Here is a 121,896-nt window from a genome sequence, read left to right as displayed (position 1 = left end):
CCAAAATGGAATATTAATAAAAAAGTTTTCCGTTTTCCGTGATGAGACCAATAAAAACTCCAGGTTGCTCCACAAAACAACAAGCTCACACATCTGCATTGATGGAAAATAAAAGAAAAAAGTTATGGATGTCAGAATGTGGCAACAAAAAACAAATTTTTTGTAAAGATTTTTTATTTTTTTTTAAGTGGTTAAATTCCATGGCCTGTAGAGCACAAGAAAGGAATTACAAAATAATAACAAGATGGTAGAGCTGTCCAGCTATGTTGCATCACATTGCCCCCGCCATCCCTCTGGATTGTTGGAGACATAGGAACCATGCTGCATACTTGGTGGAATTGTCCTAGCATTGTGCCCTTTTGGGGTATGGTGTTCTCCACGTACAAGGAAATTATGAAAAGTTTGATTACTCCCTCGCTGCAGATATCGCCCCTGTCTATGCTACCTGGTCCAGTGTCTGCTATCAAAAAAAGACCTGCTACATTCCTTTTTAACAGACACACACTCAGTTATACTTAGATATCTGGAATCCCTGGATGCACTTCTAGAAATCTCCGGAATGTAGTAGACTCATTGGATATTCGCAGACAGCAGTCTAAGATTGATCTTTCTTTCTCTTTGCGTATGTCGAATGAATAATAATAACTTTGAATGGATATAGACACATACTTTGTGATTCCTTATAGCCTTATACTATGTGTTACTACTTTTCCCACTGATGTGGGTAAGTTGTATGGATGAACTTTCCTTCCCCCCTCCCTCCTTTTTTTTGTTTTTGTTTCTGTCTTTTATAATCTTTATTTCTTCCTTCCCCTTTTAGAATAATCTAATTCTAGTACCTGTGCCCATTAGTAGTTTATTAGCTTCATTTGCATGAAAATGAGCCTCCCTTTGCTGTATGCAGTTAACAGCAGGTGGTCTGTTATCTGCATACAGCCCCTTTATTCTGCTGTGGGACAGCAGTGGAAAATGATGTTATCAGTGCTCCTGTGGAGAATCACAACATGCGGTCCCTGCTATCAGCTGCTCAGCCAAATGATGGCTTTTAATCTCAACATAAAATCATTGTTCGGACAAAAATCAAACAATGGCAACATTTACACACAACGATTGTCGCTCAAAAGACATCATTGCGTGTAAATGTTTGCTGAGCAAAGTGGTCCAGGAGAAATTATGCTAATTGTAGCAATAATTACCCTTCAAGGGGGTCCAAAGAGTTCCTAATCCTGAGTTTACCATGGGAGATGCTCTAATCAGTCTATTAGGATAAATGTTGCTGGCTGGTTCCCAAGAGTTTTCCTCTGGACAATATAATGGAGCTGCCTGCCATCTTGGATAAGAACAGGTAGGTAAAGGTGCAAGCACCGAGACCGACTCCTAGGGTGATATCACATTGTGACATTTTCCTTGGCAGACAGTTTTTTTGCAGAGTGGCTTGCTATTGCTTTTCCCAGTCAGGGGCTACCTGAACCATGAGGGGATTGAACTCGCAACCTTCAGGTCATGAGCGAGAGCTTAGGAGTGCATTTCTACAGAACAATGAAAGGGGACTCATAGGCACTGTGGGACTGTGCTGACACTGCTGTTCCCAAGCACCATTCCATTTATAGATTAAGGTTGCATGTCCACGGGTGATGATCTGCCGGTGATAAATTGCCTGGGAACAAGCTGTGTGATCCTAAAAGAAGTTGTCGTTTTGCAGCAAAACTCGTCCTGCAGTTCCATCTCAGGCAGATATGCAAATGATTAGAGTTGTGGTGATTAGATGAACCGTCTTGCCACTTAGGGACCAAAAGTGGTTTCCCCCTTGGCCTATAAAAACCTTGCGGAGGCTCCTTGTGTGTAGTGACCTCTTCTTCCACTTGTGTGGAGCTTGTTGACCACTAGACCCCTCTACGATACAGAGAAGAGATTTCACCCCGTTACCAGAGTCTGAGAGGGGCGCATTATTGGGGTGTGAGAAGCTGGATGGTCGAATCTATGACTTGCCCGCTACCTCGGCCATTCTGACCAGACTGTTAGGAGGTGTTGGACCAGTGGCTATGTGAGGGCACAGAAGGTGACTGGGCTTAGGATGCCTTCGACAGACCACCAGTAAAGCAGATCATTTGATTGTCTTACAAGCACAAGCAGCTCTGACATGTTTAACCCCTTAAAGACCCAGGACGTACAATTATGACAGTGGCATTTAAATTCCCTGATCGGACTTCAGGGGTCAGAAGCAGCCACCTGCCCGTGATGAGATTTGAAAGCCCCCGGGGCTGTCATTGCAGATTGCCTACAGTATGGCTTGATAAACTGGCTGTCACATCATGGTATGATGTAATACTATGGTATTACATCACACTGCAGGAGCAATCAAGCCATCACAAGTTCATTTTCCATATGGGGACTAAAGAACAACATCAGAATTGCTCTTTTTTTGGTCACACCGTCTCCAAGAAAAAATATAATAAAAAGCGATCAAAAAGTCACTTGGCACCATTAGATACTATAGTACGTCCACAAAAAACGAGCCCTTGCACAACTATGTCTATAAAAAAATGTAACATTTATGGATGTCAGAAGATGGCGGCAGAAAATAATTAAATTTTTTTCCAAAGATATTTTATTTTATAATAGTAGTGCAGCAAAAAAATACCAAAAAACTCTATAAATTTTGTATCATAGTAATCGTTCTGAGCCATAGAATAAAATTAGCATGTCATTTATTCTGCAGTATGTACATAGTAGAAAATAGACCCCTCCCCAAAGATGGCGGAATAGTGATTTTTTTTTTCCATTTCACTCCATGTAGAATTTTTTAAAAAGTTTTTCAGTACATTATATGATACATTAAATAGTACAATTGAAAAATACAACTCGTCCCACAAAAAACAAGCCCTCATACAGCTACATGGATGGACAAATAAATAAAAGTGTTATGAATTTTTAAACGTGGGGAAGAAAACCAAAAATGAAAGTGAAAAAAAAGGGGGGCGATCCCCAAAGGGTTAAATTAATTTACTCTTGCTTATCCGATGTTTGTTCCATCTATCTACTACTCTCCCAGTAAAATTATATTTTCTGACATCCAGTAACTCGCTGTCTGTCCATCTGTGCATTCATTAAGGATTTCGGTTTCTCACTGGAACATTTTTTCGTCTTCTGTCCCAAAGATTGAAGCCATTTCTGAAATACAAAAAATGTTCTTTCCGAATTAGTTATTGAAACATCTTTCAATGTTCAGTGCATTTTCTAAATATGCTGCATTATATATAAAAAAAAAAAAAGTCGTTGGCTCTCATGGGTTTATGATCACAAGAAGTTCGAACTTCGTTCCGCCATATAAATGCTCGTTTTGACCTATATATACCAAATCTCAAAATACTGTTCACCAATCACAATATAAATCCTTCGATCAACCCGTAGAAACATCTGTAGAACCCAATCTTCATAAGGGATGCAGGAGCCTACTGATCACCATAGGTGTATTCACTATAGAAGGGGTATTCTAGTCTCCTTTGATGTGGTCTCTCTTTATACATCAGTTTGCATGATAAAGGCCTTGGGGCTATTCATTGGATGCTGGCTGGTTCAGATATCTTCAGGGTACATACATCTCATCTTGGCACTGCTGGAGTTCATTCTCCGCAACAATTATTTGGTTTTTAGGAATGATTACTGGCAGTGGCAGGGGACAGTCATGGGGTCCAACGTGACCCCCATTTATACTAACATCTAGATGGCTGTCTTCCAAGATGAGTATATGTATACTTCTATTTTTTGGAGATGGGTCCGAAACTGGTGGGGATTTATGGATGACATTCTTATGATCTGAGGTGTACTCTAGATGACTTGTTATTGTCCCATGCGAAGATTAAGGATATCTACTCTGAGTTGAAATTCACTTTACAGTATTTTCAAGTAGAGCTGCAATTCCTGTATGTAAGAGTGTTTAGTAGTAGTGATAAATTGCAGTCGAATATCTATGTGAAACCAATAGACAGAAATAATTTAGTGTTATATCAAAGTAATCATCTGCATATGCGTATGCTTAACTCATTACCTTGGAGTCTGGTCCTAAGAGTTAGGAGGATTGTAAGTGAAGATGTGATTGACGTCCGCCTCTATGAGATGTGTTCTAAACTTTTACACAAGGGTTATCTTTGTGTGGTGCAGAGTCTTACGGTAGCAGTCCTCGCTCATGACTTGAAGGTTGTGGGTTCAATCCCCTGTTGACTCAGCTATCCATCCTTCCGAGGTCAGTAAAATGAGTACCCAGCTTGCTGAGGGGTAAAAGATGACTGAGGAAGGCAATGGCAAACCACCCCCAAAAAACGTCTCAATGTGACCCAGATTTTACCTATCCATTTGATTAATCAACTGGAAAGCTAGGTCTACTATGAATACGCATGTCACGCTTGTTTCTGCATTTACTCCCCACAGTAAGATTTCTATTATATTGAGGAAATATTGGCACATATTGCAGAAGGAGTGCCCACAGAGGAATTTGCTTATACACCGATTATGTTCTATTCCAGCACCGTTTGCTCTAAGGGACAAGTTAGTGATCTTGGATATGGGATCTGGTTCAAGAGTGACTCAGATGTTATTATCAACACCTAGCTTGGGCAATTTTCCATCTTGAATATTTCTTGTGGCAATAATTTATTAAAAGGAGACACATTTAGCCATCCCTACTTAGGTAGGACCTTTAAAATACGGCATAGATTTACTTGTATGTCATTTATATAATGGTTTGTCCATGTGGCACTGCCTGTAATTGGATGAGTGCTCAGTCAATCAGCACAGCCCTTTCAGGAGGCAAGGATTTTTAAATCCCCGCCTGCTGAAAGTGCTGGACAGCAGAGCTGGGGAGCAAGCCGGAGGACGCGTCTGAGCGGCGGAGAGGTGAGTAATTTTTTTTTCTTCTTTTTTTAACCACTACATGATAATTTTCAGGGAAGGGCTTATATTTCAAGCCCTTCCTCGAAAATCATACTGCAGGGATTGCCACAAACCACTGCTTTCAATAGGGCCAGCAGCAGCGCCGAACCCATTGAAAGCAATGGGATAGGATTCTGGACTTCTGCCACGGCTGTGGCAGAGGTCCGCGGTATACTGCTATATGTTTTCAATGGGGCTAGCGCTGCTGCCGCTGGCCCCATTGAAATCACTGGCGACATTGCAGCATTTTCTTGCGCTGCGAGGCGAGTGTTTTCACTCGCTCTCGCAGCGCAAGACATAAAAACGCCAGTGGGTGCCCACCCTTTCACTGATGGTTTATGCAGAAATGTTTCTTACCTTTATTTTTGGTCTGTAGGTCCGTGGCGATGATTTGCAGACATTCTAATCTGTGCTGCAGATTTTGGTAAGTATTCCTGACAAAGCCGGCGACTGATTCACCTGAAACTAAGGAAATAAGCTCAAATGTCAAATATTTAAAGCAATCAATAATACAGTCCACAATGTCACAAAGCTGAGAACGTATAGCCCATAGATTCATCTTGATTTGAAAAAACTAAAACAAAATTCCAAATTTTGCAGTTTTTCATCAACAACTCAGACATTCCTATTCATGTCCTTATTTTATCCCGCAATTCATGTTATATGGCAAATGAGGTGTAACACTGCTAAATGTGAGATTCTGCACATAGGGTGCCTGCACACGAACGGAATTTCCAGCGCGTTATTTTAGGCACATTATCTGCCCCAGACCGCAGCCAATATACTCCTATGAGGATCCGCAGTTGTCCCCAGACGGACGGATTTGTATCGCGTTTTTTCACGCGTGTGAAAAAATCTGCGACCTATTCTAATTTGGGTCGGATTCTGCGCGTGAAGCCTCCAATACAAGTGAATGGGTGCGTTTTTTCACGCAGTACATCCGCAGTGCAGCTGCAGATGGAGTCACTGGTTGCTATGACTACAGGAAGTAGGTGTGGTAGGAGGCGTCCCAACACACAGCACAGAGCTTCACAGGCAAATTTGTAGAGGGAGATAGGTAGTATTTCTTGCCAATGCAGGATGTAAGAATGCAAAATCTGTAGTAATGAATTCCTCTTGTGAATTTTTTTGCAGTGACTGAAATAAAGTCACGCTGGAGAAGCGCCTGAAAAAAGTTACATGGATCAACCATGCCCACAAAGGCCGCCTGCAGACGAGCGGGTCGGATCCGGCAGCAAGAATTCTCGCCGCGGGACCCGACCGGAGAGCCTGCAGAGACGAGCGCGTACTCACCCGCGCCTGGCGGCCCCAGCTCTTTCATGTGCCGGCTGCCGCGCAGCCCGGAGCCGGCGGCCGGGTGAGTGCGAGCCCCGCACAAAAATAGGACATGCCGCGGTTTGTTTGCCGCGCGAGATTTCGCGCGGCCAAACCGCGGCCGTCTGCATAGGAGTGCGTATTGTAAGGCACTCCTATGCAAACTTTCAGTGGCGGAAATCCCGCGGGAAAAACCGCCGCGGGATTTCCGCCCGTGTGCAGGCGGCCAAAGACATCTGCTCACCGGGTAAAAGCATGTTGCCAGAATAATGTAACGGTGCTCGCACAAGCAAGAGGGACAAAACGGAGTCTGGGTGTTGGTTTTTAAGCTGTTTTCCAAGGAATGGGCAGTTCTCTAGGGGTTGGGTTTACAATAAGGGGTGTCTGCTGGTTTTTCTGCGCGTTTTTTTCCGCAACAAATCCACGTATATCCGCGTGATTTTTCACGCATCCGCACCTATCCGCAAGCACATTTAGGTACCATACGCGCGTGAAAATCCGCTAGCGGAATCCGGAACGCTCGTGTGCAGGCGGCCTAAGGCCTCGGGCAGATGAGCGTTTTTTACGCACTAATAGCCGCACAAAAAGATCGCCGCTCGTGTGTGGAAAAATCGCATAAACAAAGCCAAAGGTGCATACCTCATTTGCGCATAATTCGCTCGCTCACACAATCCGTGGTACGTGCCGCATGTTAATCCAGCTCCCATGGGAGTCAATGGGAACTCCTGTGCAAAACGCGTGTCCTGTCTGTTGCAAGTGCAAGTATTTTGCGTGTCTAAAAATCGTTCCTGTGAACGTTCTAGCCATTCGTTTTAATAGACGAGTTCTTTTTTGCGCAGCTATTTGTACGCAAAAAAAAAAATTGCTTGTCTGAACGAGGCCGAAGACCGATTTCACGCGGCCGAGAAAATCACGTGAGATTTGTGTGTTGCGAGACGTACACATCTTGCATGAATATGAACCCCCTTCTTTTGAATGGGTTCATATACATGAGCAACTTTTTCCCGCATCCCGGCATGCCCGATCTTTGGGTGTTCCCTTGTTTTTAATGGGCCTGAAAAGAAAAAAAAATTGCCCGGTGCGCGAGGTGCACGCGATGCGATGATTCCCACTGCAAGCAATGGGAAACACTTGCCTATCTTCCGAAAGCCGTACGGAGGATCGCTACTTCCTGAAGTGATGCGAGGCGTTTTTTGAAGCACAACACCTCACATCCGCGGGACATTCTATGAGCGCGATATTGGGATGAGTTTCACGGCCTGATAGCGTGCTCTGCCGTGTGAAATTAACCTAAATGGGAAACCACTGGGTGATACTGATATGGAAAAGAATTTAGTTAACTGTAAATTTAACTGGAGCAACCAGTGTCAGGCAGCTGCTGCCAAGGCAAATAGGATCATTGGGTGCAACAAAATGGCAATAGGGCCACATAAGGAAAGTATTGTTCCTTCTCTTTAGAAATCGCCAAGGATTGTAACAAAGGGCATCCTCTGCGTCTAGAGAAAAATAGGTTCCTAAACCAACATAGAAGGGAGATCTTTAGGCCGCTTGCAGGCGGCCGCGTCAGATCCCGCTGTGAGAATTCTCGCAGTGGGATCCAACCCCTGCCGCTGCAGTGACCAGTGCGGCTCTCCTTCTCCTGCGTCTTCTCCGCTCTTCTATGTGCTGGCTGCCACTTAGCCGGCGCATGCGCGGAGCGGAGCTGGCGTGTCACTACTGATGTTTCTGTGCAGGCCTCTGATTTGAGAACATGCCGTGATTTGTTTTCCGCGTGTGTTTTCACACGGACATATCACGGCTGTGTGCATAGGATTGCATTATGTAATGGCAGTGGGCACGGGCGGAAATTCTACGATAAAAGTGGATGAATGAGCAATATCGGTGAGAAAGAACATACCAAGAACTAATTCACGGTCCTTGTTGGGGCTGTAAAACTTTCCATCAATATCAATTTCGGTCGTTGGTGTGGTCAGCAGGCAGTGGACTGGAGATCGAGGGTTAACGTCTTCTTTATGGACGTGTTTCTCCAGAGACCAAACATGGCACGGTGTCACTGTAACGGGAAACAACAATAACATTTTTATCAACTTGACAACTCAAGGACACTTATATTCAGAGGTCATTCCTAAGATTGAGGCCTTAGTCACACGGGCGGTTTTTCCCGCGATTTGCAGAACGCATGACGGATGCGCATCCGCAAATCGCGTGACCGGGGCCGAAAAATCGCCCGAAAATACTGCTCCTAGCCGCATTTCAATAGAAACGGGCCGGAGCTGTCCAGCGCATTGAATTCAATGGAGCCGGCAATACAGCCGGCTCCATTGAAAGCAATGCGCTGCGGGCGATCGCGGGATGAATTTTGGGGAAGGGCTTAAATATATAAGCCCTTCCCTGAAATTCATCCAGAAATGGGTAAAAACCAAAAAAATATATATACTCACCTTGTCCCGGCAGACGGAGTTCAGCCGCGGTTGGTGGCAGTTCTCCTGAACTGCTCGGAGAATGAGCTGCCTCTGATTGGTCACAGCCTGACCAATCAGAGGCAGCTCTCACTCACACCCATTCATGAATTCATGAATGGGTGTGAGTGAGAGCTGCCCCTGATTGGTCCCTGCGCTGAGCCAATCAGAGGCCGCACTCACTCACCCATTCATGAATTCATGAATGGGTGTGAGTGAGAGCTGCCTCTCATTGGTCAGGCTGTGACCAATCAGAGGCAGCTAATTCAGCAGGCGGGGATTTAAAATCCCCGGCTACTGAATACTACTCTGAGCAGTTCAGGAGAACTGCCGCCGGCCGCGGCTGAACTCCGTCTGCCGGGACAAGGTGAGTATATTTTTTTTTTTTGTTTTTACACATTTCTGGATGAATTTCAGGGAAGGGCTTATATATTTAAGCCCATCCTGAAAATTCATCCCGCGATCGCCGGCAGCCCATTGCTTTCAATTGAGCCAGCTGTATTGCGGGCTCCATTGAATTCAATGGGCAAACATCGTTCTTCTCTGTCACAGCTGTTACAGCTGTGGCAGAGAAGAATGATTTGTCTAGTATATGCTCTCAATGAGGTCGGCGCTGCTGCCGCCAGCCCCATTGAGCGCATATAGAGAAGAGAACAGGAATCGCAGATCGCAGATAGGTGCGATCTGCGATTTCTGTTCTATAATTTATCGGACGAGCGCATAAAAAGCGCTCATGTGTCCGATACCATTGCAAAGCAATGGTTTTATAAAATCGCCGGACGCATGCGCATGCGCAAATCGCGCGAAAAAACGCCTGTCTGACTGAGCCCTTAGGCAGAAACCCTCTTAAACTGCACACTCAGTGGTGATAGAACCTAATTCGTAGGCTTCCTACACACAGCCGAGTGTGATATCGAGGCGTGAAACCTAGTCCGATATCGTGCTCGAGTCATGTACCGGCAAATGTCAGGTATTTCTATTAAAAAAATGCTTCCTATCAATTCTGTAAGGTTGCGATCCTCCGGCGTGGCTTTCAGCCTCTTTGGAAGTTCAGCAAGTGTTGCCCATTGTTTTCAATGGGAAACCACTATTTTGAAAGCATATATAGATGTATGTCTGCCACTGTTGGAGAACTTGCATCAACATATCTAATGTTTTACCTGTAACCTCATTTCAAATATATATTGACAAGACGACACATGACTTATGTAACAGATATAACATATCAGCAGTCATTTATTTCCTGTGTGATGCTACATTCTGCTTCAATTGATGTCTCCTGTCTACTCTGTCAATTGCTTTTGCTCTTAGTGACCATAGAGCCAAGAGTACAAACAACCAGAGGAAAAATGGTATCTCCGATGGATGCCGAAAAGACCTTATGGATTAATTGGATGTATCTGTTGGGATCCAATGCATACTTTAAACAGATTACAAAACATAGTATGAATGTAAGGCTTGGTCACATCTCTTAGGCGTTCCTAAGCCAAAAGTAGGACAGATCATCAAGAAATTAACCTCTGTGTTCCCTGCAGGATTTATACAAGACTGTTTCAACAACAATCAGAAAATCCTAAAGACTGATAAACAAGCAAGTTTATCCTGTTCGTCGGTCCTTTTAGACAAGTTGATTATCGTTTGAACGTCATTGTTAGACTGTTTGCTCTCAGGCCTGTTTAGACAGTCAGATACATTGTTGGCTCATTCAAACGACAATCGTTCAGTCTTTCAAATTCGCTGTATAAGTGACAGAGAACGACCGAACGGTTGCTGCTTGAACAGAACGATAAGCGAAGGAGCCAACGATGATTTTTATGTCTGCATAAAACGGATGATGAACAAAAAGGGAACGATTATCCTTCGTCGTTTGGTAGTTAGCGTTAAGGCCCTTTTACACACAACGATAATAGGTTTTAATCATCTCCATCTCCTCGTTAGCTAAAGTAAACTCAGTAGGAGGTGTTTCCTCAGGTTGGCGTGTGTTTATGTGAAGGAATATCTTGGAGGCAGGATTCCATTGTCTTCTCCTACCATGAGTAAACAATGTACTCATTATGTATGCAAGGCAAACACAATGAGTACATTCAAGTCAGCAAAATGCTCAAAGGATTGAACGACTTTTATTCAAATGGAATGTCTTTTGAGAGGTCAAACAATGGTTTTTATGCAGGCTAAAAACTAGCGGTGAATGACAATGAGCGAATAGTACATGACTGCCCACTTTTACATGTAACGATTATCGCTCACTTTCTGTCGTTTGAACAATTTTTGAGTAATCATTTTATTTATAAGCACCTTTACTTTTATTAGTAATTCCTGGGCTTAGTGTTCTTTTAACCTGCTGTCTGCTTGTATTCATATGCATGGAGTGGCTTACATTGTACATGTAACATGATTGCAGTCATTTTACTGTGTGATGGCTCCTTCTGCTAGAAATGATGTCCTCCTGTGTGCATCGGTCAATCAACTACCATCACTTCCAATTTCAGTGACTACAGAATTCAGACTCCTTACAAACCTAATTGTCTGTGTCACAGATTAAAAATTAAACAGGGACCTGAGATGGAGCTAGGCAGGGAGACTCCACAAAACCAGAAGCAGTAATGGAAAACTGTTCAAAGTCCAGAGCTAACACTTGTTTGAACTAGGAGGCGGAATACAGATAAGTAAATAAAACTGATAATGTAATGTTCATTAAATGAGGGATTTTGTTACATGGGTAAACAGAGGTCCTTTAAAGTGATTTTTGTTTTGCATCTTTTCCAGCTTCATCATGTTTTCAAGTATCTCCTTAAGGAAAAACTAAGTGAGCCAAGGTCTAAGTATCTCAGGGGCTATGTCATGTGACCACAGCACCCAATCTGGGCATTAGGAGGCCCACAATTCCTTGGACTCTTGTTATAAGAATAAAGCAATTTCCAAAAGATTTCACTGATCTGTCCCAGATTGGTTATAATGAGAAGCTTCATGCATGAATATATGTATTTGAACTCACGGATACTCCCCTTGAGCCCCCATACCCTTCTGGTTTATTGAAAGGAAGTACAATACAGTTATACTGAATATGACGCACCAATTACATGCATACCCCTCCCAACATCATAACAACTCATGATTGGCCTAGTATGTAACGACACTGATGATTAACATATGTTTATGCCACAAGTGTATGTCGCTATGTGAACACGTAATTCCCATATACCCAAGTAGCATAGACTTTATTAATATTGCAATTTGGACCAAAAGTTTGCAGTCAGAGATAAGAAGTTCCTTCCCTTGAAAGCTCTGGGAAGACGCGGAGGAGTTAGGTTCAACTTCTACTTGTACATACCAGACTATAATATCGAACTCGTTAACCATTTAACTGCTAGCTATTTCCTATTTGCATAGGCTAATTTAAGAAACACATTCATATTATTATTACTACAACACTCTTAAAGGGGTTGTCTCACGCCGAAACGGGTTGTTTTTTTTTTTCAATAGGCCCCACGGTCGGCGCGAGACAAACACAAGGGATGGGTTAAAAAAAAAACGTTTAGTACTTACCCGAATCCCCGCTCTGCGGCGACTTCTTACTTACCTTACCAAGATGGCCGCCGGGATCTTCACCCACGATGCACCGTGGGTCTTCTCCCATGGTGCACCATGGGCTCTGTGCGGTCCATTGCCGATTCCAGCCTCCTGATTGGCTGGAATCGGCACACGTGACCGGGCGGAGCTACGAGGACCAGCTCTCCGGCACAAGCAGCCCCATTCACCACGGAGAAGACCGGACTGCGCAAGCGCGTCTAAAATCGCCAGAAGACAGCGAATTTAGACGGATCCATGGCAACGGGGACGCTAGCAACGGAGCAGGTAAGTGAATAACTTCTGTATGGCTCATAATTAATGCACGATGTACATTACAAAGTGCATTAATATGGCCATACAGAAGTGTATAACCCCACTTGATTTCATGAGACAACCCCTTTAAATCACCTAATAAGATACTGTGAATAGAGTATATCCCTGGTAACACTAGTTTATAATGACCCATTACTTAATAGATTTAGGCGACTTTCCTAACCGCATTATGAATTGTGTAGATCTTTTTTTAGATTTACCTGGTCCGTGCTTTGTGAAACCTGAGATTAAACGGTCATATGTTTAAACCATATACACTTTGCTTATTGTACTGACCCATACTTGTGTTTTTAATGGGCGTTTTGTATTTTTTTCAACTGCATTTGGATCTGGATATGTTGGGGGCAAAAAAGTGGCAAATGAGCATTAAGGGTGGGTTTACACCAGCGTGTTTTTGTGCGTACATACGCACGCACAAAAACACGCTTCTATTTGCAACATTGCATTCCCTATGGTATGTTCACATGTCCGTACTTTGCAGGTGCGTGCCTGCAAAGATAGGACATGCGTGCACCATTGGGAATGTACGCATTGTTTCCAATGGAGCCGCGGCTGCTGCCGGTGGCTCCATTGAAAACACTGATCTGCCGGCTCCCTGCATTCTTTTTCAGGGAAGGGCTTTACATATAAGCTCTTCCTTGAAAAAGATAAATTTTGGTGTAAAAAATAAAAAAAAAATAAAAAAATGCAGGCATTCTCTTCAGTGGAGCAGCTGCTGCTGCCGGCGGCTCCATTGAAGACAACGGTCTGCCGGCACCACTGAACTGTTTTTCAGGGAAGGGCTTTACATATAAGACAACAACATATAATAACATTTTAGTGTAAAAAATAAAAAATATACTTACCTGTCTGCCGCTGCCGTGACCCCCGCGGGGATGAAGAACACATCTGCTGCATGCGGCAGATGTTTCTTTCATCCCCGCTAGTTAAAAAAATTCCCTGCTGCTACATCTGCCACATCTGTGACAGATGCAGCAGAGGAATTCTTCTATTCTCTACCGCAGCTGTCACACATGTCAGCTGCGGTAGAGGATTCTGCTGCCGGCAATTGACTTCAAGGAAGCGCTTTAAATATAAATGAATGATGGGCATGCGGCAGATGTGTTCTTCATCCCCGCGAGGGACACAGCAGAGGCGGACAGGTAATTATATATATATATATTTTTTTTACACTAAATTTTTTTTCAGGGAAGAGCTTATATGTAAAGCCCTTCCCTGAAAAACAGTTCTGTGGTGCCGGCAGACCATTGTCTTCAATGGAGCCTCAGGCAGCAGCAGTGGCTCCATTGAAGAGAATGCTCTAATTTTTTTTTTTACATTAAAATGTTTCTTTTTCAGGGAAGAGCTTATATGTAAAGCCCTTCCCTGAAAAAGAATGCAGAGGGCCAGCAGAGCATTGTTTTCAATGGAGCCGCCGGCAGCAGCCACGGCTCCATTGACAACAAGCACGCAGCTGTGTTCACACGTGTTATTGCTCGTACCTAGGTGTGCACATATGTGTGCACAAAACACGCTTGTGTGAACCCACCATAACACTGAAAAATGTAAGGTTCTGCAGGAATTATTCTGATTGCCAGATATGGAGTCCAGAAATAATTTTTCTCCTTAAAATGAGGAAAATTGGTTTCTACGTCCTTGTTTTTTTTTTTGCCTTCCTCTGGATCAACATTGGGGGTAATGAGCTGAACTGGATGGACATATGTCGTTTCTCAGCCTTATACACTACGTTACTAGATTTGTTTCAGTAAAATTGGTGCTTGGCGTTGGTACTCTGAAATACTTTGTGGATTTGTTTATTCATTTATAGCATTCAAGGCATATCATGCTATTATAGCCAACATGGAGTCATAGCCTAGCACTGGTATTGGTGGTAAATTCACTTGAAAGGGGAGAATCTTTGTGAAATAATTGTGTATGTGCTTTCACAACCTATATTCCTTAACTCACCAGTGTGACCTATTGACAAAGTGCTGACGTCATCTTCCAGGTCTGCTGTGGGCAAAGTTATTGGTTCCCTGAAAGCAGATGTAATAACATCAACCATTAGTTTAAACATATTATAGAAAAGTATATTAAATATATATTGGGATATAGAGAGAAAGAAATCAATTGATCTAGAAGAAACGTATTGAACCATGTCAATTGGCAATAGAGTTGTGCGAACGTACTCTGCCGAGCTTGATGCTTGTTCCAGTATTAGCATACTCGCTGGCGCTCGTTACTCGAGCGAGCATCACGTCGTGTTCAACCCCGCCCCAGTTTTGGCCCCTCCCCACTGTGCTGTGTCAGTTTTGCCCCCTCCCCGCTGCAACGCTGCACACGTTAATGGTAGTTTGTAGCTGGCTTGAGGGAGGAGAGAGAGAGAGAGAGGGAGGGAGAGGGAGGGAGAGGGAGGGAGAGAGAGGGAGGGAGAAAGAGAGGGAGGGAGAAAGAGAGGGAGGGAGAGAGAGAGGGAGGGAGAGAGAGAGAGGGAGGGAGAGAGAGAGAGGGAGGGAGAGAGAGAGAGGGAGGGAGAGAGAGGGAGGGAGAGAGAGAGGGAGGGAGAGAGAGAGGGAGGGAGAGAGAGAGAGGGAGGGAGAGAGAGAGAGGGAGGGAGAGAGAGAGAGGGAGAGAGAGGGAGGGAGAGAGAGAGGGAGGGAGAGAGAGAGAGAGAGGGAGGGAGAGAGAGAGAAGGAGGGAGAGAGAGAGAGAGAGGGAGGGAGAGAGAGAGAAGGAGGGAGAGAGAGGGAGGGAGAGAGAGAGGGAGGGAGAGAGAGAGAGGGAGGGAGAGAGAGAGAGAGAGAGAGAGGGAGGGAGAGAGAAGGGGAGGGAGAGAGAAGAGAGGGAGGGAGAGAGAAGAGAGGGAAGAGAGAGAGGAGAGAGAGGAGAGAGAGAGAGAGAGAGGGAGGGAGAGAGAGAGGGAGGGAGAGAGAGGGAGGGAGAGAGAAGAGAGGGAGGGAGAGAGAAGAGAGGGAAGAGAGAGAGGAGAGAGGAGAGAGGAGAGAGAGAGAGAGAGAGAGAGAGAGAGAGAGAGAAAGAGAGAGAAAAAACAAACAAACAAACAAAAAAAACCTCAGCAACCGGTGTGTCCCATTCAAAAATGCTCGAGTCTCCCATTGTAGTCAATGGGGTTCGTTACTCGAGTAGAGCTCTCGAATTTTACGAAAAGCTCGACTCGAATAACGAGGACCCGAGCATTTGGGTACTCACTCATCTCTAATTGACAAGTATCTATTTGATGAAATACTATAGTGGTTAAAGGGAACCTGTCACCGGGTTCATGCAGCCGGAATCATGGCCTGCCTTTTTGACTCGACAGCTCTCTTCCTGAGTCAAAGGTACCAGCTCCATCGGGCACTGTATATATCCAGATATTCTCTCCTAGAACTGATGCTTCTAGAAAGAGTATCAGCGTACATATGGAGACGGACAAAGGGTGCCACAATGTGTTTTTGTTAAATGGCAACACATGGAGATACAGTATTGGCTTGATGCACCTCTATAACAGCCCTACTATGGCTGTATACAAAATAGAGTCGTAATATAGCCATATGTGTGTCCTAAGGATGAGGCCACATCCATGCCGGAATTTTCCAAAAATAAATAAAATAAGGGACATTTATAACGAATCAATAAAATACTTTGTTAGCCAAAGAAGAAGAAAATGTAATAGACAGAAAACAGTACTTGCACATCATAAAACAACAGCTAATACATTTGTATGTGGTTCTGAGAATAACTTCTCAGATTCTATCATCTTTCCTTAGCCTGGGTTCACACGGGGTGGATTCCCGTTGGAAATCTCGCTGTTTGGCTGCAGCAAAAAACGCAAGATTTCCGCTGGGAGGACCGCTGCGGAAAAACCCGCGGCGGCTTTGAAGCGGCCTGGCCGCTCGCTCTTTTGCTGCGGCCGGCGCTCCCATAGAGGAGAGCGCGGCCGCAGCAGAATGAAAAAAAGAATGGACATGCTGCATATTCTGAAACCGCGGCTGCGGCGACCGCGGTTTCAGCCGGACTTACCGCAGCGGATTGGCCGTCCCGTGTGGACGAGATTTCTGAGAAATCTCGTCCACATGGCTGGCTAATCCTGAGACTAGCGGCCGCGGGCGGATTTGCCACGGCAAAATTCCGCGCGGCAAATCCGCCCTGTGTGAACCCAGCCGCACCTAGAAGGTGAGTGAAGAGACTTACAAGGCCATGCATGCTCCTCTGGGAATTATGCAAATATATATAGATGGAACAATACCTCTACAGCATCACATGCTGGAAGGCGGCATTCCTGCATGTCAATGTCAGACTTTTGAAAAAAGCCTTATAACAATGACTGTAAATTGTAAGTCATATACAATTAGTCTTCTCATACACCTTCTAGGTGCTCTACTTTAGGAGAAATGATACCCTTCCTGACCCACATCTATAGACCTCTCACTAGCCAAGCTAGAAACCTGCTGCTCAATGATAAGGGGAATCACCTCAAAACTGCTGTCTGTGTATGGTTTGTAACGTTTTAGCTAACAATTTAGTCATTGTTATAAGGCTCGTTTAAAAAGTCTGACATTGACTTGCAGGAATGCTGCCTTCCAATAGGTGGCGCTGCAGAGATATTGTTCCATCTTGCCGTTTAGATTTTTAAAGGATTCAATGTCATGCTTTAAGTCATTGATACTTACTTGGAAACTTGGTCCGATGTACAATTAGCAGTCTTTCTCGCTTCCTCAGCTTTAGAGAGTGATAAACGGTCAGGAAGATGTATGACCGCTTCTAAAGGCTTTGCCACATTATCCTTAACAGATGACAGAAACATTAAAGCATTAGCTGAGTTGGTAATGTGACAACCCAGAAAGATCAGTGGAAGAAGAAAATGCAGTCTAAATACAAAATAATGTTATGTAACCATTGAAAACAACTGGATGAGGAGGGAAATATTTCGCACTAGCTGATATGCCCGGGTTCGCCGGAATTAATTTGATACAGGTGTTTATGTGTTGTTTGCATGGAAAATGTTATGAAGTCAAGGTTACTTTGACTTCAGCAGTAGAATATATAACAACCAATCACATCACAGCTTTTAAATTAGTATGACATTGGGAAGTTAGAGAATTAGATTTGGTACATTACACAGGGTGCCATCACTTTTGCACTTAGCATTGAACTCTCGAGTTGTGACTCCTTTGCTTTTTCTATTTAGGACCTAAAGAATGCTCGTGCCAAATTTCATGTTTGTACGACATTGAGAAGTTAGAGAATTAGTGGAGAGTCAATCAGTGAGTCAGTGAGGGTGTTCACCTATATATATATATATAATTTCTTTTCCCACAAATTTAAAGGGCAATTTCCATACAAAATGTAATGTTTTGAGTTTGACATATCGTGAAGTCATGCCAACGACAGATAGCTACTGTATGCCTTTGTTAAGAGCCCACTCTGTCAAGCTTGTTAGATGCTGCGATCCCCATTAAAAAGTATAATTTAAGGCTTGCTGATGAATAGAAAAAGTCTAAAACCAATTCTTATTAAAGGGTTATACAAGATTAGTATTAGATTTTGCATGATCTAAGAAAGTCATTTAATATTTGATTGTGGGACAAACTCTTTAATGCAAAAAGCATGTATTTAAAAAAAAAAAAAAAACTCGGAAAAGTTATGATTAGAGATAAGCGAACGTACTCGTCCGAGCTTGATACTCGTTCGAGTATTAGGGTGTTCGAGATGCTCGTTACTCGAGACGAGCACCACGCGATGTTCGAGTTACTTTCACTTTCATCTCTGAGACGTTAGCGCGCTTTTCTGGCCAATAGAAAGACAGGGAAGGCATTATAACTTCCCCCTGCGATTTTCCAGCCCTATACCACCCCCCTGCAGTGAGTGGCTGGCGAGATCAGGTGTCACCCGAGTATATAAATCGGCCCCTCCCGCGGCTTGCCACAGATGCATTCTGACAGAGATCAGGGAAAGTGCTGCTGGTGCCGGAGCTGCTATAGGGAGAGCGTTAGGAGTTATTTTAGGCTTCAAGAACCCCAACGGTCCTTCTTAGGGCCACATCTGACCGTGTGCAGTACTGTTGAGGCTGCTTTTAGCAGTGCTGCACAATTTTTTTTTTTGTATATCGGCCGTGCAGAGCATTGCGTCCGCAGTCTACAGTCATTGTACAGAGTATAGGGCCAGTACTGGTGAGGCAGGGAAAGAGATATTCAGGCTATATAGGCAGTGGGCTTTTTCCAAAAAATTGGGGAACAATACTATATTTCGGCTGCCTGTGACCGTCTTCAGTTTACTGCGTGTCTGCTGGGGGTAGTAGTCCTAATTAATACGCAGCTAAGCGTTACAGCAGACTTGCGCAAAATTGTTTCCTGGATCTGCGGTCTCTGTTACATCAGCGCTGTCATCCCGCCAGAGGGAAAGAGTATACATAATATTATACGCTGCCCACAGTATCTATCTGCTGGGGGTAGTAGTCATAATTAATACGCAGCTAAGCGTTACAGCAGACTTGCGCAAAATTGTTTCCTGGATCTGCGGTCTCTGTTACATGAACGCCGTCATCCCGCCAGAGGTAAAGAGTATACATAATATTATACGCTGCCTACAGTATCTATCTGCTAGGGGTAGTAGTCGTAATTAATACGCAGCTAAGCGTTACAGCAGGCTTGCGCAAAATAGTTTCATGGATCTGCTGTCTCTGTTACATGATCGCCGTCATCCCACCAGAGGGAAAGAGTATACATAATATTATACGCTGCCCACAGTATCTATCTGCTGGGGGTAGTAGTCCTAATTAATACGCAGCTAAGCGTTACAGCAGGCTTGCGCAAAATTGTTTCCTGGATCTGCTGTCTCTGTTACATCAGCGCTGTCATCCCGCCAGAGGGAAAGAGTATACATAATATTATACGCTGCCTACAGTATCTATCTGCTGGGGGTAGTAGTCCTAATTAATACGCAGCTAAGCGTTACAGCAGGCTTGCGCAAAATTGTTTCCTGGATCTGCTGTCTCTGTTACATGATCGCCGTTATCCCGCCAGAGGGAAACAGTATACATAATATTATACGCTGCCTACAGTATCTATCTGCTGGGGGTAGTAGTCCTAATTAATACGCAGCTAAGCGTTACAGCAGGCTTGCGCAAAATTGTTTCCTGGATCTGCTGTCTCTGTTACATGATCGCCGTCATCCCGCCAGAGGGAAACAGTATACATAATATTATACGCTGCCTACAGTATCTATCTGCTGGGGGTAGTAGTCCTAATTAATACGCAGCTAAGCGTTACAGCAGGCTTGCGCAAAATTGTTTCCTGGATCTGCTGTCTCTGTTACATCAGCGCTGTCATCCCGCCAGAGGGAAAGAGTATACATAATATTATACGCTGCCTACAGTATCTATCTGCTGGGGGTAGTAGTCCTAATTAATACGCAGCTAAGCGTTACAGCAGGCTTGCGCAAAATTGTTTCCTGGATCTGCTGTCTCTGTTACATGATCGCCGTTATCCCGCCAGAGGGAAACAGTATACATAATATTATACGCTGCCTACAGTATCTGTCTGCTGTATCAGCTCAGCATTTTAAAAAAATAGAAGCAAAATACTTAAGGCCTACTACTGGCCTTTGGCCACTTGACTGCTTCTGCGCTGTGAATTCCACTAGCTCAGTCATACGCACCTACGTCTCACTACAGGCGTGCGCAAAATTCTTTCCTTGCTCTGCTGTGCGTTCCGTAAGGGAAGTCAGCCTCCAACCACAGGCCAATAAGCGGTACATTTAATTACAGCGTTCTGTTTCTGCACTACTGGTATTACAGCATGCTGAGGGGTAGGCCTAGAGGATGTGGAGGCCCAAGTCAGGGTGTGGGCACAGGCCGAGCTCCTGATCCAGGTGTATTGCAGCCGACTGCTGCGGGATTAGGAGAGAGGCACGTTTCTGGCGTCCTCACATTCATCTCACAATTAATGGGTCTACGCGGTAGACCTTTATTAGAAAATGAGCAGTGTGAGCAGGTCCTGTCGTGGATGGCAGAAAGTGCATCCAGCAATCTATCGACCACCCAGAGTTCTACGCCGTCCACTGCTGCAACTCTGAATCCTCTGGCTGCTGCTCCTCCTTCCTCCCAGCCTCCTCACTCCATTACAATGACACATTCTGAGGAGCAGGCAGACTCCCAGGAACTATTCTCGGGCCCCTGCCCAGAATGGCCAGCAATGGTTCCTCTCCCACCGGAGGAGTTTGTCGTGATCGATGCCCAACCTTTGGAAAGTTCCCGGGGTCCGGGGGATGAGGCTGGGGACTTCCGGCAACTGTCTCAAGAGCTTTCAGTGGGTGAGGAGGACGATGACGATGAGACACAGTTGTCTATCACTCAGGTAGTAGTAATTGGAGTAAGTACGAGGGAGGAGCGCACAGAGGATTCGGAGGAAGAGCAGCAGGACGATGAGGTGACTGATCCCACCTGGTTTGCTACACCTACTGAGGACAGGTCTTCAGAGGGGGAGGCAAGTGCAGCAGCAGGGCAGGTTGGAAGAGGCAGTGCGGTGGCCAGGGGTAGAGGCAGGGCCAGACTGAATAATCCACCAACTGTTTCCCAAAGCGCCCCCTCGCGCCATGCCACCCTGCAGAGGCCGAGGTGCTCAAAGGTCTGGTAGTTTTTCACTGAGAGTGCAGACGACCGACGAACAGTGGTGTGCAATCTCTGTCGCGCCAAGATCAGCCGGGGAGCCACCACCACCAGCCTCACCACCACCAGCATGCGCAGACATATGATGGCCAAGCACCCCACAAGGGGGGACGAAGGCTGTTCACCGCCTCCGGTTTGCACCGCTGCCTCTCCCCCTGTGCCCCAACCTGCCACTGAGATCCAACCCCCCTCTCAGGACACAGGCACTACCGTCTCCTGGCCTGCACCCACACCCTCACCTCCGCTGTGCTCTGCCCCATCCACCAATGTCTCTCAGCGCATCGTCCAGCCGTCGCTAGCGCAAGTGTTGGAGCGCAAGCGCAAGTACGCCGCCAAGTACCCGCACGCTCAAGCGTTAAACGTGCATATAGCCAAATTTATCAGCCTGGAGATGCTGCCGTATAGGGTTGTGGAAACGGAGGCTTTCAAAGGTATGATGGCGGCGGCGGCCCCGCGCTACTCAGTTCCCAGTCGCCACTACTTTTCCCGATGTGCTGTCCCAGCCCTGTACGGCCACGTCTCCCGCAACATTGTACGCGCCCTCACCAACGCGGTTACTGCCAAGGTCCACTTAACAACGGACACGTGGACAAGCACAGGCGGGCACGGCCACTATATCTCCCTGACGGCACATTGGGTGAATTTAGTGGAGGCTGGGACAGAGTCAGAGCCTGGGACCGCTCACGTCCTACCCACCCCCAGAATTGCGGGCCCCAGCTCGGTGGTGGTATCTGCGGCGGTGTATGCTTCCTCCACTAAACCACCCTCCTCCTACGCAACCTCTGTCTCGCAATCAAGATGTGTCAGCAGCAGCACGTCGCCAGCAGTTGGTGTCGGCGGCACGGCAGCACAGCGGTGGGCAAGCGTCAGTAGGCCGTGCTGAAACTACTCAGCTTAGGAGAGAAGAGGCACATGGCCCACGAACTGCTGCAGGGTCTGACAGAGCAGACCGACCGCTGGCTTGCGCCGCTGAGCCTCCAACCGGGCATGGTCGTGTGTGACAACGGCCGTAACCTGGTGGCGGCTCTGCAGCTCGGCAGCCTCACGCACGTGCCATGCCTGGCCCACGTCTTTAATTTGGTGGTTCAGCACTTTCTGAAAAGCTACCCACGCTTGTCAGACCTGCTCGTAAAGGTGCGCCGGCTCTGCGCACATTTCCGCAAGTCCCACACGGACGTTGCCACCCTGCGCACCCTGCAACATCGGTTTCATCTGCCAATGCATCGACTGCTGTGCGATCTGCCCACACGGTGGAACTCTACGCTTCACATGTTGGCCAGGCTCTATGAGCAGCGTAGAGCTATAGTGGAATACCAACTCCAAGATGGGCGGCGCAGTGGGAGTCAGCCTCCTCAATTCTTTACAGAAGAGTGGGCCTGGTTGGCAGACATCTGCCAGGTCCTCAGAAACTTTGAGGAGTCTACCCAGATGGTGAGCGGCGATGCTGCAATCATTAGCGTCACCATTCCTCTGCTATGCCTCTTGAGAAATTCCCTGCAAAGCATAAAGGCAGATGCTTTGCGCTCGGAAACAGAGGCGGGGGAAGACAGTATGTCGCTGGATAGTCAGAGCACCCTCCTGTCTATATCTCAGCGCGGTGAGGAGGAGGAGGAGCATGAGGAGGATGAGCAGGAGGGGAAGAGACAGCTTGGCCCACTGCTGAGGGTACCCATGCTGCTTGCCTGTCATCCTTTCAGCGTGTATGGCCTGAGGAGGAGGAGGATCCTGAAAGTGATCTTCCTAGTGAGGACAGCCATGTGTTGCGTACAGGTACCCTGGCACACATGGCTGACTTCATGTTAGGATGCCTTTCTCGTGACCCTCGCGTTACATGCATTCTGGCCACTACGGATTACTGGGTGTACACACTGCTCGACCCACGGTATAAGGAGAACCTTTCCACTCTCATACCCGAAGAGGAAAGGGGTTCGAGAGTGATGCTATACCACAGGACCCTGGCGGACAAACTGATGGTAAAATTCCCATCCGACAGCGCTAGTGGCCGAAGGCGCAGTTCCGAGGGCCAGGTAGCCGGGGAGGCGCAGAGATCAGGCAGCATGTACAGCGCAGGCAGGGGAACACTCTCTAAGGCCTTTGACAGCTTTCTGGCTCCTCAGCAAGACTGTGTCACCTCTCCCCAGTCAAGGCTGAGTCGGCGGGAGCACTGTAAAAGGATGGTGAGGGAGTACGTAGCCGATCGCACGACCGTCCTCCGTGATGCCTCTGCCCCCTACAACTACTGGGTGTCGAAGCTGGACACGTGGTCTGAACTCGCGCTGTATGCCCTGGAGGTGCTTGCTTGTCCTGCGGCTAGCGTCTTGTTAGAGAGGGTGTTTAGTGCGGCTGGGGGAATCATCACAGATAAGCATACCCGCCTGTCAACCGACAGTACCGACAGGCTAACACTCATCAAGATGAACAAAGCCTGGATTTCCCCAGACTTCTCTTCTCCACCAGCGGACAGCAGCGATACCTAAACAATACGTAGGCTGCACCCGCGGATGGAAGCATCATTCTCTATCACCATCAAAAACATGGACCTTTTAGCTTCATCAATCTGTGTATAATATTCATCCTCCTCCTCCTGCTCCTCCTCCTGAAACCTCACGTAATCACGCCGAACGGGCAATTTTTCTTAGGCCCACAAGGCTCAGTCATATAATTTTTGTAAACAATTTTTATACGTTTCAATGCTCATTAAAGCGTTGAAACTTTCACCTGAACCAATTTTTATTTTAATTGGGCTGCCTCCAGGCCTAGTTACCAATTAAGCCACATTAACCAAAGCGATTAATGGGTTTCACCTGCCCTCTTGGTTGGGCATGGGCAATTATTCTGACGTACATTAGTACTGTTGGTACACCAATTTTTTGGGGCCCTCGCCTACAGTGTAATCCAATTAATTTTTTGCCCACCTGCATTAAAGCTGACGTTACATCAGCTGTGCTGGGCACTGCAATGGGATATATTTATGTACCGCCGGTGGGTTCCAGGGAGCCACCCATGCTGTGGGTCCACAGGGAGTTGTAACTGCATGTGTCCACTTCTAAAGAACCCCAGTCTGACTGGGGCATGCAGTGTGGGCCGAAGCCCACCTGCATTTAATCAGACGTTACCTCAGCTGTGATGGGCACTGCAATGGGTTACATTTATGTACAGCTGGTGGGTTCCAGGGAGCCACCCATGCTGTGGGTCCACAGGGAGTTGTAACTGCATGTGTCCACTTGTAAAGAACCCCAGTCTGACTGGGGCATGCAGTGTGGGCCGAAGCCCACCTGCATTAACCCCTTAATGACGCGGCCATTTTTCTTTTTCCATTTTCGTTTTTTCCTCCCCCCTTTAAAAAAATCATAACTCCTTTATTTATCCATCCACGTCACTGTATGAGGGCTTGTTTTTTGCGGGATGAGTTGTATTTTTCAATGGTCCTATTTAAAGTACCACATAGTGTACTGAAAAACTTTTAAAAAATTCTAAGTGGAGTAAAATGAAAAAAAACCCACATTTTGCCATCTTTTAGTGCGTCTTGCTTCTACGGCGCACAAATGGCAACAAAAACGACATGATAACTTTATTCTATGGGTCGATTACTACGATGCCAAACTTGTTTAGCTTTTTTTTTACTATACTCCTCTTTTTTTTTTTAAAAGACATAAAATTTTTTTCAATTATTTTCTGTCGTCATTTTGTGCGCGCAATAACTTTTTTATTTTTCCGTCGACGTAGTTGAGCAAGGTCTCATTTTTTGCAGGATGTCCTGTAGTTTCTGATAGTACCATTTTGGAATACATATGACTTTTTGATCGCTTTTTATTGCGTTTTTTCTGGGAGACAGGGTAACTAAAAAAGTGCATTTCTGGCGTTCTTCATTTTTTTTTTCGGACAACGTTCACCGTGTGGGAAAAACTATGTGCTACTTTGATAGATCGGACTTTTACGGACGCGGCGATATCAAATACATATTTTTAATTTATTATTTAGATTTTTTAATAATAGATATGGCAAAAGGGGGGTGATTTAAACTTTTACAACTTTTTTTTTTTTTTCAATTAAAAAAAAACTTTATTGATTCTTCTTTTTACTTTACTTTGAAGTCCCCCTGGGGGACTTTAAGATGCGATGCTTTGATCGCTCCTGCAGGATGACGTAATGCTATAGCATTACGTCATACTGCTTTTTGACAGGCAGCCTATGAAGCCTCCCCACGGGGACGGCTTGATAGGCAGTCTGCTAAGGCAGCCCTGGGGCCTTTCATTAGGCCCCCGGCTGCCATGATACGTGCATGGCTCCCCCGATCTCACCGCGGGGGGGCCGCGCGGGACCCCCGAACATTGTTCCGGGCATTTAAATGGTTAATAGCCGCGATCGGCTGCGCGGCCGCTCGCGGCTATTGCCCGCGGGTGTCAGCTGTTATAAACAGCTGATGCCCACACTGTATGAAGAGAGGTTGTCACGCAACCTCTCTTCATACATACCCCGACGCTCCATGACGTACCGGTACGTCATTTGTCGTTAAGGGGTTAAACATGACATTACCTCAGCTGTGATGGGCAATGCAATGGGATATATTTATGTACCGCCGGTGGCTTCCTGGCACCCACCCATGCTGTGGTTCCACACGGACTTCACAATAGGGAGTTGTACCTGCCTGTGTCTATGAATTAAAAACCCCGGTCAGGTTGGGGCATGCAGTGTGGGCCGAAGCCCACCTGCATTTAATCGGACGTTACCTCAGCTGTGCTGGGCACTGCAATCAGATACATTAATGTACAGCTGGTGGGTTCCAGGGAGCCACCCATGCTGTGGGTGCACACGGAATTCCCATTGCGGAGTTGTACCTGCCTGTGACTATTTATAAAAAAACGCGGTCTGACTGGGGCATGCAGACACCTTGACAGAATGAATAGTGTGTGGCACATAGGTTCCCCATTGCTATGCCCACGTGTGCAGCTCCTGATGGCGGTGGCACAGGATTATATTTTTCATTGCTTCTGTACAGCATTGTGGGCTATCGCCCCGCCCCTTTTAAAGAGGGTCGCTGCCTAGCCGTGCCAACCCTCTGCAGTGTGTGCCTGCGGTTCCTCCTCATGGCAGACGCACTTATAAATAGACATGAGGGTGGTGTGGCATGAGTGCAGTTGAAGGCTGCGCAGGGACACGTTGGTGTGCGCTGTGGACACTGGGTCGTGCGGGGGGGTTGGGCAGCATGTAACCCAGGAGAAGTGGCAGCGGAGTGTCATGCAGGCAGTGATTGTGCTTTGTTGGAGGTAGTGTGGTGCTTAGCTAAGGTGTGCATTGCTAATGAGGGCTTTTCAGAAGTAAAAATTGTTGGGAGGGGTGCAGGCACTCTTGCCGCTATTGTGGCTTAATAGTGGGACCTGTGAACTTGAGATGCAGCCCAACATGTAGCCCCTCGCCTGCCCTATCCGTTGCTGTGTGGTTCCCATCACTTTCTTGAATTGCCCAGATTTTCACAAATGGAAACCTTAGCGAGCATCGGCGATATACAAAAATGCTCGAGTCGCCCATTGACTTCAATGGGGTTCGTTACTCGAAACGAACCCTCGAGCATCGCGAAAATTTCGTCTCGAGTACCCGAGCATTTTGGTGCTCGCTCATCTCTAGTTATGATATTATATACAATTTACTGCAGTATGTAAGGCAAAATATCTTCTACGGTCAATAAAGAACTTGTCTATAGCACTGGCATCAATGAAAATCCTCCGTTTTCTTCATGTTACGGGTGGGATAACCTGTTCTGTTTAGTGGATTAGACATTGAAATATGCAGAAAGGAAGTCAGGAGAAATGAGATTCTAAACCAACATTAAGTAGCGGCTCTCCTAACATCACTATATTACACATGGTCGACGTGACGTAAGTCTCGCGGTCACACTCCATGTCACATGTGCGGAGAGCCCGTCTTCCATAATCCTTTTTAACATTCACATAAACCTGTTACCATAATGCAGTTAAAGGTCAAGCGTCTCCAGAAAACTGACAAAGCATTTAGAAAATAGAAATTACGGTAAAGAAGCAAGAAACATTTTAAAAACTGAAAAGTTGGGGTCACTTTACATAGTGATTTATACCAGCTTTTCGGTTTAACCCCTTAAGGACCAGGCTGTTTTGTATCTTAAGGACCAGACAGTTTTTAGGGATTTTACCCATGTGGCTGTTTTACTGCCCTATTTTGTTTCCTTTAGCTACCAAAATTATTTTTGCTGCATTATTTTTCCCGTGACACATAGGGCGATTTTTAAAATATCTTTTTCACTGACTTCTTTTCCCGTTTTTTAGTTTTATTGGGGGTAAAAAGCTAAAAAATGTTTTTTTTTACATTTATATTTATTTTTTCTTTAATTAGTATATTTATGCTAAAGTATAGTATGGGAATGGGTTGCTCTATTTGTTTCGGGCGTTTTGATATATAATATGTATAGTTTTGGTTTACAGGGTGCATACGGTGACGGTTTTGGTTGGCGTCAGTTTTGGGTTATTTTCTTTCTTAAGTATGTATTGTTACAATTTTATTCTGTAGTTTTTATTTACTTATTTATGTAATTATGTTTTTTACTATCTATGTCCTCCATGACGTCATATAAGACATCTGGGGGACAGTCACATGTTTTTGTTATTTTTTTATTTGACACTTTCCCACTGTAGCTAGGGCATCCATAGGTGCCACATTCACAGGAGCCCCAATTACAGGGGAAAACAACCCCTGTAGTGACATTAGTCACTGGCAGAGCTGGCCAGGGTCTATTATGACCCTCCAGCTCTGCTGTAGCAGGGAACCCTGGCGGTCACATGACCCCCTCGCTCCCACAGTGGAAGAAACCCTTCCAGTTTCACTTTCCAGTACACAGTGCTCATTGAGCGATGTGTACTCGGCAAAGGAAAAGGCAGAAAAGGGTTAAAACCCCCTCCTGCTAACTAACAGCTGATAAACCATCCTGCCTCTACTTGATTGTAGAGGCAAGAAGCTTAAAGCGCTGCCGTAATTTTACAATCGGCGGGCTTTTAAGGCCAGGACCAGGCACCGTAAATTTACAGTGCCTGGTCCTTAATGGATTAAAAAAGTCACGCGTCTTTGCATAATTGCACAAAAAATATGCGACTTTTTGACTTTTTGTTGCACACTGTTCGGTACCTTTATTAATGTCATACCGGCACAAAAGTTTAGGACTTTCTGACTCTCTTGTGACCTTTTCGGCACTTTCCCAAAAGTTGTTGGAGATTATAAAAAGGTGGTGTGACCTCCAACACCAGAGCCTGGCATCAATTATTGTAAGGGCGACTTCACATGAGGGTAGGTGCAAAAATGCTCCCTGCAGCGCAGCATTTTTTGTGCATGCATGAGATTTGAAGAGGTACATAATCAGCATGTTGAGCACATATCTACACATAGTACTGTACGTTTTGTGCACACAAGGCCAGTTCACACAGGCAGGACACACCCTTTCCATGGATTTCAAGACTAGATACACGCTTTTTGAAGATTTCAAGGTTATTTAGAGCCTAACGAACTTCGTATGTCTTCTTTTCCCTGCGTTTTGCGCTGTGTCACCCCCTTCGCCTTGCGTATTTTTGCATCTCCCAAAGTCTTCTATAGAACTTTTGCTGCACTAAACACAAGAAAATAGGGTAGGTCCTACTTTTTTTTTTTTTCAAGCGAGCAATGGCTTCTAGTCTCTGTGGTTTTTTAAACTCGTTTTACTGAGAATAACAGAATATATCAAATTATATTACCCAGTGACAAACCTGAGTGTAACATGGTTCAGGCATACAAATCGGTTGCAATTTCTTAAAACAAACCCTGTATAACATAGCATATTTGGAAAGGTATTTTGTAGAGTTCAGGATATGATCACCATACCAGTGGTACCTGGACGGGTCGAAAACCGCATTTGGTCCACCAATTGCTGAAATGCGTTTTGCGTGTGGGTTGTGGTTGATGAGCCGCACCAAATTCCCCGGATTTTATAGAATTTATCTGGGCACTTTCTATTTTTATATACTATTTTTTTATATGGGAGAATAGAATTGACTAGATTACACCATTGGGGGAGCGTCGGGGGTCTCCTATCCACTGCTACAGCCTAATGGGCCAGAAACACCTCCCCAAGAAAATCTTAGCAAGGGATAGAAAGGGACTGATGTGGCTCTGGGAATTAGGCATTGAGCGCATGTCTTAGGTGGAGAGATCTGTAGAAGCTGCTTCTAGTGATCTGGTAAAGCTGCTACAGCCGCTCAAAGGAGGCCAAAGCCCCATTGACATATACATGTTTCTGGGGGGTGATTCCAATGTCTATCCAGAATTGTGTGTCTGGGAGGTTCAGCAAGTGTGGGAGTGCTCTATTACCCCATAGGAGGGTTTCCAGGGGAGTGCCTTCATACCTAGTGATCTGTTTACCCATCTGCCAGACTCTAGGGGCCAATCTGTGTATTGGGAGTAGCAGTCTGGATTGTACTGGAAAAAACAGACCTACATACTAGAGGAAGGTCTCGATAGATAGTGCATCAAATGATGTTCCGAGTTTGGGAGATCTGAATCAGAGAGCCAGTGGCGAATTTGGCCAGCCGGGTATTATAGCTTAAAGTCAGGTAGTGCCGTGCCTGTCATATCTTTTGAGCGCTGTGAGGTTTCCAAACAGAGTTTCGCTCTGGCCCTTTCCCAGATGAAAAAGGTTAATAAAGAGTTAGTTTTATTAAAAAACTTTTGTGGTACTATTGTATCTGCGTGTTCCAAGCAGTGCAGGAATTTTGGGAGGATTATCATCTTGATTGTCTCGTGGCTCCCTACTCTTACAAGACAACTTCCACATGAATCCTGCCTGCATGCGGAGTGAACGTCCCAATAGGGACGGCCCCACGCTGGAACCTACGGACTTAACTCGCTCATGATGGTAAACGATCCAAGCAGACAGGACACAGTTCCCACCAACACAACCAGGGATAGCATGCAACACAGAACAGGACTTTAAGACGATAGGAAGTCAAACCAACAACTTGGGAGTGCTTTGCATGCAAAAAGAGTGATAATAAGTATATAAAAGTCTACCTCTATTACCACAGTGCCATCTAGGGTGTATTTTGCAAAATTCTTTACTGTAATATACTACATACCATCTCATAATTTTACAACACAGCGCTCACCTCACTTATATTTGTGGCTTCACAGAAATGCATCTGCATCTTGCTCTGTGGGTGAGAAAATTCTGCAGAATGAAGCATGGACATTGCAGTTCTTTGATGTGGCAACTTGCCAAGTGAATCTGCCACTGGTCCTCTGAGCTCCTAAAAAGTACAAAACAGTCATTTCTAAGCGATCAAGTGGATGTGATTACGAGAGCGTCACCTTATCTATTATGCCAGTGATTCATATTATTAGGTATTCATCATTAAAGATGAGCGAACACCAAAATGTTCGGGTTCGCGTTATTCGAAACGAACTTCCCGCGATGTTCGGGTGTTCGTTTCGAATAACGAACCCCATTGAAGTCAATGGGCGACCGGAACATTTTTGTATTTCGCCGATGCTCGCTAAGGTTTTCATGTGTGAAAATCTTGGCAATTCAGGAAAATGATGGGAACGACACAGAAACAGATAGGGCAGGCGAGGGGCTACATGTTGGGCTGCATCTCAAGTTCACAGGTCCCACTATTAAGCCACAATAGTGGCAAGAGTGAGACCCCCCCCCTCTCTCCTGCCCCTGAGCCAATCAGAGGCAGCCCTCACTCACCCATTCATGAATTCATGAATGGGTGTGAGTGAGGGCTGGCCTCTGATTGGTCAGGCTGTGACCATTCAGAGGCATCTTATTCAGCAGGCGGGGATTTTAAATCCCCGGCTGCTGAATACTACTCACAGCTGTTCAGAGCAGTTCAGGAGAACTGCAGCCTGCCGCGCTGAACTCCGTCTGCCGGCACCAGGTGAGTATATATATATTTTTTATTTTTACACATTTCTGGATGAATTGCAGGGAAGGGCTTATATATTTAACCCCTTTCCGACAATTCATCCCGCGATCGCCGGCAGCCCATTGCATTCAGTGGAGTCGGCTGTATTGCCGGTTCCATTGAATTCAATGGGCAAACATCGTTCTTCTCTGTCACAGCTGTTACAGCTGTTACAGCTGTGGCAGAGAAGAAGGATTTGTCTTCTATATGTTCTCAATGGGGTCGGCGCTGCTGCTGCCGGCCCCATTGAGCGCGTATAGAAAAGATTTCTCAGGGAAGAAAGTTAAAGTAACCCGAACATCCGAACATCGTGTGGTGTTCGTTACGAATAACGAACATCCCGAACACCCTAATATTCGCCCGAGCATCAAGCTCGGACGAGTACGTTCGCTCATCTCTATTCATCATCCTACTAAAGCCCTGACAGCTTATAAGGCTCTGTTCACACCTGTGGTAGGGGATTCAGTTTCCATTATGGGAGCAGGTAAGGGGAACCCCCTGGCTGAAATGATGCTTTATGATAGAAATGACCAGCCCCCATCATAGCATTAGTGTGTTTTTATGTTGTTGGTGCTAGTACAGAATATTGGAAGGCACCTGCCATAGACAGCAATGTCACATAAAGGTTGATGAAGGACCCAAGGACCCCATAATCACCTCCCGGATCCGCTGTGCGCTGACGCGCCGATGCACATGCGCAGTACAGCGCATGACGCGGCAGGCGGTGGGCAGGGTCGCGTATTCATGCGATTCTTCTGCTGTACTGATAGCGGAAGTATAGTGTGACGGCCGGCTTCCATTGACTATAATGGAGGCCGGCTGCACGTATTCCTGTGGCAAATAGGACATGCGGCGGTTTATTTCACGCTGCAGAATTCTCAAGTCTCCTTAGGGTTCTTCTCGTTGGTTCACCTGAATTTAAGCATCTTTAGCTTGTGCAGTTTTTTTTGTGTGAAAGTGTCATGAAAATAGTGACCCAATGCATTTGATATACAGGGGGTGGACAAAAATATGGAAACACCGTACAAAATACGTGGTATTTTAATCATTAGCACTGAACTGCGCCTTTTCCCCCTGCTTGGCTGAGAGCTTTCCTGCCAAATTTGTGTTTACTTCACCTCTTGCCCTGCTCCGGGTGGTTTTGGAAGCCAGCTGGTAACAGCAGCTGAGTGGCTCAAACCCCTGACCAATGACACCCTCTTGCAGATATTCTCATCTGCCTGGCACATCTGTGTCATATTACCTCCACTTAAATGACATGGGATTATAAATCATATTTCAATAAGACATGCAGAGACTGATTTTAAGGCTTGCATTTCATGCGGTGTTTCCATATTTTTGCCCACCCCTTGTATGTACAATTTTCATGCTACAGAAGTACTGTGTAGGCCTAAGCTAGAGCAGCACAGACATGCTGCCCCATAAGACTCATATACAGTGTTTAGATCAGAGACTAAGTGTAAATTACAGCAATGGATGCCAAATTCGATAACTCATTAGCAAGGGTTTCCATTGCATTATAGGATTTATTTTTAAAAAACCAAGAATTTGGCATTATGCCAATGAATTCTTCCTTGCCTGTAAATTCAGCGTGTGCTGTAACTTCAGACGCATTGTATCTTGCTCCAGGAGTTGGATGACTGCTTGGCGTTCTGCCAGCTGTAACAGAGTCTGAGAAGCACAAATGCAGTGATGTCAGTCAGTCCAAATGATTTTTCAATCGATGCATTTATTTATAGACCGTATTAAAGTCAACTACATCTTTTAGTATCACTAGGTTGCATTATATTCCCGCTGTGTGTAGCAAAAGCATAATAAGACATGCTTTTTCAAGAGGACCCGTCAGTTGGCCCCGCCCACTCTACTGCAGCTTTTCTTTGAGTTTATTCCCCCCCACCCCCCATTCTCCTCACTCCACACCAACCTCCAATAGATTCGTCTCTTGCTGCTTTGAATCTGTCAGGTGGGTGGTCTCCAGTAATAGCTCTTAAGAATATCTGACATCATCCATTGACAGTGAGCAGTGGAGAAGCCTTGATACACGCCCATGAGAAGCATTGATACACGCCCATGAGAAGCATTGATACACTCCCATGAGAAGTATTGATACACGCCCATGAGAGTCATTGATTTTTAATGTATCCATTCACATGGGCGAATATATGGCGTGTAAATACGCTAACAGGGTGAAAATTTGAACACATATGCGGCCGATGCATATACGCTCAGCCAAAAAATAGTTCTAGAACTATGTTTTGGCCAATATACGCCGGCGGTGCCCATAGACTCCTATGGGAGCAGGGAAAGAGAAGGGAGGGGGAGGCATTTATGCAGCATCCAAAACTGCGAAAAGCTTACAGGTGCCTCTATTTAGGCACTGGAAGGCATCCCAAGGATTTTGACAGAGCGAGGGATTTCCTGGGATGTGTCATAATTTTTCGTTAAAACCGACGCTCCTGGTCATGTGAATGGACGAGAAAACACTGGCCGTGATAGCGGAAAAAACACCTATTCAGGCACTTACACAGAGCGGGCGTAAAAACGCATCGCCGTTTATGCGCTCGTGTGAAAGAGCCCTAAGGTTGAAAACAGGGAATTAATTACCTCCCATGATCTAGACTCTATGCTTCTCTTGATACATCACACAATTGCGTTTGCCTTTTTTGCTGCTGCATCACACTGTTGACTCATGTTCAGTCTGTGCAATCAGATTTAAGATTACACCAAGGTGGGGCAAACAAAGCAGCCAAATTTTCAGAACCTTCTAGAAGATAGCATCAGCTGAGGTTTTTGAAATGTTTTGCCTAGCCTCATATTAAGTTTCTTTTTTTTAAAAGGTCCCTCCATGACACAAAGGTTGGGAATTGCCAGCATATGAAGCAAATATAAATACCTTTTCCAGAGCGGCTTCTGTTCTTGTTGCATTCCCTTTAAGGGTATTATTCTCGGTCTTGAGGATCCCAACCATTTCAGAAAGTCTGTGCCTCTCAGATGCCTCATGAATAGAGATGAGCGAACACCAAAATGTTCGGGTGTTCGTTATTCGTAACGAACTTCCCGTGATGCTCGAGGGTTCGTTTCGAACAACGAACCCCATTGAAGTCAATGGGCGACCGGAACATTTTTGTATTTCGCCGATGCTCGCTAAGGTTTTCATGTGTGAAAATCTGGGCAATTCAGGAAAGTGATGGGAATGACACAGTGACGGATAGGGCAGGCGAGGGGCTACATGGTGGGCTGCATCTCAAGTTCACAGGTCCCACTATTAAGCCACAATAGCGGCAAGAGTGCCCCCCCCCCCCCCCACTGTCAGCATAAAGATCGTCCTCCTCTGGCACAGCTGTAACAGCTGTAGCAGAGAAGAACGATGTTTGCCCATTGAATTCAATGGAACCGGCAATACAGCCGACTCCACTGAATGCAATGGGCTGCCGGCGATCGCAGGATGAATGGTCGGAAAGGGGTTAAATATATAACCCCTTTCCTGCAATTCATCCAGAAATGTGTTACACTAAAAATATATACCGGCGTATAAGGCGACGGGGCGTATAAGACGACCCCCCAACTGTCACCTTATACGCCGGTAATACAGTGGAGCAAAGAATAAAAAGCATTACTTACGTTTTTAGATGATCTGCGGCGCTCCTGCAGGCTGTCACTCCCTCCTGGTCCACGGCAGACAAGCTTTCTCCACGAAAGACTTTAAATCCCTGCCTCCAGAAGCACATGTGCCTTCAGCCAATCACAGCCAATGACAATGATGTCATTGAATGGCTGTGATTGGCTGTGTTTCTGGAGGCGGGGATTTCAAGCCTTGAAATCCCCGCCTCCAGAAACACAGCCAATCACAGCCATTCAATGACATCATTGTCATTGGCTGTGATTGGCTGAAGGCACGTGTCTTTCTGGAGGCAGGGATTTAAAGTCTTTCGTGGAGAAAGGAATACTCTGCCGTGGATTAGGAGGGAGCGACAGCCTGCAGGAGCACCGCAGATCATCTAAAAACGTAAGTAATGCTTTTTATTCTTTTCTCCACTGTATTACCGGCGTATAAGGTGACAGTTGGGGGGTCGTCTTATACGCCCGGTCGCCTTATACGCCGGTATATATTTTTAGTGTAACACATTTCTGGATGAATTGCAGGAAAGGGGTTATATATTTAACCCCTTTCCGACCATTCATCCTGCGATCGCCGGCAGCCCATTGCATTCAGTGGAGTCGGCTGTATTGCCGGTTCCATTGAATTCAATGGGCAAACATCGTTCTTCTCTGCTACAGCTGTTACAGCTGTGCCAGAGAAGAAGGATTTGTCTTCTATATGTTCTCAATGGGGTCAGCGCTGCTGCCGCTGGCCCCATTGAGCGCATATAGAATGCATCCATAGCGAGCAGCGGGAGGGGCAGACTTTCATATCAGGCGGACACCTTATCTCCCCAGCCACTCACAGCAGGGGGGTGGTATAGGGCTTAAACGTTGCAGGGGGAAGTTGTAATGCCTTCCCTGTCTTTATATTGGCCAAAAAAAAGCGCTAACGTCTCAGGGAAGAAAGTTTAATTTACCAGAACACCGCATGGTGTTCGTTACGAATAACGAACATCCCGAACACCCTAATATTCGCACGAATAGCAAGCTCGGACGAACGCGTTCGCTCATCTCTACTCATGAACACACTCCTGCATTAACTTTTTTTTCTCCACTTTTAGAATATGTTTATCCTTCAAACGTATATCAAAATACATTAGGAGTCAGTGTTACAAACATTTCTGTCCTGCTCAGACATATTTCATAATATGACATATGAACATCATAGGGGAAAGGTCCCCCACTTGAGATCCCACCATTGCCAGAATACAGAGTTGCTGTGTAAGAGCAGTAACCGCTGTGGCAGACCCCCCATGCCTATGCATTATTTGGATGGCTATTCGTTCGGCTCCCATGTAATGCTATATTACATGGAAAATGATGTTACAGCAAGCTTTCAAACCTGAAGAAGAAACCCAAGTCATCTGGAAAGCTTGCTGGAATATCATTTCTTTTTGTTAGTCATTAAAAGGAAACATACTGTATCTACAAGATTACTTTGTTTCTCTTACTAAGAACAATCACATTTAAATCATGGGATTAACTGATTTTCTTTAAATCTGGTATAAAAGACATTACAGTATATTATAGGTCATACAGGGATAGGATTTTATGGCTGATATTCATGTAGTTCTGCAATAATACAAAGTTACCTTTGTAGCAATAGACAGGGCTTCTTCCAAGAAATGTACCCTGCTTTGTAACATATCAATCTGCTCCCTCTTGGCAGTGATTTTCTTCTGCATTCTTGTTGCAATTTTAACAGCTAAAAATATACATAAAAGAAAAATAAATCTAATCAAATATATATATAAAAAAAAGAGTATGGTCTTAAATAGAGATGAGCGAGCATACTCGCTAAGGACAATTGCTCGATCGAGCATTGTCCTTAGCAAGCATCTCCCCACTCGGCAGAAAAGGTTCGGCTGCCGGCGCGGGTGACAGGTGAGTTGCGGCGGTGAGCAGGGGGAGCGGGGGGGGGAGAGAGGGAGAGAGAGATCTCCCCTCCGTTCCGCTCTGCCCCGCAGCTCCCCGCCCGTCGCCGGCAGCCGAATCTTTGCTCCCGAGTGGGCAGGTACTCGCTAAGGGCAATGCTCGCTCGAGTAATTCCCCAGAGCGAGTATACTCGCTCATCTCTAGTCTTAAAGTATAGCTTAAAAAAAGGTTTAAGGGATTTGGAAAATAATGGCAGCTTTTTTTCAGAAACTGTGCCACACCTGTCTATGGGTTGTATCTGGTATTGCAGTTCAGCTCAGAGGCGTAACTAGAAGCTCTTGGACCTTGATGCAAAATCTATAACAGGGCCCCCCTACTTGCCATGTGTCTTTTTATATGATGGAGGGGCTTTTGGGCCACCTAAGGCTCCAGGGCTCGGTAGCAACTGTTACCTCTACACCCCCTATGGCTACACCTCTGGTTCAGCTCAAGTAGTGTGAATGGCATGAAGCTTCAATTCCACAGTATGGCACTGTTTTTGGAAGAAAACAGCCTCCTGTACAACCTCTTTACTCAAGCAGCTCTCATATGCAAAAATTAGGGCAAAATGTAAAACCTGCAAATATCCCACTCTACTAGAGTCTGCGGATTCTTTGCAGACCAGCAGTCATGTATTATACCCCTGCTTATCGTTAACCTACTCCTGAAGACTCTAGAATATGTGGGGTCAGAGCATGATAATATTATTCACATATCTTATTAGATTTACATGAGGTGACTAAGTTCCGTTTCTCACAGAATCGTAGCCTGTACATCCATGCCAAGCTAGAGCATTTAGAGAAGAGGAGAGGGATGGGCAATGACCACTGAGCTCTGAACTTGCAGGTCCACAAACAGGCATGTTAGAGAAAGTAAGTCTTGATAATAAAGGCAGCAAAAAGGAATCAGCCAACAGAGTGACCTTTAAAATATTGTCACGAGGCTTTGCTCACATCTGGTCGTCTTATGACTAAAACCAGTGTCCAATGTGTCACATGACAGACATCTGCGGCGACCACACTGACTTATTACGGTGTCCACCAGGGTTCCATAGCAGAGTTGAATAGCTGCATACAGTGATATGCTCTCCATCAAAAGCAATGGAATCAATGACAGAGGCTCCAGATGGGAATATAGCCTTGCAGGGAGCAAATGTAATACATGTTTCAAGCAAATAATGCAAAATTGCAATTTTCCTGTAAGACTAATTCTACAAATAGTAAAGGGTTCTTACCGTGACCATCACAATCTTCCACAGTGTTCAGAGTGTTTTTTGTTTGTTCCAGTTCAGCTATTGCCGCTTTTAGTTGCATTTTCAGCCTGGTAGTTGTATTCTCTTTGTCTCCTCTTTGATTCTCATATTCTGTTTTCAGGGATTCATAATCTTCTGCAAAATACCAAAAAAGTTCACAAGTTTTAATTTGTAGTTTTTCATTCTGTCTGGAGATTTTTTTCCCCACCAAAATCCAATAATGTCACACAAATTCGATTCATACAAGCAAAGTGAAAATTAATGGCTACACACATCAGCAAACAGGCATAAACCCTTTAGTCCCAATGCACATAGGCAAACTTCTGCTGCGGAATCCGAAGCGGGTGACCGCCTCTAGATTCCGCAGCAATAACCCTCCATAGCATGCAATGCAAAAAAGATTCTTCATGCTCGCGGATGAAAAATGCTCCATATTCCTGCACTTGTGACCAGGCCCCCTTAGAAAGGGGATGGGCCAAAGGCCCCGTTGCTATACATACTGCCCAGTTCTATTGCTCATTTGCTGGGGCTGTGAGCATGGTGCCCGATGCAGGCAGGCAAGTAAGAGTAAGCAGATCAGTGCAGGAAGACAATACTAACCAATGAGTGCTTTCTTTATCAGACTGAAGGAAGCACTCATTGGTTGTTTCGCTAACCAATCCATCACTGAGTGGTCAGTGAAACCAAGCCGAAAGGCTGTTTGGCTTCTTCTGAAAGTTCCCCGCCTGGCATAATTGTTCTGTTCTGCATAGGATGCCTCACTGCCTTCCCTACCCTCCTGCGCTGGCACAGGCAGCAGCCCAGGTGTTGGAATGAAGAGGAAGAGGGAGGCTGCAGAAAGGAGAAAGCCAGATTCTGTCCTGTGCTCACCCCTTCAGGAGGCTCCTCTACCGCTGCCCTGCACTGCCTAGAAGACACAGAGCTCCAGGATACAGCCATCTGCAGGAATGGCAGGTATATGTGTATGTATATTGTATGTGTCTAAGGGTCCGTTCACATCAGCGTTGGAGGTTCTGTTCAGACCCTCCATCTCTGAAAAAGGAGGATGATATATTGCAACATGCAGCGCTATTTTGTAGTGTAAAACGCCAGATAGAAGACAAAGGGACAGCGTTATAATCAATGGGGTCCGTTCAGTTCAGTCATAGGACAGATCCGAACGGAGCAGGAAAACAGAACTCTTAAAGGGGTTGTCCCGCGCCGAAACGGTTTTTTTTAAAAATTCAATAGGCCCCCCGTTCGGCGCGAGACAAACACAAGGGATGGGTTAAAAAAAAACAACAGTTTAGTACTTACCCGAATCCCCGCTCTGCGGCGACTTCTTTCTTACCTTAGCAAGATGGCCGCCGGGATCTTCACCCACGATGCACCACGGGTCTTCTCCCATGGTGCACCGTGGGCTCTGTGCGGTCCATTGCCGATTCCAGCCTCCTGACTGGCTGGAATCGGCACACGTGACGGGGCGGAGCTACGATGACCAGCTCTCCGGCACGAGCGGCCCCATTCACCAGGGAGAAGACCGGACTGCGCAAGCGCGTCTAATTGGGAGATTAGACGCTGAAATTAGACGGCACCATGGCGACGGGGACGCCAGCAACGGAGCAGGTAAGTGAATAACTTCTGTATGGCTCATAATTAATGCGCGATGTATATTACAAAGTGCATTAATATGGCCATACAGAAGTGCTGAACCCCACTTGCTATCGTGGGACAACCCCTTTAAGCACAAATGAGAACAAGCCCTAATATTTATATGTGTAATGTGTATGTAGTGCAAAGGTGTCAAAACACTTAGGCCTCATGTCCACGGGGAAAATAATAATTAAAATCCGCAGCGGATCACCCGCGCGCGGATCCGCGCCCCATAGGAATGCATTGACCACCCGCGGGTAGCTAAATACCCGCGGATGGTCAATAAATGTGAATTAGAAAAATCATGGAGCATGAAAAAAAATGGACATGCTCCATTTAGGTGCGGATCACGCTCCGGATGGCCCCATTGATCTCTATGGGGTGCGGGAAATCCGCTGCGGGTGTTAAATGCCATTTATTTGGGTGCGTGAAATCTGCATGCGGATTACAAGTTTGGCTTCTTTTTCAGTGGCCTTGCATTTTTTTTCACGCGCAGATGCAAAAATGCCATCCGCGTGCATACACGCGTGAAAAAAAACGCATCCGCGTGTCATCCGCATGCAATAAAATACTATTTTAAGCTCATCCGCACTGCATCCGCGGCCCAAATCCGCGTTACAAATCCGGAGCAGATTTGATTTTCCCCGTGGACATGAGGCCTTAAGGGGTTGTACCAGAATTTCAACTTATCCCCTATCCACAGGGCTCAATGCTGAGACCACCACCAATCTCAAGAACAGGGGACCTGTATCTCCGTCCTTTTGACACAGTTTTTGATGCAGATCTGCAGCAAATTTCACCCTTTCATTTCGGCTGTAGATTATAGATTGTCCATTGCGGACAATCTGCACAGTTTTCCGCGGCGTGGGAATATACTCTACAATCAGTCTCTGTCTTGTTTCAGGTGTAAGGACGGCACTGTCAGTCCAGTATTACTGTTAAATTCAAGGGGTTTTCTTACATTTTAAAATACATAAGCAGCAATACCGCCCACCATGGTGATCTTTAAGCCGCCCAATTAAAGGCATTTTTTCAAGTTTAGAAACTGTTACGGTATACTACCCTTAATACGCTAGCCAGGGTGCCCTAGATCTCACCCACAACCTTTGTCCCTGCCTACTTGCCTTTACTCCTGGCTAACCCCAGGCAGGCAACTGGGCGGTGATCCTTACTCTCACTAGGGACCGAAAAAGGGATGCTGGCATACCTGGATAGAAAGGGTAGAATACTGACAGAAAAGGCAGATGTAATTACCAACACAAACAATACAGAGGCAGATGGAAAAACCTGGTGCATAATAGCAAAGTATAGCAGACAAGATGACAAAAGCAGGAGACTAACACAGACAGACTAGCTAGCACACTGAGGGAAAGCAATAACTGTCAGTGATTGCCAATCTCTGCCCGACCTTTAAAACAAAGCCTCCGCCCAGGAGCGGAGAGAAGGAGGCAGCAAACTCCAAACAGAACATACAAAAAGGGAGCTCGTGCACGGCAGCTGCCCTCACAGGTGCACAGGCACACCGCCGCCCCGGGAGGACCAGGAACCATTTTAGAGAGGGCAGCAAATGGTTTAAAATTGCAAACTAAAGTATACTCAATGCTCTGATCTTCCACCAGTCCAGCACCACCATTCCTGTCCTCACCTCCCGCCAGTCCAGCACCATCATTCCTGTCCTCACCTCCCGCCAGTCCAGCACTACCATTCCTGTCCTGACCTTCTGCCAGTCCAGCACCATCATTCCTGTCCTTACCTCCGGCCAGTCCAGCACCACTATTCCTGTCCTCATCTCCCGCAAGTCCAGCACTACCATTCCTGTCTTCACCTCCCGCCAGTCCAGCACCACCATTCCTGTCCTCACCTCCTGCCATTCCAGCACCACCATTGCTGTTCTGACCTACTACTATTCCAGCACCACTATTCCTGTCTTCACTTACTACCAGTCCAGCACCACCATTTTTGTCCTTATCTCCCAACAGTCCAGCACCACCATTTCTGCCCTCAACTCCTGCCAGTCCAGCACCACCATTCCTGTCCTCCCCTCCCGCCAGTCCAGCACTTCCATTTCTGTCCTCACCTCCCGCCAGTCCAGCACCACCATTCCTGGCCTCCTGTTCTAGGCTCTATTTACTTTGCTTGCAGTGGTGATGTATATGGAACGACTTATTTTATGGACAGAAACAACAGTGCTGGACCAGTGGAGGTTCGAGCAGGAAGTACAGCTTAGTTTGTTATTGTTAACCATTTGCTGCCCTTGCAACGATTTTTCTAGAACTTGGAAAAACCCCTTTAAATGACGGGCTCCATGGTGGGAGGTGTTGTTTCTTATGTGTTTCGTTAAACTCCTGTACTAAGTCGCCAGTGTGTGAAAAATATAAAATAAGCCTAAAAAGTATTTAAAAATAAAAAAAACACATTATAAACAATATAAAAATACACAGAATTGCTGTTGCTGTGTCTCTAAAAATCTGAACTATTTGCATTATTTTCCCTCTACACTAAGCACTGATAAAATAAATAAAAAAAACAATAAATAAATAATGCTAGAAATGTGGGTTTTTGGGCACCCTTTTTCGCCAAAACACCACAATAAAAAGTAATCAAAAAGTCATATGTACCCTGTTATGGTACCAATAAAGACGACGGAGCAAAAAGAAGCCCCCAAAACGCTAAATTGGTGGAAAAATAAAAAAGTTATGGGTCTCAGACAGTATATGGCAACAGAAAGTATTTTTTAAACTAAGGTTTTTATTTTTATGAAGTAGTAAAACATAAAAAAACTGCATAAATGTAATAACTCCGTAAATGCACTAAGCTGCAGACTTAAGTGAACATGTCCTTTTTACTGCACTCAGAACGCCATAAAAACAAACCCCAAAAAACAATTTCACCCATTGCAGATAGATTGGGCGTAGCATATTGAACTTGACACACTTCTCTTTTCTAGCCGCACCTATACTGGTCACACATGTGGCTCTAGGGAAGAGTTGGCTGAAGTTCAGTGAGCTCTGACTTAGCACTCCTGGAGTTGGAACCAGATAAGCATTTCCTGGTTTATTCGCTTTCAAATTAATTAATAAACCAGTGATTGAATAGAATTAATAGAACCCATTCATTCCATTGGGTTCATTCACAAGCACTTATTTTGTATGAGTATTTCCGCTGCGCCAAAAAATACGCAGCATGTTCTATTTTCCTGCGCATTTGTACGGGAAAATAGAACATATGGAACTAATTGTACTAATTGGCCATTTCAATGGCGGAGGGCTCCTTCACATGGGTGCTGTGATTTTCGACCGCCTGCATCGTGGCCGAAAATCACATGAACGAGACATAACCGCGACCAAGTCATGGCTGCATCTCCCATTGTTTCGCAGATGGCCGGCCTGCAGCGTATAATACCGTCGGGCGGGTGGAGAAAGTTGAGCTCTGCTAAACTCCCTCCCCCTCTCCACCCCTTGGCAAAGGAAGGGGGCTGGACGTGGTGGGAGCTAGTGTGCTAAACTCCCGCCTCCTCTCCTCCCCTTGCCGGCTGCCACCAAAGTAAGGGGGCAGGACATTAGCAGAGTTAGTGTGCTAATCTCCAGCCTGTTCCGCCCCCTCCTTCTGCCGGCAGCTGGCAATGGGTGGAGCAGGGAAGGAGTTAAGCAGAGGCGCTGCTAAACTCCCTCCCATGCGCAGACGCCCGTGTGAATCTGGCCTTAGTCATGCAAGCACACTGATAGAAGTACATGAGATGGCTCCAGTAAGGCGACAGGTGTCAGCGGGGCGCTAGCACCATTTAAAAACACATGGAAAAAACCCCATAAAATCAAGAAATGCCCATACAAATAATTGGCGCATTATTCAATTACATACTTGAGATGCCTTTTACACGTAGCAGAGTGCTGCTTTTCCAAGGAACTTTGGATCACTGTTAGGGCTCAATCACACGGCTGTATCCGTAAAATACTGTGGGCATCCCGCAGCAGTTTGCCAGTCAGTGTGAGCCGGCAGCGACCACCTATGGCAGCGAGTGAACTACGCACGACTGCGCATCTCATGCACACTTTTTTCTTGTTATTCCCCGCTCTGTATTGCATACGGACAGCGCTTGCATACACACCCCTGCAAAAGTATAGCGCTCATGCTGCGTGGTACGCTGAGAAATAGCGCGTGCTCTGATCTCTTTCTGGCACGTACCTACACGCATTGCTTACATACTAATGTGAACGGATCAATGAAAGTGTCACGCGGCCGTAAAATGTGCCGAAATCACGGTTGTGTGAACGAGCCCTAAGGGTATGTTCACAGGGTAGATTTTTGCCATGGAATTTGATGCAGAATCCACACCGATTGCGCATCAAACCCGCATCTCATTACATTTATTGGAAACCTGCGCCATTGTCTAGACGGCATGGATTTTTTCCGCATAAACGATTTCAAATCGGATTGAGAGGGGCTACATCCGCAGGTGGGCAATAGGTCATGTAATCGTTGCGTTGAGAACATCTTCAAGTAGAGAAGCGGCGGATGAGCCACCATTACTATATTGTGGTAGCCGTAATGAGGGCGGCTTATACAGGAGTCTGGGTGCCAAAAGTATTCGACTATCCCCCTTGTGAGATCTTACATTCCTTGGGAGCCATAAACCATTGATACAACCCCCCCCCCCCCCATATAAAATGAAGGACGGTTGGGGGTGATTTAGGGGGAAATCTTTTTATATAGTATATTCTAGGAATAGGTCTCATTATGATAGTAGGATTACTTTGGCCATCTGTTTCTTTAGCCTTTTTGATCCTACACGGATCACTAAGCTGTTTCTATGGCTTTGTGCAAAACCTCTGGACGAAGAATCTGCAAATTAAAAATCCAATATGTCTTGTTTAACCTCTGTTGTCCATTGGTGAACTCTGGCGGATCTGTTCCATGGGGGTCATCCTATTCCCTCAGATTTACCATTGCGTATTTATACCTGATGTCTCGATAGACGACGTTTAATAAAGCCTGTTCATATATTGAAATACTGGCTATTAATCAGCCTCCATCCTTAACGAGTGAATGTTCCTACCCACATACTGCAAACTGCAGGTAAGTTCCCGAATTTTGGAGAAATAGTGCTCAGGAGTAGACATTCACTTTGTAGGTTATATTTTTTTTTTAGGTATCTGTTTGAAAATTATGAAACTACGCCATGCAATGTGAAAGTATTGAATTATATTGTGAAAGTACTGAATTATAATTTATGCAGTAGTGTCAAGTACATAATATTTGTGCGCTGGGCATAGCAAGAAGTAGGTGTGGAAAAGACATGTCTTGTAGGTGAAGTTTTGTTAACAGGGTCTCAGACGCTGAGTATGCAGCTTTGTCATAATTAACCTTTGTAATGTTTTACTAAGAGAGAAGTATCACACATGCTGTAGACATTGGAGATGAGTTATGAAAGGGTATCTCACACATAGGAAGGCTGCTGTAGCCCATAGTGAAACTGCTTCTGTGGCAAAACTGCTTCAAAGGTAAATTTGGGCTTGCGGATTTTGCTGCGGATTTTCGTGCGGAAAAATCTGCACTCGTTTTTTTCCGCAGCGCTTTTTTACTTTTTGTCGCGTATTTGGTGCGGTTTTGGCTGCGTCCATAGAGGTCTATGGACAAAAAAGCGCTGCGGAAAAGACCAAAGAATGAACATGCTGCATCTTTTAAAACCGCGACGCAGTTGCATTTCCGCACTGCGGCTGTGCGGAAAAAATCCGTCCTGTGAGAACAGCTTTTTGGCAAATCTCATTTGTGCTGCATTGCACTGCAAATGCAGCGGTTTTGCCGCAGTGTGGATATGCAACGGCAATCCGCGGCAAAACCGCGGCAAATCTGCCCTGTGTGAACCCAGCCTTACACTGGAATATGAAACGCTGGTGTTAATAAATCCCCCCTTTGGTCCCTTCAAGCTTAAAGGGGTTGTCCCGCGCCGAAACGTTTTTTTTTTTTTTTCAATAGCCCCCCCGTTCGGCGCGAGACAAACCCGATGCAGGGGTTTAAAAAAAAAAAACGGATAGTACTTACCCGAATCCCAGCGCTCCGGTGACTTCTTACTTACCTTGCGAAGATGGCCGCCGGGATCTTCACCCACGGTGGACCGCAGGTCTTCTCCCATGGTGCACCGTGGGCTCTGTGCGTTCCATTGCCGATTCCAGCCTCCTGATTGGCTGGAATCGGCACACGTGACGGGGCGGAGCTGCGAGGAGCAGCTCTCCGGCACGAGCGGCCCCATTCAGAAGGGAGAAGACCGGACTGCGCAAGCGCGTCTAATCGGGCGATTAGACGCTGAAATTAGACGGCACCATGGCGACGGGGATGCTAGCAATGGAGCAGGTAAGTGAATAACTTCTGTATGGCTCATAATTAATGCACGATGTACATTACAAAGTGCATTAATATGGCCATACAGAAGTGTATACCCCCACTTGCTTTCACGGGACAACCCCTTTAAGCATACCCACAACTGGTGCAAGCCCTCATCTTACACTTACATACCTGCTAAATTTGCAAGATCCCTCTGTGTTTCCCGAAGCTCAGCCACAATCTGTTCTCTGTCCTTCTTCATGTGTTTGGCAGCCAGAATCTTCTTAGTGTTGGCATTGTCCAGTTTCCGCTTCTCCAGCTCCAAGTTCGTACAGAATTCTTCCAACTCCGCTATTCTTTTTTCTTTCTTTTCAGCCTTTAGCTTTGGATGAAACATTAACAGATGGAATATTGTTTAGTCCCAATGTTAACAATTTAGAACAAACTTCTGTCAATGTTAAAGAAAAATGTGCCTCATGGGTCTGTTTGTGAAAGCATTTTAGTTGAAAACTTCTATTTTCGTGGTGTCTTTGTTTATATTCAGCCTCAGTGGAACTCCAATTATTTATTTGCATTTTTGCACGTGTGCATGCATGTACAGATAGACAAGCGGTTCGCATGAACCCGCCGCACCTTGAACTTATATTCTTAGGAGGCCTTGTGCATGCGATTTTCTGTGGGTTTCAGACTTTTAGCCATAACCATAAATTTTTTAAAATTCGCTTTATTTAAAGGGGTTGTCCCGCGAAAGCAAGTGGGGCTATACACTTCTGTATGGCCATATTAATGCACTTTGTAATGTACATCGTGCATTAATTATGAGCCATACAGAAGTTATTCACTTACCTGTTCCGTTGCTAGCGTCCCCGTCTCCATGGTGCCGTCTAATTTCAGCATCTAATCGCCCGATTAGACGCGCTTGCGCAGTCCGGTCTTCTCCCTGGTGAATGGGGCCGCTCGTGCCGGAGAGCTGGTCCTCGTAGCTCCGCCCCGTCACGTGTGCCGATTCCAGCCAATCAGGAGACTGGAATCAACAATGGACCGCACAAAGCCCACGGTGCACCATGGGAGAAGACCCGCGGTGCATCGTGGGTGAAGATCCCGGCGGCCATCTTAGTAAGGTAAGGAAGAAGTCGCCGCAGCGCGGGAATTCGGGTTAATACTAAACGGTTTTTTTTTTAACACATGCATTGGGTTTGTCTCGCGCCGAACGGGGGGCCTATTGAATTTAAAAAAAAACCGTTTCGGCGCGGGACAACCCCTTTAAGGCTGTATATCTTCGATGTTGGAAGACGTCCGTCGGGGTTCTCTTACTGTGTATTGCCAGCCTCTCTGCTGTCGGAGCCTATCCAACGTGTCACCTCATGCAGTACTGGCTTTAGCCAGCATATAGCGCTGTTGTATAATGGCAGAAAAAGAGTAAGCCCCCTAGGAAAACCAGGATACAAATTGGATTGGAAAGGGTTAACCCCTTAAGGACAAGGCCTATTTTGGTCTGTGGGGGCTTAGTTTTTGTAGGACGAGCTGTAGTTTTTATTGGTACCATTTTGGGGTACATCCAGCTTTTTTGATCACTTTTATTGCGTTTTTTGGGAGGCAAAATGCTAAAAATTAGCATTTGGCCTCATTTTTCTAGCGTTTTATGTTACGCTTTTTGCCGTGAAGGATAAAAAGCATGTTCAACTTATTGTACGTGTCTTTACAGACACGACGATACCAAATATGTGGGGTTTTTTAATTTATTTTTTTATGCTAATATAAGAAAAAGCATAAAAAGGAGTTTTTACATTTTTTTTTTTTACATTATTTGGTCTTTCTTTTACACCATTTGTGTCCCTCTGGGGGACTTACATCATAGCACCGATGATCGCTATCATAAAGCATTGCAGGACCTCTCTCCTGCAATGCCTTATCACCCATTACAGCGATCATAGGCAATAGTAATACAGGACGACTGTAGGTGGCGTTCTGTTACCACGGCAACCAGTCGGGCTCCCTGCGATTACATTGCGAAAATCCCTCTGTGAACCCTTTCCCTGCCGCAATCAACATAGATCGTAGCAGGGAAGGGGTTAACAGCGGGGGTCACATTTCTGATGCATCCCCGCTGTTGCAGCGGGAGGCCGGCTATCAGTGACAGCCGGCTCCCGCTGCCAGATCGCACGAGATCTGTCATGATTTCGCGCTATCCCCATGATGTAAGGGTACGTCATGTTGCGGGAAGTACCACCCTGCCATGACGTCGTTTGGAGGGAAGGGGTTAATAGATCAGTAGACTAAAAAAAACATTCAAACCTGAACTCAAATTCAAATTTAAAGTTACTGGCAAGTAAAAGACAAGAATAAAAGTCTCCTAAGGGGGAAAGTTAACCGTTAGTTGGTGTGCAGTGTGGAATGTGCATCCAACCAAGAGCCCCATATTTTTTGGAACTTGCTAGGACAGCCCCCTATGTTGGTATATGACTTTCTCATAGAGGATAATTGTATTGACCAGCCTTCTCCAACTTGCCAAGGAGGGCGATTCCACCGCCATCCACTTCAGTACAAAACACAGAGATGCGCGCAAAAACACAATGGCCGATGCGCAAATACGTGGCATAAATGCGTATATGCCGGTGTGACACGGGCCTAAGTACTTGCTATTAGTTACAGACACAGAGGAGCTATAGACACAAGATGGCAGGATATTTGTTACGAAGACTACTTGCAAAGTTTCTTCGTTTTAGATACATTGGAGAAATAGAAGGAAATGAGTTGTGAAGGCGGGTGCAGGCCTCACAGAGATACAGGAAGTCATAGCGGAATGAAATTGGGAGAAACTTTTGTACAAGGACTGGCATCAGTGACGTCAACCGCTGTACAGCAGAATATGTTGGTGCTCATATATTTGTATGCAACGATGTATAAAGAGTGCCGGTAAAGGTAGCGAGAGGCACACTGGCTTTAGTGGTCCATCACTTATGTGTGAAGATTAGAGATGAGCGAACGCGTTCGTCCGAGCTTGATATTCGTGCGAATATTAGGGTGTTCGGGATGTTCGTTATTCGTAACGAACACCATGCGGTGTTCTGGTTACTTTCACTTCCTTCCCTGAGACGTTAGCGCGCTTTTTGGGCCAATTGAAAGACAGGGAAGGCATTACAACTTCCCCCTGCAACGTTTAAGCCCTATACCACCCCCCTGCTGTGAGTGGCTGGCGAGATCAGGTGTTCGCCTAATATAAAAGTCGGCCCCTCCCGCGGCTCGCCTCAGATGCGGTGTGAGTTAGATGAGGGACAGTGCTGTTTATACCGGAGCTGCTGTAGGGAAAGAATTGGTAGTTAGTGTAGGCTTCAAGACCCCCCAAAGGTCCTTATTAGGGCCACTGATAGCTGTGTGTTGGCTGCTGTTAGCAGTGGGATTTTTTTTTTCTCAAAATCGCCTCTGCAGACCGTTGCACCTGGCATTAGGGACAGAAGTGCTGCATAGGCAGGGAGAGTGTTAGGAGTGAGTGTAGCCTTCAAGAACCTCAACGGTCCTTTCTAGGGCCATATTTATCCGTGTGCAGTACTGTCCAGGCTGCTGTTGGCTGTGCTGCATTTTTTTTGGGCTTCTCAAAATCGCCTCTGCAGAGCATTCCACCCTCCATTGATACTGCAGGGAAAGAATTGTATAGGCAGGGCCACAACACAGTTATTATTCATAGAATATACGCAGTGCTGCCTGTTGGTGGGAAAAAACTGAAAAGAAATCTATTTGTCCAGCCTGTGTCCGTCCTTACGCCTGTGGAGACGTGTGAGCTGCGTGAAAAACATTGCTAAATCATACGCAGCCAGCTACGCTTTACTGCTGGGTTCGCCATTTGCTTTCCTTAATTGGGAAAAAAAAATACCTGCTCTGCCACAGTTAATAACTCTGCTACCCTCACGTTCTGTGACACATAAGCAGGGACACAGCACAGTTATTAAACTTCTCAGGTTCATTGAATATACGCAGTGCTGCCTGTTGGTGGGAAAAAACTGAAAAGAAATCTATTTGTCCAGCCTGTGTCCGTCCTTACGCCTGTGGAGACGTGTGAGCTGCGTGAAAAACATTGCTAAATCATACGCACCCAGCTACGCTTTACTGCTGGCTTCGCCATTTGCTTTCCTTAATTGGGAAAAAAAAATACCTGCTCTGCCACAGTTAATAACTCTGCTACCCTCACGTTCTGTGACACATAAGCAGGGACACAGCACAGTTATTAAACTTAGATAATTCATTCACTAGAGGCAGTGGGGCCTTTCGTTTTCCAAAAAGGGCAAAAATTATATTTGGCCTGCAGTCTTGCGCCAATTTATTTCCTGCCTGGGAAATCTAATCACTGGTAATACAGCATGCTGAGGGGTAGGGGTAAGCCTAGAGGACGTGGACGTGGACGTGGCCGAGGACGCGGAGGGCCAAGTGAGGGTGTGGGCACAGGCCAAGCTCCTGATCCAGGTGTGTCGCAGCTGTCTGCTGCGCGATTAGGAGAGAGGCACGTTTCTGGCGTCCCCACATTCATCGCCCAATTAATGGGTCCACGCGGGAGACGGTTATTAGAAAATGAGCAGTGTGAGCAGGTCCTGTCCTGGATGGCAGAGAGGTGCTTCGAGCAACCTATCGTCTACCCGCAGTTCTGCGCCGTCCACTGCTGCCAATCCGAATCCTCTGTCTGCTGCTCCTCCTTCCTCCCAGCCTCCTCACTCCACTACAATGACACCTGCTCAGGAGCGGGAACACTCCCAGGAACTGTTCTCGGGCCCCTGCTTAGATTGGGCAGCAGCGGTTCCTCTCCCACCAGAGGAGTTTATCGTCACTGATGCCCAACCATTCGAAAGTTCCCGGGGTCCGGGGGAAGAGGCTGGGGACTTCCGCCAACTGTCTCAACAACTTTCTGTGGGTGAGGAGGACGATGACGATCAGACACAGTTGTCTTGCAGTGAGGTAGTAGTAAGGGCAGTAAGTCCGAGGGAGCAGCGCACAGAGGATTCGGAGGAAGAGCAGCAGGACGATGAGGTGACTGACCCCACCTGGTGTGCAACGCTTACTCAGGAGGACAGGTCTTCAGAGGGGGAGTCAAGGGCATCAGCAGGGCAGGTTGCAAGAGGCAGTGCAGTGGCCAGGGGTAGAGGCAGGGCCAGACCGAATAATCCACCAAGTGTTTCCCAAAGCGCCCCCTCGCGCCATGCCACCCTGCGGAGGCCGAGGTGCTCTAAGGTCTGGCAGTTTTTCACAGAGACGCCTGACGACCGACGAACAGTGGTGTGCAACCTTTGTCGCGCAAAGCTCAGCCGGGGAGCCAACACCAACAGCCTCACCACCACCACCATGCGCAGACATATGATGGCCAAGCACCCCGCAAGGTGGGACAAAGGCCGTTCACCACCTCCGGTTTGCACCCCTGCCTCTCCCCCTGTGCCCCAACCTGCCACTGAGATGCAACCCCCCTCTCAGGACACAGGCACTACCGCCTCATGGCCTGCACCCACACCCTCATCTCCGCTGTCCTCGGCCCCATCCAGCAGTGTAGTTCAGCGCACCGTTCAGCCGTCGCTTGCGCAAGTGTTCGAGCGCAAGCGCAAGTACGCCGCCACGCACCCGCACGCTCAAACGTTAACCGTCCGCATCGCAAAATTCATCAGCCTTGAGATGCTGCCGTATAGGGTTGTGGAAACGGAGTCCTTCAAAAGTATCATGGAGGCGGCGGCCCCGCGCTACTCAGTTCCCAGTCGCCACTACTTTTCCCGATGTGCCGTCCCAGCCCTGCACGACCACGTCTCCCGCAACATTGTGCGCGCCCTCACCAACGCGGTTACTGCCACGGTCCACTTAACTACGGACACGTGGACAAGCACAGGCGGGCAGGGCCACTACATCTCCCTGACGGCACATTGGGTGAATTTAGTGGAGGCTGGGACAGAGTCAGAGCCTGGGACCGCTCACGTCCTACCCACCCCCAGAATTGCGGGCCCCAGCTCGGTGCTGGTATCTGCGGAGGTGTATGCTTCCTCCACTAAAGCACCCTCCTCCTCCTCCTCCTCCTCTGTCTCACAATCAAGATGTGTTAGCAGCAGCATGTCGCCAGCAGTCGGTGTCGCGCGGTGTGGCAGCACAGCGGTGGGCAAGCGTCAGCAGGCCGTGCTGAAACTACTCAGCTTAGGCGATAAGAGGCACACGGCCCACGAACTGCTGCAGGGTCTGACACAGCAGACCGACCGCTGGCTTGCGCCGCTGAGCCTCCAACCGGGCATGGTCGTGTGTGACAACGGCCGTAACCTGGTGGCGGCTCTGCAGCTCGGCAGCCTCACGCACGTGCCATGCCTGGCCCACGTCTTTAATTTGGTGGTTCAGCGGTTTCTGAAAAGCTACCCACGCTTGTCAGACCTGCTCGTAAAGGCGCGCCGGCTCTGCGCACATTTCCGCAAGTCCCACACGGACGCTGCCACCCTGCGCACCCTGCAACATCACTTTAAGCTGCCAGTGCACCGACTGCTGTGCGACGTGCCCACACGGTGGAACTCTACGCTCCACATGTTGGCCAGGCTCTATGAACAGCGTAGAGCTATAGTCGAATACCAACTCCAACATGGGCGGCGCAGTGGGAGTCAGCCTCCTCAATTCCTTTCAGAAGAGTGGGCCTGGTTGGCAGACATCTGCCATGTCCTTGGTAATTTTGAGGAGTCTACCCAGGTGGTGAGCGGCGATGCTACAATCATTAGCGTCACCATTCCTCTGCTATGCATCTTGAGAAATTCCCTGCAAACCATAAAGGCAGCTGCTTTGCGCTCGGAAACGGGGGCGGGGGAAGACAGTATGCCGCTGGATAGTCAGGGCACCCTCCTGTCTATTTCTCAGCGCGTACAGGAGGAGGAGGAGGAGCATGAGGAGGATGAGGAGGAGGGGGAAGAGACAGCTTGGCCCGCTGCTGACGGTACACCGGCTGATTGCCTGTCATCCTTTCAGCGTGTATGGCCTGAGGAGGAGGAGGAGGAGGAGGATCCTGAAAGTGATCTTCCTAGTGAAGACAGCCATGTGTTGCGTACAGGTACCCTGGCACACATGGCTGACTTCATGTTAGGATGCCTTTCTCGTGACCCTCGCGTTGCACGCATTCTGGCCACTACGGATTACTGGGTGTACACACTGCTCGATCCACGGTATAAGGAGAACCTGCCCACTCTGATTCCCGAAGAGGAAAGGGGTTCGAGAGTGTTGCTATACCACAGGACCCTTGCGGACAAGCTGATGGTAAAATTCCCAGCCGACAGCGCTAGTGGCAGAAGGCGCAGTTCCGAGGGCCATGTTGCAGGGGATGTGCGTAGATCGAGCAGCATGTACATCCCAGGCAGTGCAACAGTCTTTAAGGGCCTGGCCAGCTTTATGGCTCCCCACCAAGACTGTGTCACCGCTCCCCAGTCACGGCTGAGTCGGCGGGAGCACTGCAAAAGGATGGTGAGGGAGTACGTAGCGGATCGCACGACCATCCTTGGTGACGCCTCTGCCCCCTACAACTACTGGGTGTCGAAGCTGGACACGTGGCCTGAACTAGCCCTGTATGCCCTTGAGGTGCTTGCTTGTCCTGCGGCTAGCGTGTTGTCGGAGAGGGTGTTTAGTGCGGCTGGGGGAATCATCACCGATAAGCGTAGCCGCTTGTCAACCGACAGTGCCGACAGGCTAACACTCATCAAGATGAACAAAGGCTGGATTTCGCCAGACTTCTGTTCTCCACCAGCGGACAGCAGCGATACGTAAGCAATACGTAGGCTGCACCCGCGGATGGAAGCTACGTTCTCTCTCACCATCCAAAACGGGGACATTTGTGCTTCATCAATCTGTGTCTAATATTCCTCCTCCTCCTCCTCCTGCTCCTCCTCCTGAAACCTCACGTAATCACGCTGAACGGGCAATTTTTCTTAGGGCCACAAGGCTCACTCAAATAATTTTTCAGAACAATTTTTATAAGTTTCAATTAGCTTAAAAGCATTGGAACTTTAACTTGAACCAATTTTTCGTTACACTGGGCTGCCTCCAGGCCTAGTTACCACTTAAGCCACATTAACCAAAGCGATTCACCTGCCATCTTGGTTGGGCATGGCCAATTTTTACTGAGGTACATTAGTACTGTTGGTACACCAATTTTTTGGGGCCCTCACCTACAGTGTAATCATAGTAATTTCTATGTTCTTCGCCTGCACTCATGGTACAGAAAGGTGTGTGGGGTTGGCCTACAGTTTAGCTACATAAATGTCACTTGTGCCTTGGCTATACTAAGGCTACTGAAATGGAACGAAGACTGCGCTCCCACTATACTGCTGCTTCAGAATTGTTACTGGGGCCTGTCTTGAGTGCTACTATTGCTTACATGGAACGAAGACTGCGCTCCCGCTATACTGCTGCTTCAGAATTGTTACTGGGGCCTGTCTTGAGTGCTACTATTGCTTACATGGAACGAAGACTGCGCTCCCGCTATACTGCTGCTTCAGAATTGTTACTGGGGCCTGTCTTGAGTGCTACTATTGCTTACATGGAACGAAGACTGCGCTCCCGCTATACTGCTGCTTCAGAATTGTTACTGGGGCCTGTCTTGAGTGCTACTATTGCTTACATGGAACGGACACGTGGAGAGGACACATAGTGCCTCAAAAACATCCCCCTCCTCCTCCAACAGGGAAAACATTGTTGGCAAATGCCTTTGCATTGGTTCGTCTGGCGGCAGTCCAAGAATTTCACCTTTACCGACACTACAAGAGAGCCCCCCCACCATCCCCCCGCCACGGCCCACTTAATCCTGGCCACATTCCGAAAACCAACAAAATACAACCGTGGTACTAGGTCCGCAGTCACCACCACATTACCACCAACGCGGTTACTGTTAAGGTGCATATAACCACGGACACGTGGAGAGGACACGTAGTGCCTCAAAAACATCCCCCTCCTCCTCCAACAGGGAAAACATTGTTGGCAAATGCCTTTGCATTGGTTCGTCTGGCGGCAGTCCAAGAATTTCACCTTTACCGACACTACAAGAGAGCCCCCCCACCATCCCCCCGCCACAGCCCACTTAATCCTGGCCACATTCCGAAAACCAACAAAATACAACCGTGGTACTAGGTCCGCAGTCACCACCACATTACCACCAACGCGGTTACTGTTAAGGTGCATATAACCACGGACACGTGGAGAGGACACGTAGTGCCTCAAAAACATCCCCCTCCTCCTCCAACAGGGAAAACATTGTTGGCAAATGCCTTTGCATTGGTTCGTCTGGCGGCAGTCCAAGAATTTCACCTTTACCGACACTACAAGAGAGCCCCCCCACCATCCCCCCGCCACGGCCCACTTAATCCTGGCCACATTCCGAAAACCAACAAAATACAACCGTGGTACTAGGTCCGCAGTCACCACCACATTACCACCAACGCGGTTACTGTTAAGGTGCATATAACCAGTCTGACTGGGGCATGCAGACACCTTGACAGAATGAATAGTGTGTGGCACATAGGTTCCCCATTGCTATGCCCACGTGTGCAGCTCCTGATGGCGGTGGCACAGGATTGTATTTCTCATTGCTTCTGTACAGCATTGTGGGCTATCGCCCCGCCCCTATTAAAGAGGGTCGCTACCTAGCCGTGCCAACCCTGTGCAGTGTGTGCCTGCGGTCCCTCGTCGTGGCAGACGCACTTCTAAATAGACATGAGGGTGGTGTGGCATGAGGGCAGCTGAAGGCTGCCCAGGGACACTTTGGTGTTCGCTGTGGGGGGGAGGGGGTGCGGTTGGGCAGCATGTAACTCAGGAGAAGTGGCAGTGGAGTGTCATGCAGGCAGTGATTGTGCTTTGTTGGAGGTAGTGTGGTGCTTAGCAAAGGTATGCCATGCTAATGAGCGCTTTTCAGAAGTAAAAGTTGTTGGGAGGGGGGGGGGGGCCCACTCTTGCCGGTATTGTGGCTTAATAGTGGGACCTGTGAACTTAGGATGCAGCCCAACATGTAGCCCCTCGCCTGCCCTATCCGTCACTGTGTCATTCCCATCACTTTCCTGAATTGCCCAGATTTTCACACATGAAAACCTTAGCGAGCATCGGCGAAATACAAAAAATGTTCTGGTCGCCCATTGACTTCAATGGGGTTCGTTGTTCGAAACGAACCCTCGAGCATCACGGGAAGTTCGTTACGAATAACGAACACCCGAACATTTTGGTGTTCGCTCATCTCTAGTGAAGATGTTTTAGGCTACTTTCACAACTCCATTCAGAGTTGCCGAATGTAGAAGTCTTGCATACCAGACTTTACCATCCGGTAAAATGCCGGTCAGCTGAATGGAGACCAAAACCGACACCATTAAAGTCAATGGGGTCCATTTGGCACCATTGGGTTCTATCATAAGATGGATCCATTCAGCCAGGGAATTGCCTGGATGGCAGAGCTGTGAGGCAGACGTCCGATGTATTCATGAGATGAAAGCTCCTCCCGCCTACTCACTGCTGATTGACAGCCTCATTCCCATACACAGTGATAGGGAGAAAGCTGTAAATCAGCAGCAGGTGAGTGGGTGGAGGCTGTATTTCACGATTACATTGAACTTCAGCCTCAACGCCCTGCTATCACGCTGCAATGAATAACCAGCAAGTTCTACAAAACGAACTAATCTTCACATGTAAGTGATGCATAAACAGGCTCTTAATATTCCCTTAACGAAACAAGTCAACTCTCTATAACGAGCGATCTAACAGCAAATGTTTAAAGGAATAGAAGAGTTCTATATGAATCCTCAGAAGGCCCCATAAAACCAAGTAAGCAAGTTTGCCAACAAGGACTTACTGCTAAATCCCGTATTTCAGCTTTTTTATCAGCGGCTCTATCCAAGAGCTGAGACTTCTCGGCCTCCAGCGCTTCCACTTTCTGGTTCTGCTGCCCAATCATCTGAGTCATGGCTTCAGTTTGTCCTCGGAGAGTTACTATCATGTTATCCTTCTCCACCAGCAGCAGCTTGAGTGTCTCCGCATCTCTCTGCATCTCCGCAGTTCTCTCGTTGTCGGCTCTCATTTGCTGGACCTCGCGTTTCTTGGACTCGGCGTACAACCGCAGTTTCTTCAGTTCATCGGCAACACTTTGTAACGACTTATCTTTTTCAGCCAGAAGGTTTCTTGTTTCTATTAAGCTTTTTTCTGCATGGTCCAAATGTTGGCTTTTGGCTGCCAGCTCCTTCGAGGTTTTCTGCAGAGCATCTTCTATGGCCTCCAGTCGGGAAGATGTTGAGTTCAGACTCGCGGTTTTCTCCCGAATAGTTCTCAGCTTTCAAGACATTAAAAAATATTGTGCGTTCAACATCAATTTCTCACGTTTTATACGGCAGAAGGTAATACTATAAAACACACGTCAAACAGAAGGCTTGTGGGCCAAATCCGGCCCGTCAGCTCACTTCATGTGGCCGTTCTACTCACCCAGCCTGCAGCTCCGATCTGGCAACGGCAGTGCAGTCTGTGACCGCTGACCTTTCCCCCCAGCGTATACGTGCGCCATCCTGTACACAGCACAGACAACAAGGAGAGGAGATCAGCGGTTACAGATTCAGCAGAGGCTGCCGCCACCAAGTGGGATGTCACCCAGCCAGAGGTCAACTAGGGAGGTCACTATTACCACTGGGCATACTATGGGGGTTACTATTAATACTGGACCACTATAGGGGTTACTACTGGGGCTACTATGGGGGTTCATTATCAGGACTCATTCACACAGGCGTAAGCGCATTTTGGTTGGGCAAATATGCTGCATATTTGCGCAACCAAAAATCACGTACGCCCGCATTTCTTGACAGCTCTAGTATGTTTTCATGTGCGCAAATGCACTGTGTATTTGCACTCAGGCATCCCATTGAAATGGCGCACAAATACACAGTGACTATGCAAGTTTCCTGTACACTTAGGCCTCATGTCCACGGGGAAAATCAGGCCCGCCGCAGATTCTTCATGTAGAATCCATAGCGGGTCCCTCCTGCCCCATCGACATGAGGCCTAAAAATCAGAATAAACTCACCTGCCCCGGACGATGCGGATCTTGCTTCCTTCGCGGCCGGATCTTCTTTTTTCGGCCTGGCGGATGTGCTCGGCACGCAGGCGGCGTGCCAGGCACATCCGCCGGCCAGAAGAAAGAAGATCCGGCCGCGAAGGAAAGAAGAACCGCATCGCCCGGAGCAGGTGAGTTTAATTCTGGTACGGGTCTCCCGCGGATCCCGACGGCTTCCATGGGCTTCAATAGAAGCCTGCGGGAGCCGTCCCTCAGGAGACCCGCACGAAAATGGAGCATGTTCTTTTTTTTTTTCCCGCACGCAGATCCGCGCCTGAAGGGAAAAATGACATCCGCAGGTATTTAACTACCTGCGGGTGTCCAATGCATCACTATGGGGCGCGGATCCGCGTGCGGGAGAAATGCTGCGGATTTTAAGCCCGTGGACAGGAGGCGTTACTGCATAATAATTGGCAAAATAATCTTAAATTAGGTGCTCACAGATACATTGTGTTACAATTTTGCAAAGAATGGCTACATGCAGGGGATAGTGGGGAGCTGTAATAATGGTTAACAAGGGTTTTCAGGGCTGCATCTGCCTACATTAGAGGGATTAAAGGGGTTGTACCAAAATCAACTTTCATCAGTGGGGTCTCACCACTGGAACTCTCACAAATAGGGGTCCAGTGACCCTCTTTTCTTGTCACTTTCCCCCCATGCAGGGACATCAGATTGATTGGAATGAATGCATGCTGGGTGGCTGATCCATTCTTTTCAATTGGGCTGACAGAAATAGCCTAGTGCTTGTATTTCCGGCAGTCCCCCTGAGAATGAATGGAGGCAGCACCGCGCATGTGTGACCGCCACTCGATTCATTCTCTTCACTGCAGGAGGTGCAAAAAGCCCACAGTGAGGAGGAGGGGAAACAGGACCCCTGTTCTCGGGGTCAGTGGGGGTCTCAGCAGTGAGACTCCAATCGATCAGACTTTTATCACCTATTCTATATCCTGCATGGCAATTGCGGTAAAAAATATTCTAAAAAATACTCTAGAAAAAAACACAATGAGGGCGCCCACCCACTGGCGTTTGCGTTTGCCGCGGGAAAAAAACGCAGCGTTTTTCGCGGCGTTTTCGCGGCTTTTCCGTTAATTTCCATTGACATTCATGGGTGCATTAGGAGAAAAATAAGGACACATATGCAACTGACAGTTCCTATGTTAAAAACGCAAACGCAACGCAAAAAAAACGCCAGTGGACAGGAACACATGTTATCTCTATGCCTGTGCAGGAAAAACGCAAAACGCAGGTAAAAAAACGCCAGTGGGTGCTCGCCCTAAAAGAGATTAAAAAAGAAATATGCATCCCAAAATAGTACCACTACAAATTACAGCTCGTTTCACAAAAAAACAAGCCCAACAGAGCTCTGTTGATGCAAAAAAAGGTAGGAAACTTTGAACACAGTCATGCAAAAAAAAAAAAAAAAATGCATTTCCCCAAAATAGTTTTTATTGTGCAAAAGTGGAAAAGCCTAAAAAAATATATAATTTTGGTGTTGTCATAATCGTACCGGCTCGCAGAAAAAAATAATCATCTCATTTATTCTGTATGATTTACCTCTGTTAAAAAAAAATGTCAAAATTAGCGTTTTTACTCCCTGCCCAGCAAAAAAATGAGTAAGTTATACAATACATTATATGTATCCAAAAAATAGTATCAATAAAAACAGCTCGCCATGCAAAAAACAAGCCCTCGTATGGGCCCATGTCAACAGAAAAAAAAGTTGTCACTTTTGAAAAGTAGAGATGAAAATCCCCTAAAAATCGTTGCGTCCTGGGGTCCAAAATAGGCCATGTCCTTAAGGGGTTAAGATCTATGTAAGTCATGGAGTCCTTACAACTGTTAGCATGTCTGAGCCTGCAGCCACTGTAACAGCTCCATACTAATGTTTACATGTAGCCTCTCTACATAAAAGAAATGATATATCAATGCTGTTATGCTAGTTATCTGCTTAAGTGTATTGAGAAAATAGCATTCAACATTATATATGAAACTCTGAAAATCCCCTGCGTGAAGGGGAATCCTGATCAGTAATAAATCCATAATAGTGGAGGATGCAGTAATAAATAGAGATGAGCGAGCATACTCGCTAAGGACAATTGCTCAAGCGAGCATTGTCCTTAGCAAGTATCTCCCCACTCAGAAGAAAAGGTTCGTTTGCCGGCGCGGGTGAGAGGTGAGTTGCGGCGGTGAGAGGGATAGAGGGATCTCCCCTCCGTTCCTCCCCGCTCTCCCCCGCAGCTCCCCGCCCGACGCCGGCAGCCGAATCTTTTCTTCCGAGTGGGCATGTACTCGCTAAGGGCAATGCTTGATCGAGTAATTGCCCTTAGCGAGTATGCTTGCTCATCTCTAGTAATAAATCCTTGTGGTGGAGGATGCGGGTAATTATGTCATTTAACTATTTCTGTATGAAGAGAAGCAAGGGATTTATTTAGCTCCAACTCATTATGAAATGAATCAGGCTCCCATGAGCACTACTTTCAGTTATATTCCACATTATCAAGATGCAGCTACCGTTGAATATCATCTAGCAGGGAAGGAGCCACAACCTTAAAGGGGTTGTCCCGCGAAAGCAAGTGGGGGTATACACTTCTGTATGGCCATATAAATGCACTTTGTAATATACATCGTGCATTAATTATGAGCCATACAGAAGTTATTCACTTACCTGTTCCGTTGCTGGCGTCCTCGTCTCCATGGTGCTGTCTAATTTCAGCGTCTAATCGCCCGATTAGACGCGCTTGCGCAGTCCGGTCTTCTCCCTGGTGAATGGGGCCGCTCGTGCCGGAGAGCTGGTCCTCGTAGCTCCGCCCTGTCACGTGTGCCGATTCCAGCCAATCAGGAGGCTGGAATCGGCAATGGACCGCACAGAGCCCACGGTACACCATGGGAGAAGACCCGCGGTGCATCGTGGGTGAAGATCCCGGCGGCCATCTTGGTAAAGGAAGAAAGAAGTCGCCGCAGCGCGGGGATTCGGGTAAGTACTAAACGTTTTTTTTTTTAACACATGCATTGGGTTTGTCTCGCGCCGAACGGGGGGCCTATTGAATAAAAAAAAAAAAACGTTTCGGCGTGAGACAACCCCTTTAAGGGTTGAAAGTAATAGATGTCTCAGTTGTTGGATGTAGTAATATCATGCTGCAAAAATCTATAAAATCCCCAACCTGTTGTTCTGACTTCTTCCGACTTTCTTCCTTCACTATATTCACCACTGCCTGAAGCCTTTCCACCTCCATCCTTCGCTCAATCACTTCACTTCGTAGATTTTCATTAGTCAGGCAGTTGACCATTTCCCGATCTTGTAATTGCCTGTTGTGCTCTTTTTCTAAATTCAGCTGTTTTTCACATGTCTTCAAAGCCTCCTACAAGTGGAAGAGCAATTTCCATCTGTATCAGTAAAATTACTATTTTTATTGATAATGCTAGCGGATTACCCGGCGTTACCCGTGTATTTTATTTTTAGACACAAAAACAATTTAAATATCTGTGTGTTTATATATATGTGTGTACTGATTTAATATTTTAGTACTAGTAATTATTAGGACACTATAGTCACAGTGTTTCTGGTGGCACACACACTCACAATAGCTTGATTACCACAAACACAGCTTGTGGTGACATCATCACAGGTCCTTCAGCCCACCGAATCTCGGTCAGGACTGCTGAGTTGTGTAGATAATTATAGTACCAGTGTTTCTGGTGGCGCAATGCGCCACACAGCTTTGCTACATGGTACATGCACACACACACACACACAGCTCTACTACACACATCATACACACAGCTGGGCTTCTCCCACAGCAGTGACATCACCACAGTTCCTTTAGCCCACTGGATCTATGTGGTGGTGGTAGGTCAGTGTCTTCTGTCAGGACTGCCGAGTTGTGACTGAGATAATAACGGTTTAGTTGTATTCTCAGTGTGTTGTTTTTATACTCCCCTTCCAAGAGCCCTGACTGTGTCGCTCTTCTGTCGGTCAGACTCTGTGTTTTATATATGTTGAAGGACCTTCAATGGTGTTACCAGGGGGTGGAGCGATGACGTTACCTGGGGCGGAGCATTAGAAGCACTCACTCACATACTACAGACAAGTGGTCGTTAGTAGTTTGATATGAGGAGGAAGTGGTCATCTGTGTAATATATTGGTATATGAGGAGGAGGTTGTCTGTGTAATATCTTACTGCATGAGGAGGTTGTCTGTGTAATATATTGGTATACGAGGAGGAGGTCGTCTGTGTAATATATTAGTATATGAGGAGGAAGTCATCTGTGTAATATCTTACTGCATGAGGAAGAGTTTGTCTGTGTAATATGTTGGTATATGAGGAGGAGGTTGTCTGTGTAATATATTAGTATTTGAGGAGGAGGAGGAGGTCGTCTCTGTAATATCTTAGTATATGAGGAGGAAGAGGTCATCTGTGTATTATATTAGTATATGAGGAGGAGGTTGCCTGTGTAATATCTTAGTGCATGAGGAGGATGTCGTCTGTGTAATATTAGTATTTGAGGCGGAGAAAGTTATTATCTGAGGAGCAGGAGGTCTGTGTAATATATTAGTTTTTGAGGAGGAGGAGGTCATCTGTGTAATAGATTAGTTATGATGAGGAGGACGTTGTCTGTGTTAGATATTACTATCTGAGGAGCAGGAGGCCTGTGTAATACTATCCTAATTAAAACTCAAAAACTCCCTGACTCCCCTGTAATTTTTTGTTGCCAACAGCAGCCAATCACAGCTAAGCTTTCACTTGTTATACTGCTGAGGTAAAATAAAAGCTGCGCTGTGATTGGTTGCTATGGGCAACACAGATTTCCTTGTGGACAGCTTTCATAAGAGCGGGTGCTGGGCTCCTTTCTGTGTGGTACATAGTGGCTTAGTGCTGGTGGGAAGCTGTGTGGTAGTTGGAGCAGAGGAGGAGGTTGTCTGTGTAAGATATTATTATCTGAGGAGCAGGACTTCTGTCTAATATATCAGTATTTGAGGAGGAGGAGGTCGTCTGTGTAATAGATTAGTGTATGATGATGAGGAGGTTGTCTGTGATAGATTAGACGGTGAAATAAAAACCATCTGCTCAAGTGCAATATCGGCATTCACTCCACCCAGGAGTAGTGGGGCTGTCTTATCCCCTTCCCCCTGGGGTAGTGGGGCTGTGTTATCTTCACAAAATTTGTCCCCATGGGATGAGTTATATATGTACCAAGTTTGGTTGAAATGTCTGCAGGCGTTCATGAGTTATGGTGGCACATACACACATACATACATCCTATTTTATATATATATATGTATAGATTCATAATCCCCAAATACTTTTTATTGAGAAACGCACTTTATAATAGTCTGCAGACAAAATCATTTAGTCCAAAAAGTACAGTGAGATCACTTGTGCATTCTTACATTTAACTGCAGATGTTGGCCAGCAGACTCTTGCTTGTGCCGAGCATGTTCATTCTGCAGCTCCTCTAGTGCCTCATTGACAGATGAGAGTTGCGTTTTGAGCTCTTGCACCTATATCACAACATAAACTATATAATCAAATATAATAACATGCGCCACGCAGACACTCAGCAGTAATTTAAGGGCGGTTCCACATCTGTTTTTGAATCTCCATTCAGAGGTTCCTTTGCAGAAGAAAAAGCGCTGAGCGAAAGTGAATGGAACCCATTATAATCAATGGGGTCCATTTGGTGCTGTTAGGACGAAGCCGTTCAGCCATGTGGATTCCCCTTTCCTGCTCCCCGAACAGAGCAGGAAAATAGTACCCTCGACGAACAAGTGTAAGCAGCCTAACTTGGTTTCATGGGCCAAGTTATAGGTGGTAGATCTCAACCGATAGAACAGATTACAATTGGTATCCATTTAATTGCTTTTTTTTCAGTTATTTTTGGAAGGAAAGTGAATTTTATTATATATTATTTTTTTCCAGATGGATCCGAATCTATGAGCATGTATTTGAATCCATCTGCCATTGACTTGCTATATACCACAAATATCGCCATCAATAGCTATGGCAATGTCACCGTATTCATTTGACCTCTTTGTGGTGTAGATAGTTATACATTAAATGCCCTAAGCACGTTAATACAATATGGATAGAGCCGAGGAGTGGACACAAAAAGTAAAGCAAAAAACCCAAGTAATGCTGCTATATCTTTCCAACTCTCTCATCAACCTTAGAGTCCATGCACACCTAAGCCATGTTCAAAAGTACTGTTCAGCAGTAGAGCCCCTATGGTTCAGTATTTCGCTGACCATACATCTTGAACAACTGTCAGCTGAACGATGCCTGGGCTAGAGGAATACTACCTCTTGCAACAAAAACCAACAGAATTTATTATTAATTGGGAATGGGTGATTGCTATATATTTAAAGCAAGTCTCAGTCACACCCATTCATGAATTCATGAATGGGTGTGAGTGAGATCAGCCTCTGATTGGCTCAGGCTGAGCCAATCAGGGGCAAGCCTGAGTCACACCCCCTTCACACCCACTGCAGGACGGTCGCGGGGATCTCAGGCTGCCGGGAGCAGGTGAGTACATCCTTTTTCTTTATTTTTTCACTTTTCAGGATGCATTGCAGGGAAGGGGTTATATATTTAACCCCTTCCTGACAATTCATCCCGCGCACGCCGGCAGCCCATTGCTTTCAATGGAGTCGGCTGTATTGCCGGCTCCATTGAATTCAATGGGCAAACATCGTTCTTCTCTGTCACAGCTGTTCCAGCTGTGGCAGAGAAGAATGATTTGTCTTCTATATGTTCTCAATGGGGTCGGCGCTGCTGCCGCCGGCCCCATTGAGCGCATATAGAGAAGAGAACAGGAATCGCAGATAGGTGCGATCTGCGATTTCTGTTCTCTAATTTATCGGACGAGCGCATAAAAAGCGCTCATGTGTCCGATACCATTGCAAAGCAATGGTTTTAAAAAATCGCCGGACGCATGCGCATGCGCAAATCGCGGCAATAAACGCCCGTGTGACTGAGCCCTATGGCCGCTTTCACATCCACGCCAGGGGTTCCGGTTTCCTGCTCCATTTGGGGATCGGGAAAGGGGAATCCCTCTGCCGAAAGGGATCCGTTTTATGGCAGAACAGAACAGCGCTGAACAGACCCCGTTGACTATAATGGGGTCCGTTGGCTTTCTGTTCAGCTGCCCGGCATGTTACCAGAAGAAAAAGTCCTGCATTCAGCGCTATTTTTTCTGGTATCTTATGCCGGATCCTCTGACCGGGTGTTCCAACTCAGATGTGAAACCACCCTAGAATAGATGGTAAAATAACTGTAAATAACATGACCACATCATAATCCGAATAAAAGTGATAGGACATATCATAAGAGTATATTAAAATGACACCACAAGTGTATGACTAGGCACCAACATAGTAATTCCAAGAAGGCCTATGCCATACAGTCAGCATTACTGTCCAGACTATAAAGACACCAACGCTAGCAAGGAAATGTCTTACCAGTCCTGTTGTATGTATGTGTTATGTCACACTCATGAACTGGAGAAACTCCGCAGGAACTCGGAAACGGCGGACATAACTCACGGAGAGACAAATGCCCAAAACATGGCTAAGCATACCCGCACGCATAAACAGATGTAAATAGATACAAGGTATTGGTTCATATTTTGGCCAAGATACTAAAGCACGTAGGCTAACTGCAAAGGTCCTCATTGTCTTGTGGGTCCCTACACTAACAAGGCAACTTCTACATGAAACCTGTCTGCATGTAAGGCAATCGTCCGACAGGACAGCCGATGACTGAATACTAATGTGTATGGAGGCCTTTACTGACTCAGACACCCACCAGTTGCTACCTATGATAGATATCACATATTTTCACCAATACCAGATAGCTTAAATTAGGCTGCTTTCACATCTATGGTGGGGATTCAGTTTACCTGCTCCATTTGGGGAACAGGAAAGGAGACTCCCCTTGCTGAATGGATCAGTCTTAGGGCGCCCACCCACTGGCGTTTGCGATTTTCGTGCGTGAAAAACGCAGCGTTTTCCGCGCGTTTTTGGCGCGTTTTTCGCGGCATTTTTGCGCCTTTTCCATTAATTTCCATTGACATTCATGGGTGCATTAAGAGAAAAATAAGGACACATATGCAACTGACAGTTCCTATGTTAAAAATTGCAACGGACTGAAAAAAAAAACGCAAATGGACAGGAACACATTCAATTCTAATTGCTCTTGAGAAAAAACGCAAAACGCAAAGGAGAAAAAAATCGCCAGTGGGTGGGAGCCCTTAGGCTGGATTCACATGGGGCGGAATTGCTACGGAATTTCCGTGTGGACTTTCTACCGTCAATCTTAAGATTAAGCAGAAAAAGTGAACAAGATTTGCACAAATCTCATCCACAAGCAGCAGACAGTCCATTGCGGCCAAGCTGCGCTGAAACGGACATGCCGCATGGAATTCAAAGCCGCTGCATGTCAATTGTATCACCGTTTCCGCTGCAGCCTCTCTATGGGCAGAGATGGCCGCAGCGGAATACGTCACTCTGAAAACCCATGCCAAAATGTCTCAGGACTTCAGGAAACTTCCCTGCCTTAGTCCGCTTGCACACGGTTGGATTTGCACTGCAGAATCCGGAGCGGCGTTGGCCTGCGGGCTCCACAGCAAATGCTGCCCATAGCATGCTATGGCAAAACGCGATATCCTCTACACAAGCAGAAATCGATTGCAGCACAGATATGAAGACAGCAGACAGATACGCTGGAGTCACCTGCCGGGCACAGGGTTGGATTCCGCTGCAGGACCCCACCTGTGGAATCCAACCCAGGCCCGTGTACAGGCGGCCTTAATAAAATATATGAGATGAAATGTTACATATGGTTACATAATAGAGATGAGCGAACGTACTCGTCCGAGCTTGATACTCGTTCGAGTATTAGCGTGTTCGAGATGCTCGTTACTAGAGGCGAGTACCACGCGATGTTCGGGTTACTTTCAGTTTCCTCTCTGAGACGTTAGCGCGCTTTTCTGGCCAATTGAAAGACAGGGCAGGCATTACAACTTCCCCCTCTGACGTTGAAGCCCTATACCATCCCCCTGCAGTGAGTGGCTGGCGAGATCAGGTGTCACCCGAACATAAAAGTCGGCCCCTCCCGCGGCTTGCCACAGATGCGTTGTGAGATAGCTGAGGGACAGTGCTATAGTGTTGGAGCTGCTGTAGGGAGAGCGTTAGGAGCTAGTGTAGGCTTCAAGAACCCCAACGGTCCTTCTTAGGGCCACATCTAACAGTGTGCAGTAGTGTGGAGGCTGCTTTTAGCAGTGTTGCACATTTTTTTTTTTTGCTATATCGGCCGTGCAGAGCATTGCGCCCTGCAGTAATACTACAGGGACAGAATTGTGTAGGCAGGGCCAGAAGACATATATTATAGATTGAATATACGCAGTGGTCCTTGTGCAAAAAAAGATTAGAAAAAAATCTATTTGGCCTGCCTGTCACTCTGCTCAGTGTTCTGGGTCCGTGTGTGCTGGGGGTAAAATTTCTCCAAATAAATACGCAGCCAGCTAAGTGTTACAGCAGGCTTGCGCAAAATTATTTCCTGGCGTTCCCTAAGCGAACTCAGCCTCAAACCACAGGCCAATAAGCGGCACATTTAATTACAGTGTTGTGTTTCTGCATTCCTGGTAATACAGCATGCTGAGGGGTAGGGGTAGGCCTAGAGGACGTGGGCGCGGCCGAGGACGCGGAGGCCCTAGTCCGGGTGTGGGCACAGGCCGAGCTCCTGATCCAGGTGTAGCGCAGCCGACTGCTGCGGGATTAGGAGAGAGGCACGTTTCTGGCGTCCCCACATTCATAGCACATTTAATGGGTCCACGCGGGAGACCCTTATTAGAAAATGAGCAGTGTGAGCAGGTCCAGTCGTGGATGGCAGAAAGTGCTTCGAGCAACCTATCGTCCACCCAGAGTTCTGCGCCGTCCACTGCTGCAACTCTGAATCCTCTGGCTGCTGCTCCTCCTTCCTCCCAGCCTCCTCACTCCATGAAAATGAGACATTCTGAGGAGCGGGCAGACTCACAGGAACTGTTCTCGGGCCCCTGCTCAGATTGGGCAGCAGTGGTTCCTCTTCCACCAGAGGAGTTTATCGTGCCTGATGCCCAACCATTGCAAAGTTCCCGGGGTCCGGGGGATGAGGCTGGGGTCTTCCGGCAACTGTCTCAAGACCTTTCAGTGGGTGAGGAGGCCGATGACGATGAGACACAGTTGTCTATCAGTGAGGTAGTAGTAAGGGCATTAAGTCCGAGGGAGGAGCGCACCGAGGATTCTAAGGAAGAGCAGCAGGACGATGAGGTGACTGACCCCACCTGGTTTGCTACGCCTACTGAGGACAGGTCTTCAGAGGGGGAGGCAAGGGCAGCAGCAGGGCAGGTTGCAAGAGGCAGTGCGGTGGCCAGGGGTAGAGGCAGGGCCAGACCGAATAATCCACCAACTGTTTCCCAAAGCGCCCCCTCACGCCATGCCACCCTGCAGAGGCCGAGGTGCTCAAAGGTCTGGCAGTTTTTCACTGAGAGTGCAGACGACCGACGAACAGTGGTGTGCAACCTTTGTCGCGCCAAGATCAGCCGGGGAGCCACCACCAGCAGCCTCACCACCACCAGCATGCGCAGACATATGATGGCCAAGCACCCCACAAGGTGGGACGAAGGCCGTTCACCGCCTCCGGTTTGCACCGCTGCCTCTCCCCCTGTGCCCCAACCTGCCACTGAGATCCAACCCCGCTCTGAGGACACAGGCACTACCGTCTCCTGGCCTGCACCCACACCCTCACCTCCGCTGTCCTCGGCCCCATCCACCAATGTCTCTCAGCGCACCGTCCAGCCGTCGCTAGCGCAAGTGTTTGAGCGCAAGCGCAAGTACGCCGCCACGCACCCGCACGCTCAAGCGTTAAACGTGCACATAGCAAAATTCATCAGCCTGGAGATGCTGCCGTATAGGGTTGTGGAAACGGAGTCCTTCAAAAGTATGATGGCGGCGGCGGCCCCGCGCTACTGAGTTCCCAGTCGCCACTACTTTTCCCAATGTGCCGTTCCAGCCCTGCACGACCACGTCTCCCGCAACATTGTACGCGCCCTCACCAACGCGGTTACTGCCAAGGTCCACTTAACAACGGACACGTGGACAAGCACAGGCGGGCAGGGCCACTATGTCTCCCTCACGGCACATTGGGTCAATTTAGTGGAGGCTGGGACAGAGTCAGAGCCTGGGACCACTCACGTCCTACCCACCCCCAGAATTGCGGGCCACAGCTCGGTGGTGGTATCTGCGGCGGTGTATGCTTCCTCCACTAAACCACCCTCCTCCTCCTCCGCAACCTCTGTCTCGCAATCAAGATGTGTCAGCAGCAGTACGTCGCCAGCAGTCGGTGTCGCGCGGCGTGGCAGCACAGCGGTGGGCAAGCGTCAGCAGGCCGTGCTGAAACTACTCAGCTTAGGAGATAAGAGGCACACGGCCCACGAACTGCTGCAGGGTCTGACAGAGCAGACCGACCGCTGGCTTGCGCCGCTGAGCCTCCAACCGGGCATGGTCGTGTGTGACAACGGCCGTAACCTGGTGGCGGCTCTGCAGCTCGGCAGCCTCACGCACGTGCCATGCCTGGCCCATGTCTTTAATTTGGTGGTTCAGCGCTTTCTGAAAAGCTACCCACGCTTGTCAGACCTGCTCGTAAAGGCGCGCCGGCTCTGCGCACATTTCCGCAAGTCCCACACGGACGCTGCCACCCTGCGCACCCTGCAACATCGGTTTAATCTGCCAGTGCACCGACTGCTGTGCGACGTGCCCACACGGTGGAACTCTACGCTCCACATGTTGGCCAGGCTCTATGAGCAGCGTAGAGCTATAGTGGAATACCAACTCCAACATGGGCGGCGCAGTGGGAGTCAGCCTCCTCAATTATTTTCAGAAGAGTGGGCCTGGTTGGCAGACATCTGCCAGGTCCTTGGAAACTTTGAGGAGTCTACCCAGGTGGTGAGTGGCGATGCTGCAATCATTAGCGTCACCATTCCTCTGCTATGCCTCTTGAGAAGTTCCCTGCAAAGCATAAAGGCAGACGCTTTGCACTCGGAAACAGAGCTGGGGAAGACAGAATGTCGCTGGATAGTCAGAGCACCCTCCTGTCTATATCTCAGCGCGGTGAGGAGGAGGAGGAGGAGGAAGATGAGGAGGAGGGGGAAGACACAGCTTGGCCCACTGGTGAGGGTAGACATGCTGGTGGCCTGTCATCCTTTCAGCGTGTATGGCCTGAGGAGGAGGAGGAGGAGGAGGAGGAGGAGGTGGATCCTGAAAGTGATCTTCCTAGTGAGGACAGCCATGTGTTGCGTACAGGTACCCTGGCACACATGGCTGACTTCATGTTAGGATGCCTTTCTCGTGACCCTCGCATTACACGCATTCTGGCCACTACGGATTACTGGGTGTACACACTGCTCGACCCACGCTATAAGGAGAACCTTCCCACTCTGATTCCCGAAGAGGAAAGGGGTTCGAGAGTGTTGCTATACCACAGGACCCTGGCGGACAAACTGATGGTAAAATTCCCATACGACAGCGGTAGTGGCCGAAGGCGCAGTTCCGAGGGCCAGGTAGCAGGGGAGGCGTGGAGATCAGGCAGGATGTACAGCACAGGCAGGCCAACACTCTTTAAGGCCCTTGACAGCTTTATGGCTCCCCAGCAAGACTGTGTCACCGCTCCCCAGTCACGGCTGAGTCGGCGGGACCACTGTAAAAGGATGGTGAGGGAGTATGTAGCCGATCACACGACCGTCCTCCGTGACGCCTCTGCCCCCTACAACTACTGGGTGTCGAAGCTGGACACGTGGCCTGAACTAGCGCTGTATGCCCTGGAGGTGCTTGCTTGTCCTGCGGCTAGCGTCTTGTCAGAGAGGGTGTTTAGTGCGGCTGGGGGAATCATCACAGATAAGCGTACCCGCCTGTCAACCGACAGTGCCGACAGGCTAACACTCATCAAGATGAACAAAGCCTGGATTTCCCCAGACTTCTCTTCTTCACCAGCGGACAGCAGCGATACCTAAGCAATAGGTAGGCTGCACCCGCGGATGGAAGCATCGTTCTCTATCCCCATCAAAAACGGGGACCTTTTCGCTTCATCAATCTGTGTATAATATTCCTCCTCCTCCTCCTGCTCCTCCTCCTGAAACCTCACATAATCACGCCGAACGGGCAGTTTTTCTTAGGCCCACAAGGCTCAGTCAAATAATTTTTCTAAACAATTTTTATACGTTTCAATGCTCATTAAAGCGTTGAAACTTTCACCTCCAACAGTTTTTATTTTAACTGGGCTGCCTCCTGGCCTAGTTACCAATTAAGCCACATTAACCAAAGCGATTAATGGGTTTCAAATGCCATCTTGGTTGGGCATGGGCAATTTTTCTGATGTACATTAGTACTGTTGATACAGCAATTTTCGGGGGCCCTCGCCTACAGTGTAATCAAATGAATTTTTAGCCCACCTGCATTACAGCTGATATTACATCCGCTGTGTTGGGCACTGCAATGGGATATTTTTATGTACCGCCGGTGGGTTCCAGGGAGCCACCCATGCTGTCGGTCCACAAGGAGTTGTAAATGCATCTGTGTCCACTTCTAAAGAACCCCAGTCTGACTGGGGCATGCAGTGTGGGCCGAAGCCCACCTGCATTAAGCACAACATTACTACCTCAGCTGTGTTGGGCAATGCAATGGGATATTTTTATGTACCGCCGGTGGCTTCCTGGCACCCACCCATGCTGTGGGTGCACACGGAATTCCCATTGCGGAGTTGTACCTGCCTGTGACTATTTATAAAAAACCGCGGTCTGACTGCGTGCAGACACCTTGACAGAATGAATAGTGTGTGGCACATAGGTTCCCCATTGCTATGCCCACGTGTGCAGCTCCAGATGAAGGTGGCACAGGATTGGATTTCTCATTGCTTCTGTACAGCATTGTGGGCTATCGCCCCGCCCCTTTTAAAGAGGGTCGCTGCCTAGCCGTGCCAACCCTCTGCAGTGTGTGCCTGCGGTTCCTCCTCATGGCAGACGCACTTATAAATAGACATGAGTGTGGCGTGGCATGAGGGCAGCTGAAGGCTGCGCAGGGACAATTTGGTGTGCGCTGTGGACACTGGGTCGTGGGGGGGGGGGGGTTGGGCAGCATGTTACCCAGGAGAAGTGGCAGCGGAGTGTCATCCAGGCAGTGATTGTGCTTTGTTGTAGCTAGTGTGGTGCTTAGCAAAGGTATGCCATGCTAATGAGGGCTTTTCCGAAGTAAAAGTTGTTGGGAGGGGGGGGGGGGCACTCTTGACGCTATTGTGGCTTAATAGTGGGACCTGGGAACTTGAGATGCAGCCCAACATGTAGCCCCTCGCCTGCCCTATCCGTTGCTGTGTCGTTCCCATCACTTTGTAGAATTGCCCAGATTTTCACAAATGAAAACCTTAGCGAGCATCGGCGATATACAAAAATGCTCGGGTCGCCCATTGACTTCAATGGGGTTCGTTACTCGAAACGAACCCTCGAGCATCGCAAAAAATTCGTCTCGAGTAACGAGCACCCGAGCATTTTGGTGCTCGCTCATCTCTATTACATAAGAATTAGAGATGAGCGAACACCAAAATGCTCGGGTGTTCGTTATTCGAAACGAACTTCCCGCGATGTTCGAGGGTTCGTTTCGAATAACGAACCCCATTGAAGTCAATGGGCGACCAGAACATTTTTGTATTTCGCCGATGCTCGCTAAGGTTTTCATGTGTGAAAATCTGGGCAATTCAAGAAAGTGATGGGAACGACACAGCAACAGATAGGGCAGGCGAGGGCTACATGTTGGGCTGCATCTCAAGTTCACAGGTCCCACTATTAAGCCAGAATACCGGCAAGAGTGGGGCCCCCCCCTCCCAACAACTTTTACTTCTGAAAAGCCATCATTAGCAATGCATACCTTAGCTAAGCACCACACTACCTCCAACAAAGCACAATCACTGCCTGGATGACACTCCGCTGCCACTTCTCCTGGGTTACATGCTGCCCAACCGCCCCCCTCCCCCCCACAGCGCACACCAAAGTGTCCCTGCGCAGCCTTCAGCTGCCCTCATGCCACACCACCCTCATGTCTATTTAGAAGTGCGTCTGCCATGACGAGGGACCGCAGGCACACACTGCACAGGGTTGGCACGGCTAGGCAGCGACCCTCTTTAAAAGGGGCGGGGCGATAGCCCACAATGCTGTACAGAAGCAATGAGAAATAGAATCCTGTGCCACTGCCATCAGGAGCTGCACACGTGGGCATAGCAATGGGGAACCTATGTGCCACACACTATTCATTCTGTCAAGGTGTCTGCATGCCCCAGTCAGACCGGGCTTTTTAATTCATAGACACAGGCAGGTACAACTCCCTATTGTGAAGTCCCTGTCGACCGACAGCATGGGTGGCTCCCTGGAACCCACCGGCGGTACACAGAAATATCCCATTGCATTGCCCAACACAGCTGAGGTAGTAATGTTGTGCTTAATGCAGGTGGGCTTCGGCCCACACTGCATGCCCCAGTCTGACTGGGGTTCTTTAGAAGTGGACACAGATGCATTTACAACTCCCTGTGGACCGACAGCATGGGTGGGTGCCAGGAAGCCACCGGCGGTACATAGAAATATCCCATTGCATTGCCCAACACAGCTGAGGTAGTAATGTCGTGCTTAATGCAGGTGGGCTAAAAATTAATTTGATTACACTGTAGGCGAGGGCCCACAAAAATTGCTGTATCAACAGTACTAATGTACATCCCAAAAATTGGCCATGGCCAGCCAAGAGGGCAGGTGAAACCCATTAATCGCTTTGGTTAATGTGGCTTAAGTGGTAACTAGGCCTGGAGGCAGCCCAGTGTAACGAAAAATTGGTTCAAGTTAAAGTTCCAACGCTTTTAAGCGCATTGAAACTTTTAAAAATTGTTTAGAAAAATTATTTGAGTGAGCCTTGTGGCCCTAAGAAAAATTGCCCGTTCAGCGTGATTACGTGAGGTTTCAGGAGGAGGAGCAGGAGGAGGAGGAGGAGGAGGAATATTAGACACAGATTGATGAAGCAGAAATGTCCCCGTTTTGGATGGTGAGAGAGAATGTAGCTTCCATCCGCGGGTGCAGCCTACGTATTGCTTATGTATCGCTGCTGTCCGCTGGTGGAGAAGAGAAGTCTGGCGAAATCCAGCCTTTGTTCATCTTGATGAGTGTTAGCCTGTCGGCACTGTCGGTTGACAGGCGGGTACGCTTATCTGTGATGATTCCCCCAGCCGCACTAAACACCCTCTCCGACAAGACGCTAGCCGCAGGACAAGCAAGCACCTCCAGGGCATACTGCGCTAGTTCAGGCCATGTGTCCAGCTTCGACACCCAGTAGTTGTAGGTGGCAGAGGCGTCACGGAGGACGGTCGTGCGATCGGCTACAACTCCCTCACCATCCTTTTACAGTGCTCCCGCCGACTCAGCCTTGACTGGGGAGCGGTGACACAGTCTTGGTGGGGAGCCATAAAGCTGTCCAGGCCCTTAAAGACTGTTGCACTGCCTGGGATGTACATGCTGCTCGATCTCCGCACATCCCCTGCTACCTTGCTCTCGGTACTGCGCCTTTTGCCACTAGCGCTGTCGGCTGGGAATTTTACCATCAGCTTGTCCGCAAGGGTCCTGTGGTATAGCAACACTCTCGAACCCCTTTCCTCTTCGGGAATCAGAGTGGGCAGGTTCTCCTTATACCGTGGATCGAGCAGTGTGTACACCCAGTATTCCGTTGTGGCCAGAATGCGTGCAACGCGAGGGTCACGAGAAAGGCATCCTAACATGAAGTCAGCCATGTGTGCCAGGGTACCAGTACGCAACACATGGCTGTCTTCACTAGGAAGATCACTTTCAGGATCCTCCTCTTCCTCCTCCTCCTCCTCCTCAGGCCATACACGCTGAAAGGATGACAGGCAATCAGCCGGTGTACCGTCAGCAGCGGGCCAAGCTGTCTCTTCCCCCTCCTCCTCATCCTCCTTATGCTCCTCCTCCTCCTGTACGCGCTGAGAAATAGACAGGAGGGTGCCCTGACTATCCAGCGACATACTGTCTTCCCCCGCCCCCGTTTCCGAGCGCAAAGCAGCTGCCTTTATGGTTTGCAGGGAATTTCTCAAGATGCATAGCAGAGGAATGGTGACGCTAATGATTGTAGCATCGCCGCTCACCACCTGGGTAGACTCCTCAAAATTACCAAGGACATGGCAGATGTCTGCCAACCAGGCCCACTCTTCTGAAAGGAATTGAGGAGGCTGACTCCCACTGCGCCGCCCATGTTGGAGTTGGTATTCGACTATAGCTCTACGTTGTTCATAGAGCCTGGCCAACATGTGGAGCGTAGAGTTCCACCGTGTGGGCACGTCGCACAGCAGTCGGTGCACTGGCAGCTTAAAGTGATGTTGCAGGGTGCGCAGGGTGGCAGCGTCCGTGTGGGACTTGCGGAAATGTGCGCAGAGCCGGCGCGCCTTTACGAGCAGGTCTGACAAGCGTGGGTAGCTTTTCAGAAAGCGCTGAACCACCAAATTAAAGACATGGGCCAGGCATGGCACGTGCGTGAGGCTGCCGAGCTGCAGAGCCGCCACCAGGTTACGGCCGTTGTCACACACGACCATGCCCGGTTGGAGGCTCAGCGGCGCAAGCCAGCGGTCGGTCTGCTGTGTCAGACCCTGCAGCAGTTCGTGGGCCGTGTGCCTCTTATCGCCTAAGCTGAGTAGTTTCAGCACGGCCTGCTGACGCTTGCCCACCGCTGTGCTGCCACACCGCGCGACACCGACTGCTGGCGACATGCTGCTGCTAACACATCTTGATTGCGAGACAGAGGAGGAGGAGGAGGAGGAGGAGGGTGCTTTAGTGGAGGAAGCATACACCTCCGCAGATACAACCACTGGTGCCCGCAATTCTGGGGGTGGGTAGGACGTGAGCGGTCCCAGGCTCTGACTCGGTCCCAGCCTCCACTAAATTCACCCAATGTGCCGTCAGGGAGATGTAGTGGCCCTGCCCGCCTGTGCTTGTCCACGTGTCCGTTGTTAAGTGGACCGTGGCAGTAACCGCGTTGGTGAGGGCGCGTACAATGTTGCGGGAGACGTGGTCGTGCAGGGCTGGGACGGCACATCGGGAAACGTAGTGGCGACTGGGAACTGAGTAGCGCGGGGCCGCCGCCTCCATGATACTTTTGAAGGACTCCGTTTCCACAACCCTATACGGCAGCATCTCAAGGCTGATGAATTTTGCTATGCGGACGGTTAACGATTGAGCGTGCGGGTGCGTGGCGGCGTACTTGCGCTTGCGCTCAAACACTTGCGCAAGCGACGGCTGGACGGTGCGCTGGACTACACTGGTGGATGGGGCCGAGGACAGCGGAGGTGAGGGTGTGGGTGCAGGCCATGAGGCGGTAGTGCCTGTGTCCTGAGAGGGGGGTTGGATAGCAGTGTCAGGTAGGGGCACAGGGGGAGAGGCAGCGGTGCAAACCGGAGGTGGTGAACGGCCTTCGTCCCACCTTGTGGGGTGCTTGGCCATCATATGTCTGCGCATGCTGGTGGTGCTGAGGCTGTTGGTGTTGGCTCCCCGGCTGAGCTTTGCGCGACAAAGGTTGCACACCACTGCTCGTCGGTCGTCAGGCGTCTCTGTGAAAAACTCCCAGACCTTAGAGCACCTCGGCCTCTGCAGGGTGGCATGGCGCGAGGGTGCGCTTTGGGAAACAGTTGGTGGATTATTCGGTCTGGCCCTGCCTCTACCCCTGGACACCGCACTGCCTCTTGCAACCTGCCCTGCTGATGCCCTTGACTCCCCCTCTGAAGACCTGTCCTCCTGAGTAAGCGTTGCAAACCAGGTGGGGTCAGTCACCTCATCGTCCTGCTGCTCTTCCTCAGAATCCTCTGTGCGCTCCTCCCTCGCACTTACTGCCCTCACTACTACCTGACTGCAAGACAACTGTGTCTCATCGTCATCGTCCTGCTCACCCACAGAAAGTTCTTGAGACAGTTTGCGGAAGTCCCCAGCCTCATCCCCCGGACCCCGGGAACTTTGCAATGGTTGGGCATCAGTGACGATAAACTCCTCTGGTGGGAGAGGAACCACTGCTGCCCAATCTGAGCAGGGGCCCGAGAACAGTTCCTGGGAGTGTTCCCGCTCCTGAGCAGGTGTCATTGTAGTGGAGTGAGGAGGCTGGGAGGAAGGAGGAGCAGCAGACAGAGGATTCTGATTTGCAGCAGTGGACGGCGCAGAACTGTGGGTAGAGGATAGGTTGCTCGAAGCACTTTCTGCCATCCAGGACAGGACCTGCTCACACTGCTCATTTTCTAATAACCGTCTCCTGCGTGGACCCATTAATTGTGCGATGACTGTCGGGATGCCAGAAACGTGCCTCTCTACTAATCGCGCCGCAGTCGGCTGCGATACACCTGGATCAGGAGCTCGGCCTGTGCCCACACCCTGACTTGGCCCTCCGCGTCCTCGGCCGCGTCCACGTCCTCTAGGCCTACCCCTACCCCTCAGCATGCTGTATTACCAGTGATTTGATTTCACAGGCAGGAAATAAATTGGCGCAAGACTGCAGGCCAAATATAATTTTTTCCCTTTCTTGAAAACGAAAGGCCCCACTGCCTCTAGTGAATGAATAATCTAAGTCTAATAACTGTGCTGTGGCCCTGCTAATGTGTCACAGAACTTGAGGGTAGCAGAGTTATTATAACTCTGGCAGAGCAGGTATTTTTTTCCCAATTAAGGAAAGCAAATGGCGAAGCCAGGAGTAAAACGTAGCTGGGTGCGTCTGATTTTTAAACGTTGCACACGCAGCCGACACGTGTCCACCGCCCTTAGGACGGACAGAGGCAGGACAAATAGAATTTTTTTCAGTTTTTTTCCACCAAAAGGACCCACTGCGTATATTCAATGAACATGAGAAGTTTAATAACTGTGCTGTGGCCCTGCTAATGTGGCACAGAACTTGGAGGTAGCAGAGTTATTATAACTCTGGCAGAGCAGGTATTTTTTTCCCAATTAAGGAAAGCAAATGGCGAAGCCAGGAGTAAAACGTAGCTGGGTGCGTCTGATTTTTAAACGTTGCACACGCAGCCGACACGTGTCCACAGCCCTTAGGACGGACAGAGGCAGGTCAAATAGATTTGTTTTCAGTTTTTTCCCACCAACAGGCAGCACTGCGTATATTCTATGAATAATAACTGTGTTGTGGCCCTGCCTATACAATTCTTTCCCTGCAGTATCAATGGAGGGTGGAATGCTCTGCAGAGGCGATTTTGAGAAGAAAAAAAATATGCAGCACAGCTAACAGCAGCCAGCACAGTACTGCACACGGATAGATGTGGCCCTAGAAAGGACCGTTGAGGTTCTTGAAGGCTACACTCACTCCTAACACTCTCCCTGCCTATGCAACACTTCTGTCCCTAATGCCGGGTGCAACGCTCTGCAGAGGCGATTTTGAGGAAAAAAAAAATTGCCACTGCTAACAGCAGCCAACACACAGCTATCAGTGGCCCTAATAAGGACCTTTGGGGGGTCTTGAAGCCTACACTAACTACCAATTCTTTCCCTACAGCAGCTCCGGTACCAGCAGCACTGTCCCTCATCTAACTCACACCGCATCTGAGGCGAGCCGCGGGAGGGGCCGACTTTTATATTCGGGTGACACCTGATCTTCCCAGCCACTCACAGCAGGGGGGTGGTATAGGGCTTGAACGTCACAGGGGGAAGTTGTAATGCCTTCCCTGTCTTTCAATTGGCCAGAAAAGCGCGCTAACGTCTCAGGGAAGGAAGTGAAAATAACCAGAACACCGCATGGTGTTCGTTACGAATAACGAACATCCCGAACACCCTAATATTCGCACGAATATCAAGCTCGGACGAACGCGTTCGCTCATCTCTAATAAGAATACATCAAAGCCTCAAAAGAGTTCAACAGTTTAGAGACCAAACCTAACTGAAAGACAAACAATTTAGTAGGGATTGCATGACATGTCGCAAGGGTCACCGCATTCTAACTGACCCTTGTGCAATCCCCTAGTAGAGTGATGAAACAAGACTGCATATGACATTGGCAGTTAGGAAAATGAGAACTGCCTGGCCTGGAGTTTTGGTGTCTGGCCAAGACAGAGGAAAGGGCACAGACACCAAGTATACATGACGAGGGAGATCACTCTGGTAATGTCAGGATCCTTAACTCAAAGGACATTTAGCAAGTGCAAAAGTCACAAGACAGATGTTGTGTTGTATCATATATATATATATATATATATATATATATATATATATATGAGAATGAATATTACAATCAATGAAAGTGATTTCTTTATAGAACGCACATTTCAAAAGGTAACAAAATGTAATAAAAGTATGAGTACATTATAATATGCAATGGGAATAGGAAGTCTAACGAGAAAACCATACACAGACAGCTGTTTCAGGTTGTTTGCCCCTCATCAGTGGGCAGTAGGATTCTGGCTTAGCTGGTGAGGCGCCTGCAATGAGGGTCAGGAGTGGTGTCCTGTCTCCTTAAGGAGATCACCCAAAAAGTGTGTGGAGAAATCTAGGTGGTGAGTGGGTCAGGGGATGGCATATTTACTCCCCACAGAGAGCTCCCAAAAGTGGTGTGGGTACACCTAGAATGTGAGTGAAGAGAGTTATAAGGCCATGCATGCTCCTCTGGGAAATTTATTCAAATAAGGAAGATGGAAGAATACCTCCGCAGTGCCATCTATTGGATGGCAGTATTCCTTCAAATCAATGTGACTTTTAAACAAGTCTTAACAATGACTGGGAATAGGAAACAAATCCAGAAAACCATACAGACAGCTGTTTCGGGGGTAGGGGAGATGTGGGAGGGTTTGCCCCTCATTAGTATGCAGTAGGCTTCTGGTTTAGCTGGTGGGAGGCCTGCGGCGTGGGCCAGGAGGGGTGTCGTGTCGCCTTAAGGAGAGCACCCAAAAAGTGTGTGGAGACTCCTAGGGGTTGAATGGTATGAAGCACCAGGGGCCAACAACAAGGCACATAACACTGTAAAAGGATATCCCCTTAAAAATCTAAACTTGTATTTAACCCCTTAAGGATGAGGATTTTTTTTATTTCCGTTTTTTCCTCCTCACTTTTATTTATCCATCCATGTAGCTGTTTGAGGGCTTGTTGATTTTGTGGGACGATGTATCATATAATGTACTGAAAAACTTTTACAAAATTCTAAGTGGACAGTAATGCAAAAAAATGAAATTCCACCATCTTGTCTTGTACCTACAGGGTTAACACTGTAGCAAAAATGACATGAAAACTTTATTCTATAGGTCTGTACAATCACTACCATACCAAATTTATATAGTTTTTTTGCTGTACTATTTGGAAAAAAATATAATTATTTTCATGTACTCGTCCAATGAGGGCTCAGTCAGACTAGCGTTTTTTTTCCTGCATCTATAGATGCAGAAAAAAACCCCACAGAACACCTGTATAAAAAATGCGTTACCGAAGCGTCAGACGTGTTTTTTATTCGCACTACTTGTACGGTCACACGATAGGAAAATTTGCACATAAAAGTATGGTGCCATCGCTATCCCCTGCTGTGGCTGTGACAGCTGCAGCAGGGGATTCCTTGGATGTAAAAACCTCTGGATGCTGTCCCAGCAAGGGGTTTCACCTTGTAGTCAACGGGGCCGGCGGGGACCGTTGGGATGAAGGAATCCCCTGCCACAGCTGTTACAGCTGTGGCAGAGGAGCGCAATGCAATGAAGTCAACCCCTGCAGTGCTGATTTTGAAAAATAAGCCCTACACTGAAAATCATCCCTAGCTGTAAAAAAAAAAAAAAAAAAATGAACTCGTCTAGAACCCTGTCCGGTTCTTCTCCCCATCCCCAGCAGTCTTCTTCTGTATTCTGGTGGCCGGTGATTGAAGAATCCCCGCCTCCAGAAAGTGCTGCCTCTGATTGACTGAGAGCTGTGACCAATCAGAGGCAGCGGTCACAGCTAGGGATGATTTTCGGGGTAAGGCTTATATTTCAACTCCACCCCCCCCCCACCCCCCCAAAAAAAAAAAATCGCTGCAGGGTTTGACTGATGCCGCCCCATTGAAAGCAATGGGATAACATCATGGTTCCCGTGGGGATTAAGGAATCCCCTGCCATAGCTGTCACAGCTGTGTCAGGGGAGCGCAATGTGCTCCCTATGTTTTCAATGGGGTCAGCGCTGCTGCCACCGGCCCTGTTGACTACAAGGTGAAACTCCTGGATGTGACGGCATCCAGGGGTTTCACATCCAAGGAATCCCCTACTGCGGCTGTCACAGCCACAGCAGGGGATAGCGATCTGCTCCCATTGCTTTCAATGGGACGGCTCCTCTCCCCTCATTAATGAACACTGTGACAGCACTATCACAGTGTTCAGTGATGATGGGTTTCCCCACGGGGATTAAGGAATCCCCTGCCACAGCTGTCACAACTGTAGCAAGGAAATTCCTTCAGTGCGATGTGATGTGCGAATTGCGAAACGCTGTCCTATCTTTTACAGGTGCAAATGTTATTCACTTGTAAAAAACGGACATGTGACCGCTTTCATTGGAAAGCATTGGTTCTAATAGGTGCGAAACGAAAACGCAACTATACATGCGCTCAAAATTCGCTTGTCTGGCTGAGCCCTAGAGCAGAAGAGGTCTATAACAACTAATCAGATTACTGCCATTATTTCATACAAGGCATTAGAGGTATAAGAGCTGAATCTGATTGGTCGCTCTGGAGAACTCTCGCATTTTGCATTAGCTTGGCTGAATCTCCCCCGTCTGCCTAGTAATGAATCTGCTCCTTTATCTTCTGTATGATTTGTTGCTGATGTATTATATTTTTTTACCTTGTCTTCGTTAGCTCTCTTACTGTTTTGCAGGTCACATTGTAGCTGGGACACTTTGGATTCCAGGTTGGCTCTGTGTTCTGCATCCTTTGCATTCTGATCCCTGATAAGAAAACATTAGAATGGCAGAAAAGTCATAAGTCATAATAATAAAATAGTTAAAATGAATGTTTGCTCCACGTAATCTAGTTTATTTGCTATTTTATCTACATAAGTTCAAAATTCTGCTCTAATGTAACAATACAGGCCGATGCAAAAGTCTGGACACATCTGTTGTGTGAAAGTATTCATTGGGAGGGATGTTGCACTTTTTGGTGAAGGAGATGTTTTCTGAAATCCAGCATATTAACTTCAGCTCAGGTTTTTCCAATGGTAAGGGGGGTCACGTGATATATCAATCATGGTTAGAATTTACCCAGAAACACCCTGGAACTATCAGTTTGCCCAATCTTTAATTATTTAGGAGTTACGCAAGGGCAAAGTTTCACAAAGTGCTTTACATGACGTGTTTGATCTTTCACTATTCTGCCGAGTGCACATAGTTAATCGATTAATCCAGTGAACACACTGAAGGACTGCAGGGGATATTTCTGCACCGCCCTGTAGGATTCACTGTTTCAGATTAAACTCTATTACATATTTTTTACGAATACACAAGGGACTTTTAATTGCCCAGAGATAAAAGTCCAAAGGCGTTCTCCTCATTGGAAAAACCTGAGCTGCATTTTTTAAGGGGTTTTCCAGGCACCGCTAGCTGTCACTGCTGGTATACACCGGGGTCGGAGCGGAAGCACTGCTCCGACCACTATGTAGTGGCCGATGCTCGTATTTGCAGGTGCAATTCTCATTGAAATCAATGGGACCCCAGCCTGCAATTACATTGATTTCAATGAGAGCTGTGCTTGCAATTACAACCATTGGCCACTACACAGGGGTCGGAGCAGCAGCTGCCTGGATAACCCCTTTAATATGCTGGATTTCAAAATAGCTCCCGAAAAAATTTCCTCCACCAAAAAATGCAACCTTCCTCCCAATTAATACCTTCTCACATTAAACAGTTAAACAGGTGTGCTCAGACTTTTGCCTCACCCTATATATCTTTACAGCACTCAGAGGTCCGATTACTCTCAGTGGCACAGTATGTAGTGGGCCATGCAGTTTTACATCAGATTACTGATGTAAAGGAGCAAGATTATCATTTGTATGAATTGGTGTCATAGGTATCACTTCTGAAGAGATTTTCGATCTTTGAATGACATCTTGGCCGTTGAATGCACTAGTTACATAATGACTGCAATTACATTTTTTTGCCTTTGTCTAAATTTCAATTTGGACCAGATCTTGTTTTTTCCTGACATTGGGTACCTCCCCTTTTCTTCCCCTCCCTCTTTCTTATTAAGCAAAAATTTAGGTTTCTGTGTGGGGTCACCCTTTTCGGGACGGTTACTCCACTTTTCCATCTCTAGACAAGTGTTTGGGACAGTTAGGGTATGCCATAAATGATGAATGCGGGTACCACCTCTAGTACCCACATCTATCTCTAGAATGGAGGTCCACTGACCCCGTCCAGATAGCGGGGCACTAGTAGCCGTGTTTTTGTAAACAGCTGAACTGGATGCTTTACGCTATTTCCATAGCAACCATTCACTTCTATGGCATTAACAGTGTATCACACTCAGTTCGGCTGTTTCTGTAATCCTGGCCATCTCTGGCCATGAAAACAGGCTGCTATTCCTACTGCAGCTATGATTGACTGAGATGGAAATGCCCCTTTAAGTAGCCCTGCAGCCCTTCATTCTAGGTCTTCTGCAATAAACAACGGCCGGGTTATCAGACTTTCTAGATTATCAGATGCAGAACGATGCAGGAATTTGCGCATGAAATGCATCCATGATTTGAACAGCTATAGCTGCCCATATATACCGTGTTTCCCCGAAAATAAGACAGTGTCTTATATTAATTTTTGTTCAAAAAGGTTTAACTTTTTTACATGTATAGCTGCCTGGACACTATTTAAATTGACTTTTTTAATTAACTGTTAGCAGGGCTTAATTTTGGAGTAGGGCTTATATTTCAAGCATCCTCAAAAAGCCTGAAAAATCAATTTGCATCCTCAAAAATTCTGGAAAATCATGCTATGTCTTATTTTCAGGGTATGTCTTATTTTCAGGGAAACAGGGTAGAACATTTCATGCAAGTTCTTGAAGAATCTATTTCCATAGAGACGTACAACATTGTGGAAAACTCTACCATAAAAGTTTTACTTATTTCTTGTAGGAGTATTAATTACTACATTCCGCCTTTACATTGAAAATTTTACACAAACGATGAAGCTAAACCCATTTCCATTTCCAAGACTGGAAGCCTAGACTTACTCAGATGATGCCAGCTGAGTCTGGATACATTCTGATTGGCTTCTGACAGCATTCATTTCAGCAACCAACAGCGCCCTCTGCTGTTCCTTTTCATTAGCTAGATTGTCATTGCTGATACAAAAAAGAAGATAATAGATAAACCTTTAGCTATTAACTCTAATTAAATTGATTAACAGCAAGTGTGGGCTTCCTGTGTAGATGATCGATGCCTCAGAGGAAGAGATAGCACAAGACCGATTTGTTCTTCGACAAATGCAGGAAAGTAGTTCTTCCACAAGGCTATTAAGGGGTGTCTGTGTGGGATATGGTATTTTAAAAGTGGATTTCAGTCTGTTAACCCACTAAAACCAGCAGTATTTATCCGTCCGCCAGTGCTGCCACCCTGCGGTTGTCCCACTCTGTTTAGTAATGGCTACTACAGGACCATTGCAGCGGTCACATGTCATTGTCCTGGCATCACCGCTCATAACGGGCAAGTACCGCTTCGTTTTTGGTTTAAAGAAAGTGTGTCAGCTGGATCATGTTGTCCAATCTGCGGGCATGATGTTATAGAGCAGGAGGAGCCGAGCAGATTGATATATAGTTATAGAGGAAAAGATTCAGTAGAACTTGTGTTTTACTCATTTAAATCTCTGCTCACTCTGAGCTGAACAGTCCAATGGGCGGAGCCATCAGTAATTGACAGCTATCTGTGCATGACTAATAGAACCGCCCATTTGTCGCCCAGGTCTTCTTTTGCCACTGGCCACTACAAGCATTATTGGTGTTTCTAATCGAAGGAATTCGTAGGAGTTTCCTCCAGCACCAAAGTTTGAAGGCATCGATCTTCCTCCGGTCTGTTTTCTTCAGTGTCCAACTTTCGCGGCCATAGGCTGTGATTGGGAAGATGATTGCATCGACTATCCAGCATTATGTTGCAATGCTTCTGTCTTTGTTTTTCCAGATCTTATCCATACTTAACCTCGGCTGTGACCTAGTACGATACGTCGTTTTATCCCAGGTCCTGATTCTCCATGGAGGTCAATTTTCGAACCCAGGAAGATGAAGTCTGGAACTGCTTCGATTTCTTCATTGAGGATTTTGATTTTGGCTGTACCGTTACCAGCTGTTGTCATGACCTTAGTGCTCCTGATATTCAAGTATAGGCCGGCTTCTTTCTTTAACTTTTAGTAACATAACAGAATAGTATTTTAACCCTTTCCAATCCAATTTGTATCCTGGTTTTCCTACGGGGCTTACTCTTTTTCTGCCGTTATACAACGGCGCTATCTGCTGGCTAAAGCCAGTACTGCATGAGGTGACACGTTGGATAGATTCCGACAGCAGAGAGGCTGGCAATATACAGTAAGAGAACCCCGACGGACGTCTTCCAGCATTGGAGCTGAACGGCCTCAAATCATAATGTCTTTAGACGTCAGACAGTGGATTGGAAAGGGTTAAAGGAATCGTATGGGATTAGTAAAAGCTCGACTGCTTTCTTCCGGTATTGCAGCCTATCTTTATTTTTGCGATTGGAATGGAGAAGCAATACAAGACATATTAGATAAAGAAGAGTGCTGCTGTTTCTGGAGGAGCCGTGTTATTCTGATCACCACAATCCCTTGTCAGGTTAAATACTCACCTTTCTTGAAGCTTCTTCAGACAAGCCGCTTTATCTTTTAATTCTCCTTTCAAAAAATTAATTTCATCTTCTGCCTATTAGATACAAAAAAGTAGTTCAAGAAATGAAAACGGTAGTTCAGTTGTATAGGTTTGGGGACAGTTTTGGCCTTAAAGGGGTTGTCCCGAGGCAGCAAGTGGGTCTATACACTTCTGTATGGCCATAATAATGCACTTTGTAATATACATTGTGCATTAATTATGAGCCATACAGAAGTTATAAAAAGTTTTTTACTTACCTGCTCCGTTGTTAGCGTCCTCGTTCCCATGGAGCCGACTAATTTTCGCCCTCCGATGGCCAAATTAGCCGCGCTTGCGCAGTCCGGGTCTTCTGTAGTCTTCTATGGAGCCGCTCGTGCCAGAGAGCGGCTCCGTGTAGCTCCGCCCCGTCACGTGCCGATTCCAGCCAATCAGGAGGCTGGAATCGGCAGTGGACCGCACAGAAGAGCTGCGGTCCACGAAGCAAGAGGTTCCCGGCGGCCATCTTCACAGGTAAGTATAGAAGTCACCGGAGCGCGGGGATCAAGGTAAGCGCTCCGGTAAGCTGTCTGTACGTCCCTGCATCGGGGTTGTCTCGCGCCGAACGGGGGGGGGGTTGAAAAAAAAAAAAACCCGTTTCGGCGCGGGACAACCCCTTTAAATACATTTCCCCGTATTTTAGATAATAAAAGAAGAATTAAGAAGCCTCTTTCATATGAGAGGCCACCGGACCGTTCTCCTGTCTCCTCATACATCCAGTATGTTTGTCACCTCCCTTTTCTAGTAAAATGTGCAGTAATGCGAAGTTTGACCAGTTTACACACTTCAGTGGCTAATGTACACTCTAGTACAGAACACAAGATTTCTCCTGGCACTCATATGAAGTTGAAAACAAAACTTTTATTATAGCATCCTTAACAACATCCTCATAGAACTGATGGAAAAAAAGGGGAACGATTTCTACATGTTTCAAGCCCCACAAATCAGACTCCTCCTCATAAGGTTTGTGAGGCTTGAAACATGTAAGAATAGTTTCCCTTTTTTTTTCTCTGTTTCTATGAGGATGTTGTTAAGGATGCTATAATGAAAGTTTTGTTTTTAACTTTATATAAGTGCTGGGAGAAATCTTGTGTTTTGGAATTGGATCCATCCATGGCTGAGGCAGCTTCCTTCCCTGCACTATGCTACTTAGATTCAAGGATAGTGTCCGGTGTGGGGAGCTGGCTTCACTATTTCAATTGACACTCTAGTACAGAGCAAGCCAGAGGAGAGAAAACATGGCTGTTAATGAAATGCAATGAGTAACTAATAGAGATGAGCGAGCACGCTCGGATGAGGCAGTTACTCGAGCGAACATTGCTCTTCTTGAGTAACTGCATTTTCGTCTGAGCAGATTCGGGGGGGGGGGGGGCGGTGGGGATGAGCGGGGGGGGGGGGGGGTTGGGGGGAGTCCGGGGTAGCAGGGGGGAGAGAGAGATCTCTCTCACTCTTTCTCACTCCCCCCCCCCGCCGCCCCCGAGCCTGCTTGAATGAGAATGCAGTTACTCGAGAAGAGCGATGTAACTGCCTTATCCGAGCGTGCTCGCTCATCTCTAGTATCTAACAGTGGTATGCATATTTCAATCCGTGAAGATGCATCGTATTCACGGGGAAAAATGCGCTGTTGCCTTGCGTTTTTTAGCATTTTTCTATCGGCAGTCTTTTTACTTGCGTAAATATGCAGCGCATTTACACGTGTAATAACAATGCACAAAATCCCATTGGTTTTGTGCGTAAATATGCAGCTTTCATATTTTGGGAGTATTTATGTACATCCATTGATATCAATGGGCTTCTATGGTGCATCCTACGCACCAAGACAGGACATGATGCATGTTTTTTCACGCAATTACACGTCGCATGAAAAAGTCCACTCGGGTGAGCGAACCCATTGGAATCAATAGATTCTTTTCACTGCCTAATACACGGGGGGTTGCAGAGGGGAGAGGGAGAGAGAGAGAGCTCTCACCTGTTCCGCGCTGCTACCCCCCGCTCCGCCGCGCTGCCCCCCCGCCCCCGGGTACTTTTCACCCGAGTAGTGAAGTACTCGAAAATCGCGGTGCTCGATTGCGAAATCGGCCTTACCGAGTACGTTCGCTCATCTCTAGACACTGCATATTTATGTGAGTACAAAGAATACTGACAGGCAGAAAGACGCAAGGCAACGGCGTATGTTGGCTCAAGGATCAAAAGACGTTGCATTTTCACGGACCAAGATACGCATACACCTGTGAACCCGCCCGAAGGCTCATTTCACACAAATGTATTTGTGGAGGCATTTCTGCACGTAAAAATCTCGCCAGTACAACGTGGCCAGACAATACCTTCGATTTCAAGGTTTATTCCGCGCAAAATCTTCATCCGCAAACAGGTAGGTCTTGCCCCATCTTTGTTCATGTTACGCAGAAAGCTGCCATGGAAGGGAGGCGGAGGGAGTGTCCCTATGTTCAATGCAGGGCTAAGAAGACAGCTGGTCCTAATTAGGCATTTAATTGCCATTTTATTTAACGAGAAGGGTGTAATACTCCAGCGGGTGAACGGGCATTTTGATCCGATCGCAAAAAAAACCCAAAAAAACTGATTGATCTGTTAGCATGGATGTACCAGCCTGTTTCTTGCCATCTCCTCACTTCATTCATGCGTAAAAAGGTTCTTTACGGGCGAACGTATTAAAGCATATGCTCGTCTGAATAGGCCCTAAGGGTGGTTTTATGTAGAGCTCCTAAGCTCTCACCCACGACTTGAAGGTTGCAGGTTCAATCCCCGCTTGGTTCAGGTAGCGGGATCAAGGTTCACTCAGCAGCAGCCTTCTATCCTTCTGAGGACGGTAAAATGAGCAACCAGCTTGCTGGGGGGTAAAAAATAAATTACTTGAAAGTGCTGCAGGATAAGTTGGCGCTATACAAATAACAAGATTTATTTTTTTATTTTACATCTATTTCTAGCTTTGGCTTAAAAAAAAAAAAGGATCAAAAACTGCCACACAAACTGCATCTTTTTTTTCCCAAAAAAACTGCATGTGAGACCACCCTTATGGGGGCACTGAGACATCTGAAGAGGAACATACAAAAAGTTTACATCAACCATGTAGCACGTGTGTCTGTCAACTGTCTCAAAGTATTGTCTCCACAAAGTTTAGTGTACTTGTACACGGGACGGCTGTCATCCCACCAATTATCGCTCAGGAAAAAGGGGGCGGAGTATGTGGGAGATCTTTTCCGGCCGCTCGCCTCCATTCACAGTAAACAAGCAGTCGTTTACTGCTTGTCATATATGGAATTTGAGCAATTACCCAGGCGACTGTTGGCCCGTGTAAAAGACCCTTTACTCTAATAAGTATCTGGTCACTCCTAGTCTACCGTTTGGACCGGTCTCTATCGTTGCATTTTCCTTTATATGTAAAACAAAAAATAATTCAATTTAGAGGAAATAAAGAAAACAAAAAAGGTTCCTTACAGGTTGGATTTGTCCTTTGAGACTTGACACCTCATCAGTCAGCTCCTGAAGGGTCTCCACCACAATTAGCCCAAGGTTGCTAAGATCAAAGTTGCCTTGTACTTTTTTGTTAGACTGTTCATTATAAATTAGGATGGCTTTTTGGGTGTCCTGGAGAATTTGATCTCGTTTCTGTAACTTCTCTTTCAATAGTTGGGTGTAAACCTGAGCTTGCTTCAGCATCTCCTCCTGGATCACATTGGTGGTCTCCAGTTCTTGTACTTTGGCATCTAGCTTGTTTTCTTCTTGACTAATTGAGCCTTTTGGTCTGCATAACAGATTTGTAAACCAAACATGAAGATTTGTACAAATCGAGAATTTTCATAATGGATTTTGCAGTAAAGAAAATAATACATTGAGATTCTATTAATGGTATTGCCTCATGAAGACAAGACCTTCTCAAGCGATTGCTGGTGTCTACCTTCAGAAATTAGCTGTTAGGAAAAGCCAGAGTTAAGGTGGCTTCACATCTGCATTGGAACCTCCAGGTGTCGGAGATCCGGCACAAAATAGTAGAAGAAAAAGCTCTGCAAGTCGGGAAGCTGAGCGGAAAACAAATGGCCCCCATTATAGTCAATGGGGTCTGTTCAGCACTGTTCGATTCCGTCATAAGACAGAGCCATTCAGCCACAGGGATTCCATTCTGGGAAATCAGAACCCCAAGTGCAGATGTGAAACCACCCTTGACCATACAGTACCTGGGCAACAGTCAGTGCAGGAGAAATACTGCATGCAGCCAGAAAAAGAGCATTGTAAATGTGCCCCCATATGTATGTTCAAAGTTTACATCCAGCAGTTGAAAAAAAAAAGACTCAATTGTGATGTACTTAATAAATATACACAAATCGTATCGGTCTACTTTAACCACCTAGATGAAGTACAATATGTGACAAAAAAAAAAACAATGTGAGGACTACTTGGATGTGCAGAACCTTTACAGAGTTATGCTCTGTAAGAGTGACACATAACAGATTTCCAAAAATTTGGTCTGGTCATTAGGGCATAAAAAGGCTTGGGCTTCAAAAGGGTAAATGCAACACTACCGCATTAGCAGCAGTAGACCAGGCGGGGCCATATGATCACCTACATAACAGCTGATCTATTGTCACCTATAGGCCTGTTCTTATTACATGTACTCTCTAGACAACCGAGAAAACAGGCATCAGTGGGGCAGTCGACTATCCTAAGCACATGCTATCACATTTTATGGTAGTAAACCCCTTTTACCTTATCAGGAGCTGGGGGACTATACAGAGAGTGCTAGTTGAATGCACCTAGTAGATATGTGCATTAGGCCGGGTTCACATCTACGCTGGAATCTACGTTCGGAGGTTCTGTCGAAGATCCGGCACAAAATACAGAAGAAAATAGTGCAGCATGTAGCGCTTTTTCTTCTGGCAAAATGCTGAACAGCTAAGAGGAAACCAAATGGACCCCATTATAGTCAATGGGGTCCGTTCAATGCTGTCCGGTTCTATCTAGAGGCTGAGCCATTCACAGAGGGGATTCCCCTTTCCTGCTCTGTTCTCCAAAGCAGATGTGAAAGCTAAAAAGTCTCATTTTGTTACAATTGTCTACCATTTGTCCATGTTAGAATATACAATATACAAGTATAGTTACAGTAATCACACTCCAAATGTTTAGCATCTAAGCAGCTTACCTCATTTCCACCTCTGCTGCGTTTTGTCTTATCAGTTCCTGAAGTTTCAAATGTATGGCACTGGCGGGCTGCTGCGCATGAAGTTGTTGCAGGCCTTGAAGGTGGCTGATCTAAGAGAAAAAGATGTAATGGATGAGCTTAGCCTGGGTTCACACCTTTGTTAAGGCTCAATTTAGGGTTTCCGCCTCTCTGCTCCTTTTTTGGAGGAAACTGAAAAAAACCCATTTTTTTTCCATTGATTTTAATGGGGTTTCAAAAGAACAGAAAGGAAACTGAAAGACTTCTGTTTGCTTACATTCCATTAGGCTACTCCAGACTCCACTCAGGCCAGGGGATACTCCGGACTCCACTCGGGCCAGGGGATACTCCGGACTCCACTCGGGCCAGGGGATACTCCGGACTCCACTCGGGCCAGGGGATACTCCGGACTCCACTCGGGCCAGGGGATACTCCGGACTCCACTCGGGCCAGGGGATACTCCGGACTCCACTCGGGCCAGGGGATACTCCGGACTCCACTCGGGCCAGGGGATACTCCGGACTCCACTCGGGCCAGGGGATACTCCGGACTCCACTCGGGCCAGGGGATACTCCGGACTCCACTCGGGCCAGGGGATACTCCGGACTCCACTCGGGCCAGGGGATACTCCGGACTCCACTCGGGCCAGGGGATACTCCGGACTCCACTCGGGCCAGGGGATACTCCGGACTCCACTCGGGCCAGGGGATACTCCGGACTCCACTCGGGCCAGGGGATACTCCAGACTCCACTCGGGCCAGGGGATACTCCGGACTCCACTCGGGCCAGGGGATACTCCGGACTCCACTCGGGCCAGGGGATAGTACAGACTCCACTCGGGCCAGGGGATAGTACGGACTCCACTCGGGCCAGGGGATACTACGGACTCCACTCGGGCCAGGGGATACTATGGACTCCACTCGGGCCAGGGGTGAAGCTTAGTTCTTCAGCACTGACCAGCACTATTGCTTTCTGGCGCGTCCATGCACCAGAATTTCCTGATATGAACCACACTCAGCTGCATGGCTCTCTGCCCCCTGTAGGACAGGAAGCAGAGCAGCTGAGGCACTTTCAGCTCACCTAAAAATAGTTGCGGGTTGATTAATTATCATTCTGTGTAAATAGGTAATTGTTGTCTTTCAACAACTAGCTAACAACTTTGCAGGGATCTGTGCGCTGGTTCAGTGTGCACCTCCCAATGATGGCTGATTGGCTCCTGCCTTTCGTTGAACATTTTGCCCTCTAACTTAACACTGATTGCTTCCTAAAAACACAACTATGCAAGTGGTCTTCAAAAGAACTCTCACTGCTTCGGTCAATGACTGCTTTTGGTCTTCGAAGATACAATTAAGGGCCATTTACACGCAGAGATAGTCTTTCAAATAGCGGAAAAATTGAAAGATTTTGCGACGCATTCGCATAAAATGTTAATGGTTTTAATGTCCATTAAAACTTTATCATCTACATTTGCATATAAAAGGGCCTGCACAAGTTGTTTGCAGAGCCCAGCTTGTGTTTAAACACACATCCAACTGTGCAGATTGCATTGTTCTCCTCATGGCTAGCATAAACATGCCATGGGGAGAACATCCTGCAGTCCTTTGAAAGATGAGTGAAATACATTCAAATGGAATGTATGTGCTCAGACTTACAGTGGCTGAACGATGGATTTTATGTGAAGTAAAATCCATCATTCAAACAAAAAGTACACAATGCCCGCATTTACATGTAACAATTATCGCTAATTTCCGGCCATTTGGACGAATTTTGAGCAATTATTGTTGCGTGTAAAAGGGCCTTAACTGCAGCACCAATCGTTCAGTTGAACCAGCAAGACACCACAGCAAAGACTGTGCAGACGTATTTATATGTGTTCAGTGGACTTGGCAACCAATGAGTGTTCCTTGGGAAGGGGTTAAAGAAACCTCACACCCCCTAATTATTCAGCAAATGGTGTTTTGGCTCGTGTAAATGCTCCGCAATCTGAAAATTGAACAAAAAGTAGACAACAATCACACAAATAACAGTTGCTCATACGCTGGAGCGACTATTTTGAATGACTACTGAGACAATAGTTGTCCCGTGTAAAGCCACTCTTCAACATTACATGTAATTCTGCACCTTTTGGTTCTGCTTAACCACTATTTCTTGTCTTCTGTGATGCTGCCTGGATGCTTTATTATGAATCTGTGATTGTAGTGCAACAAAAATGTAACAGCAGACTGCTATTATCTAAAATCCATTTCCTGTATCTGTCTGTAAACTGTATTTTTAGCTCAGTAGCGCTATCTTTTCTCCTTAGGGAGATCACCTAGCAGGTGAGTGAGGAGACTGATATGGCCATTCATGCTCCTCTGGGTAATATGCAAATAAGGGAGATGGGACAATACCTCTGCAGCGCCATAGGTAATTAAAATAAAATAAATGAATCTTGGTATTCGTATAGTGCCAACTTATTCCCCAGCTCTTTCAGGTAATTATTACTTATTACCCCCCACCAAGCTGGGTTCTCATTTTACAGACCTCAGAAGGATGGAAGGCTGAGTTAAAGGGGTTGTCCCGCGGCAGCAAGTGGGTCTATACACTTCTGTATGGCCATATTAATGCACTTTGTAATGTACATTGTGCATTAATTATGAGCCATACAGAAGTTATAAAAAGTTTTATACTTACCTGCTCCGTTGCTGGCGTCCTCGTTCCCATGGAGCCGACTAATTTTCGCCCTCCGATGGCCAAATTAGCCGCGCTTGCGCAGTCCGGGTCTTCTGCTCTCTTCAATGGAGCCGCTCGTGCAGAATGCCGACTCCGTGTAGCTCCGCCCCGTCATGTGCCGATTCCAGCCAATCAGGAGGCTGGAATCGGCAATGGACCGCACAGAAGAGCTGCGGTCCACGGAGGGAGCAGACCCCGGCGGCCATCTTCAGCAGGTAAGTATGAAGACGGCAGACCGCCGGGATTCAGGTAAGCACTCTCCGTTTGTTTTTTTTAACCCCTGCATCGGGGTTGTCTCGCGCCGAACGGGGGGGGGGGGGTTAAAAAAAAAAAAAAACCCCGTTTCGGCGCGGGACAACCCCTTTAACCTTGAGCCTGCTACCTGAATCAAGCGGGGATTGAACTTGCAACCTTCAGGTTGTAGGCGAGAGCTTACACTCTGCGCCAATTGTTCCATCTCCCTTATTTGCATAGCTCAGTAACAATGCAGGCAAAGCAAGCTGATGACGTCACCACTTTAGTTTTTCCCTCCCGGTAGCATAGAGCGCTGCGTTGAAAATGCTGTAAAACACTATACACAACATTTTACCACGTTTTTAATGCACTCCATGCATTTCAATGGGCAACGCAGGGCATTAAAAAGTGCTGCAACGCCAAAAAATAGAACATACAGCATTCGACTTATAGCGCATTAGAAAGGCCGTTCTAAAACGCTCGTCTGAGAAGCTCCGTTGAATGAATGGAGGTTTAGTGCAGCGATTTTAGCGGGCGTTGCAAATGCTGTAAAAAAAACGATTGTGCCATAGAGGCCTTATTTGAAAATGTATGATAATTTTCAATTTGTAGAACAAGACTTACTTGTTGAAGCCTCCTTTGTGAATCCTTAAACCATGACCAATCATTCAGGTTTGTCTTGTCACTATGTATGTCAGGGGGGCAACTAGTTCCAGCTGAGGGATTCTGCATTAGGCTGCATGTTTTTGGTAAACTGGTCTCCTCTGGGTCCACTGCTTGCCCAATGCACTGGGAACTTTGTAATAGTAAATCCTGGAGTGGGACTGATGAGAAGAGGCTCAAATTCCCTCTTTGTGAACTTGAAGTAACCGGCTCTACATACAGATAAAGAATATATATTGTTATTTCACCTGACTTGTCCAACAGTCGGCTTATTTCTATAAGTTCACTGAAGTTGTTCCAATGTGGGTTTTTGAAACAAAGTAACTTTTCAGCATAGACACATAACATACCTCTAGATACATTATGGCTATTTGTAGTGCTCGGCTTGTAGTATTGCTCCCGCTTAGATTTTGACAGCTGATTTATTGTGTTCTGTGTCGCCTTTTCCACTTCTTTTTGCAGTTTTTGGATCTCTTTTGTTTGCTCGCCCAACTCAGCCCTATGAAATTTAAGAAAATGACAACAAAATAATATTCAATCTGCAAGTTAAAGTCAATGTCTTCTTTAACATATTTGTTCGGTTGTGCTGCTGGGATCTGTAGTTCTATGAGGTTCCAGGAGCACACTGCCACAGGAGTGGGATAATTGAGCTGGCTGGGTATGGAGTTCTCCAGCCAGCCAATCACCGCTGGTCTGCTGCACATATATACCAGCCCCTCTGGCTAGACGATACTGGTTTCCCAATACCCTAGTGCTCTATATGGTGTGGATAATAACTTGTTCTGTGGGTCTGTGCAGGTGGCCACGTAGTATGAATTGTCCTGTTCTGCGTTGTGTGCACTGTGTCCTGTCTGCTTAGATTTTTATCATCTAGGGCTAGTTAGGTCATCAAGTTCCATTGTGAGGCCGTCCCTATTGGGATGATCACCCCGTTTGCAGGCAGGACTCCTGTGGTAAGTTGTCTTGTGAGAGTAGGGACCCACAAGACAACGAGGACCCTTGTCGCGGGCTCGTGGGCTTTGGCCAAAATACAAACCAATATCTCATATTGTATCTATTTCATCTGGTTATGCGTGCAGGTATGCTAGGTGAGCATGATATAAAATTATATACTGTATTGACATATATCTGCTCGAAACAGGCAAACACTATAAAATTGACGAATAGGTGGCTGAACTAAATCCTTACTGAGCCCATAAATGAACAAGATATATATTGCCAGGCAGGCTGTGAGGGCAATTGTCTTTAGCCACTAATATATTTACACAGCATGCAGTGTTTGGGGAAAGGATGTAACTGTTGGCACCCAATAATGGGATGCACAGGGTGTCAGTTAATAGAGGTGCTATATAAGCAGCCGTATTATAAACTCCCAGTAAACTGCTATGCTGATTATGCATCAATCACAGTAGTCACAGAGGATAAAGATGTGAAAGTGGTCTCTGTCAGACCACAAAGGACTACCTCAATGCCTAGCTACCTTTAATCATTTTTTGCATAGTTGAGCTATCATTAAACCTAATCTTAAAGAACATGTAACACATGCCCTCTCTCATCTACAGACTGAATATGCGATTTCTATTGGCCCCTGTAATTCCAAACGCTACTATTGGCTTCAGGGACTTTGATCTCGGTAATATGCTTTATATTGCCAGTTTTTCCGTCGGCTCACTGCCGCAACTCACCTGTCACCCGTGCTGGCAGCGGAACCTTTTCTTCCGAGCGGGGAGGTACTCGCTAAGGACAATGCTCGATCGAGTAATTGTCCTTAGCGAGTATGCTCGCTCATCTCTAGCGATAATGTGACAATGACAATAATGTCAGAATAGTGATGATTTATTAATAACGATGATGTCATAATGTAATCAATAACCCAAAAAAGTAAAAGCTTCGTAGCATTTACAGGTTTCTGTAAAAATAACCGTTTCTTCTGCGCGTGTCGTTGTGTCTCTATGTTATTACTCTACCTTAACGCTAGTAGATTTCTGCTGGCCATTGTCCTGGTGACATCTGAAAGAGAAAAGAATAATCATGCTTACTAAAAACTAAATAAATGATCTATTGACAACAATCGTGGAAGAATAAAAAGCGGCGTAAGGCTCGATTCATAGTGGAACATTTGGCTCTTGTTATTCTGTTCCATCATTTTAACTGGAAAGTTAGCCATTGTTATACTTTACTTTTAACTTCTTATTGTTTAAAAGAAGAGGGGGACTCCCCCCTTATGACGTCCATATATCCTGAAAGCGTATATGCACAGGGTTTGATGTTGTGAGACTACCACTTTAAGAAGTTGGAGTGTACTTTTTGAGGCCTTTTCTTAACTCTAAGCATGTGTCAATCAGATGTATGATTATGATCGGGGGGAGAACAGGGCCCTCCAGAGTTTCACAACCAAAGAGGATTCTGTCCCGGTTTCAGTGGAGGGGTGGCTGTGCATATGTGCTCCCTTTCCATTGCGGTGCACATTGGACAATCTCATTTTGTTACACCGCCCCCCCCCCCTTCACCCCCAATGATAACCTGGCTATTGCGTGTCCTGCTGCTGGGGCCCCTAGCAATGGAAGAATTGGGCTGTGCAGGGAACATATACTTCAATATGGAGATCAGGCAAGGGCTGGCAGGACAAGTTTAATATAAGAAACAGCCCGAGTCAGGGTAGCAGCTGGCCGAGAGAGTGATCCAGTGAACATAGTCGAGGTCAGGAGCAGAGAAGTCTGGCTGCAGAACCGGGCCAGAGTCAGGAAACCAGGAGAACTCACTAATCACTTGCAACAGGCTTACACAACTGAGGGAAGCAATTTTTTTAGGCATCCTTCTTAGGGAGGATGCCAAATATAGCCAGACCTGCCGGGTGATAGGCGGAGGAGTCAGGGGGATATGTTTGTGAAGCGCGCACTGGCCATTTAATATAGTGGACAGGTGCGAGCGTTAATATGAATATTCTCCCTAGGGTGCTCTGCCTGTTCCAGATGCTTCCGATCAAGATATCTACTTTGTTTTTTAAATCCCTGATCTTGATTCAAAATAAGTTCTTTTGGGCCAATAAGCCCCCTAGAGTGGCTTGGTCATTGCTGTGTAGGCCAAAGGAACAAGGTGGTATAGATTTCCTTAAGCTTAAATCCTATTATTCAGCCACTCATTTATCTAGTGTATTGGATTGGTGTCATCAGGGCTCTTCGAGACTTTGGGTCTCACTGGAACAAAGCTTCATAGTGCTTCTCTTGGCAGCCATCCTTTGGCTGCATTCCTCTCAACTAACTACGTTAAAGAGCCATCCCATTATCAGTGCAACTATTGCCTGCTGCAAAAATGCACTCTACCCATATTCTCCCCTTGGCTTCACTCCTTTGCCCAATCCTTCGTAAGCTGACTTTTCCATTCGGAGTAGAAGATCCTATGTTCCAAACTTTAATTACAGCCAATTGTTTTAGAAACCCACACAAAGATGGAAGCTCTGACTGGCTCTCACTGGACTTTGTTGTTCCGGCGTCTGAACCATTGACCATGGATCTTTGGCAAACTTTCCAACTTCGGCACTTTCTTCACTCTTTGCCCATCAGATTAGTTTTCTTGCGTCCCAAGAACACCTTTGAAGAACTTTGCTTCAGTTCTGGTCCTCTGAGATATGCTTTATTCATGTCCTATTCACTACTCCGGTGTCATCCAGATTAGCCTCTTTTAAGGGTTTTTTTATGCACCAGGACACAGGCTTGTCCCTGACCCAGAGACAGTGACTTTGTGCCTGTGTCCTGGTGCATAAGATGTCTATTTCTTCTAAGTTTGAAGAGGCAAACTGTAAAGTCATGCTGGTATAGAGTTCCGACTCATTTACGTACTCTGATGCCCTCAGTAAGCCCAGCATGTTGGCACTGTGGTGACAAGGAAGGTCCATTTCTCCATATATTTTGATCTTGTCCAATCTTAGCAGCCCTTTCTGGGACAAAGTCTAAAAGTAACTCATATAGTAGCAGGTCGCTCAGTTCACCTAGATCCACCTCTTCATGAGCTGAAGGTTGCAGGTTCAATCCGTGCATGGTTCAGCTAGCTGGCTCAAGGTTGACTCAGCCTTCCATCCTTCCAAGGTCAGTAAAATGAGTACCCAGCTTGCTTCGGGGTAAAATATGACTGGGGAAGGCAATGGTAAACCACCCTGCAAAAACAGTCTGCCAAGAAAATGTCACATTGTGAATCACCCGGGGAGTCAGTCATGACTCGGTGCTTGCACCTTTATCATTGTCTACTATGCACGACTCTTATGATTGGTTTTATAAAACATGGTTTTACTGAATAGAATTCCAGATTTCAGCAGAATATGCTGCCTTTCTACAAGATTTGGCTGGATGAGGTACCTACTGTACATGGATCACACCTTACCTCTCCCATGGTCCTATGACCCCTGTCTTTTTCTTGACTCCTCCTCTCTCTTTCCCCCCTTTTTCCATTTCCCCTTCCTTTCTTATCTCCTTTTGTCCCCCTTTAGTCTTTCTGTCCTGTCCTTTGTATTATATTTTGGGCTTATTTGCCCTAGTTCCTGTTAGAGCCTACTGTTGTGAAAACCCTGGGGTTGATTTGGAGTTTGAGGTGGGCTTCATCTCCCTCCCTTATTGTTCTGGGCCAATTGTTCACTTGGCTCACATTTCCATCTGCTCTACATTTTGGCTGGCCCCGTTTACATTTTATGGTTGATATGTTTTGAGGAGGATGACCCTCCACTCTCTGTTTTCTACCTCAATTTCTAAAAAAGAATATATTAAAAAAAGGAAGGCAGGAAGACGCACACAAGCACCCTTCAGGTAGAAACAAAGAACCTGGTAGAGAAGTGGATGCGGTGAGCCTCAATCACCTGAGACCTCCTGTTCTGTAGAGAAAACTTTCTAGCAGTCATCTACCGTGTTTCCCCTAAAATAAGACAGTGTCTTATATTAATTTTTGTTCAAAAAGGTTTAACTTTTTTACATGTATAGATGCCTGGACACTATTTAAATTGACTTTTTACATTTACTGTTAGCAGGACTTAATTTTGGAGTAGGGCTTATATTTCAAGCATCCTCAAAAAGCCTGAAAAATCATTTTGCATCCTCAAAAATTCAGGAAAATCATGCTATGTCTTATTTTCAGAGTATGTCTTATTTTCAGGGAAACAGGGTAGTTATCATCACAGTGAGTGAAAAAACACCTACATATAGGTAACACAGTATCCATCATTTACAATAGGTGATGGTCACAGTTCACCTCCTTCCTCTTCCTGTACAGGCAAAAAGCACAGGCACAACACTCACATAGAAGTCAATGAGTCATCTTCAGAGCCCCGGTTGTTATGGTTAATGTGGCTGCTGCAAGACATATCTTATTGGTGATAGACACCGCTCAGCTAAAGCCCTATTTACACACAACAATTATTGCTTAAAATTCGTCCAAACGATGGCTTTTCCGCCATAGCCATTGCGTGTAAATGCACGCCCATTGTGCATTTTTCATCCACTGTTCGTTCATCGCTGACTTAAGGTCAGCATAAAATCCATTGTACCCGATAGCAGGACTGCATGCTGAGTTCTCCGCACGGAGCGCTGATAACATTGAATTCAGCTTGCAGTGTGCAGCCCCTAGCAGAACAAAGGAGATGTATTTAGAGAACAGACTACCTGCTGTTCTCTAAATACATGAAATGAAGTTAATAAGCTAATAATGCCAATTAGTGCCCATTAGTAGCTTGTGCAAAATGATCGCTCAAAACTGTCACTCCAACTATCTTTTGAACAAATTTTGAGCGATCATCTTTGCGCGTAAATGAGGCTTAAGATTGCCGCCTCCATAACCACACAATGAAAAGAAACATCCACAATCCGAAAATAAAACTGGACAAAACAATTAAAACCAGTTCATATGCAAATGGAATCATGAACTGAAAATGTGCAACAGAGCAGAGTGCAATGTAAGTGAATGGGGTTTTACAGACCTGCTTGCTAGGGAAAACCAATCTGTGCAGATATATATATATATATATACTGACTGACAGGAATGATCCGGATTTTCAGATTCGCAACACGCTTTATATACTTATTCTTGCAGTGGATTTCACTATTTGCAATTAACATATACAGATCATAGTCTCAGGGCGCTTTCTCCCACCCCTTTCCCCCATAAAAATTACTTATATGGAGCAGCTTCACAAGAGCATATACGCAAATGCATGCTCCTCAGCGCAATGTATTTGCGCCATGAACAAGTTTTTTGTGCGTGTGTTGATGTATCACACGGCACCCTGTGCATTCGCATGCGGCAGATAAATGTGCTCCAATTTAAATGGCTATTTAGTCTAATGAGTTTCAGATGTGTTCTTCTTCACGCGGAATTTCACGCATCTGCTCGTGTATTCCTCACGCATTTGCGCAGCCCCCCGTAGAATTCTATGAGGACCTTTATTGCACAAAAAAGTAGAATATGCTTCCACGCGCGCAAAAAACAAAAATTTGAAGAAAAGTATCAATTATCATTTATCGTTTGATCCTTGTCCATGTTTACACCGAACCATCCAGCGATTGTTTTTGAACGATAATTGTTCTGCCTAAATGCACCTTAATGGCTTATTCACACAAATGTATCTGCGACGCATATTACGTGCGCAAAATCTGCACACACAATCTGCGGTTTGTAGAGCCAATTGATTTCAATGGGTTCGTTCACATGAGCATATTTGGTGCTTGCATTGTGGTGCAAAATAATATGCAAGCTTATTGCGCACGAAAATAGAACATGTTAAACTAATTAAACTTAATTGCCCGCTGAAATATGTGTGCGCAAATATGCAGGGCTTGCGCGTACACGTGCAAAAATTCAATGCCCATTGTGCAAATACGTAGCACAAATGTGTGCGTAAATACGCTTATGACTGTGTAAAGCCGGCTTCAGGGCTTATTCACATCTCCATATATCGGCTGGGTTTTCACGTCTGGCCGATATACAGTGTCCCTTTCTGCAGAGAGAGGAGGCGGGCCGGGAGCAGTGCACTGAGCTCCCGCCCTCTCTCCACTGTTTGCAATGGGAGTGGGCGGGACAGGCCAGAACTTAACTCTGCCCCGTCCCGCCCTCCCATTGCAAACAGTGGAGAGGAGGCGGAGAGACGGAGAAGGCCCGCCCCGCCTCCTCTCCCTGCAGAAAGGGACACCGTATACCGTCTGGGCGTGAAAACCTGGCCGATATATGGACGTATGAATAAGCCCTAATACGGGATTTCAATTGCGGATTCCGTAATTGATGTCTGCGCAGCCGATCCGCAATCTGCCCTAAGGCCGTATTTGCACTGTTTTCCATTATGCTGTGGAATTCCATCTCGGGGTTCCGTCACAGGTGCCAAAAACAGCGCTGAACTGGAACCCCAAATGAAACCACTGACTGTGATTAGTTAAATGGGCACCACTTTGGTCTCAGGGGCTCCGTTCGTCTCCCCTATATTTGCGGTATAGTATAGCCAAGGTGCAATACATCTGTATCAGACCTCTTCCACATTTTCCTCGGAACACCAAAAGGAAAATCGCCACAAGTACACTTTGTCATCCGGGTACGTTCCATGATGTTTGCTTCCATCATAAACCCGACCCATTCAGTCAGGGGATTCCCCTTTCCTGCTCCCCAAATGGAGAAAGAAAACAGAACCCCACCCAGATGTGAAAGCAGCCTAACTTCTTCAATGTCTCAGTATTTGATAAGTCTTTACTAATAAGTGACAGCCCCGTGTAAACAGTGTCAGGTGACATCCCGTAACAGGCTGGCCGCACATCTGTGTTGGAACGTCCAGTTGGAGGTTCCCCTACAGATCCGGCACAACATACCGGAAGAATAAGCGACACATGCAGCACTTTTTCTTCCACCCAAAAGCTGTCAGCTGAGTGGAAACTGAACCAACCCCATTATAGTCAATGAGGTCCGTTTGTTGCTGTCTGGTTCCATCCTGAAACGGATCCCTTTGGCCAGTGGATTCCCCTTTCCTAATCCCCGGAACCCCCCGCCTCACATGTGAAAGAAGCCTATATCAGCTTTTCAAATCCAGTTCCTGATACTAATTATATCACTTGTGCAAGACATCCTAAAATCCTGACCTTCTGGGAGCCTTGAGGACAACCGGTCAGACACTAATCAGCAGTGATCTCTAGTTGTACAACCACAAGTCCCAGCAGGTCACGACAGCCTTTGTGTAGTCCTACAACACCTGGAAGATCCCAGTGTCCACAAAAGTGTGTTGCTGCTATAGAAAACAGTTGATTCTTCCTACCCAACAGGTGCACCAACATCGGCGGGGGGGGGGGGAGCAGCGGACCTCCTTCCAACGACCCATCGATCACACCATCATACCTATAACACAAGGAGCAGAGAAGACATTCACCTGTGCTGCGGCCTCCTGGAAGCAGCTCCCACTGCCGGCTCACAATATCCCCCCAGCCCCCACTCTATTGTTGGCGAGGCTGGGACGCTTTCTTGTCTCCTTGGAGAAGCCCCAAGCCTGCAGAGCAGAAGCCGCCCATCCCCAGCGCCGGGGACGTAGGGATGGATCAGGCTTCTCTAGGGGCGTTGCCGCACCACAGCCTACAGGTTGCTCTACCGTCTACCTGCTTTAGGGGACTTTTTGGATGTGCACCTGAGGCTGCATTCACGCAAGCGTATGCGTATTTGCGCGCATTCTTACAGAATGAAAGTTGCATATTTGTGCGCAGAACTGCTTTTCTTACTGTACTTTTTGCATGTGCAAAAAAATTTGCACCGATGATCCCGGCTATTAAAATGACGTCACGCGGGTGTATGTGTGTACGTATTTGCACGCACAATACGCAGATAATAGAACCGATTTATTGCAGTGGATTCATTCGCATATCCATATTTTGCGCGCACATTTCGACCGTGCTCTATTTTTCTGCAGATCTGTGCAACTCAGGACCCTATAGAAGTCAATGGGTGCAGGGGGGGGCGCAAATGCAGACGTAAAATACGCACTTGTGAAAGAACCCACTGAAATCAATGGGTTCTATTTTCTGCGTATTGCAAGCACAAAAATTTAAAGCGCGAATACGCCCGCGTGAAACCAGCTTAGGGACTGAGGCCGCTGCAGACGGGTGGGTCGGATTCCGAATGTGGGATCGTGCAGCAGAATCCACCCCTGTGCACGGCCGGTGACCCTGCGTACCTGTCTTCTTTTCGCCGCTGCGTATGGTCTAAACAGCGGCGAGCCGTTGGACGTGCGTAATACAGATTTTCCCTCCCGCCTTTAGGCGATGAATCTGCAACATGTCGGACGGCTTCTGTTGACTTCAATGAAAGCCGTCCGTGCGAAGACCGCACTAAAATAGAGCACGCTGCAGCTTTTCTTCCGCAAGCGGAAAATCGCATTTGATTTCCGCTCGTATACAGGAAAAAGCGTTTCTCCACAGCATTCTATGGGCAGTATTTGCTGCAGAATCCGTAGACGGGCGCCCGCCCCAGATTCCGCAATGCAGATCCACCCGTGTGCAGCCGACCTTATGCAGACGAGCGAAGTTTACATTCGTATGGTCAGAAACGGAAGTCTAATGGAAAAATTTGCCTGTCTTCCGTATTTTAGACCCGCGTTTGGCTCTCAAAATGCTGATGTAAAATGCGGTAAATCCTATGGATTCACATTCTGCATTTTTTGCGCTATATTTTCGCGCATACAAAAATAGACGTGACATGTTCTATTTTTGTGCGCCATAAGGGCAAATGTGCGCGCCGTCCGCATAAAATCGAACATGGAGCTGAGCGACTTCACAGTGTTCATTGATGACACCGGGGACTAATTAGGCTGCGCAGCCGGTTCAATCACGTTGTGGGTGTGGCCCGCACCGATGTGAACAGGCCCGGCAGTGCGGAAAAGTACAGTAGAATGTGTGGACAGGCATGTTATAGCGCTCCCTTCACAGCACAATCACACCACGTATATATATGACCACACACCAAAGGTCCCCATAGGAGTTTATGGGAGTGCATCAATGCGCACATATGTACGCATGGGTATGCGCAAATGCTGCCCATACCCACGAACACCGGCACCTCATTTGTCTTAATAGCCATTCAAATCAGGGTGGGATGATTCCCCCGTTCATTTGGACTAGCGGTGTGCAAAAAAGACTCCATTACGTCGCAAAAACATTGCTCTACCGGGTGCGTTTTTGCGCATCTGCTCGTGTGAGGCCGCCCTAAGACGCAGCTTAATCTGTTGCTGAAGATTTCTGCTCCGTAGCTTGCAATCTATACATGCAGATTTTGGTGCGTCTTGCAGAAATGTTCCGCATGTGTGGGACGTCCCTAATATAAGTGGGGAGCTATATCACAGGGCCTACGGACATAATAGAGGAGCCCGTAGACACTGCAGGGTTTACTCATGTTGGTCTGTAAATTCATTCTTCATAGTTACTTTCTGATTGACATTTATTTAACATTTGGATGCTCAACGCAAATTCGGAACCCAACCTGCAGTCGTATAACGAAAAATGTACTGCAGGTATAGAAAAGTTTTGGGTTGATTCACACGAGCGATTTTTGTGTCATGGTGTAAGGGGGTCCCTTATAGGGGGTTTGATGTTTTGTTCATTTTGTCCTTTAGGTCTGTGGAGTTTCTGCATCTGAGATGATGATGATTATTGCTTATGCTGCATTATTGTTACTGCATGATACTTGCGCCATCTGCTGGCTACTCTTTGTAATAGGTTTTTACATGATTGAATCCAGGAAGAGCGGCGGACCCTGGAGTGCTGGGAAGTAGTAAAAGAGTAGCGTGTGAGGAGTGCGGACGTCTCCTCTCGGTGCTCCAGTCTACAGCCTTCAGTAAAGTAGGGGTACATTCTAGAACAGGTCCTGCTAGGTGCTCAGCCTGGTGTAGGGTCTTCAAGGAGGGCTACACACCCAAAGCCTTCAAAGACTCCATTCCAGTAACTCACATCCAAGTCGTCTCGGCCTCCATGAGAAAACCTCTCTTTCTTGCAGAACTAACTCAAGTTTCCCCGGATGGGCAAAGGCAGTTGTGACCGCGCAAATTTCTTGCAAAACCTAATTTGGGTTCCTTTCCAGCACGACCGCGCTCCACGGGTGTCCCCATGGCTCTGGCTCCCTCCTTAGGTCCACTATGAGCTGGTTCTGGCAATAACTCCACCCATTAGGCTTGGATTTAGGCAAGGGCAACATGGGTGGTGCCTATGGGCCCCCACCAAATAGGGGCCCCCACTAAGTGAAATTTAAAAAAGGGAAATTCCCTAAGAAATATCCAATTCCAAAAAAGTAAGTTATTTGTGTAGAAAATAATAGAAAAGTTTTAAATCTCCCGCACAGTAAAGTTGCATAGTTGGTAACAGCGTGACGGTGTGCGCCTGATTTCCGAAGCCGGCGGCGCACAGACCTAAAATACGTCATCAGCAGCGGCAGTCGAGAGCCGTGACGGCGCACACATCTAAAAATCAGAGCTGGAATGGTTGATTTTGAAAGATAAAGAAAGTCTATTGATCCTGTCCGGACGATATACGCTGCCCCTCTATGCATTGGCTTACAATGCATTAGTACACAGAGGCGTATTTCCACGGTGGGGGCAGCCACATAGATCCTTATGGGAGCCTATGCTAGCTGTCGGAGAAGGGAAGTAGGAGGGAGCATAGTAGTGTAACTGCTAAACTCCCTCCCCCTTCTCCTCTCCCCCCTTGCCGCTGTTTGCAATGGGAGGAGATGGGCCAAAGCTTATCTCCGCCCCTGTCCCTCCCATTGCAAACGGCTGGAGGGGAGGAGAGAGGAGGTGAGCCGGCGAGGGAAGGGGGAATGTCTCCCCAGGCCCTACGGCATTGCGGCCATGGCTATATGCGCCGGGCCCTTTGCCGTTCAGGCTTTTTTACGGCACCAGCGGGCGCACATAAAACGCCCATGGCCATGTGAATGGGCCCTTAAATAGATCAGCACTAGAGATGAGCGAACGTACTCGTTTCGAGTAATTACTCAATCGAGCACCGCGATTTTCGAGTACTTCAGTACTCGGGTGAAAAAATTCGGGGGGGGGGCGGGGGAGGTGTGGCGGCGCGGGGGGTAGCAGCGGGGAACAGGGGGGAGCCCTCTCTCTCTCCCTCTCCCCCCACTCCCCGCTGCAACCCCCCACTCACCCATGGCGCCCCCCGAATCTTTTCGCCCGAGTACGGAAGTACTCGAAAATCGTGGTACTTGGGCGAAAAAGGGGCGTGGCCGAGTACGCTCGCTCATCTCTAATCAGCACCATTTGGTGCCATCATGAAGGTTCTGTTCCAAGCAGTAGAACAGAAACAAAAAGCATTGATGTGAACACCGCCTAATAGTAGCATATATGTTCCAAATGCTGCCATCATACTGACAGTTTCCACCTGATGTCCGAATCAAATAATCATTGATAAAGTCATTGATATGCTTTCAGAACCCAAATAATACCACCATACAGAGCACAACGTGCCATACTGTGATCAGGACATACTGCGCCACAGTGATCATGCACCAGACATTACACAAATAAAATGAAAGGGGTTGACCCGTTCTGAAGATTGATGACTTATCCTCAGAATAGGCAATCAGCAGGAGTCTGCCCTCTGGTATTGCAGGCGCAGATCATATTAAAATGAATGGGAGCAGTGCCTGCAATTCCATGGCCGGCCACTGCAAAGCGTACAGAGCTGTGTACTTTGACTCCATTCACAGACACAGCAGTCTAGCAAACAGCTGATAGGTGGAAGTCCTAGGTGGAGGGCCAATAGCAGGGCAACTGCTCTGGGGCCCACACCTCAATGCCACTATATTTATAGGAGAGCGGAAAATCAAGGCGATTAATCCTATTACTGTGCATAAGAAGTGAAAAGTAAAAAGCCGATACATATTTAGCATCACCGTATCCATGGAGACCGCTACAATAAAGTTATACTGTTACTTGTTTTTCACTGTTACCGGTCTAATTGGACAATGAAAGAAACCAAAAAGTACTTGGGAACTAAAAGAGACCCTGTCACCATCTTTTCGCACCCCTCTCTGAGGTAGTGACAGTCACACTGACTGCAGAGTTATGTTTGCTGGGTGGATCTGTGCAGTAGTTTTGGAGAAAGATACATTTTATCAGTAGTAGCATATACATAGAGGATTACTTAAAGTAGTCCTGAATATTCATGAGCTGCAGGCTAGCCACACCCACCCTGCCTTCTAGCCATTGATTGAAGGATGCCTGCCTATTACTCTGCATAGACAGAGGGCTGCTAATCATTGGCTGGAGGGGAGGGGGGGGGGGGTGTGGCTAGCCTGGAGCTCATGAATATGCAGGACTACTTTTGTTTCTGGCTGCTGCTAATTTAATGCAAGTTTCTCCAAAACTCCTGCACAGACACATACAGCAGGCACATCACTGTAAGCAGTGTGACAGACACTACCTTGTGCTGCTCTCCAAATAAACCAGTACTTAAGGAGTCCAAAGAGCTTGACCAGAAGTTTATTAGTTATTCCACTCTACAATAAGCACTTGAAGAGCCAGTAGTGTAAGAACTGCTGCTGTACATGTTGCATTCTCTAGTACCACCACTAGGCGGCGGACTTGAAGCGTCCTACAGCTGTGTAGCAGACGCTCAGCCTGAAGTTCCTGCTTAGAGTCCTTGTTCAGCTCCTAGCCGCCTCTAATGCCCCTTTTATAGTGCTTGGAAACTGAATAGGAAGTGCAGTGTATGTATTACAGCAGGCATGAATGCAATGGGCCGTTGACCTGTAATGTAACACCCGTCCTCCTGGAACGGGGAGGATTAACAAGATAACGTCTAAGTAGTATTATGTGAAAAAGAATTTACAATGGAATCGAATACATATATGTAGTTAAAGGGGTTTTCCCACGATTACAATATCAGGTCCAAGCACCCCCCCTCCCCCACACTAATTATTCGATCAAAGGGTCTTTGCCCTTCCAGCGATGCTCATGTCCATTTAATTGTAGGCACAGCTTCATTCTTGTTCATTCATGGGATTGCACCTCGGTTCCACTCAAATATCAAGCACCCCCACTACTAAACGTATGGCATGTTAGATATTGCTCCCTGCTCCTATGTTGCCTTGCCAGCAGGTATGCCAAGTCAATCTAAATGGACAATTTAAAGGAGGGTAAGTCTTCCTGACCCGTGCTTGTTACTTTTCCTGGATTGTGTCTCTAGTCTTCATATATTCTGCATCTTGCTTGTGTTTGGTGGAGCGTCTTCAGTCTGGACTCTCATCTTGGCTCTTGGAGTTGCCACCTTCTGTTTGGCTCTCCAATTGGACCTTTTGTCTTGGACTTCTCATCCTCTCTTTGCTTCACCCTCTGGGATTTGTGGCACTTTGCTGGCTACCCATTTCTGACTCACAACTGCTATCTGACCAACCTTCTGTGTTTATCAGCAAATATCTGACGTTCTTCATCTGGAATTTCCGTTTGTCCTGATCGCATTTACTTATTGTAAACAAGTGCCTGTTTCTCTAAATGCAGCGAAAAACTATAAAGAATCATATATTAACTTTTTGGAAGCCAGGCTGCGCATTTATGGCGGCTGAAGGAATTCTGGGCTTAAGATCCAACATCTCAGCCCTTCATTAACCTTTCCAATAAGCCTTCCATGTTTATGAGACCACGTGGTGGTCCGGTGCCTAGAGGTGAACAAGTGGTGGTCTGGTGCCTAGAGGTGAACAAGTAGTGGTTCGGTGCCTAGAGGTGAACAAGTGGTGGTCCGGTGCCTAGAGGTGAACAAGTGGTGGTCCGGTGCCTAGAGGTGAACAAGTGGTGGTCTGGTGCCTAGAGGTGAACAAGTGGTGGTCCGGTATTAGTGAGTACGACTGTGTACCCTGAGTGACATCTGCAGGCAAGTTTTATGCATGGAGCAGAGCTACAAAGGGCATTGTGTGCAGCCTGGTAACCTGAAACTCCTGAGCTCCAGTCTAAAATGTGTACTAGGGCTTCCACTTACCATCAGCCATGATTAACAATACCATAGTTTTAACCCCATAGTGATGGCCCATACACTTTTTAGTAACTTCAATAATGGGCTTTAAACTTGCATATTCATCTTTTAAGATGATGGATTGGCTAACTACTAACAGCGAGGCTCCTGCTCTAACAGACAGTAGTGGAGAAACCTCAGATCCTGGCAGTTTAACCCTATATATGTCACAATCAATGCCAAATGCAGCATGAAAGCAGATGGCAAGGGAGGGGGATCCTTCTGTAACCCATCATCACCCTGCAGTGTGATTGCAAGGTACCAATGGGTTCCCATGGTATCTAGAAGCCTGGGAAAAGTCTCCATATCTGCCATATAATGCAGGCTATTAGATCCACCTCTTGCAGAGTCTAATAGGCTGGTATCATAGCTTTAGTAGAATGCATTATATAAGTAATGCAGTGTACTATGCTAGCGATTAGAGATGAGCGAGCATACTCGCTAAGGGCAATTGTTCGAGCGAGCATAGCCCTAAGTGAGTACCTGCCCGCTTGAGAAAAACGGTTTGGGTCCCGGCGCGGGGAGCGGTGAGTTGCGGCAGTCAGCAGGGGGGAGCAGGGTGGAGAGAGAGAGAGAGAGATCTCCTCTCCGTTCCTCCCCGCTCTCCCCCGCAGCTCCCTGCCCGCCGCCAGCAGCCGAACCTTTTCTCTCGAGCGGGCAGGTACTCACTTAGGGCTATGCTCGGTCATCACCACTAGCAATCAAACAATCACATCTTCAAGTCCTCTTGAAGGACTAAAAATAGTGTCAAAAAAGTTTAATAAAGAGTAAAACCTTTATTAACCCCTTAAGGACACGGCCTATTTTGGGCTTAAGAACGCAACAATTTGTGGCTAATTTTCATCTCCATTTTTCAAAAGCCATAACTTTTTAATTTTTCAATCAACGCGGCCGTATGAGGGCTTGTTTTTTGCGTGGCGAACTGTAGTTTTTATTGTTGCTAATTTTGCCATAGATTTTTTTTACAGCGTTAATCATGCAGCATAAATGACACAATACATTTTTTCTGCGGGTCGGTACGGTTACAACGATACCAAAATTCTTCTTTTTTCGAGGTTTTTCCACTTTTCTGCAATAAAAACCCTTTTTTTATTTTTTCTAAATCGCTGCATTCAAAGTCCTATAACTTTTTAAAATTTTTTTATTGACTGAGCTGTGTGAAGGCTTATTTTTTGCAAGACGAGCTGTAGTTTTTATTGGTACCATTTTGGGGTGCATGTTCAACTGATTGTACGCGTTATTACGGACACGGTGATACCAAAATATTTGGGATTTAATTTTATTTTTGAAATTTTTTTTATGCTAATATGAGAAAAAGCACAAAAAAGGTTTTTTTTTGCTTTTTTTTTTTTAGATTTTTCTTTTTTGTACATTATTTTTATCTTTTTTCTTTACACCATTTGTGTTCCTCTTGGGGACTTACATCACCGCTGACCGCTATTATAAGGCTATTATAAGGCATTGCAGGACTTCTCTCCTGCAATACCTTATCATTTGTTATAGGCAGTGGTAATACAGGACGCCTGTAGGTGGCATCCTGTTACCATGGCAACCAGTCGGGCTCTCTGCGATTACATCGTGAGAGCCCGATGACGTCACAGAGTGAGCGCGCTCCCTCTTTGAACCCTTTCCATGCTGCGATCTACATAGATTGCGGCACGGAAGTGGTTAAAGGCGGGGGTCGCATCTCTGTTGCAGCGGGAGGCCGGCTATCAGTGACAGCCAGCTCCCACTGCCGGATAGCAAGAGATCAATTCTGATCTCGCGTTATCCATATAACGTAAGGGTAAGTCCAGTTGCGCGTAGTACCCCTCTGCCATGACGTACCCTTACATCCTGTAGAGGGAAGGGGTTAAATGGATAAAATACCAACTTTAAAAAAAAAAAGCAGCAGATAATAGCTATTGTAGCAACCAAACAATGAAAATATTTTGTTACTTATCTCGCTTTGTGAACTAACGACAACATAACTTTTTGCCCCGCCCCCAAAGAAAAAATGCAATAAAAAAGTCACATGTACCTCAAAATAGTACCAATAAACACTATAACTTTTCCCACAAAAAAACAAGAACTCGCAGAGCTCTGCTGCTGGAAAACCAAAAATGCTATGGATCTTATGCGGCAAAGCAGAGTCAATTGTTTTTCTTTAAAAGGTGTTTTTATTGTGCAAAAATAGTAAAAAAAATTTTTAAAAATCGATAAACTTTGTATCGCAGTAATCCAGCTAATCAGATAACAAAACTATCACCTTATTTTTACCGAATGGTGACCGCTGTAAAAACAAAACCCCAAAACAGTGGCAGAATTTCTGGGAGGGTTTTCCATTTCTCCCTGCCCAAAAATGTAATAACAGTTCTACAACACAATATATATACCCCAGAGTGGTGCTGTTAAAATATAAAACTCGTCCCACAAAAAACAAGCCCTCATACGGCGGTGTCAACGATTTATGCAATGTAATGATGTAAATCACTTGGTCCTTTTAAGAAGGGCCTTTGAGCCCCTCGGGCAGCAGAACTTGGGTGCGTCTACACCTTGTGTATACTTATGGTAATGCCTCTAACTGTGTGACGTCCAGTATCGGCAGCCCAACTTAATAACATTGGAGCCACTTGACTACATGTAGGGAGGTAATTAACTCCACGCTTTCTTGCAGAGAAATGGGGACCCTCCAGAAAGGGAATGGTGTATTTTGGAACTGAACCTCTCCTGAATAAAGATGAGCGAGCATACTCGGTAAGGCGATATACTCGAGAGAGCATTGCCTTTTTCGAGTACCTGCTGGCTTGTCCCTGAAGATTCGGGCGGTGGGGGGGCGCGGGGGTGAGCGGGGGGTTGCAGAGGGGATCGGGAGGGAGAGAGAGGGATCTCTCTCACTCTCCTCCCCTCACCCCCTCGCTGCTCCGCACCGCCCCCGACCCCTACGCCCCCCCCCCCGAATCTTCAGGGACGAGCCAGCAGGTACTCGAAAAAGGCGATGCTCTCTCGAGTATATCGCCTTACCGAGTATGCTCGCTCATCTCTACTCCTGAACCATAATTAGGTTGTTTTTTTTTATTATTGACTGAAGTTTGACTTAAAAATGTACTTCTGACTTTCCAAACACATGGTTTTATTCTCCATTTTCATTCTAGTGACAATGCGGTATGATCACAACGGATGATACGGTTCTAAGTGGTTATTTCACGGTGTGGAGTATGATCTAAATGTCAAGTGAATGATAAAGTGGCATCCTAGTGGCGGGCTTTCTGATACATGGGAAGTGTTGATAGGCGTATTGTTTCCTCTATCTTCTTATGTCATCATTTGGATACTTGCTGTGTAAAATCAGCATGACTTGTTCTAATCCTTCGCTCACACCCTCTCCCCTCGCTCCCCCTCCCGAATGTAGTTACAGTCTAATCTACACAAGTCCTGGAGAAAGAGAAGGAATGCACTGATCTCTCCAACACTTTCACTTCTTGTGCTCCGAGAAAATCCACCTGCAGAGTCCTACCCCGACTCGTCCAAACATCCTGCAAGTCTTCCTTCCCTGCAGATAAGGTTTTACATTCTAAGAACAAGTGGAAATTCCAAGTTGAGTTGAGAACAACATTAAAAAAAGTTATAGCTCATTCTCAAGAAACCCATGCAGCTTGGAAAAAGGAGAGAGATCTCATTCTTTGGATGCAATGAACTGAAAAGATAGGCTATTGTAATGGTAAGTCTGGGGGAGCCGGAGAAGCAGCATCATCAATCAAAAACAAACATTACTTTACATGTCACCCGTTCTGCATGCATGGTCTCAAAAGTTCCTTGTTTTTGCTCGTAGGAATCTAATGGGTTATTTTGTAGATGTGCCAGTGAAATAAAGACATTAGTAAATGAAGAAGACTCGACGGACAGGCATCATTTTTAATCAACTCTGTAGGGCAGAGGAGGCACCCTCTAGGATTGTCTCTGATCCGGATCTTTGAGGTCTACATTTCTTCTGAATGCAGCGACTAATGGAAGGCTTTTTGACTGTATCTATCCACATTATCTAGGTCTTTGGAAGAGGACTGACTACTAAGTGACATTGGCAAAAAGAATGGACCAGAGGCCATCCTCTGAACAGCCACCTGTCACCTCGCTATACATGCAAGCAACTCTTGAAGGTGGAGCTCCATGGGGTTTCTCACTCAAAGGAGGACTAGAGCATGGACAACCACTGACTATCTCCAAGGTAATAGGAATATCTTAGTGTACCTTGTACTTAGAAAGGAAATCAAAATTAGGGTGGTCTCACATCTGTGTTGGAAACTTTAGTCGGAGGCTGGGCGGAAACCGAACAGAGTTATTCATTTCCGTCCTGAGACGGAGCCGTTCCGCCATGGGGATTTCCATTTCCTGCTCCCCGAACTGAGCAGGAAAGCGGAACCCCGGGCGCAGGTGTGAAACCACCCTTAGTTTACTGGTATGGAGTCTGTATGTGTGAATCATACGCTAACCATGTTGATCACTTTTGCTACATATGGATTTTACTATATGTATACTGAATGTGGTAAGACTCGTTTAGGCTGGTTTTTTACATCTGTGTCGGGGGTTCAGGTTTCCTGCTCGGTTATGGATGGAAATCTCCTGGCTAAACGGATCCGTCTTATTGCGGAACCAAACAGCGCCGAACTACCTTGTTGACTATAATGGCATCCACTGTTAATTTAATAAAAAGTTGCCCCTGACATTTCACCTCTTGTAATGCGCTAAGGCCAATTTCACATGTCTGATAGGGATGAGCGAGCACGCTCGTTTAAGGCTGCTACTCAATTGAGTAGCAGTCTTATCGAGTAACTGTGCACTCGCTTGAGCAGCATACGGTGGGGCGGGGGGAGATTAAAAGAGATCTCTCTCCCCCCGCACTGGCCCCTGCCGCTCCCCCGCATGCTGCTCGGGCGAGTACACAGTTACTCGATAAGACTGCTACTCGATCGAGTAGCAGCCTTAAACGAGCGTGCTCGCTCATCTCTAATGTCTGATAAACTTGTGCAACACTTGTGCGTTGTAAATATGAGCCCCATTCTTTTGAATGGAGTCATATACAGAAGTAATGTTTTCCTGCTTTTCGCGTTCCTCGGGACGCATCGCCCATTGATTTCAATGTGACCTTTAACCCTTTCCAATCCACTGTCTGACGTCTAAAGACATTCTGATTGAAGGCTGTACAGCTCTACTGTCGGAAGACGTCCGGCAGGGTATTCTTACTGTAGATTACTTGCCGCTCTGTTGCCGGGGGCCTCTCCAGCATGTCACATGCCATAGTACTGGCTCTAGCCAGCAGATGGCACCATTGTATAATTGCAGAAAGAGAAAGCCCCCTAGGAAACCCTGAATCCAAAATTGGATGGCAAGGGGTTAATGCACCGTATGGCTCTCGCATTAAAATCAATGGGAAACACTTCCCATCCTCTTTTGCACGTGAAACTTGCGTGAGAATATCGGAATTTCACAGATGCAATGAGAGGTAAAAGGCAGGTTGCTGAGTGCGATATTGGGTGGAGTTTCTCAGTCCGATCTCGCGCTCGCCCGTGCACAGGTAGCCTCACAATGAAAAGCACTACCATGGCTATATCAGTAGCGATGACCATGGATGGCATGAATAGTGCTGAGCTGCAATATCAGGAATAGTCAAGAGTAGTGCGCTTCTGGAAATTAATGCAGACCCTTAAACTAGTGTAACAGGTGCTGAATATGACACTAATTATGCAGAGGCTTTACACCTTTAGGCCTCCTGCCCACGGGCGGATTTTTGCTGCAGAATCCGCAGCGGGCATCCACACCATGGATCAGCAGCAAATAGCGCTCATAGCATGCTATGGGAAATAGATTCTCACTCCACACTTGTGGAAACTAATTACGGTTTCTGCAAGCGGAGGAAAAATCTATTTTTCCGTGGATTCAGCGTGGGCGACTTCTATTGAAGTCAATGGCAGCCGTCCGATCCGCGGCTCCTCTGCAATGACATTGACATGAAAAGCAGTAGTATTAAAACAAAATCTGTACCGCGCGAGTCTGACAGCGATCTGTGCGGACCATCCACAGTACAGATGAAAGTACCAGGTACGTGCGGACGCCGCTACTGCCAGGGCTGGATTCCACATGCGGAATCTGGCTCTGCAGTGTGCAGGAGACCTGAAGTTAGGATAAAGAATAATATAACCATAACATACAACAGTAATATTTGGATACAATGCAAACAGTTTACCAACGTTCAATTAACGCTATGACTTGGTTCATATACTATGAATTGTTTGAAAAGTCTCCTCTGAAGTAACTTTAGCCAATGACTGAATAGGTACTGGTGTACCTTGACACCACCGGAAGTAAGGGGTGTGACAGGGCTTTGATAGAGGGACGGCACTGTCACACGCCAAGCTCCCAATTGGCTGTAACTCACCACCCGTCAGCTGCTGCTGTAGCTGCTGGTTTACACACTTGTGCCGCTCCGTCAGCTGCAGTGTAGTACCGCCGGCGGGGTGCCTCGGCAGCAGATCAGTGAGCAGGCGCAGGCCTCCCTGGGTAGCACAGCGGGGATTGTACGGGAGGCAACAGCGCAGCAGCCACCTGAGGAACCCCCCCATCAGCACTGAAGTGCCCTGCGGCAGAGCTAGGACCACGCTGCGGGGCCGCATCAGTACAGGATGTACCAGTAGGGACACAACACTCAACGGGTCCCTATACTTCTTGTAGCACTTGTGATCGGACATCACGGGCTGGTGGGGACTTTAGCAGGGCAGAAGGGGGAACATGGCCGCAGGGACATTGCTTGGGGCATTCGGTGAGCGCACATGTGAGGGGGCCCAGGAGTGTAGCAGGGCAGCAGGGGGAACATGGCACATTTCCGGGGGCCGTCACACCTGCAGCTATTCTTAATAAAACCCCAGCAGCTACTCAGGCAGCTAATCAAGAGCTAGGCGTGTGACAGGGGCATTCTTCCATGCAAGCCCTGTCAAACCCCTAGCTTCCAATGGTGTCAAGGCACACCAGTACCAACTGAATCTGCTAGCTAAAATATGCAGTCACTGTCCTCTGAACAAATTATTAGCACAGGACCTTTAGGGAAGGTGTACAGTGATAAAGTCAAAATTTGTTTAAGGCTGCCTTCACATCTGCATCGCAGGTTCCAGTTTCGTGCTCCTTTTGGGGAGCAGGAAAGAGGATTCCCCTGGCCGAATGGATCCATCTTACAATGGAACCAAGCAGCATTGAATGGATCCCATTGACTTTAACTGGGCCGTTCTGTCTCCATTCAGCGGCCCGGCACTTTTTCTTCAAGCATTTTTTGCTGGGTCTGCGACGGAACCTGCGACTGGACGTTTCAACGCAGATGTGAGGCCCCCTTACTGGTGATGAGCCTGGGTGATGGTACTCATTATAGCACAACCTCAAAACCTGGATATCCAGTTACTCACTGTCAGTCTATCTGCTCTCACTTCTGGTCAGCTGCAGGTCAGCTCTGCTGCAGCTCTCACTAGTGGAGTCTCTCTTTTCTGCAATCGCTGAAACTGAGCCCATCCTTTATCCCGAGCCTATCAGCCAATCAGCAGGCAATTCAGATCCTGTAAGGCCTCCCTCAAACATGAACGCAGCAAAGCGCCGCAATTTAAATCAAATTTGCCGTGCCTCACTGTTTTCAGCTGCAGCGATGCTGCGGCCGACACCAGCTTTTAGCACTCCTCCGCATTGATGAGGTGTGCTACACACCCAAAAGTAGAACAGACTTTGCTCAAAAATCGTGTCACTTTCCAGCGGCTGTCTGAGAGGCTTCATTGAAAACAATGGGAGCCTCTGACAGCGCTAAATGCTGGAAAAAAAAACATCTTTGTGATGGAGGCCACAACAGCAAAGTTAGCATACAAAAACACAGTCATGTGACCTCTCTATGAAGGTCCTGGCAGGACCATAACTAAATACAGCAGGAACATTCATAAATATACACACGAGCATTTTTAAATCTTCCACTGACCCCCTGCACAGGGACAGAAATTCTGCGGCAGGATTTCCCGCAGAATTTCCGCCCCTGCCCTCCTGCATAGGATTGCATTACAATACGCCATCCTAGGCACACAGCCGTGATTTGTCTGCGTGAAAATGCACACGGAAAACAAATCGCGGCATGTTCTAGTTCTGTGCGCAGAGGCCCGCATAGTAATGTCACTCCCGGGCCGCCGGCTCCGCTCTGTGCATGTGCCGGCACATCACAGAGCCGGAGCCGTGGGAGAGGTGAGCGCCGCCCTGGTCCCTGCAGGGGCTCGGGTCGAGTCCCGCTGCGAGAATACGATCCGGCTGTCTGCAGGCAGCATCATCTTTAAAGTGGACCTGCCAGAAATGTTATGCTGCCCATTACTGAGTGACAGACATGTTGTTGCTAGCAATCTGTCATTTATGGGGTAATGTTTAGTAGATTCTGTGTACTGACATAGTGAAGACGCAACGTCTGGTGGGAAATGAGCCCACATTATTGATGTGGTGACGCTAACCTCGCCAACTTGTCAAGATTGATACTTGTATAACTATTACACTATATAATAGAAAAGTGTCAATCCCAGTGGGTGGGTGGGGTTATCAATACCTCATGAATAATCTGGACTCGCCTCTTGCTGAACACAGGGGCTTCATTGTGTAAGTACACGGAATCCACTACACATTACTGCCTTACTGACAGACCTGTGGAATCAGCGTGTCTGATGCTACATCCGTAAGGGTAGCAGACATGTCAATGACTACAGTTGTGGTCTGATTAGACACTGAGTCTTGTCACCAGAGGCCATTAAAGTACTTACCCCCTGGCCCTATAAAAAAGCTCTAAGAGGCTACTTTTGTGTAGTGTACCTCTTGTTGAGAGATCATTGACTGCTAGATGCCTCTACGACGCAATAGAAGACATTTTGCCCAGTTAACAGACTGAAAGGGGGCGCATTATTGGAATGAGAGAAGCTGGATGTCATTTTTAAAGAACTGACCACCATCTCGGCTGTTCTGACCAGACTGTTCGGAGGTGTTGGGATTAGTGGTTACGTCAGGGCACACAAGCCAAACAGGCTCTGGATGACCCATACAGACCACCAGTAGAGAGGATTGCTTGATCCACTGATAAGCACGAGCAACAGGATCCAACAGTTTTGTTGTCTACCATCCAGACACATGTGGCATCTTCAGTACAGAATTTGGTGTCACGGTACCCATTATGTGTTCTACCATTAACACCCCAACACTGTGGCCTTTGTTTGCAGTGGTGCCATGAACAAGATACCTGGATTGCTACAGACTGGAACCATAGCGTCTTTAGCGACAAATCTGGGTTCTGTTTGAGAGCGGAGAATGGTTGTATTTGAGTATGGAGGCCTCGTGGTGAGCGCTTCAGCCCTGCCTTTGCTCTGGAGTAACGCATTCCCCAACTGCTGGTGTTATGATCTATTGAGCCAGTGCATAGGACAGTCGGTCACCCCTAGTAGTGCTACGAGGGACACTAAGAGCTCAGGAACATGTGCAGAAAATCCCGTGGCCACCTGTGTTGCCTCTCATGGTGGGGCTTCCAAGAGGCATTAGGATAATGCTTGGTCACACAGAGCAAGGGTGGCACAGGAACACCTCTGCCAGGTTGCCACACTTTCCTGACCTGCCCGCTTGGCAAATTTACCACCATTCAAGTTTTTATGGGACCCGCCTATGAGTGTGCAAGCTCTAGAGACCCAGTTGTAACATCTGTGGGCAAATGTGCCGCAGGATAATATATGGATGCTTTATATCTCCATGTTTGACCGCATCTCATCATGTATCCAGGCTAGAGGCGGCCCAACAGCGTACTAGAGCCAACTTTGAATAAAAAAAATAAATTAAATAAATCTTGGTATTTGTAGAGTTTTCTCCAATAAACTTATCCTTTCAATCTAATATTGTAATTTTACTTATATCATCATAACATTCACAAAAGTCACAAGTTTGGGTGGAAGCCCAACTTGTACCAAAAATTTATGAGTTTCGGAATTTACATCAGCATACAACAGTTTTTTAAAAAGTGGGCGTGGCTTTCAGGAGCGGAAATGACCATTCGAGTGTGACAGATGTTGGCATAAAGTATATCAGAAATCCTAGTTGGCGTGGATTTTGTTTTAGGCACAGATGCCCTAAGATGCCCCTAATGTATGAAGTGGCACGTGACCCTTATTACAGTATATTGAGTTTATCTTGCACTTTCGGGAAACATATTAACCAGTTAGAGACTGAAATACACCTTTTTACTGACCTCACTAATGGGCTATAAACTTGCATATACATCTTCTTAAGGCGGTGGCTTGGATGACCACTGACGGAGAGGCCTCTGCTCTGACAGCCAGTAGCGGAGAAACATCAGAGCCTGTCATTTTAACCACTTACATGCCACAATCAATGACAACTGCAGTGTGTAAGCAGATGACAGCGTGAGGGGACTCTTTCTGTGACACATTAGCACCACGCAAAGAGATTGCAAAAGTACCAATGACTTCCCATGCAGCCATAAGCCTGACAAAGGCTTCCACATCTGCCATGTAACTCAACTTACTAGGACCTGCCTTCTGCAGAATCTAATAGGCAGCTGTCATAGGCTTAGTAGGATACAGTACATAAGTAATGCAGTGTATTATTCTAGCAAATGAGCAAGCACATTTTCAAGTCCCCCTCAGGGACTAAAAAAATAGTGTTAAAAAATGAGATAAAAAGTTTCATAAAAAAAAAAAAAATCCAGTAAAAAAAAAATCTCCCAAAAAATCTAACCCAAAATAATGGCAGAACTTCTGGACGTTTTTTTTATCCCCTTCCCAAAATAATGTAATAAAAGTTGTACAACACATTATATGTACCACTAAAAAGTACAACTTATTCCACAAAAACAAGCCCTGATACGGCTATGTCAATGAAATGCGGCTCTTGCAATGTGATAATGAAAATCACTTGGTCCTTAAGGCACAAAATAGGCCCGTCATTAAGGGGTTAAGTCCGGTGATTGAAGTACTGGTCTGAATAAATTCCCCCCCCCCCAGTCTTTTATTTGAAGGCGGGAATAGAATATTTACCCCCTTACATGCTAAAGACAGGTCTGCGCTGCTATCATTTGTCAGCAAGGACTTATTCTTAGGAAGATTTTAGGACAGCCGTATGTGCGACTACACTTGCCGCTACGGAGCATAGTTGCGCATTTGTTTTTTTTCGACGGCCATTCAAACTTTGCACCATAGTGCAAGAGTCCAAAAAAAGTAGCAGCAAGATAGGTCCTGCCCTATCTTTCCCGCAAGTAGTTAATACAATGTGCTAGAAAAATAGGGCAAATCCTATCGTTTCTTGCCTGTACAATCAATGGGCGAGAATCCCAATAGTGAAAACGAAACCATTGAAATCAATGGTTTCGTTTTGTCCCGTTATAATAATCACGGCTCCATAATGGGACTAAAACACAGCCATGTGTCTAAGCCCTTAGGTAAGAAACACTTTCTTTTCTCCTTAAGGAGAGCACCTATAAGGTGAGTGAGTGAGTGAAAAGACTTATAAATGCCATTCATGCTCCTCTGGGTAATATGCAAATAAGAGGACTGGAACAATACCTCTGCAGCGCTACCTATTGGAAGGCAGCATTCCTGCAAGTCAATGTTAGACTCTTTATACAAGCCTTGTAACAATTCCCAGTCATTGTTACAAGGCTTGTATAAAGAGTCTAACATTGACTTGCAGGAATGCTGCCTTCCAATAGGTGGCGCTGCAGAGGTATTGTTTTGTCTCTCTTATTCGCTCTAAGCCCTTATTCACAGTTCGCCCCGGCTTCTGGGGATATGTCTTCAGACAGGCTTGTTGTCTGCTTCCAGTAATGACCAATTTGTGAATGCAGCGCTGGCTATAAGGGCTCATGCACATTACTACATTTGGCCTCCAATACCACCTGTATGCTGATGACACCCAGCTATACACCTCTTCCCGTGACCTCTCTGCACCTTTCCTCCAAAACATCACCGACTGTCTGTCCGCTGTCTCGAACACTATGTCCTCTCTCTACCTAAAACTAAACCTCTCTAAAACTGACCTGCTGGTATTTCCACCCTCCACTAACCGACCTCCTCCTGACATCTCCATCTCAGTGTGTGGCGCCACCATAACT

General features: G+C 46.9%; 1 protein-coding gene across 4 annotated transcripts; it reads right to left on the bottom strand.

Moving 5' to 3' along the window:
* Window positions 1-2,678: 2,678 nt before the first annotated feature.
* Window positions 2,679-103,238, bottom strand: CCDC158 (coiled-coil domain containing 158). Of its 4 annotated transcripts, none has more exons than XM_066574344.1 (24): window positions 103,019-103,238; window positions 96,714-96,756; window positions 95,097-95,245; window positions 94,708-94,958; window positions 91,120-91,229; window positions 89,421-89,727; window positions 85,909-85,982; window positions 84,288-84,398; window positions 81,913-82,015; window positions 63,420-63,530; window positions 61,192-61,389; window positions 56,786-57,259; window positions 46,162-46,351; window positions 38,002-38,154; window positions 36,446-36,558; window positions 35,878-35,926; window positions 34,105-34,214; window positions 32,790-32,882; window positions 30,408-30,548; window positions 17,255-17,367; window positions 14,553-14,620; window positions 8,141-8,296; window positions 5,287-5,394; window positions 2,679-3,171 (listed from the first exon to the last, which is right to left on the bottom strand). In XM_066574344.1, the coding sequence occupies exons 1-24, from the start codon at window positions 103,035-103,037 to the stop codon at window positions 3,125-3,127; spliced, it is 3,291 nt and encodes a 1,096-aa protein (XP_066430441.1). In that variant the 5' UTR covers window positions 103,038-103,238; the 3' UTR covers window positions 2,679-3,124. The 4 variants fall into 4 exon arrangements, with proteins under 4 accessions (XP_066430441.1, XP_066430442.1, XP_066430443.1 ...); XM_066574345.1 differs by having other exon boundaries at window positions 103,130-103,238; XM_066574346.1 differs by lacking the exons at window positions 34,105-34,214; window positions 35,878-35,926.
* Window positions 103,239-121,896: the final 18,658 nt, after the last annotated feature.

The sequence above is a fragment of the Eleutherodactylus coqui genome, chromosome 7, assembly GCF_035609145.1.
Source record: "Eleutherodactylus coqui strain aEleCoq1 chromosome 7, aEleCoq1.hap1, whole genome shotgun sequence".
Classification (NCBI taxonomy): Eukaryota; Metazoa; Chordata; class Amphibia; order Anura; family Eleutherodactylidae; genus Eleutherodactylus; species Eleutherodactylus coqui.
This window is presented reverse-complemented; position numbering and strand designations above follow the sequence as displayed.

Excerpts from the sequence above, each read along its gene's own strand:
- CCDC158 (XM_066574344.1), bottom strand. Across the intron at positions 91,230-94,707 it reads CACAAAGGAGGCTTCAACAA|ATCAGCCACCTTCAAGGCCT; the intron begins GTAAGTCTTGTT and ends TTTTTCTCTTAG. Across the intron at positions 8,297-14,552 it reads TTTGTCAATAGGTCACACTG|TGACACCGTGCCATGTTTGG; the intron begins GTGAGTTAAGGA and ends TTCCCGTTACAG.